General features: G+C 51.5%; 11 protein-coding genes across 20 annotated transcripts in view; 4 read left to right on the forward strand and 7 right to left on the reverse strand.

The window, feature by feature from the left end:
* Window positions 1-2,163: 2,163 nt before the first annotated feature.
* PURG (purine rich element binding protein G) lies at window positions 2,164-24,068 on the reverse strand. Its single transcript, XM_033059488.1, has 2 exons — window positions 24,042-24,068; window positions 2,164-23,106 (listed from the first exon to the last, which is right to left on the reverse strand). Exon 2 carries the CDS (start codon window positions 23,091-23,093, stop codon window positions 22,083-22,085), a length of 1,011 nt encoding a protein of 336 aa, XP_032915379.1. The 5' UTR covers window positions 23,094-23,106; window positions 24,042-24,068; the 3' UTR covers window positions 2,164-22,082.
* Window positions 24,069-24,382: 314 nt separating this feature from the next.
* Window positions 24,383-51,128, forward strand: WRN (WRN RecQ like helicase). Of its 7 annotated transcripts, none has more exons than XM_033060364.1 (37): window positions 24,383-24,452; window positions 24,738-24,874; window positions 25,286-25,395; window positions 25,991-26,106; window positions 27,042-27,187; window positions 29,969-30,117; window positions 31,931-32,080; window positions 33,270-33,342; window positions 34,234-34,342; window positions 34,591-34,996; window positions 35,202-35,282; window positions 35,617-35,761; window positions 36,472-36,547; window positions 36,963-37,030; window positions 37,203-37,311; window positions 38,832-38,900; window positions 39,374-39,456; window positions 39,899-40,005; window positions 40,450-40,637; window positions 40,745-40,922; window positions 41,430-41,611; window positions 41,915-42,016; window positions 42,378-42,470; window positions 43,766-43,907; window positions 44,473-44,646; window positions 44,724-44,818; window positions 45,085-45,160; window positions 45,323-45,396; window positions 45,885-45,963; window positions 46,225-46,337; window positions 46,520-46,634; window positions 47,171-47,296; window positions 47,900-48,062; window positions 48,526-48,740; window positions 49,469-49,531; window positions 49,991-50,134; window positions 50,789-51,128. In XM_033060364.1, exons 3-37 carry the CDS (start codon window positions 25,306-25,308, stop codon window positions 50,909-50,911), a joined length of 4,422 nt encoding a protein of 1,473 aa, XP_032916255.1. In that variant the 5' UTR covers window positions 24,383-24,452; window positions 24,738-24,874; window positions 25,286-25,305; the 3' UTR covers window positions 50,912-51,128. The 7 variants fall into 7 exon arrangements, with proteins under 7 accessions (XP_032916255.1, XP_032916259.1, XP_032916257.1 ...); XM_033060368.1 differs by having other exon boundaries at window positions 45,088-45,160; XM_033060366.1 differs by having other exon boundaries at window positions 43,769-43,907.
* A 94-nt stretch (window positions 51,129-51,222) lies between these two features.
* On the forward strand, window positions 51,223-71,857 carry GTF2E2 (general transcription factor IIE subunit 2). Its single transcript, XM_033059563.1, has 8 exons — window positions 51,223-51,275; window positions 51,869-52,035; window positions 61,356-61,447; window positions 61,843-61,950; window positions 62,501-62,683; window positions 63,130-63,223; window positions 70,238-70,353; window positions 70,993-71,857. The coding sequence occupies exons 2-8, from the start codon at window positions 51,873-51,875 to the stop codon at window positions 71,110-71,112; spliced, it is 876 nt and encodes a 291-aa protein (XP_032915454.1). The 5' UTR covers window positions 51,223-51,275; window positions 51,869-51,872; the 3' UTR covers window positions 71,113-71,857.
* On the reverse strand, window positions 53,650-59,933 carry SMIM18 (small integral membrane protein 18). 2 transcript variants are annotated; one of them, XM_033059568.2, is made up of 2 exons: window positions 59,679-59,933; window positions 53,650-56,263 (listed from the first exon to the last, which is right to left on the reverse strand). In XM_033059568.2, exon 2 carries the CDS (start codon window positions 56,216-56,218, stop codon window positions 55,922-55,924), a length of 297 nt encoding a protein of 98 aa, XP_032915459.1. In that variant the 5' UTR covers window positions 56,219-56,263; window positions 59,679-59,933; the 3' UTR covers window positions 53,650-55,921. The 2 variants fall into 2 exon arrangements, with proteins under 2 accessions (XP_032915459.1, XP_032915458.1); XM_033059567.2 differs by having other exon boundaries at window positions 59,683-59,928.
* A 6,640-nt stretch (window positions 71,858-78,497) lies between the features above and the next one.
* Window positions 78,498-91,683, reverse strand: RBPMS (RNA binding protein, mRNA processing factor). Its single transcript, XM_033059564.1, has 9 exons — window positions 91,578-91,683; window positions 85,736-85,813; window positions 85,519-85,557; window positions 85,348-85,410; window positions 84,468-84,618; window positions 83,789-83,919; window positions 82,099-82,168; window positions 80,736-80,841; window positions 78,498-80,145 (listed from the first exon to the last, which is right to left on the reverse strand). Exons 1-7 carry the CDS (start codon window positions 91,638-91,640, stop codon window positions 82,106-82,108), a joined length of 588 nt encoding a protein of 195 aa, XP_032915455.1. The 5' UTR covers window positions 91,641-91,683; the 3' UTR covers window positions 78,498-80,145; window positions 80,736-80,841; window positions 82,099-82,105.
* A 1,992-nt stretch (window positions 91,684-93,675) lies between these two features.
* On the reverse strand, window positions 93,676-95,661 carry DCTN6 (dynactin subunit 6). Its single transcript, XM_033059566.2, has 7 exons — window positions 95,582-95,661; window positions 95,390-95,454; window positions 95,208-95,313; window positions 94,562-94,650; window positions 94,335-94,382; window positions 94,101-94,243; window positions 93,676-94,014 (listed from the first exon to the last, which is right to left on the reverse strand). The coding sequence occupies exons 1-7, from the start codon at window positions 95,602-95,604 to the stop codon at window positions 93,916-93,918; spliced, it is 573 nt and encodes a 190-aa protein (XP_032915457.1). The 5' UTR covers window positions 95,605-95,661; the 3' UTR covers window positions 93,676-93,915.
* Window positions 95,662-96,701: 1,040 nt separating this feature from the next.
* GC (GC vitamin D binding protein) lies at window positions 96,702-105,251 on the forward strand. Of its 2 annotated transcripts, XM_033060407.1 has the most exons (13): window positions 96,702-96,768; window positions 100,625-100,963; window positions 102,033-102,102; window positions 102,534-102,666; window positions 102,767-102,978; window positions 103,139-103,271; window positions 103,388-103,482; window positions 103,717-103,846; window positions 103,945-104,147; window positions 104,385-104,517; window positions 104,613-104,710; window positions 104,830-104,962; window positions 105,040-105,251. In XM_033060407.1, exons 2-13 carry the CDS (start codon window positions 100,903-100,905, stop codon window positions 105,091-105,093), a joined length of 1,455 nt encoding a protein of 484 aa, XP_032916298.1. In that variant the 5' UTR covers window positions 96,702-96,768; window positions 100,625-100,902; the 3' UTR covers window positions 105,094-105,251. The 2 variants fall into 2 exon arrangements, with proteins under 2 accessions (XP_032916298.1, XP_032916299.1); XM_033060408.1 differs by lacking the exon at window positions 96,702-96,768 and having other exon boundaries at window positions 100,263-100,963.
* A 3,232-nt stretch (window positions 105,252-108,483) lies between these two features.
* On the reverse strand, window positions 108,484-112,503 carry BTC (betacellulin). Of its 2 annotated transcripts, XM_042779286.1 has the most exons (6): window positions 112,431-112,503; window positions 109,742-109,837; window positions 109,356-109,473; window positions 109,095-109,241; window positions 108,692-108,799; window positions 108,485-108,599 (listed from the first exon to the last, which is right to left on the reverse strand). In XM_042779286.1, exons 1-5 carry the CDS (start codon window positions 112,501-112,503, stop codon window positions 108,694-108,696), a joined length of 540 nt encoding a protein of 179 aa, XP_042635220.1. In that variant the 3' UTR covers window positions 108,485-108,599; window positions 108,692-108,693. The 2 variants fall into 2 exon arrangements, with proteins under 2 accessions (XP_032916387.1, XP_042635220.1); XM_033060496.2 differs by having other exon boundaries at window positions 108,484-108,799.
* A 2,907-nt stretch (window positions 112,504-115,410) lies between these two features.
* On the forward strand, window positions 115,411-125,386 carry PARM1 (prostate androgen-regulated mucin-like protein 1). Its single transcript, XM_033060495.1, has 4 exons — window positions 115,411-115,523; window positions 122,616-123,272; window positions 123,954-124,032; window positions 124,583-125,386. Exons 1-4 carry the CDS (start codon window positions 115,472-115,474, stop codon window positions 124,665-124,667), a joined length of 873 nt encoding a protein of 290 aa, XP_032916386.1. The 5' UTR covers window positions 115,411-115,471; the 3' UTR covers window positions 124,668-125,386.
* Window positions 125,387-128,900: 3,514 nt separating this feature from the next.
* RCHY1 (ring finger and CHY zinc finger domain containing 1) lies at window positions 128,901-133,391 on the reverse strand. The gene is made up of 10 exons (XM_033059935.2): window positions 133,338-133,391; window positions 132,492-132,929; window positions 132,284-132,403; window positions 131,466-131,581; window positions 131,324-131,402; window positions 131,024-131,068; window positions 130,863-130,921; window positions 130,518-130,544; window positions 130,144-130,264; window positions 128,901-129,934 (listed from the first exon to the last, which is right to left on the reverse strand). Exons 1-10 carry the CDS (start codon window positions 133,389-133,391, stop codon window positions 129,806-129,808), a joined length of 1,188 nt encoding a protein of 395 aa, XP_032915826.1. The 3' UTR covers window positions 128,901-129,805.
* A 166-nt stretch (window positions 133,392-133,557) lies between these two features.
* The window catches only part of CDKL2 (cyclin dependent kinase like 2), a 7,956-nt gene continuing 6,112 nt past the window's right edge, over window positions 133,558-135,401 (reverse strand). The window contains exons 12-13 of the mRNA XM_033060082.2: window positions 135,057-135,149; window positions 133,558-134,564 (exon numbers count right to left, since the gene is read on the reverse strand). Coding sequence (XP_032915973.1) covers window positions 135,090-135,149 — 60 coding nt within the window. The 3' untranslated portion in view covers window positions 133,558-134,564; window positions 135,057-135,089. The remainder of the gene's footprint in view (window positions 134,565-135,056; window positions 135,150-135,401) is intronic.

Raw genomic sequence — 135,401 nt, forward strand, 5'->3', positions numbered from 1 at the left:
AATCTTCCCACCCAGATCTTCCCAAGGACAGCGTGCACTCTGTGCCTTTAGGAGCATAAGGGAGAGCAGCACTCCCCATAAAAATCATCCCTGGCTTATCCAAAACTAACCAAAAACAGGCATCCTCAGCCTCAGGAGGTCAGCCTTAAATGCTGAGCAGCTTTTATTTCTTCTTGGAATTTTTGAAGGTTTCCTCGTGATTTAATTTGAGGAAACAAAGTACGGACGTATGGACGTGCACGCTTTGGTGACAAGTTTCTATTTACTGATTCCTTGGCAGCATTAAAATGTTTAATGGTCAAAGCTTAAATGGAAGGATCGAGCTGAGATATTTCTCTTGGCTCCTTGTCAGAAATAAAGAGGTTTCTGAGGAACGGATCCGATGGCAGGTCCTCAGCAAAGGGCCGGCAAACCCTCGCACCGACAGCTGTGCGGCCGGAGCCAGGACCATCCTCAGAGCAAGGCAGAGGTTTATTGGAGAGAGGGAGCTCTTGGGATGAGCTGTGGATTTTCCTGCAAAGGAGTGGCAGGGACAGAGCCTGCAGATCTCCCAGCAGCACTGGGGGACATTCATCAGGCTCCCTGGCAGGGAAAACTGACAAGCCTCACTGAGAGGGAATTAATGAAGGCAGGATTTTGCACCACCTTCTCTGAAATCTCATCATTTCTGTGCTGGAACCTTCTAAAGAGGCAATGCTGGTGAAGTGGCATAAAAGGCCACTTTATTAAAAAATACATTAATGTTGGCTGTGTAACATTAACCACCCCATGGGGTACCTTGCTTTTTTATTTTTGTGATTTTTCCACTGAAACTTGTGATACAAAACACAGGAGAAACAGAAGCAGAATAAATTACTGTACTGCCTATGGAAGGTATTGTCTGGGCTTATCCACTGCTTGCTTCCCAAAGAGTGAATAAATCAAATAAATCAGTAAAGTTTTTCCTGCTGCCAGCAGCTGAGGGTGCACAAACCCACTGGGAGCTGCTCCAAGGGCACCTGACCCCGCTGTGAGGGAGCAGGGGAGCACCACACTGCCCAGGGGCACAGGGATAGGGATCCCTAAAACACATTTTGGGGTGCAGATGCAGCATTCTTGCAGTGGATGGGAGGCAGACGTACCTGGCAGCACCCTCAGAGAAACCTGGGATTCTTTCTCTCCATCTCCCTCCTTCCCGTGGTGCCATCTATTGCCATGGGCAGCTCGTACTGTGAGGAGCAGCAGGAAACCTTACAAAACCTTGATAAACTGGGAAAAAAAGCCAGAGATAGGTCAGAGAGGAGCAAAGAGGCAAAGAGAGGGGCAGTGCTGCCAGGAGAAGGAGGGTGAATCTCTGAAAATGGATCCTGTTTCCATAACATATGCACAGGGATGGATGCCAAAAGAAAGGAGAGTGACCAAACCCTCGCAAGGATCCCCTGAAATGTTCCTCTCAGATACATCTTCATCTTTTAGGGAATAAAAAATGCCCTCCTGCAGCATCCTGGGACAATTTTCATCCCCAAATAGCCATTTTGGGGAGGGGGAGGAACCTCAAAACCCGCAAGCCTTGCAACAGGTTTTGTTTGCAGAGGCAGGGCGAATCTGGAATATTTGCTTATTCCTTTTATTGAACCTGCTGGCTGATTTGATTACTTCCCTGGAAACGCATGTGCAAATCGCTTTTCCAGCCTTTTGAGGGCACTGCCTTCCGCCGCGCCGTCTCCAGTGACTGATGCCAACGTCCTGCTAATGCAATGTGCAGGAAGAGCCGGCGTTGGATGCCGACGCCGATGCCCGGAGCTCAGCCGCTCGCAGCCACAAATCCCTCCGTTCCCACATGCAAAACACCGCCGTCGGAAATGCCTCACCCTGAAAAAATGCGTTAGCAACAATTCAATCCCTCGAATTGAGCAGGCTGAGGCACGGCCATTCCTCTGCCACGCACTTACCCGCATGGAAGGAGACGGTGATGGAAGACTAGGGGGGGAAAAGGGCATCAAATTGAAAAGCCCCGGGGAGATGGATGGGAGATAACGGAGAGAAAAAACATTTACAGCCTGAAATGATTCCCCCTCCTGGAAAAATTTCCTTCTTGCCTCCCTGGGAAGCGCTCAAAGGAGAGCTGTGGTGCAGGCACCTCGGAGCGGGGATAAATCTGATGGTAAGAATCTGAGCAGACAGTTAAGACTACACAAGTAAGCAAATTTATTTGAAGACAGAACAAATATCGTGGCAAACAACAATATGCAAATTCAGTTGAGAACAGGGGTAAATATCAGACTTTGTTTTCAAATCGATATAAAATATAGTCAGATTTCATTTTGTCCAAAAAGCAGCTCGCGTGGGGGCGGGGGGTTGGAGGGGATGGCCCTGTTCACGCCATCCTGGAAAACCTCAGGCTTGGGAGGTGGCTCCTCTGCCAGTGGAGGAGGTGGAGGCGCCTTTGGGACTCTAAATTTCTACCTCCATTCTCCTTAAAAGCCAATTTTTGCCACAAAGTGAGGGGTGGGGGTAATACCCTCCAAAGACCCTCAGTGCCCACCCACCTATGTTTGGATGGTGCAGTCATGAGGATCCCAGCTGCTTTTTAGGGTTGGGCATCTCTGAAGGCACCTGCACCTCCTCTTCCTCACTGGCTCCTGATGGATCAAGCCCCAGTGGCTGAGCCTGAAAAGCCAGCGAGGGAGCAGCTCACCTCGACGCCAGAGGCGTGAACAGGACGAAATCCCCTCCCAGGGCGAAGGTGCTGGCGGGCTGCTTTCTAGAAAAACCATCCCAAAACAAAAGCAGACATAGAAAACATTAGATTGTCAATGAGGCTTTGAAACAAATTCAAGTTTATCCTTAATTTTTCTCATATGTATGTGTGTGTGTGAGACTTCATACAAAGAGACAAGAAGGACGTGGTGAACTTGAAGCTGGGGACGGGCGTGTGGTCAGTTAGCGTCCGCAGGAGCACCATCGGATACGGAGGAGTTAGCACCAGAGAGTTTGGGGGACCTAACTGAGCACACGCCTCCTTGGGCAGACATGGAACAGTCCATTAGAAACAATACAAGGCAATTCATGAGTTTTCATACAGTACAATACAGCCACTGATCAATTAACCCTTTCAGTACAGTACATGACAAGTAACACTTTGCACCCTGTTAGCACTAGGAAAGGAGGGTTGGGGCTGGCGGGCTGTCCCTTGTGTGATTTCAGGGATTGTTCCGGCTGCTTTCCCACCCCAGCTCCGACAGCCCGACCCCAGCCTGGCTCCCGGGGGGATGCCCTGGTGGAGCACAATGCCACCAGTCCATCCACCCCCAGCGAGGGCTGCACCCAAATCACAGAATCCTAGAACCCAAAGATCATCTAATTCCACCCTTTCACCAGACCAAGCTGCAAAATCCTCCTGGTTTGGCCACGGGGATGGAAGAGCCACCCTGCTCTGCCCTGTGCCAGCCACTGCACCGATGGGAAAACCTCCAGTTTGAGTTCCACCTGGCCAGCTCTGGTGCCAAAACACGCAGAATAGGGTTCAGCTGGCCTCAAGCCGAACCTGCTTCTTCCCTCAGGCGTAGTGAGAACAGGGTCCATTGGAAAAGTGCTAAATTACAGTACATTGGCATTTCCATATGTCAACTATTGAACAGCAAAACAGATTGTTTGAAAACAGAATCAGTATCGTACAGTAAGTTCACACTTAATTCTTCACCGTTTCTACACTTGTAACACATGCATTTTATTTCCATTAGTTTAATGCCAGTAGGACCAACATCCTCCAGAACAATGATCTAACATTAAACAAAACTTCCTAAGGAAAATATTAAGCATCACAGAAAGTTTCAGGAAGAAAACCTGTTAATTAGCATCACAAGGTACTCAGATTTACATTAGGAGTTTTCATGCCATGACTTTTAAAACACCTTTTGGCTAATATCCTGGGGGTGGGGGAAAACAAACCCAAAAAAACCAAACCAACAAAAAAAAAAGAAAAAGAAAAAGAAAAAAAGGAATGTTTTGGGAAATAATATATTTCTCTATGTATACACACACCCAGGGAGACAAGCACGAACACGCAGGCCGGTGCATGGGTGTGTGCACAATTTTGTTTTGATAAACTTGACTCATTTCAAGTGCATTTTCATGGGTCCAAAAAGACTTTCAAGGAAAGGAACTCTAAGCTACCGAAGCAAATTAAAAAGTCTCTCTTGGAGGAACAGAAAAGGTTGGTAAAACATCACCTGTGTGCTGTTACAATGCGCTTCCCACGAGCTATCTGAAAACCCAAACAACTCAAATTCCCTTTTTTTCCCCCTAAAAGGCCCTTCCAGAGCAAAGGGTGCTGTGCTAGGATTTGCATTCAGGCCTCAAGTGTGACAGGCAGGAGAAAACGCTTAATTCTACCTTCCCAAAGGATGAGATTCCATCTCCAAGGGACAAAAAAACTGCACCTGAGGGGGAAAATAAGACAAAAATACCTGTTCCACATCCCCCTTTCTCCCAAGCTTATTTCCAAGGACTCAGTGAGACTGGGGAGGAATTTTCCAAACGGTTTGCCTTTATCCTGGTGTCAGAGAGCGGGATGTGGGCTCTGAGTCACCAAGGTACTTTCTGAAGAGGCTGTTTCCTCAGCCACTGTAATTTTGGGGGCTCAGATAGAGCAGCAGCATTGCCTGGTGCTATTTCTTTAAAGCTAAATTTGCAGGGATAATTTTGGGGAGGGGAGGAAAAAAACACAAACCAACCCAAAATGTGGATTCTATTTCTTTTTTTTACATCCAGTGATAGAGGATGTAAGAGCATAATACTTGGGGTTGCTCAAGATTTGGGGTTTTTAACCATCTTGGGTTCCCTCTGAATATCCAAGCCCCCAAAGGTCTATTGAAGAAGGAAGCCAAGAAAACCAGCCACTAAAACTGGAGTTGTTTTGGAAAACTCCTCCATCTGCTGCAAGGGGGAAACCCAACACACCCATTTCTTTTTGTTGCTGAAGGTTATTTCCACGATGGCCCCTTGCTAGCAGCAGTGGAGGAGAAGCCCTAATTCCCTTCTCTGCATTCACACTGATCATGCTGTGCTGGCAGGGTTTATCCATCAAGTGCCACTGGGGAGAAACTCCCATCGTGGAGGATTGCCAGAGAAGGATTTGGATTGACTGTGGGCTCGTCAAGGATGATGAGCAGCAGTCCCAAGTGTGGATACCCCGGTGTGAAGGGAACACGAGGCTCTCACACCCACCCTGATTTATTTGCTGCTGTGGAAAACCCACAGGGGCTTTTAAAGAAGCAAAACCCCACCAGTTGGCTGGGAGTGGGTGGCTTGGGACATGAAAACCCAGATTAATCAGCATCCCAGGGATCACCATCCCGTTTCAAATCGCAGAGGTTTCTGACTATGTTTCCTACTAAAACTCTACCCTGCTGCTTTCTTGCTGGCAAGGGAGCTCTGCTCCCTGGCCTTCCATACGGAAATACCACAGAAATTTAACAGGAACAGCACATCTGAACTGCCTGGGAACACGAGAGCTGATCAGCTCCTAACAACACTTTCCAAATTCAACAGCAAACCCCAGGGTTATTATGCTCCATCTTCTAAATCGCCTGTAAATCTTTTTTACTTAAAAACACCTTTTGCGGTTGAAGCCCACGAGCAATCCCAACAGCACTTCCAGTGCAGGCACAGTGATGGCTTTTATTGCAATGGCTTGAGCGCAGCCTTTATTGGAACCAGGATCTCTGGTTGGAACTGGGCTGTCCCCAGACTCAGAGCGTCTGCCCCGCGACTCTCGCTCCGCTCAGTCCCAGCTGTCACGGAGATGATCTTGCACCGTCCCAATCCCTTTTGAGACCTCTCCTGTATCTTTGGTGTTTCTAAAAGCCATGTGCTCGGGTCTCTGGGTGACCTCGAAGTTTACAACAACCACGTCTGCCTGGATGTCACTGATTTAGGTGTTGGTTCTGTCATCTAAAATAAGTTTGGATGGGGAAATTCCCTACTGTCAAGTCGCTAATGGATATGTAATGGAAATCAGGCACCAGACAGTGGTCCAACACACCTCAGAATTTCCTTCTGATGGCCCCTACGTAATTAGCACTGCGCCTAGGAGGGGAAATAGATGGGGAAAAGAAAGAGAGTTCAAAACTCAGTGCTAACAGTACGTACAAAAGTGCAGTGCTCAGTTTAGTCCGAAGCAAAGTGACTACTAGTACTTAAAGTGCTAGTCCCAACGTCGGTTTGGTTCAGTGTCCGAAACACGGGGGAACGCGGGGAGGGTGTCCCGGGGGGAAATTAAAAACAGACAGCACTGCAACTGCACATGCCACACCAAAAGTGCTTCAAATCACACCACTGCGGAGGGACGCGCGACGCCACGGCTCAGCTTGTGAACACACACGAGCAAACGACTGACACCTTTTAGGTTACTATAAAGAACAGCTCCACCAACTCCATCACTACGAACCCGTTCGGGAAGCAAGTGGTCACAGCGCACAGAAAACAAAAGACGACCCCACTCCAAAACCAAGAGCCTTTAGGAACACTGACGAGCCTTTGCAACTAGGATACTCAAAGTCTAGCGAAAGCAGCCTTGCCCAGTGTCTGCAGCAAGCTTGGCCGATGCTTATCATGCACTTTACAGAGGCAGACTGCCTCCTCTTACACGCTATCTTACAGCTTAGCCTATTTACCTATTTATTTGTGGTCTGCTTCGTTAATTGTAGCTTTCTGACCATGCATTAAGCTGGCTTGTTTCTCTTAACCACCCTACCAGTCAAAGGACAATGAATGCAAGGACGAGACGACGAAGGCGGTCTGGTAAACACTGATGATATTAACGGCCCGGCTTCATTTTCATGAAGAAAAAAGCTCCAGAGAAGGACTTTGAGTCAGCATGCTCCTGGAAAGAGGCTGGGAAAGGAGGATTCATCCCAGCAGATGACAGGCAGTCCCCCTAGCTTTACACTCATGCTGGAAAAGCAATGGCTCTGCTTGCTGGAAACAGGGTGCAGGAAATCTCCCTGCTAAGGACTGTGCTGGTCCCAGTCCTCACCCTGGGCTGGAAGTGTCTCCTTGTAAGCACAGATGTGCTCCAGCAGTGCCCTCCTGCCTCCTTACCTCAGGAGCTCAGCACTCACAAAACAGTGCCAAATGAGAAAAGGGGAAAGCAGAACCTTCAGTTCTCACTATGTTTCAGCAGGCACCCCCCAAAAAGTCACAGAACAGCAAAGTGGCTCCCCAGGCCCTGCATGCATTGCCACCAACTCTCCCAACTGTTGTACAAGGTAACATCTGGCTGTGCAACATCTGGAGTGCCCAAGGTGGGTATGGATCTTTTCTTTGTAAGTCAAAAGTATGGACTTGCTGGAGCTGGCAGGATATGCTGGGGATGCTGCAGGTACAGCTGCAGACATGTTTCTCATCAGACCAAGCACTAGGGAGATGGTTTTCCAGCAGCAGGGAACACTTAATATCCCAGGAGTAAAAACAGAGCTACAAACTCAGGTCACTTATTTCCATCACTGCCACAAAGATCTGGATTTAACACGCAAAAAAACAAGGTTGTGCATACAGGGGATATGGATGTAGATCCACCTTTGCAGGCATACAGCTGGAAAGAAAGGAGCCTGGGAAAGATGTGGGAGCTGGAGAAGTGCAGTGTGATACGGGCAGTGCCCCACAGTGAGGAGGGCAGGGAGGTGCAAGGTGGGGGAACGTGACCATCTCAGTCCACCATCCAGATTTCTGAAGAAACTTCTGGAATGCTATATCCAGCCTTGCTGCCAAAGCAGCAGCTTTGGGAATGTACACAAGCACGTGGATGTGGCCATGATGCTGCCACCCAGCAAGGAACAAGTCCATCGTAGGGGAAAAGAATGCCAGCTTGCACACCATGGCTTTCCCTAAACGATTTTGGAGTCTTGTGGGATTGCTTGTTGAGGAATAGACTGGGCAGAGAAGCATCTTCCAGGACTGCATTCAAGCCTGATCCTGCAAGAACAGGCACATCTCACCATGTGCCACATGTAGGCACTGGGATCACTGGATTTGACTGAAGCAGTGTTGACCTCAATGTTGAGACCAAACCCAAACACTGTAGGCACGGACAATTACCAGCCTGAAAACCCCCGTGCCAAAATGACTCCTTTTCCAGGTCTTTTTATAACATGTTCTTTCCTGTCTTCCGATTGAAAGGATTTTTGGCAGATGATTTGGAAGTGGATAATAAATCTAATGCTAGGACACCGCGTCCAATTGCACAGTAATTTCCTGCACGGCTCTCACAAGGAAGTTTACGCCTGGTGCTGCATTTCTGCCGCTTTAGTTTCTCCTACGGATACACTGTCCTCCATGTGTGACACTCCTTATAATTCTGCCTCCACCTGGACTAGCAATGCTGTTAAATTTTTAAAAAGAAAAGCTATTACAGGTTTTTTAGGAGAAAAAGCTGTCTGCTTGCCCGTGACCTCACCTTTAACCCGAGCTCCGGAATTTAAAGGCGTTTATAAAATCCCGCTCCGGCCTCTGCGCTAGATTTCCATCTAAATATCCTCAGCAACTTTTCCAGTCTCCAAAAAACAACTGATTTGAAAGTTTATTAGGAGCAATGGTTTATTTTTGGAGGCAGAGGCTTTTGCTGCATCGAAGCCTGCAGATATCCGTGCACTGGTTTCCAGTGGTGAATCGAGTGATTCCCAGACACAGCCTATTTCCAAGGAAAACACCAACCCAGACTGCTCAGTACCAGAGGCACTACAGTGCAAACTGAAGATGCAGGGCCATTTTTAATTCTATGCTAATTATCGCAATAAAAACCAGATCCTGCAGCGGAAGACCCATTCTGGGAAGAAATAATCATCCATCTTTCGGAGCTGTAGCCGTGCTGCTCGAGAAGAATCTTATTTACAAAATGGCAATCTCCAGAAAAAAGCTGTTATCGTTGCCTGACAAAGCCATATATTCTGATACCTTCTGGGGGGCTCTGTCTGGGAAAGTCCTCTGGAAACCAAAGGCTATAAACCTCAAATATGGCAAAACCCCATCCTGTTCAACAAAAAACAGCTGTAGGGCTAGTGCAACCCACCGTGACACAGAAATGGTGTTTGGAGATCCCTGCTTTGAAATCCCTGCTTTCGGTTTAGAGCAGGAAAACCATGAGACTTCTAAATTATTTATATGTGAAAAGATGCTTTTAATAAAAGCATCAATGGTGTATAAACAAAATTGAAATTCCTCAAGCAGACTTTCCACATTTTGTATGTTTACTTAAACGTGGATGAGAAACATCCTTTCTCCCCTCTGGACAAACGACATCCATCGTGCAGGGTGGCATGAAAATGCCCTTTTTCAGTATGCAGGAAACACAAAAAGCCAAATAAAGCCACGAACCTGCGGAGTGGTTGTGAAAGGGATGAAGAAAACCCAACCAAGCAGCAGGACTGCAATCTGTTCCTGCTCCCCCCACGTAGCGCGGCGGTCCCCGAAGAGGCTCTCACAGCAGATTGCGCTGCCAGACAATCTCACGGAGACGGGAACCTGCACTTGGGCCTCAGCCAAGCAAGACCCCCAGCGCCTCTTCCCTTGGCTGCCCAGACACAACCTTCCTCCAAGAGCACCCAGGGAAAGGGCTCTGCTCCACCTTGTCCATCTCTCCTCGCTGGGTATCCGTGAGGCCCACATCCAGTATTCCCAGGCACGCTCCTGGGGAGCAGCAGAACAGCTCCGATACGTGGCCCCGCCGTAACGATGGAGCCTGAAGACGGGAACATTGGACCACAGGGACAGCATGTTGAAAGCAAAACATTTTATTACCATCGGTTAAGCTTCATAATGCACGCTTATGAGTAAGAGAGAGGTTATATGGAGATCACTTTGCTCCCTACCAACTGCAGCTTCTGGGATTAAATGCAGCAGCTGCTGAGCGGAGCGGAACGGGACCAGTGGAAAGAAAAGGAGAATAAAATACATTTGAAATGGTGGGGGGTAGCTTGGCAGAGAACAGACCCTTGACTTGAAATTCAAAGATAAAGATTTTTTTTTTTTATTACTGCTGTACCAAAAGCCACAGCGTGCTGGACAACAGCTGGTGAGCAAGCAGTGGTCTGGAAATGCACCCCTCTAACTCAATACCCACCTCAGCAACCACCACCAGGGGAACGCTTTTCCTTGGGGCCACGACACCTCCGCAGCCCATGGACCAAGCCCAGGATGCTGCTGACTAATCACACCCCTGGAGGTGTCCTTGGGAAATTTTGGTGGCCATGGACCACCAGAAGGGTGGATGATGATGGGGATCTCCCCTGAATTCCGGATGGTTGGCTAGTTCAGCGATAGAGCCCTGCAAGGCTTGCCTGGGGTTGACTCAGACGTGCGATTTTTCGCTTGTTTTCCGTCCGCTTCCATGAAACGTTTCTGACAGTAAATGCCAGTCTGAGATGGTTTCTAAAGAACACAAGTTTCTTCCAGCAGAAATTGCCCCTTCAATCTAAGATCAAAAATCCAGTTATCTTTCCTAGAGGTCAGAGACCATAAAAAAGCTATTTTGGACCATCTGCTGAAGAGTCACTAACACACTTTACCAGCACCAGCTTTTTTAGTCCAAATCAGTTTACCTTCCAGCCAATCTTCCACAAGCAGCTTCAAATTGCATCAAACCCTATCCAGAGGAACACTCTGTTTTCCCCTCTCCCGATATTACCGCTCTCATTTCACAATAGTTTCTGCATTCAAACAGAATTCAAAGGAGAAAATGCCTGCGCTAGTAAAAGAGGACTCCACTTATTGCTAGCACAAAGCTACCGATTTTTCTTCTAGCAAACAAACCGCTTGGCTAGAAAGGTGGGAAGCTCTTGGAAGACTGAGAGCCTGGAGGAGGCTGGTTTTTAGGCTGAGGCAAGTGAAAAATCCCCATAGTGTGGCCTCTTGCTTGTTTTGTTTTGCACAGCATCTTTGGCCTGGCTGAGAGGAAGAGGCCAGTGTGGGTTTTGAACAAGGAGAGAGAGAGGGTGACCTTCCCCCTGTAAAGAGCCTGAGGAGTGAGGTTTAGGGAGGTTATCCCAGCTCTAGAAGGTACTTCCTAAGAGCAGGGAAGAGGTGTGAAAAGCAACAGGTTAAACTGCAGCTTGAGTTAAGTGGGCACCACCTCTGCCTCGAGCTCTGGATTGGGGGATTTCTTGGGGTTTCACACGTATCAGCACAAAGCACACACTGCCAAACAGACAGTTTTAAACTCTTCTTAAAAGAAAAATCTCTGTAATGTGCCTTCACCAAGGTAACCCACAGTAAAAAGCTGGCAGCATCCATGAAAACGTTCATCAGGCGACTACAGCACCTCCCTCCTCCTTTTTATTTCTTTTTTTAAAAATAAGACAGCTAGAAGGAACTTATCAGTGGTTAGCTCAAAGGGTTACCCCTGGCAGCGCTGAGGGATGACTGTGCTGACATCAGCAATAAATGCTGCTATGGAGAGGGGGCCGGGATGCAGCAGGATTACGTGCACACCGCATGCTGGCACACGCTCACCCCAGGACAGACATGCCTGTAGGCTCTCCAGAGCGGATGCACCAGGCAGGAGGCGAAAATCCCAGAGGCAGAAAAGGAAGGATGAAAGAGCTGGGCTCCTGTGGTATCCAGGATAAAGCTGTTGACACCTTCCCTCTGATTTATCATGGGATACACAATACCTGTGGGTGGTGGTCCCTTGCCTAGCTCAGGTGTCTGCTGCCACTTTGACCCAGGTCCCATGGGCAGGCTCTGGAGCTCCCTGGTCCTGCTGGCTCCCACTGCAGCAACAGAGTCAGCACAGGACTGCAAGAGAGCAGACAGGAGCTTGGCAGAGGCACAGCTCTTATCTCCACATCTCCATGCCCGCTTTGCTGTGGGCACGCTCATCCCACGTGCCTGAATTTACTAACCCACATCAAACCCCTGGGTCGATTCCTAAACTGATTTGGCAGCATCTGCTATTACACATGCAGAGAAAAGCGGCTCTAATTACTCTGCACCCCATTTAAATATCCCGGGGAGAATGAAATCCTGGCACTGCTCAAAGAAACCAAATTGAGGTTACACATAACAAAGGATCCAGGCATGCCATTGAGCTGTGGTGGGAAGGAAGAGCCCGAGCTCAGAGCAGCACTTGCAGCAGATGCAGCAAAGCTCATCCCTGGGGAAGCTGTCAGACGTTGCCTACAAGCGAGATGGTGCGCGCCGGCTGCTCGAGGAAGCAGCGAGTCTGCCACCAGCACAGGATCAAATCTGCCCCAGGTAACGGCTCATGCAGCCCTACTCCACATGGGAGCCATCCCAGAGGGAATGGCTGACTGCATGGCTGAATAACTCCTGCTTTGCTGCAGCTCCACCCCAAGAATCTGCCCCAGCCTAGAGGTAACATCTGCCAGAGCCACACCACCCGTGCCACAGCTGCACAAGCACGTGGGAGCTGCAGAACAGGATCCCTGGAATGGCTAGAGCCAAAACACACCAAAACAGACACGGAGCAGAACGACTGTCTGGGAAAAATATTACCAGCTGCACATCTTTTTGTCCTACATTGGCTGCAGGGATGGAACCAAGGCACATTCGGGCTTTGCACAACATTTCCAGAGGGATTCATAAGGAAAGCTCAAGAAAAAGATGCTGAACTTCTAAGAAAAAAAGAGCCCTCCAGCCAGGTCATGCCCAAGACATGAACTTGATGATCCAATGGGGAAAAGGAACAGCACAAGCAGGATCAGGCCCTGCTGGCAAAGTGAGAGGAGAATGTCCCTATGCACTCAGCCATATAAACACCTACGGGGGTTTCTGCCTGTGCTGCTTTAGTGACCTTGATGTTTTGCAACCAGATGGAGCAAGAAATAAAATGCCAGCTTAAAGGATATGCTCTGAGGTAAGAGGCACAGAAGTTTGGTTCACCTTGTGAAACACAGAGCCTATTCTCAGCTTACAGGTAAACATTTCAGCCAACAAACCCTTTCCCTAATTTTACCAGGATGGGGGAGATTAATAAAAATGCTTCAATTAAGGAACTTCATCACTTACTACAGGGATGTGCACATTAACTGAGTTGTTGAATCTAGGATAAATCCTCCTGCCAAGCACTAGATCAAACCCTTGCCCTCTGTTCTTGGCTGTCAGTAGCCTCTGCTCACCCCTGCTGTGACATCTACCTGGGAAAAACTCTTTTAAAAGTGCCACCAGTAAGATGTTCCACTTTTCAAACACTTTGCTATGTTTATTGGAGTCTCGGGAGAGAGACTGTCCTTGGAGGCAGCTCGGTTCCCTCACAAATTCCTGTTCTAGGCAGCCCTACAGAGATCTCAGGAGTGTTCAAACATCCAGAAGGAAAGAACAAGCAGCTGTCCTGAAGACAACCCAAACAGAAAACACATCTGTTGACTGCACACTGAGCTGCATTTACTCCAGGGCACTGCTCCTTCACCTCTCTCCCAAAGCCTCAAATCTCTGGTCTCAGATTCCCCCTGCCAGCTTCCTGGGGGGGAGAGAGAGACTCTCTTTTTACATCAGGCACTTCCCAACCAGGCAGCAGCACAGCAACCTCCTCCATGCCCAAAGCAAAAATGACAATCTGCAAAACAGCAACAGGTCTGGGGGGAACTTCCAGAGACAAACCAGCTCCTGCTCACCACCAGTTGCCAGGGGAAGCGTTGGGAGCGATGCCAGCGCCGGGCTCGGCTCCCTGTGAGCCCTGGGGTTTGCTCTCGTGCTGCAAAGCCGTCGGGGCCAGCTGCTGCCAGCACGTGATGTGCTCCAGCTCCCCCTTCAACATGCAACAGCAGGGATAATTAATTTATGTTAAAAATACCAGGGCTGCACTGGCACATCCAGCCTTTTTCCTAGGAAGAGAAGGGAAGAAATAGCTGCCTGACACCTGCCTAAATGTCCTTCTGGAAGGTGCTGGGATGGATATACATCATATATTCATGTGGAGTGGTGACACTGTGGGACAGGAGGAGCTTCTCTCTCGTTGGACCTACACAAAACTCTCAGATCTCCTCGCTCTAAAAGTTTATGCCAATATTTCTGTGACTCTTCATATGATGACAACACACAATCCTGGGAGATTTAGGAACATAAGGGAAAACCTGTATTTCCAAACATGCTGGCACAGGGAGCTTAGTGCTTATCACTTAGTGCTTTCCTTACAGACTCATCAGAAAGCAACAAGAACATGACCAGGGATAAAAATTACCCTTGGTGGAAGGTTTTCTATTTCCTTTGGAGAGGATGCAGAAGAGACCTGACAACAGCCTTTAATTACGTGTAAGAGCTGCAGCACGGAAGAAACCAAACTGTTTTTACAACTCCTCTGGAGAGTAAGGTCTGTAAGGCAAAAAGCAATAGAATTAGATGGAAGCAAGGGACACATGGAATGGACAGCAGGAAAGGTATCTGAGAGGAAGTAGGGTGAAATAGCTTAGGGAGGGAAGCTGGGAATATCCAGCATGAGGGATCTGAAAGAGCAGGTTTGTTCCAGGCTGTTCAACTCGAGGAAAATATGGATGCTTTTTGCTCTGTACCCAGCCCTGAAACACACCATTAGAGGCACCCTTGCACTTGCAAATTCAAGATCAGACTCAGGTAGGTCCCAAACCTTCCAAACACTACATACCATCCCAAATTTCTCCCTGTCTCACTTTTGGATATCATCAGTCATCAGATCATGACAAGAACTCTGGCACACCTTTGAGGTAGGGAGGTATCATCCACCCCCTTTTAGTGGTGGAGAACACAGGCACAGGCAGGATAAAGCCAAAGTGATCCCATCTCCATTATCAGGAGGCCCAGCTCCACACGCTGACAGCTTTTCCAGAGTCCAGGCAATTACTCCAGCACTTCACTGGTTCAAAGCACAGCTTTCAACAGCTGTTGACACCGACCCGTGCTGCACCTCAGACCTCTCAGAGTGGCAGGCCCAGGAAAGCAAAGGCGGTACAAGTGGTGATCATCCACAGAGCCTTGTTAGAAAGGACACAAACCTCTTTGCAAAGGCAGGCTTTGCAAAGAGATTGCTTCTTGAAAGCCTCTTTCTTTCCCCTCTGATCCCCTTTCCTTTGCAGTGGAAAAGAGCAGCTGCCCCATGGATACACACAACACTTCATGGCTCATTCCTGGAGCGGGAGGCAGCCAATGCAGTGTGCAGAGCACAGCTCCAGTGAAAAGCACACAGAGGTGTCCCTAAGTTGGGATGGCATCAGCAAACCTTACAGGCCACCAATGCTTGTGTGCTCCCCTAAGCTTCTGCAGGTATTCCTGGGCAAGCCTGCCAGCTCAGCAAGAGCCAAGCCACGGGAGCCTCAAAGGGCGAGCTGTAAAAGCAGTGGCTCCACCGCTTGGCCCCGTGGGTTTGTTGGCAAGATCAGACACTTGCAGAGCGCGTTACTCATCCCAAAGAGAAGGAGAACCAGCCCAATGGAACCACCCTGGTGCCCCAGTAGAGCATTGGGATCCAGGCTCTGTGGCTCCTTCTCCAGCTCTGTGGGACTCCAGTGCTGAAGGGGCCGCCTATTCCTCCTGCTACGGATAAAACCATCATCATGCTCTATGATTCCCTGGAGCACACATCTTGTCCTCACTTCCCTCCGCCCCCTCCTGCCTTCTCGTTCCTCTGCCTCGGTGGGAAGCACTTATCTCTGCTCTTACTCCCCCTCTCCCTCTGCATTGTGCCAACAACATGTGCTCCCAACAAGGACCAGATGGGAATACTTGTAAGAGCCCGGGGTTAACCCGTGTCTTTTATCCCACATACTCTCTGCTGTTTTGAAATGCAGATTCCATTGCACACGCTTTGCAGTGTAAAGATTTAAGGTTAGTAGTAGAGTATGTTGATATTGCTTGTGAAACCCATCCTGCTCCTATTGCATGCTGAACATCTCCGATACGGGAAACAGAACAGACGATGGATGGTGCTTTAATATCTCCAGGGGAAGGACCTATTGCAAACAGGGGGGAAATGAGCATTTGTAATATGTCCGTGCATAAATATCTCTAATATCCCTCTGTCCCTTGCCTCTGCGCTCATTTGTGCCCACACATGAACTCACAGATGTTGTGCCAGCGCGGTGCCGAGCAGGGCTGGGCACGCAGCCCCGGCTTTGTCGGGCTGCCAGCAGCTGCCACCCAGGGCCATCTTTGCCTCCAATCAATCTCCGCATGGCAAATGATCCCGACGAAGAGCAGACGCAAACTCCCGCCCGCAGGATGGATTTCCCCCACTGCGGTCAAGAAATCCATCCCACTGTCTGCATGTCCAAGCAACACCTCCAAGGCAGGAGCTGTTGTCCCTCCCTGTTTAACACTGCTGTGTTGGAGGGGTCTAAAACCCCGAAAAGACGGAATGTGCCTTTTTAAGTTCCGACTCTGTGCAGAGCTAGCAATTTCCATGTGCCACTCCAAGCATTTCTGTGCAGCCTAGCAATTAAGAAGATGAATTAGCAAGCCGTTAATGACGGTTTTATTAAGGGGGAGCCAGGCCCCTCGAGGCTAGGCCAGTAGGAGCACAACCACATCCACCACACATGAGAAGCCAGCAGGCACCTGCACCTTTCTGGAAGGTGGTGCACACGAGAGAGCCCCGGGGCTGCAGGTTCGGGTTCCGCGTGATGCCTCCCTCCGCACGGGGAAGGAGCGATCTAATTACATCCATCACAGAAATGCCAAAACGACATCCGGCTTATAAAACCTCAATTTATGCTTTGACATTTCTGGAAAACCAATTTTTAATCCATGTCATCTATCAGGAGTTCTTGATATTTTACTTCACCTCGATGCTTTAGAATACTGTTGCCTTTATTGAGGTGCAGGTGGGGAGCTGAACGCAGGCTGACAAAATATTAGGAAGAAAAATTGATGTCAGCCCATGAAGGCTTCTGCAGGTTTTGGAGAAACAGAACAGCAAAAGATCTGGCTTTAGCTTTTTCCAAATCCCCCGAGTCCAGAAGCACCCTGTCCCCTAGCCAGGCCTTCTTTCCTATGGTCATGACAGGATTTGGCCATTTTTAGGCAAGACCAGATCACCCCAAACCAATAAATTTTGGCTGTGATGTGACAGCCTCGCTTGGGTATAGCTTATGGAGTAGCCTTTAATTCCACTCCTTCTTGAATAAACTCTTAATTTCAAACACAACCTTTACTTGAAAGGAATGGAGGGGTAGGTGGGGAAAGGTGAATTTTAGACATCACAACACGTTAAGTCATTAAAAATAAAGGGCAACAACTTTGGAGTAAGCAGCATAGAAAATTAAACAGAAGGTCCAATTTTCTTCAGGAATTCTTTCATAAATCACATATCTCTAGTGTATGTACAGCAAAAGTGGGAATGCCATGGAACTGAAAACACTTATTATATAATTTTTGACCTGGTGCAAAATCTGCCCAATAAAAATACACACGAATAAACTCCTTTCTACTATAAAAATTACTAGAATTGGAAAACAGGACTGCAAGTCACACGAGCAGAAGGCTTCCTAACCACCACCAGCTCCCTTCCCTGGGAGTTTAGGTCACTTCAATAGGCCATAGGGGAAAAAAAATGATGCAATTATCAGACTAGGACATCTGTAGCTGGAAAAAAAAAAAAAGTGCTGACATTGATTTTGGTAATTGCTTGGGGGTTCTTTCTTGTATAAAGGATGGGATTTTAATACTTCTGCTTGGGATTTTATGAACATGGCAGCACAGATTTGCAGAGCCAGGGGTTGTAAAATGGCACGGAGACATGACGTGGCCGGCAGCTGCCTCTTTACAGCTCTCACCTCGCCTCAACGACGCCTCCAAGGAAGAGCTTTGCCTTCTTTTAACTGCGCTTCCCCTTGCAGCCTTGCCGAAAAACCATGGAATTCCTACAGGGGCTGCGGCCAAGAGCTGGCACCCAGCTCTGGGTGGAATAACGTGTTTATCCAGACCGGTGGTGGGAGCAGACGTCCCCTCCTCAGACTGCACTTCGGATAAATAAGGTTATTTCTACTACTACAGGCTACGATATACTCACATAAATATATTAATGCCTATACGTGGATATGAACTGGTATATATAGGATACAGATAAGAAACACTTACAACGACGAGTAGATACCAATAACCGCTGCAGCTTCTCGCTGGGTAAAGCCCATCGTCCCTCCGGGCTGCGCGCACGGAGCCCACGAGGGAGGGTTTCTCCATCCCCTCCCCACGGCACCCGGCGGCTCGCCCTCTCCACACCAGTGCAAAACGCTTCCCAACACTTCCATAGCTCTGTACTTCACCAGGAAAGCCACTCCGTGGGCCAGACCCAGCACAACGTCCCCCCAGCTGCACGGCAGGGGAAGCCCCCGCAGCCCCTTCCATCCGGGATAAGCTTTTCAGGGACCAGCAGCGGGAAAAGACAGGTACAAGGCAGCTGCTGGACTCGGCCTTGTCAAGACTACGAGCGCAAAGCGCGGTTTTAAGCCTCGACGGCAGCACGGCGGGGGCCCAGTTTGCAGAAGGGGCGAGGAGCTGAGGACGCTCAGCAGCTCTGCACACTGCAATTTAAAAAACCAAATCATCATCCCACTCTTGGTGGTGGCTTGAGAGGATCCTCAACACAGCGCCTGTCCTCCTCTAGCGTACGAGCGGAGCTGGACCAAGCAGGACCAACAGGTCTCTAACAGACACGTGCATGCAGGAGACGGCTTCTCTCGGCATTAGACTACGTTACCAAAGCATCCCCTTACCGGAGCGGGAGCAGGAGTGTGCTCCGAGCAGTATTTACACAATATAAAGTGCATTAGGATTTAATAATTCAACTGACAGACTTTCTGCCGGGACCATTACTATTTCGAAACAGAGGTGAGGGCTTGAATAGGAAATTCTCTCATGAGAAAAAGAGGTTCAGACCGGTGCTCTTCACCCTGTCCTCCTAAGGATTGTTTTTGGCCGTTCTTTCTAGTGCAAATAAGCTTGTGTTTTCTCAAGTTTAAGGGACATGGCAGTTTGAGGGCGTCAGGAACGAACACTTAAAACACATCAGGGATTCAGTGTTCCCGAGCATCTCGCTGGGCCTTTCTGGGCGCCAGCAGCCCACGTGGTCACTGCTCTGGGAAGCTGAAGACGCGCTGCCAAAAATACAAAGGAACCCGTTTCTGAATCTCACCGTTCAAGTCTTGCATTGCTACACTCCGAGTGCATCCCTACTACCCTCCAACCCAACATCTGCTTCCCATCGCGTGGAAAGCCGTTATTCTCCAACCCAACATCTGCCAACACTGGTGTTTTCCACTGCGACACAAACCCACAGCCGCCGGTCTACCCACGAGCGATCGGCAATGAACGTGAAGATCCCGATCCAGGTTTGGATACTAAGGTGCATCCCGTGCCAGGGGAGTAAATGCATTAGCGGATCCTACGGGATACCTGCGTGCCAGAACCCAGGCTGGCCCGGCGGCCGGCAGTTGGACTCCTGGGTGATATTTACAACAAATTGACGGCATTGGAAAGCCAATTCATTAACAAAAGACAAAGGTTTTTTTTTAAAAATGGGCAGCAATAAGGAAAGCAATTTAGCATCCTTTTTTCCTTTCCAAATGGTGAAGAAAACATCCCTTTCCAATCACGAGTAATTTCCTCACCAACACTACAGGAACACGGGGAAGGCATGAGCACTTACAACACACGTGGCCACTCAGGCTAATTCCCACCGAGGAGCTTTCATGATCCCTTGAGGCAAAGGCGGGCAGGGATGGGAGATGCCGAGCTCGCAGGGGAGGAACGCCACACAGAAACGGGAAGGAGAGCGTAAAAAGTTCGTACATTCATAGCTCCGGTTTGTTGGACTAGAAGTGAATTTTTTACCTCAGGCACTGTGACGAGCAGCAGCAGTCAGCGATACGCTAACATACGCATCAACGACTCATTCACCAAATTCTGGTTTCACACCGTAACACAATGTAGAGTTCTTGTAACATGGGGTTTTATGTTGTTTGTTTTTTTTTTAATTGACCTGTTAAAACCATTGGGACCAGAGCCATAAGAGCGACGATGAACCAGTACCCCGCACAACTCCCGCTGATTCATCGCGGTCCCTGGCTGTTCGAGTGATGGAGCAAAAACGTCTCTTCCAGGTTTGAAAAGGGACCTGGAAGAGCAACCTATGGAGAAAGGGATGGGAGTTTTTGACACTAAGCCAAAGGCTTGGTTGCTGTAACTGCTATATATGGTTTTAAAGGGGGAATCACCTAAAACAGTGAAATTAACTTTCTTATTTCTTGTCACAACTGTAACATTTTCCTAAAGGTTCTTTGGTGACTTTGGTGCAAGCTGTTATTTTTTTTCTTTTTTTTTTTTTAATTTTTTTTAAAACAGATTGACTAGTTTTTATACCCAAACTAAAATCCAGATTATCCTCTTGGTTCCCAACCCTGTCTCCCCAACCTTTCTCATTACGACATTAACAGGCAACAGCATTCGGATCGAGCGTGGCCATGCAGTGTGCAGGTGGCTCCAGACTCAGAGTGGTGAACAGCCTGGTTGGAGATAAAGATGTTTCTGAAAAGGCTAAAAAATTAAACAGGTCATGTTTGCATGGAAAAATAGCCGGTCCACATGCACACTAGGCCACTCTGCAATGAAACAATTTGAGTGATTACAAATATCTGGTCAGACATGGTAATGCCTGCTCAAAACAATCTTAAAGGTGAGCAACACGCTACTAGAAGTACCTGGAGCTCAATCAAACTCCCGCTGTTTCAGGGGGAAGGAGCTGGTTGCCCATAGGCGGGACAAGCCCCTTATGTCATAAATATTCAGGTTTTAAGAAACACAGAATCTTTCATCAACCTCCCAACCAGGTAATTGCACACATTCTCCCTCCAGGCAGAGCGTTAATATCACGAAATTTAAAATTTACATCACAAAGACTCCAGGATGACACCGAAACCTTGGGGCAGGCGAGGGACTGGAGCTGCTCAAGGACAGCTCCAGTGCCTTGAGGAGGGAGCTGGTGGGGAAGGAGGTGATGGCAGGGCATTGATGTTGTCTCCCCAACACCACCCACGATCAACACAACAGAAAACCCAACGGGACGTCCACCACGGCTTCCGAAACGCACCACAGGGGAGCATGAAGGAGATGCCTTTCTACATGAATCCAACCCAACACCCCAAAGGTCTTCCAAAGGCAGGAGGAGGAAAACACCCAAATGTTTTCCTCGCACAGGCAACATCCCGAAGCGCCTTAATCTGGGAGAGAAGGCGGGAGCCTCAGTCGTGGCACTCTTTCCACCTCCCAACACCCGCTCCACAGTCGCCTGCTGGAACGCCTAATACAAAAATACCTTCTGAAATTTTGGACAAAATGCATTAAAAATGAACACAAAAAAAAAAAAAGATCACCAGCCTCTAACAGGCAGAACACGGAGATGAGGAGTGGGTTATTATTCACTGCCATTAATTCAGAAGGCTGAGCACTCCGCTGTCCTGGGATACTCAGGTGAGCACAAAACTACGGAATGAATGAGAGATCTTCCGCCCTCCACCGGCACGTGACCGAGGTCTGGCCGGTTATCGAGGTTTTACCCACAAACAGACTATTGTTTCCAACTCAATAACCGGGAGATGCCAACTTTAAAACCTCTCTCCCTCCTCACACACAGACCAGAGATTCACGTGGAGCTGATTTTTGCCTTAAGTGCTCTATGGCAATGCTGCTCGGCCTTTGGACCAAGCACGGGCAGAAGCCAGTCCTGAAAAACTCGTGATAAGCAGTAACTGATACATTTCATCATAAGGTTCAGGGTGGGGGAACTTTCGTATCGCGTTTAAGTGCAACACAAGCCTTTTCTAGACTATTTAAAGGTCAGGGTGCCGGATTTTGTTTGTGCTGATACTCGTACTTCCACAGTCTCCAACACTCGAAGCAGCTGACTCATACGGACTCGGGAGGTTGGTCCTTTCCTAAGACACACGGAGATGTTTTGGGCATAGTTTAACATGATAACCAGCCTCCTAGAACATTATGTACTGGAGTTAACAGGAACTACCAGAAAAGGGCTTTACAAAAAACTGGGGCAACTTGGAATTACTATAGGTCAGTCCCTCTCACCAATTTCTGCTTGCTTTGTTTGGTTAATTGTCCAATGCACTCTATTCCAGACCCTCTTGCTCTTCACCACTGTCCCCTCTGGCATCCATTCTTTTCTCTTTATGGCTGTTGTAAATTCTCCTCATCTCTTCTTCGTACTTGATAAAATTTTCCCCGAACCGTGTCCACGCTTTGTAGGGAACTGTGATGGTGTTACGGTAGGGCGGCCTCACCTCACTTACCTTCAGGAAGATGCCGTACCTGTTGGATCCCACGTCGAAGTAGAAGCGCTTGTTGTCCACTCGGAAGGAGGTGCCCTCGGGGAGCTCCGGGGGCTCGTCACCTCCCCCCCGGCGATCCTCTATGTCCCCCTCGCCGTACTCTTCGATCAGCTGGACCAAAGCATCCCTGAACTCGATCATCCCTTGCGCCGGCAGGACGATCGTCTGCTCCTGTCCCAAGCTGTGGCCAAAGTAACCCATCATGCCAGGTCCCCTGCTCATGGTCTGCCTAATCCGCAAGAAGCGCCCGCGCTGGTTCTCCTTCAGGTCCAGGTAGTACTTCCTGTTGTCCCTCTCGATGTACTCCGTTTTGAGAACGCTGTGAGGGGGCTCTTCGGAGCCCACGGACGCCGGGGGCGAGGGCGGCGGGTGCTGCGGCCGCCTCCGGGGATGCTGCTCCTTGTCATTGCTGTGCTCGTGCCGGTGGCTGTGGCCGCCCTTCAGGCCCAGGTGGGCGTAGTGCTCGATGAAGTCCCCCAGGCAGTCCTTCAGCTCGGCAGCCACGGACAAGGAGAGGGTCAGCTTGCTCTTCCTGATGTTGTCCTGCCTGCCCCTTCCTATCCAGACCTCGGCAATCTTCAGGAAGCGGCCGCGGGAGCTCTGTTTCACATCCAGATAAAACCGCTTCTTCTGGATGTCCACCCTCTTGGAGGCCAGCTCCTGGATCTCCATGCAGCTCCCCTGGGAGGAGGCCGGGTAGTGGTACTGCTGTTGGGACTGGGAATAAATGTTCCTATGCAAGCCAGAGCCTCCCAGGTTCCTTCCTCCTCCTTCTCCTCTCCCTCTTTCCATCTTTACCAATCAGCTGGAAATAATACACAACAGAGACACAGATGACAACATCAGCACCAGGGGCCTGCTCAGCTCCTCGGCAGCGGCTCCGCTCGGCGCTGCTCTCCCTACAAAGGCTCCTGCATCCCTCTCCGCTGCCACTGGCACGCAGCATCGCAGCCCGAGGATCCCGGGCGCTCTTCCCTCCCGTGCTCCGTCTCCCGGACCAGGGAGCCCCGATTCCAGCGGCACTCCCCGGCAGGACTCCCAGCCCTGCAGCCCCCCTGTCCTGCCCCCGTGGTACTGCAGCCCCACCAGCTGCCCCAGGGGGTGGGTTACGGTGCGCTGTTTCGGGGGCACTCACCCCTCTCCCAGGGCTGCGGCTCCCCTCTGCAGGCTCTGTCCCCGTGCCCGCTGCGTTCCCCCTCCATCACCTCTCTGCTCTTCCTCCCAGGGCCCCGGGGGGGCATTGGGGTTCCCTCCAGCTCTGCCCTCCTGCCCCCCGGTACCCACGGACCCCATCACCTCCCCATCTCCCACCCCAGTGCCCCCAAGGCTTCTGTTCCTTCCCTTCCCAGGACTGCCCCACTGCCCTCACTGCCCCAGCACTGCGCCGGTACTGCCCCCCCGGCCCCCAAGTGCCCCAGTATTGCCCCCCCAGTGCTCCCCATCACTACACCTCCTGCCCCAGTGCTGCCACAACTTCCCCCCTTGCCCCCCAGTGCCCCAGCATTGCCCCCCAGAGCCCCCCGTGCCGCAGCATCCCTCCCCAGAACCCCCCAATGTTCCCAGAACTGTCCCCCGGTGCTCTCAGTACTGCCCCCAATGTCCCGAAAGTGCCCCCCAGTGCCCCAGTGCGGCCCCCCCAGCGCCCCCCAGCACAGAATCTCCCGCCCCATCGCTGCCCCCGCTACCCCCGCGGCCCCTCCGCGCCCCCCAGCGCCGCGCTCCCCTCGCCCGGTCACTCACCCCGCAGCGCCCATCGCCGCTCTTGCCCTTCAGCCGCCGCTGCCGCCGCCGCCACCGCCCGCAGCCGGCGGCCCCGCCGCCCCCCCCCGCCGCGCAGAGCCACGGGCTGGCGCTCCCCCGCCGCCCGCTCCGCCCCGCCCCGGCCCTCCCCGGCCCGCCCCGGCCCCGCCCGGCCGAGATCGGCGGCGGCGGCAGCGCGGGGGGCGCCGGGGGGTTCGCGGCCCTCACGGCCGCAGGACTACAACACCCACAGTGCCCCGCGGTTGCCGCAGCACTGCGCATGCGCGTCACCTCGGGTAACCTGAGCTGGGACGGGGTGGGGCGTCGTCGTTACGTATTAACGGCGCGACGCGGCGTGACGCACAATGTGCTCGCAGCGCGGGTTCCGTGAGGGAGGCCGGACGCTCCCAGGTACCGGGCGCGGAGAGGCCGCGGTGGCGGCGGAACGAGCCCGCTCAGAGTCCCTGGGCAGTGCTCGGGGCTCCGCCGGCACCGCGGCCAAGCGGCCATGCGGGGTGCGGAGGGAGCGCACCGCGGCCTGCTGTGCTGGGGGCAGTGGGGCATAGCGGGTGAAGCGGTGAGGGCACTGTGGGGATACTGGGAGCACTGGGGACAGTCGGTACTGGGAAGTAGCCGCTCCGAGGGTGTCCCGACAGCCTGCCAGTCCTGAGGGTGCTCTTTCCTGTGGCCCACAAGGCGTGTTACCCGTTGTGTGAGGACTCGGCGGCTCCATGTCCCCTGCCGGGTATCCCGAGGGCTCCCGAACTGGATGGCCGCGTACCGTCGGATGCTGAGCGATCCCGAGTTCTGGCTGTTGGCCTAGCTCTGGGCAGGTGGGTGATGCTGTGGTGGGAGGTGGTGCGGAATCGTGTCTGGCTACCAAAGGTGCTCTGGAAATTCCTGCTGGTTTTGGGGGCTGTGGGTGCTGCAGGGTGTCCTTTATTTCCAGCTTCTGCGCTGCTCTCTCTGCTCTTGGCAGCCCCAGTCCAAAGAACTGAGTGGCCGTAGAGGAGAGCTATTGTCATGTCTCTGTTTTAGTGTTAAAATCCTTGCTGGAGCTGAAATGGAGAGGGCAGTTGGTTGTGCTGCTGCACACCAAGGGAAAAGTCTGCTTAGCCTTGGGAATCAATAAAAAAATGAAAAGCTTTCCATGATGTTTTTTCAGGCATGATGGTAGTGAAGCTCATCTCCACATGAGCTGCTGACTGTTCTAATTTCTTGTTCCTCTCTTTATTGATGTGGAGGTAACAGAGATGTGTCTAAAATGGATGTGGTAACTGCTGACCTGCAGGATAAATATCCCCAGTGGATGCTTACAGAGAGCCAGGAGGAAGCTTCTTTGGGGCATAAAAAGGTAGGACATGGCTCGGGGATGCTTTACAGGCTGCATAATAGACCACCTCTGGAGAATGTGCTTTTAGTTAGGCCTGTGCCTCTGAGGGAATTCTGATGTTCCTCACCCAGGAATGTGGGCTCTACATCAGTGAGGATGGGGGATTTCTCATCCATTTAATTTGGGACCAGTTTTTGATGTCCTATAAATGTTACCATGTCCTTGGGTTGGTTTTCTTTTCTGTGTGTATGAACAGTTCAGTATAAAAATGCCCAGGAGAAGGGACCATCCCTAAACATCCCTGTAACACCTAAACCAGCTTTAACAGTTAGAAAATGATAAATGAAGGGGAAAAGCAGAGGATTCAGTTCAGCAGCTTTTATTCCCCTAGGTGGGAGTCAATGATTACTTGATTAGTAAATTATTAGTAGCTTGGATATTAAAGATTATCAGGTGAAGCAACACTAACTTTGACTTTTTGTTCACTGGGTGCTCAGTAGGGAAGTTGGGGCAGGAACCCAGATGTTTTGATGAAGGGGAGCCTGGCTGGGATGGATGTCCGTGGTGAGGACAGGGATGGCAGGTACCCAGATCTCTCCCAAATGTTGTTTGCCAGAAGCCTGGTGCCCAGAAGAGTGTTCTGGAGGATGGGCTGCCATTCCTGGCGTTCTGTGGCTCTGTTGTTTACAGCTACGAAGCCAGTGACTGTTCTCTTCTTGCAGAAGATATCAGGTAACAGCTCCTACTCAGTTTTTTTTCTTCTTTCCTTTGAGTCCTCCTTTCTTTTTGGGAGGGACTTGGCTTTTGGGATTAGTTTCCAATTTGGCCTTGTTGGTGGGAGATGCCATTGCTGAACCTTTCAGTCCCTCAAAGCAGAAGCTCAGAATGCTCCATTGCACATTGATTGCCTTTCACTGTGTGGATAATTCCATGAGCTTTGGTGACTTCATGGAGAAATGTTAATTCCTAACTTTGGACTGTGTGTTTAAAGACAAGACAGTAAATTTGTGCTGCAGGTACCTCATTATTTTTTCCCAGCTCATGTTGCTGGGGTAAAAGTGTTGTGGGATAAATAAAAGCCTATCTTTGAATGGCTCATGGGGTAAATCAAGAAGAAACTTTCAAATAAGTAAAAACTATTTCATTATCTTTTGCCTCTGGCTGTCCTTGAGGCCTGTGTGGCCAAGTTTTAGTAGTGGGGGCTAAAGGCCTTGTCCCTGCCATGCTGCTGAGGGGGAGGAGGTAGGAAATTTGGGAATCCAGTTGAGCCAGGGAAGAAGAGAGTGGTGTGGGAAAGGTGTTTTAAAACTGGATTATTTCTCATTATCCTGCTCTGATTTGATTGGTAGGAAATGAGTTTATTTTGATGTGTTTGCTTTGCTGAGTGTCCTCTCGCTGTCCTTCTCTGCACCCACAGCCTGCAGCTATTTATAAACACTGTGCTGGTATTTGCAAGCAGATCTGCAGGGTTTTGAAGCGTTTCAGGTGGCTCTGTGGGCCAGCACAAAGTGGTCTGTGCTGTGAAATGGATTCTGTGCCTTGCATGTGTGAGATGGAGAGAATCACAGCCAGGGCACCTCTCACATTCGTGTGGGGTGACTTAAGGTTGGTGTTTTAAATGCTGACAGAACAGCAGGTAAATGTGAGGGGGATCTGTTCCTTTCCAGGCAGAGTTTATCAGATGGGGCTGCTGTTGGATTTGACATTGAGTGGCCCCCATCATACACGAAAGGGAAGATGTCCAAAACAGCTGTAATCCAGATGTGTGTCGCTGAGGACAAGTGCTACCTGTTCCACGTCGCCTCCATGGCAGGTACTGTACTTCCTCTCTTATTTAGGGCATGAACTGCTCACTGTTTCTTGTGGTTGAGTTTGAGCTTAAACCTTGAGCAGTGGCTGATACATCCTTCTACATGGGATGGTAAAAATCCATCATTTTCCTCTCCTTTCCCACCTATAGTAAAGGGATTTATTCTTTGGGTGATGCCTGTATGTTAAGACAATCTTAGCTTGCCATGTGTACTTGAAAACAGGATGTGGGGAGAAGAGTGTTACTTGGGGCTTGTTTTTCTGTCTGGGAGAGAATATTTTATTCCAGTTTTGAAAACTTAATTCCCTGCTCCTATAACGAGTTTTCTCTTTAGTGCTAAAATAAACAATGAACCTAAACAGAGCAGGCTGTGGTTTCTTTGTGCTTTGTTTTTTTAATTTGGCTTCAACAAAAAGCCTCAAAAAATGATGGTTCTTGTGCCTTCTATTCCCAGTACCTGCATTGTGTGACATCAGCTTTGGGAAAGAATACTGGGCACCTGGTGTGATGCAGCTGTGGGGAGAGAAGGGGGTGTGCTTAGCAGAGGCTCAATTCATTATGGATGTGAATAAAAGCTTCCAAATAGGGAAAATAGGGATGAGGGAAGGAGATGGCAATTTTATAACCTTTGGTTTAAAATGTTAGATTGAAACTATGCCTGTGAGAGGTTTCTGATTTCCCTGGGGGACTCGTGCTGAGGTATAATAGCGATAATTTTAATGTTGGTGTTCAATCCTTTGTCATTTAGAGCAAATGGGGTGGAAAATTTAATTGCTGGAGGCTATTCCGTCAGGGAGGCGCGAGAGCACAAAGGAAAATGATGTGAGGAGAGGAGGCTGAGGGAAGAGGGGCCATAAAGAGCTGGAGTGCTTTTGATTCTGGCAGGGGAGATGTTTGTGTGCCAGTGCTGAGCGTGGCTGCACGTGGGCTGCTGTGTTACAGCAGAAGGTGGTGTTTGCCTCTGGATGGTTTTCCAAAATGCCTCTTCTTGCCAGTGGAAGATGCACTTTGAGCTGAGTGTCTTGTGCAGGAACCAGAGCCAATTTCTGCTTGTTACAGCAGTAAATATGATCTGCAGAAATGCTGGCCAGATCTCAATAGAAAGCAGCAAGTCCTAGCAGAAAAACTTTGTCCTGCAGGAGGAATTGAGCCTTCTTGGACTGTGTATAAATGACAAAACCACATTTATTTATTTATTTGCTGGGGAGATTGTTCATCATTTTCCATTTATTAGTATTTTTTGGATTTCCTTACAGATTTCTGAAAATGTGACCTGTTCCTCAGATTGTAGCTTTTGCACAGGCTTTGTAGCTTTTTTTTCAACTTGGGCTTTTTGGTTTTTGTTGGTCACTTTTCTAGGAATGAGGTGGTAGAAATGGGGCCTGAGCCCTCCACTGGGGAGTGCCCATCCTTGAAGGTTTTAATGATAATTCCCTTAGTGAAAATCCTGTGTACAGCAAGCCAGCTGAGGGTTGTTGCAGGCTTTTATTTGACTGAATTCTTTCCCCTTTGTGGAGGGTTTTCCATATTTTCCTATGGCTCACATGCTTTGGAAATGCTGTGGTTTGGCTGTAGCCACCAGCACCAGGCTGCTGCTATCTGGGGGGTTTTTACCAGTTATTTTTTAATGCTTTGGGGTGGATCTGCAATTTCCCAGTCCACAACACAGCTGAATGTGGCTGTAGCTGCAAATGTACCTGTAAGTGGCAGCCATCAAAGGGCAGAGACAATTGTGCAAAAATAAAATCAGTGGTGCCAAGTGTTTGTTGAAGTACATAAATACATATTGCAGGGCTGAGAAAAGGTGATGTTTGCCATGAAACCCAAGGCAGATGAGCACTGTGTGCCTGTGCAGTTCTGTGTGTTTGCAGGTGCTAGATTTGCACTTGAGACTAATTCAGGGTATCCAGCTGTGGGGTCCTGAAGGTATGGATTTAAATAAGATGCTCTGAATTTTAAATGGGAGCAAACACACAGGGGAGGAAAAGGCTGTTACTGTTCAAGGATGAAGTGTCTGTGGCTGTTCTTCCTGTAGAAAATGAGATGAGAAAGCTGCCTGCTTTAATTCAGTCCTGTAAGCTTGAAAATACCCTTTGATCCAGGATTGCTGTGCCATCAGTTTGGGAGAAATCAGAATATAATACTCAGTATCTGTGTGCATCTTTAATCATTGTGGGTTTTTGCTCACTGACAGGACTGACATGTTTGGGCTTGGCACAGCATCTGGTTGGTGAATTCTGTTTTCCAAATGCTGTTGTTGGAGCAGCCCAACCTTAACTCTGAGTGTGTCTCCAGAGAATCTGTGCTTCTGATGATTTCCCATGCTTATGGTTTCAACTGTTGCCCAGAAATGTGAAATGGCAAAAACTGTGAAGAAATTATGTGGGAAATGGTAAAATAATATTTGATTTCATGTAATGAACACAGAATTTTCAGAATTCAAGTGCCTGTTCCAGCGAAGGCTTGCTTTTTTGTTTTGTGATTTAACAATGAGAAAGACAAGGTTTTGGGTTTATTTTTTCACTTGGTTAGTTTTCAGGTGCAGGATGACTTGTGTATTTCAGGTATTCCATTCTTGCTTGTCTGCAGGTGATCCATCACAACCAGTTGAGGTTTTCAGTCATTCCAGAGGGAAATCAAATAAACAGAGGAACTTTGGTGGCTTTTCCTTTAAGAGCACAGGGTTTTGCAGATGGCCTTTGTGCTTGGATTTTGTCATTTCCATTAGACTTTCTGGCATCTTCCAGTATTTAGTTTCTCATGTTTGGGCTTAATCTATTTTAGGTTTTCCCAAGGGACTCAAAAGGCTGCTTGAAGATGAAACAATTAAAAAGGTTGGCGTAGGAATTGAGGGAGATCAATGGAAGCTGATGAGTGACTTTGAAATCAAACTGAAGAGCTTTGTGGAGCTGGCTGACGTGGCTAATGAGAAAGTAAAACTTAAAACCTTTTTGTGTGTGGGAGGGAATCTTGTTATGGTGTTGTGAAAAAGGAGGCTTCCTTGTCTTGATTGGAGTTCCATTCCAACAGCAGAAGTGTTATGTAGAATGCTGCAGAGATCTGTTGTAACTTATTTAGAAACTGCTTAAAAACACCTCTCAAAGCCTGCACCACTGAGTGCTGTCTTCTGGTGAGCCAGTTCTTAATCAATGCTTGTCCCTCTCAGGTCTGTTCACTTTTAGTATGAGATGTACCTTTTGAATTCAGCTGCTTTTTCCTTTAATTCTTAGCGATGGAAATGGCCGGATTGTTCTGCTGGCAGTGCTGTCATTGCCCAGCAGTGGCTGGACCTTATACACGGGGTACAAGCCCTGCTGCCATGGCTTGCTGGGTGCTCCAGGGGGGCATCAACGTCTTCCTTGAAGTCCTCCCTGCAGAGGTGTTTGTGCCACACAGCCTGGAGCTGTGGAAGTACCTCCATCCCCATGATTTTCAGGCTGGAGTCACCTCAGCTCTGGCGGGGGTGCTGTTCCCAGCGCCTGGTGAGCCCTTGTTTACAGGCTGTGCTGCATTTGGCACACAGGTTCAGTTCTGTGTCAGAGATTGTTTGATGCAGGGACACCTCTGCTGTCTTTTCAGGGAAGGGAGACAAAGGTTCATTGCTTTCCAAATCCTCCTTATTTCTAGCATGTCCCTTAAAGCTTTTCTTTCTGTGTGCACCAGGGATTTCCTTACCTGTGCTTGGTCTCTCCGTGCTTTTCTCACTCCTTCTGTGATGCAGCACCAACATTTGGAGCAGTGCTTTTCATAGGAGCCACTTTAGAGTTTATCTTCCTAGTGGATTGGAAATTATACAAATTAAGTGTTTTACTCAAACAATAAGAGGAGCTGTTACTTCTCAAACTTGGAGTTTCCTCAGTCACCCCCCTTCCTTTTTTTTATATCCCATCATTTGACTCGGGATAATTTGTTATAAAGATGAGCAATGTGATCTCTCTGATAGCAGCTTAAAAGTCTTCTGCTAGAGAGAAAACAAACCAAAAATAAACTTGAAAGAGAACAGAAGAACAGGGTTATATATAATGGCACAATGGGAGGGGAAGGGCTGGGGGAGCCTGAAAAGAGCAGATTTTTTTTTTTTTATACCAGACCTAAGGCAATGAGCTGCTAATGCTGCATTGCTGCTGTTCAGCTCCATGGCTGGGCACGTTTTCCAAGCTGGAATAGCAGCTGGCCATGTCCATGAGGCTCTGGAGCCAAGTTTCCCAGACTGGCTCTGGGGACAGCAGTGTGCAGCCACTGTGGTTGACAGGGGATTGCCAAGGCAATTGGAGGCAGCAGCGTGGTGGGGTGGCTTTTGGAGGCTTGGGATGAGCTGCTTCCCAGCACTTGGAGCAGTGGTTATTCTGGGCTGGAGCTCTGCTCTTCTGCTTTGTCCAACACTCACAGGCAGGCTTTAATATTCCTGTGTTTGTACCAGATAAATCCCTGGTGTTGATGCTGAGTTTTTTTAATTAGAAAGGCAAATAACAGGAAAATCCTGGAGGAGGGAGGGGATGCTGTTTAAGGCCAGGGCTTTTATTTTATCAACCCAGAGGTTGCTTTGTTCACAAACTTTGTATTTTTGAGTGTGGCAGCGCTGAGAAGAGTTACTGCTTTGAAAAACTAAGTGGGCATTGACTAACCCAGAGCTCCTTGCTGCTAACAAGGGATTGAGCACACTTTGCTCTTTCTGGGGAGGTGCAGGTGCTTTCCTTTTTTAAACAAAACTCTGCTTCTGGTGTTTTGTTTGGATTTTTTCCCCAGCTGAACTGTAAGGAGACCTGGAGTCTGAATGGCTTGGTGAAGCACCTTTTTGGCAGGCAGCTGTTGAAGGATCATTCTGTCCGCTGCAGCAGCTGGGAAAAGTTTCCACTCAACGAGGAGCAGAAGCTCTATGCAGCCACAGATGCCTATGTATGTACCACAGGGGGTCACCTTTCCAACCTCTGGGAGTAAATCCTTGCTCCAGTGTGCTGCTAGCTGCTGGTTATTTCTTTAGTTCCTTGTCTGCAGGTGTTCACTGTAGCTTGTTACCACTTTTGGATGCGTTTCCTTCTGGTTTTGTCATCTTTCTTAGCTGCTAATGAACCAGAATCTTGTTAAATATAGCATAGGAGGTGAAATCCAAAAGCACACTGGAAGAAACACAGCCTTCACTGGTTGCTAATACAGGGGAACCACAATGTGCACTGTGAGGATGAGTTCAGTAGCATAGGAGTCCCTGTTTTTTTTCAGTATTTTGCATGAATTTTGGTTTATCTGCAGTTCTGTGAAGGGTTTTACCAATATGCCACCTGCTTCCTGGGAGAAAATCATTCCTTATGGCAAGAAAACAAAATCTCTTCAGTTTCTTATTTCTAGGCTTAGAGGAAGGGAAGTGGGACAATGGTTTCTTCTCTGACTTCTACTTCAGTTAAAATTTCAGCCATGGAGGGTTTAGCCCCTATGAAGACCCAAAACAGTAAGGAGAACATTTCAATTTTTTTTGTGCCTGGTTCAGCTTTTGTAGGCATTTTTTTTCCAGGCAGTGCATCTTTCCCACAGTGCTCTGTTCACCTGGCCTGCCTTTTGGAGCCTCCCAGGAAAATGAGGGAGTAACTTGTTTCTTTTTCAACACGTGTAGCCTAATTAGCACATTGCTGGCTTTGGGCTGTGTTTTTCTGTTAGAACTCATTATTCATACCAAGGGAAATACTGAACACACCGAATCTATCTTGGTAGGTTTGTAACTCTTGTGGAGCATGGCATGAAATCTGAATGAGGGGAGCAGATGGTGGGACTGGGAGCTGAGTTCTGGGAGCTTTCTGTGTGCAGCTTGCTGAGATGACCCACTCTGGGATCTGTGTGAGAGAATCCATTCCAGAGGGAGTCCCAAGTCAGCATTTGGCCCTTAGTGCAGCATTCTGTAACACTTAACCTGGTCATGATGGACAGTGGGGTCAGGGTAGTGATTCATATGATGTGACCTGTATTCCAGCTTGGAATTCTGCTCCTCACACTGTGTTGGTGCCAGGCTTTGCCTCATTAACTCCTGATTGATTTTTGTTCTTGTTGTTTTTTCTCTGTGGAGTACTGAGTACTAATTATTTCTTTTTTCTCCTAGGCTGGCTACATTGTTTATGAAAAACTGAAAAATATGAGTAAGAGTGACCAGAGATTATTTAGCATGAGGAAAGGTAAGTTGTCTATCCAGGCATGAGGAATTTATTCTATGTACAATTGCAAATTCTGTTTCCCAGCAGGTATTTTAATGGAATCAGGTTTGTTTGGTTTCTTGGTGATTCCAGATCACTTGCAGAGTGAAAAGTCTTGGATGCCCAGGGTAACCTTACTCTGTTTTCCATAGGATGTAGGAAGGTCCTCTCAGGATGTTTGTTTGTGTTTGTCTCTGCTGTACACACGCTGTCATCCCAGTTTGTTTATGGAAACACTTGAGTGAGTTAATTTCAGTGCTGCTGATGCAGGGACAAATACCTAATGTGAAATGAAATGGGGCCACAAAACACACCACTTGAAGTGATGTTTTACTGAGGCATATCAGTAGGACCCAAATGTTTTAGAGCAGCTTAACATTATTTACTTCATCTGAGGAGATTTTAAAATCTTAGTTCTTTTTTGGTTCTGAATTTCATAAAGAAGATGTTAGAGGTAGCTTAAGGCAGAAAAAGAGGAGTGGTGAGAGGTTTGTTTCCTTTTTGTTTTAGCTGAATTTTACTGTTCTGTCAAAGGCAGAAGTGGCAGTGCTGTCCCCTTGATACAAGGTACAGGATTTGGCCTTGGTTTAGTCAGCATGTCCTTGTTAGCAGCTGTGTTCTGGGAGCTGGAGGGAAGCTGGGAGGGAGGGCTTTGTAGTGGTCCCGTTGTGTACCTGCTTTCCCTGAGCTTGTCTAAGGGAAGAGATGCAGTGCTGAAATACTTGGAAGCTTGGCCTGATTCTCTGTGCTCGATTTTTAAGCCCTGGAAAATGCTGTCTTACCAGCTGTAGATCTTGTAGGAATGGGAGTTCTTCACATACAGATGTTAGACTCTAATTATTAAAAAATATCCATTTCTTGCACCTGTTACAGACAGCACCTCTGGGGGTGTGAAGGAGCGCTTGGCTTCACTGGCTGAAGAGATAACAGACCTGGTTTCTCACATCCCTGACAGCTCTGGACAGCTGGAAAACTTCCAGAGGTCAGTTTTCTGCTGACTTGTCTCCACCTCCACAATCAGTGTTTTGCTTTTGACCTCTGAGGTCCCACTCAACAAAGTACTTGTGTTTGAACAGACATCTGTTATCTGTTTTCCAAGAAAATGTGGTTTTTTTACATGTAGGAATATGTGGTTTCCCTGGTCTAATTGCAATGGATTTGACACTGAACTTGGCTGAATTTTGTTCTGAAGTGTAGTAACTGCCTCTGTGATTTTGTTTTACCTCCTAGGGCTGCAGAAATACTAGCTGAGATATCAGAGAATGTCAGTGCCTTAAAATCCACCCTGTTGGGCTCAGGTTCCCCTTCTGGACTGGAGAAGAGCTGTGGTGCAAATACAACACTATTTGAAGCCAAGTCAGCAAGTGTCAAAGCACAAAAAGCAGAACGTGCTGAGCAACCTGAAGGTGACCTCAACATCTGCTCTGATACTACACTGGCTGCCCTCTGGGAGGAGAAAATGGTTGAAGAGGAGGCACAGAGGGGGAACACTGCTCTGGAAAATGGGGCTCCAGCAGCCAGATCTACAGACCAAGAGGACAGAGATGACTTCATGTCCCTGGACATCAGTGAGCAGGAGCTTCAGGTCTTGGAATGTCAGGCTGCAAAGGAATTTGTCAATGAAGTTACACCTGAGGTAATGAGGACTTGTTAAGTTCTAATATTTCTTTCAGATAATTTGTTTTTAATGGACAGGCCTCAGAGCTGAATGTTGATCTTAATTATCTTGGGTAAGAAGTTAAAGCATACAGAGAAGTGGCTTATAGGAGGTACAAATGTTAGAAGATTGTGGGTAAAATAGAACTTACTTTGCTTCTAAGAGATTGGTGTTGATTTTGTAGGAAGCATCTTCCACAGACAATGAACAGAATGTGTCCTGTGTCATTGAGAGTGATGAAGAGCTGGAAATGGAGATGCTGAAAGTGAGTGCCTCAGGGTTTATTTTTCAGTTTTTTTTCTAATGATGCTGCTCTGGGATCACAGTGGAGTGGAGCACAGTTAAGGGGAGGGAATATGAAGCAAAACTATGCTTCTTACAGAAGATGGACAGAATAAATACAGGGATACCTAAGGAATTCCATTTGCTGGTTATCATTTGCCTTGTGTGTCATCTTTACTACACCAGCTTTGATCCACCCACTAGATTTAAGTTGTTACAACTACATTAAAACCTGCTTCTCATATTCCATTACCTTGGATAGGCATTTCATTTACCCTTCCATGCTCCAAACTAATTTTTTCTTCTTGATTTCTCAGTCTCTAAAAGACGTAGATGGTTGTCAAGGAGTTTTACCAGAAGGAGAGTCCAGTAAAGCCTGGAAAGCTTCTGACACAGAAGTGGATGTAGCACCAGATGGTGATGAAGATGAAGGCATTGAGGAAGAGGAGGAGGAATATTTTGGTATGGTTTTTAAAACATCTTAGTGCATGATGAAATACAATTTCCAAGATCACTGTCAGTAGAAGCAGTGTGGAAGCACAGTGACTTTTAGGGGTTGGTTTCTCAAACCAGGAAAATACAGCTCACCTGGGTTTCTAAGGGAACTTGGTATGAAAATACAAAGGTGTGCTGTGAAGAGAGTGAAGTTCTGCAGCTGATGTCTGCTTCATGAGAGTAAAACCCATGTGGAGGACCTACTCACAACACAGCATGGGGGAGGTGACACCTCCTGTCTGCCTCTTGTTCTTTTGCTGTTGCTGCTGAATGGCAGAATTCTGCCTTGGGGTGATTGTGACTTGCTTTGGGGCTGTCCCTTTGGTGAGAAATCAAGTTGGGAAAAGCAACTGAGATGTGAGAAGCACGCCTTGACTTGTTTGCATGGTCCTGTTCCAGATGATACAGTTAGGCATTACAGTCCTATTGCTTTATCTCATTAATCAAGCCATATGTTCTGCTCCTTATGCAGGGTCTCTGAGGAGCCTCTCTGCTTTTTTAGTCCTTCATTCTAGCCTGTAAATACCTGGAGTTTGTCTCTTTTCACTGGAATTGCCCAAATTCTAACCCCTGGGCATCACGAACCATGAGCAGACTGTTGTTTGTGGAGACAGTGCTTTATCTTTTTTAAAATTTAATCCCAAATGAGTATTTTCTTCTCCTCTCTCCCACTGAAGATCCACTGCTGCCAGAACCTGGAGAAAGCCACATCACGTGTCTGAAGACCTATTTTGGGCATTCTTCATTTAAACCGTGAGCAGATTTTCTGGTAAAATGGACACTCTGGGGAATGTGTTCCTGCCCTTTCTTCAACCTGGATGATATTTTTATCACTGCTTACTTGAAAAAATGGCAACAAGCACTTCCAGGTCTTGTTCACACTCTCTTGTGATGGAGATAACTGAACCACAAACACTGAAAACTGCAGGTATTATTTGTGATCTCCTGTGAGTGTCTCCATCAAGTGCTGCTTGCCTGAGTCCTGTTAGAGATCCCCACTCTGGCACTTGTGACCCTGCCTGCAGTGGCTGCAGCGTGCAAAGACAGCACTCTGAGGCAGCCTCAAGGGTCCCTTTAACCCACAATTCAACAGAATATGCAGTTTCATGCAATTTAGTTGTTATCTGCGGTGGCAAAAATCAAGTATTCCCCTTTGTTTAATTTAAAGGGTCCAGTGGAAAGTGATCAATTCTCTTTTGGAAGACAGAAGAGATAATCTTGTTGTCATGGCAACTGGTGAGTTACCATTGCATCCTAAGAAACAATAAAAAGTCATTCCCTTTTGGAGGGGAGAGTTGTAAAACAAACATGGCTTGGTTCCTTGGGCTCACCAGGGTGTTAGAATTGTCTCTTGTAGCTGCACAGAAAGCATGACATCTCACTTGTGCTTTTTTTTTTTCCCTCTCAGGCTATGGGAAAAGCTTGTGCTACCAGTTTCCTCCTGTTTACACTGGGCACACAGGAGTTGTCATCTGCCCTCTTATCTCCCTGATGGAGGACCAGGTGCTGCAGCTGACGTAAGTAACGTGGTGGCAGTGCCAGGCTGCTGCTGGATTCCCCATGGACTCACAGGGATCCTGCCTGTGGCACTGCTGGGTGTTTCCCCTTTGCAGGCTGTTTGTGTGTCAGCTGCAGGGTGTGTGTTTCCCAGGGAACACACACAGCAGTCTCAGATCCCTGGATTTGCCGCGTAGGTGAACCAGAGGCTGAGGTTGCAAAGGATGGATGCTGGTGGAAGGTTTCTGGAGGAACTTATTTCTGGATTCACAGGCCTTTTGTGTCCAGACCAAAGTGGTGGGGGAGCTGTTTGAGGGTGTCAGACTCATGTCAAAGTTTGGTAGGGCTTCTTTTGGGTCTGAGGAGTGGCATCTGAACTGAGTGCAGCTGGAAGCTGTAGGCAATCCAGATGAAAGCTGCAGCACAGGCTTTCAAGAGGGACAGTGTAGTAGGTCTCCTAACACCTGGCCTCTCCCCTTCTTGAGAGATCTGAGGGGAGGACTTGTGGGTGACACCACATCGCTCTGAGATGAGCAGTTTCAGGTGTTGCCAGGATAAATCTTTTATTTTTAATACCTGATAATGCTTTCTCCACATGTATTCACTTCCTATTGTAAGAGCTATTCACTTCTGACTCTTTTTCACTGAGGCTGTGGGACTCATGCTGAGTTGTCTAGTTCATTCCTGCCTTGTCCAACTTGGGAAGAACGAGTCTTTTGTGAAAGAGGGGATATGAAGATGTTTTGAAGTGAAGAACATCAATTATGTGTGGCATTTTCTGCTGCACATTGTGGCTGTGTGCAGATGAATGGTTGGACAGCCTAAGCTCCTTGATTATTACTCAGCAGGGTGTCTGTGTTCAGCTGCTGCTTTGACTTTTCCACTGTTTTCCTCAGTGGAAGGGGTTTATTCACTGCCTTCCCAGTGGGTCATTCATGTTGAGGAGACTGAATTTCTACCAACTGCAGCAGTTTGTCTGTCAGTCTGGCTGCAGGTTGGACTGAGCAGCTGTGGAAATGAAACCAAGGGCTCTGAGACAATGCAGCAAATCACCAAGTTAAGAGGTAAAATATGAATCTGAGCTGGTGATTATTATGTCACTAGAAGCCAGCACCTGATTTGAAATTAGCAGATGCAGCATCACTAGCTCACAGAAGATTCAACAAGGTAAAAAACTGTGAGCTAGCAAGGTTTACATCCAAATGTGAGGAACTGCAGCAGTAAATAAAGAGAACACATTTAGCATATCCTTTTGGATGCTTTATTTGTGAACTTGTGCAAGGAAAATGGTCTTCTTTTCTCTGCTTCTTGCTAATCCAGCATGTCCTGTGGAAACAGGAGGGGAAGGGGAAGAGCATTTGGGTGGCAGGAAGAGTCGTGCACCACTCCTGCTTTTTCAAAAGGCATTTCACACAAAGATCCTGGAAGAAAGTAGTCTCTGACCTCACAGCTTGAACTTCCTTTAGAAATGCTGGCACAGGCTGGAAGCTAAAGCTTGCAGAGTGAGTCTGTTCATGACTGTACTTTTTTATTTCTGCAGAATGACAGGGATTCCAGCTTGTTTCCTTGGTTCAGCTCAGTCAAAACAGGTCAGGGATTCCGTCCTGGGGTGAGTTTCAGCCAAGCTTTTTGTTACTCTGGGCTGTGACACAGGGGTGCTGGAGGGGTGGGTATGCTGTCTCCCTGCTCCATCATCACTGGAACTCCTGGTTCTGGCCCAGCTCTTGGGACCTGGTATTGAGGATATTGTTTGCACTCACCCAGGCTGAGTGTGTGGGAGGCTGTGGAGCTTCTGTATTAATCAGCTGTGTTCTGATTAATACCTGATTTTAGTCGGGTTTTAGACCTGTCTCTGTTATCACAGCAGTCCCTTCTTACTCTAAAGGCTGACAAGTCTGGTTTTCCTTTTCCTGTAATGCCTTGCCTTCCTGTTGTTCTGAAATGTTTTCTGTGGTCTTCACTTAATTCTTCTTGTTTCCCATCAGAAGTCTATTGTTCTCATACTGTTGTTCAGTGTAGTCATGTTTTTATTGAATTTGTCTGGGGTCTTCTGGTTGAGTGTATTTTTCTCTGATCTTTCAGGGGTCAATACAGAGTCATATACATGACTCCAGAGTTTTGTTCAGGAAACTTAAATTTACTTCAGGAGCTTGACCAAACTGTTGGTAAGTTGCAAGGATAATTATGTTCAAACCTTTTTGATTACTGAAGATGTTTCACCCGTTTCTTGGTGAGAGTAGTGACCCCATTCATCACACAAGATCTTGTCATTGATGAAAAAAATCATATGTGAGTGTTTGTCTGGAACAATCAGGCTTTGTATTACACCCCAGAAAGTACAACAAATAGCATCTGTAATTCTTACTTGTGACTGTGATTGGGAAGCAGTGATGGAAAAGGTCTTGTTGGAACTCGCCTGAGATTTTGATCTGTGTGAAGGGATGAGGGATGCAGCTTGGATTGTGGTGGTGGGAGAGTGTAAAAGCTCTTGGGCCTTTTTTATTAAAGAGGCCTTTAAGTTGGTGCAGCAGAAGGCATTGCAGGAACAAAAGCTAAAGCGGTGCTGGTGACTTCTCAGAAAGCTGGAGCTGGTTTTGTGTCCCCCAGGTATCACCCTCATCGCTGTGGATGAAGCTCACTGCATCTCTGAGTGGGGCCATGACTTCAGGAACTCCTTCAGAAATTTAGGCTTGTTAAAGAACGCTCTGCCCTCGGTGAGGTTTGGCTGTATTGGGTTTCTGATACAAGAAAAGGGTTTTGTGGGGTAGTTAGGAAATAGCAGCCTTTTAAAGTTATGATCTGGGTGTGCTGACCAGGCTGGTTTGGAGTTGGAGCATCCCTGACAGTGACTGAGCTGTGTAGCTTTATCCCAATGTTTAAACAAAGGATGCTGTGGACTTGGACTACCAGACACTTAAGAAATTTAAATTGCTTTGGATCCCTGTGTGTACCTTTCAAGGGTTCTGTTCCTATCTGCTCTCTCAAGAGCTTTGGTCTAAAATGTTCAAGAAGCTCAATATTGTTCAAATGAGTGAACTTATCCAATGCTAAACACATTCAAGTGCCTGTTTAGGTTCTGTATCAGTAAACTCTTGAGTTTTTTGGTGTAAAAAACTGTGAATGAGAGGTCATGAATGTTGTTCTCCATCTCTTTGCAGGTCCCCATTATTGCTCTAACTGCAACTGCGAGTCCCTCGATTAGAGAGGACATAGTGAAGTGCCTGAACCTGGAGAATCCCCAGGTCACCTGCACCAGTTTTGACAGACCTAACCTGTACCTGGAAGTTGGACACCAAAGTGGAGACCTCATTAGGGATTTGAAGCAGTTCCTAACTAGGAAAGGAAAGTAAGGATTTAAGCCTGGTTTTGATCCCTCAGATGCATTTTTTTTTTCTTTTTACAGGCAAGTGGCTTTTTTTGTTCTGTACCTTTACATGTTGTTGTTCTTTTCAGCACTTGTGTGTACGAGTTTGAAGGCCCCACTATCATCTACTGCCCTACAAGAAAGACCACTGAGCAGGTGGTGTGTGCACTGAACAGACTCAACGTGGCCTGTGGTACCTACCACGCTGGGATGGGGAACAAGCAGAGGAGAGACACTCACCACCGGTTCATGAGGGATGAAATTCAGGTATGTGGGAAATGAAATTCTCTTGGTCCTATTTAGAATTGCAGAGGTTTTGGTAGAAGAAAATTTTGGGATATCAACATCTCTCCTCTGCCTGCAATTCTGGGTGAAGAAACTGCCAGTCGGTGCTGACAGGAATAAGATTGCTGGCTTATCCTTTGAATTTCTGTAGCAGCTCCCTTAAACATGCCTGGTATCCAAGGAAAATGATGGTAGCTGGAACAAGATCACAGCTGTGAGCTGCTTCTTTCCTGGGCAGCAGAGATATCCTGGGACTGCTTGTCATCCTTTTCATGATACTGTTTGGTGCCTGTTGAGAGCAGCTTCTTGAAAACATTCCTGCATTTGCCACAGCACATCATCCCTCTCCTGGTGATAATCCCATGACTGTGCTCGGGCCAAACTCAGCCCTGGGGGTCTGAAGCTGCTGTAATTTTGAGTTTTGAGTCTGGCAGCAGATTGACCCCAAGTGTTGTGAGTTAACCCAGGCACGTGGCTCCTGTTGTGCAGTGCGTTGTGGCCACGGTGGCGTTTGGGATGGGCATCAACAAGGCGGATATCCGGCTGGTGATCCACTATGGCGCCCCCAAGGAGATGGAATCCTACTACCAGGAAATGGGGAGAGCCGGGCGCGACGGGCTTCCCGCTGCCTGCCACGTCCTCTGGGCTCCAGCAGACCTGGCCTGTAACAGGTACAGAGCTTTTTCTCCCTCCTCAGGCCTTGGGTCTCTATGGGCTTGGAAGAACCTCTGTGTCTCTGTTGTTCCAGCCTCTTTGGGATAACGTTTGGGTGAACGTGAATAAAGGGCTCTCCCGAGTGTACCCCATTCTCTGAGGATCAAGGTGGTGGAGAAGCAGGCAGGCAGCTTGGGTCTGGTTTTAGTAGGATGTTTTTTCTAGATCTTCCTGGTGAATTAGAGAGCATTGTCTGGCAATGTGGGACAGGGGAATAGTGGTCAGCATTTAAGGGTCTGCATTTTTTGCTTCCGTCTCAGACGCCTCCTGAGTGAGATCAGGAACGAGAAGTTCCGGCTGTACAAGCTGAAGATGTTGGCAAAGATGGAGAAGTACCTGGTGTCCAACAGCTGCAGGAGGAAGTGAGTGCTGGAGAGCTTGTTCAGTGCTTTGTCACTGCAGGCAGCTTTGGTGAGAGCTGCTGGGACTGGGGCACAGCTGGGGGTTGTACAGAAGGCATCTCAGACTCTCAATGTGTTCTGCAAGCACAGAACATTCTATTCTGTGTTAATGAGCAGTATTGAAAGCACAACCTTCAGCACATTTATACGTTTCCTTATTTGCTTTTTTTACAAAAAGACTTTTTCTTTAGAGGAATCAAGGCTAAATAATTGGTTCCCCAGTGAATTAATTAATGATGCTGATTTCAACTCCATTTTCTGCAATAAATTTTACGTGTGAATTGGTGGTCTTTCATTGAATTCTCTTTGTTCCCTTGGGTAGAATCATCCTGTCTCATTTTGAAGACAGACAACTGCGAAAGGTTTCCTCTGGCATCATGGGCACAGAAGAATGCTGTGATAATTGCAGGTCCAGGTAAGCTTTCTTCCCTGAAGGCTGATCCTAGAGGTTATGTTCTCTCAGACTGACTTACAAGGCAAATTATCTGAAAGAATTGACTTTCACGCATCTGATCTTGCAGCTGTTCAGCCTGAGGTTTATTTTTGAACATGTCTCTAACCTTTCTCTACTGAGTCAAGCAAACCCTGCTAAGCTCTAAGTCAGCCTGTGGGAAAGCCTGGAAACAGAGCAGGATCACAGTTCCTAACAGAGGTTTAGAGCAGCACTCGGTGAAAAACACCTCTGTTCATGGTTTAAGGCCTGTTAGGTAATTAATCCCAAAAGACAACACTTGCAAATGGTGTGTGGTACCAGGTGTCTAAGGCTAAACTGCCCCAGTGTCCAGGGAGCTGTTCTCCTGTGCTGACATGTGCTCTTTTAACCTTGCTAATAATCTCATGGATGTGCTGAGGGGGGACTCAGGAGGCTGACAGTCACAGAGCTATGAGCAGAAACACCTCTGTTGCTTTCTACTGTGGTTACAGTAAAGCTTTCCCTGAAGTTATAGTAAAGCATTCCTTGCTCTTGCTGGTAGTCTGATGCTTTCTGATACCAGGAAAGATGTTAGGATGTGTTGCTTTCTGGAGAAATGTTACCAGTTTAGCTACTAAATTTCTATATGTCAAGGATTAGGACAGCTTTGTCTGGCCTCTGCTACAATTAAGTAAACTAATTTTAAAGACCAAAGTTTCCCTCTTTGCAGTCACTTTGTTAATGAAGAACCAGGTAGTCACTTGAAATAGATAATTTTCATTTTTCTCCTTAGGAGTGGTTTGTGCCTGTGTTTTATCAGTGGATTCTTTCAGTCAGTAAGAAATGCTTTTACAAACCCTACAAAGTTTTTTATGGGGTTGCTCTTTCCCTCTGGTTTTTGTTTTTCCTTTATGTTCTTAAAGAAAGAGAAAAAACCTTTAAGTGCAGTTAAAGACATGTTGTGCATGCCCAAATCAATGCAAGTATTTAAATACTGAATTCAAAAGATTGCTGAGACAATGTTATTAAGAGCAGGTGTCATGGAGAACTTACTGTTGGGTTGGGCAGTTTTCAGAAGTTATATTGGTGGAAATATAAATATGTCTTGAAGTTACACTGGTATAAATAATTAAATGTGTTTAGATGTCTAGGACTGACAGTAGAGACTAAGCACAGGTCAATCAGCTGTGGTTATTTAATTTAGTTATTTCATTAACCACTGTGTTGACAACACTTGGAACAAGGGGGAAGGGGCTGGATGTGTTTGTGTTAAGCTTGGTTTCCTTTGTGCCTTTCAGCAGCTCCAGCCTCGCAGTCCCCAGTGACTTTGATGGTGGATTGCAGGACTTTGGGAAGCAGGCACACCAGCTGCTGTCTGCAGTCACTGCCCTGGATGAAAAGTTTGGGACCAGAATGCCAATTCTGCTGCTTCGAGGGTCTGTAAGTGATGGTGCAGCTCCTTGTGTGTGTTCTGAGGGTGGGGCTGTGACAGTGCCCCTCTAAATTCACCTGTCAATCAGAATAGGGATATACATTCATGTCTGTGTGTGTCCCATTCTTGGAGAGATGGATGTTTGTGTAAAGAGGTAGTCTTGACTTTGGGAAGCTGCTCAGTTCCACATGCAACAAGCAAGATGATTGTCCTCTACTTTTTTTTTTACACCTTTAATTTTAATTGTTTTGAAATAATAAGCAAGAAACTCACTGGAAATAAATTAGAATAAGAACAAAAATGTTATCTTTACAAATAGAGGGGGAAAAAGAATGACCTGTAGTACTTGATAAAGCTGGGTGAATTATGTTCCTTGTTTAACCTTTTAATCAAGTTAAGCTGCTGATTGTCACACAAGTATATGTAGGGGAAAATTAACTTAATGTGGCAGAAAGTAGATGAGTGGAATAGGTTAGAGGAGGCTCCTTACTGGGTTTTTGGTGTCCTGATTCTACTTGAAGCTTCCCTGTAGAACAAGTGACCAAATCTGACAGGTTCTTTCCCAATTTCCAGTGCTCCCAACGTTTGCCAGAGCGGTTCCGGAGGCACCCTCTCTTTGGCTGTGGAAAAGAGTGGCCAGAGAACTGGTGGAAACTTCTCTGCCAGCAGCTGATACTGGAAGGGTTCCTCAAAGAAGTCACAGGCCAGAATAACAAGTTTGCAACCATTTGTGTGCTCACCCAGAAGGTATTTCTGGTAGTGAAGTGACCCACTGAGAGCTCCTGAGCCATGCACAGCTAAACCATGTGATTTATTTCTTACAGGGTAGAAATTGGCTGTCAAAAGCTGGCTCTGCCTCAAATCCAAGTCTTCTATTGCAGTCCAGTGAAGACCTTAATCTGCAGAGACCTTCTGCCAGGTAATTGTAGCACATGTGTTCTCTTGAAGGCTTCTTTGCTAACATCAGATCTGTCTCAAACCTGCTTTTGGGAAAGGCAGGGCTGAGCAGGAGGAGGGCTGTGAGATCTCAGTGTTCTTGTTTTATGAAGATCCTAATAATTAATAACTTGATTTGCCAAATGCATCCCTGTACCAACTTGAAATTGGTTTATTTAGCAAAATGTTATTTTTTGAAGGGCAGTGTCACTACACAATGGAATTAAGATGTAATTAATTGCATTACAGCAGCAAGCGTTCGCCTGTCTCCTCCAGGCAGTTCTCCCCAGGCACAAAAGGAACAACACAGTCACCAGGCAAGCAGGTCTGTGCTATACAACCCTCCTGCAGTGTGATCCATCCTTGCTCATATTAAAAAAAATAAAACCCAGCTTGTAAACATATCACAAATTAATGTTTTGTCAATTGCAAACTCAGTGAAAAGATTGTCAATCAGCATTTGTCTTGTTCTTCTGGTTTTTTATAGATATCTCTGTATGAGATGTTCTCCTATAAAAGAAAAGATCAAACTCCTCCAAGAAGCACTAACATGCTTAACAGGTACAGTCTTTGAAATTAAAACAGATTTACTTAATTTTGACTGTGTTAATGGGGTTACTGCTTGTCAGGTCATCATTAAAACGAGCGTTTTCCTGAGAAATGGGTGTGGAAATCTTTAACAAAAGACAAGGGCCTAAAACCTGCTGTTTATTGCATTATATTTCAAAGTATCTTGTGTTTACAAGATTTCATGGTTAGCATCAGGGAGCTTGGAGGGCTCTGCCTTTCCAAATAGGTCTGGGTAAGACTGGGACCAACTCGAGGCTCCCTCAGGTCTAAAGAAATCCAATTACTTGGAAATTGTGACATGCAGGATGCTGCTGGTTGTACCCCAACCAGTTTCCAGTCCTTCCTGGGGGCAGAGCTGGTTTGAGGTGTTGTTGGAGCTGGCAAAATAAGTCAGGCTGCTGTTCTCCCACAGCCTTGAACCAAGCCCTGAATAAACTGATCTAAAGCAAGACTTGCTTCACACTTGATGTTTTTGTTAGTGTTTCAGGGCGCTCACCACTGAAATCCCCTTTGAAGCCCCAAGAACCAGATGTTTCATCCAAAGAAAAAGAACTAGAGGTAAGTTTTTCTGGGATAGGGAGGATATCTCTGAATTGCAGTCAGCCTGCAAACCACAGCTGTCCTGTGCTTGGACAGCTCATAAAATTACTGAGTTGTTTTGAATAGAAGTCCTAGAATAGGACTGAAATACTTGAGGAGGGATTGATGGATTGCAGGGGGTTTGTGTACTGCTGGGAAGTTCAGGGAGGTGGTAACAATTATACCTGTGAGTGATGTAGAGCTGCTTCCTGAGAATTTGGCTCCTTCCTTCCTTCCCAGACTGCTCTGTATGGCAAGCTGCTGACTGCTAGACAGAAGATAGCTAATGAGAAGGAAATGCCTCCAGCTGTCCTGGCAACCAATAAGATCCTGGTGGAGATGGCCCGGATAAGGTAAAGCCAGCACGCAGGAATGTTGTACAAACTGGGAACTTTGTAAACCAAGTCACAAATGCCTTTCCTGCTTCTGTTGGGAGAGTGGAGGCATCTGAAGTGCCTCCCCCAGCTACTAACAGGCATTAGGCAGCAATATTTTGGGAGTGTCTTATGTTGTTGCATTCTTCATCCTAAACCAGGCCTACGAGCATTGAGAACCTGAAGAAAATTGATGGTGTGTCTGAAGCCAAGTCCACCATGTTGGTGCCTCTCCTGGCTGAAGTTAAGGACTTCTGCCAAGCAAATGGTCTGCAGGTATGATGAGCTCAAGGGTCTTCTCCTTGGCAGGAGCCTTAAGATGGATTTGTTCTGTAGCTGTTGGACTTAATGGAGTTCTGTTCCACAAATCTAGCAGTGGGAACCAAAAGCATGCCTGGTTTTTCAGTTGTCTTCAGGGAGTCTGTGTTGAGAAAGCTTAGCTCAAATGGAGAAGTTTCCCATGCAGACTAAATGCCACAGTTTGTTCTGATGGAATAGTTTCACATGGAATGAGGGATAACTAAGACAATGTGTTGACCTGGGCACTTAATTCTGGCTGCTTTTCTTTTCCAAGTTCTGGGGATGATGCCATGCTGGTTTTAGTAAGATGGGAACATGTGGGTGTGCATCTGGGTTCCCTCCTTGCTGTAGTTTTCCCTCCTTTCTGTACTTTTTTTGTTAAGAACATAGAATTGTGGTCAGCTGAATGATTCTGTTGGTGTTAGTTTGTCAGATAACTTCAGATAATGGGAGGGTGATCCACTGGTTGTCACTGGGATACAATTCATTTAATTCTGCTTTATCTCACTTAGACTGACACATTCCCCAAATCTGAATCAAAAGTTCAGAAAGAAGCATCTTCCTGGAAGTGTGCTAGAGCCCTTTCTCCCTCAGAGGAGGTCACATATATCCTGTTCCAGAAGAAAAATTACTCTCTGGTAAGCTCTTGACTGTGGAGGCTTTTGCTTTGCTGAAAACTGACAGCAGGGGTGCTTTGTCTAGAGGAGGGAGAGATGTGCAAGTTCTCTTAAATCCTCTGCACAGTGTTGGATAGGTTGCTTTACAACTCTGAGGCAGTACCTATCCTGGGTGGGATACAGTGAGTTTTTAATTCCACAGTAAGCAACTCAAGTTGCTTTGGCTTTACCTCTTCTGAGAGTATGGATCAGGTGATTCCCAAGTTAAAAGTGTACCTGAGGATAAGCTAACAAGAAGTAGTTACACAATTATTACTGGGCAACCTGATGCTCTGTATCCACTAATCCTGATGATATGCACAGGAGTAGAAACTTGAAACATGCTTTTTTTGAAAAGTACGAGACTCCAGTTGGAAATCTGTCCTGGAGAAAAACAAGTTTGTGTCAATCAAATTGTGAAGTTTTTGAGAGAGAAACACACTTGACAAGCTGGAAAAGCAATGGAATAGCTATCAGGAGTGATGCTGTGTTTTGGGAAGCTTTGTTGTAGTGCCATGTGCTTTGGATTGTTTTTTGGGGATGATGCTTCTGCCATGTGAATCCCTTGTGCCTTTGCTTCCCCAGGGGGCCATAAGTGAGTGCAGATCTCTGCCCCTTGCTGTGGTTGGCACTCACCTGTGCCAGGCCCTGAGAGCTGGCTGTGCTGTGAGCCTGGAGCGAGCAGGTTTGACTCCTGCAGTCCAGAGGATCCTTAGGGATGTTATCTGCAATCCTCCCATTAACTCTGGTGAGCATCACTGACCTCACCTCACATTCTTGTGCCTGGCACAGCCCAGCAATCCTGCAAGGCTGGGGCAGTGCCAAGGTCACTGCTTTCCTTTCAAGGTTCAGCTCTAAAATAACTCCATCATGATCCAGAACAATGGGGAACACCTTTATAAATCCTTTTACTCGATTGCATGGAAAGGATTGAGACAGCCCTGTTAAATCTGTATTTACTTAATGTTTTTGGAAAAAAACATCAGCCTGACAAAGTATTTCTGTAATTACTAGCACACTCAGAAAACACACTAGGAATTATCACATGATCTCACAAGTCAAACCCATACATTTTTAACTTCTTACCTTTTCTGTTCCTTAATCCATGCTGTGCTTTAATGAGGTGCAACAAATGTATTTTACAATATAAGAAAACTGAATCAGGGGCAAGAAGCTTAAATAATTAATATTGTATTTCTGTTTTTTCCAAGACACTTCCAAAATTCAAGAAATTAGAAAACTCACTCCTGCAAATATTGAGTTGTATCTGATCAAGATGATGATTGCACTATTGGAGAAAGAGGATAGAAATAAATCTCAGGATGTCTCAGGTATCAAAAGAAGGTTGGTGTGGCCTGAAGGGCAGCAGGGAAAAGCAGGAGCAGATCAAGCAAGCAGGCAAGGTGCCTTGTGGATTAAAACAGAGGTTAGTAAAAGAAGGTTATAAAACTGTTCTTCTGTAAAATCATGTTTTCTCTCTAGGAACAGACCAACAGAATGTTGTTGGTGTTTCCAGCAGTGCTCAGTTTCTCATCTTCCCAATCCACCTCTCCCTCAGTTTTGAGTAGAACTGCCTCCTCCTCAGAGGAGAGCTCAGAGCAGAATCTGAGGATTCTTTTGGGATGAGCATTGACCTAGGAAGAGGTCAGACCTGTGCAGCTTAGCTGTGATTTGTTGGTAAAAAGAAATACCATGCTCCAAATCCTGCTACCTGTGCTGGGATTTCATGTCTGTTCCCTACAGGGCTTTGGGCTGATTTCTTAAACACTGGCTCAAACCATCTTTCAAGCATTGCCATTTTGCCAAATTGATTTTTTTGCTTCCCTGAGTGCTGTTTCATTTCTACAATATCTGTCAGAGCCTTCTTTTTCCTGCATTTGACCTCCTGACAGTGCAATTGCCTGAACTCTGATCACACTTTTCCCTGTATTGTTAGCTCCTGGAGCTAACAGTGGGAATGACATGGTATTAGTAATCAAATTAACATAATCCAAAGGCAGAGACTGCAAATCCAAAAGCTAATCCAAACAGTCTTTATTTACTTCTCCTTTAGAAGATATCCTGATTCTAATAATTCTCTGTAGTGAGCAATTTTAAATCTCTTAGTGGATTTTCTTGGATTTGAATGGCCTGACATTGCTGCTGCTTTTACAGGGTAATGGGATCAATCCAACATCCAAGGAAGGAGCAGAGAAAACACATCTGCCTTTGGCTTTGGTAAACACATGTTCTTACTTGAATAAAGCATGTGGTAAACTTGGCATTAGTGAGGATTTTGGTAACACAGGGATACAAACATGTCAGCATGACTGCTGCAACCTGTGAGCAGCAGCATGATATAAAAAACATGAGTTAATATCTCTGTGCCCACTGTGCTGTTTTCAGCTGGCACTTCAACTGTAAAAACACATTTGAAAATAAAACACCTGTGAGTAAGAAGTAAATATTTGAAGTTGTCAGAGCCATAGGGATGGGGAAAATGTTGTTCTCCAGTTAAACAAGGCCCAAGTACGATTTCTAATTGCTGTTGTTTGAAATGCATGAACTTCACTTGCTCAAACTTTATTGTGGTGAAATGACTAAGAAATAGGCAGTGCCCTCATTAAGCAGAGCTGTTGGAACTTGGTTGATGAGGGACTGTGACCCCAGTAATGTTGTGCTCCCTTTGTGTCCCAGGGGAATGCTGCAGGGAGTGTGGATGCCCAGGAGGCAGGGAGCAGGGGAACAGCAGGCCTCTCAAAACCCATCACCCCAGCCTCTTCCAACCAGCCTGCCCTGGATCCCGAGGAGGAGGAGCTCTTTGGGGACTCTCAGCCCAAGGTGAGACTGCAGCAGCACAGCCCAGACCTGGTGGTTGGGGTGGGAATCTTCCACAGCCAAATTCTCAGCTTCTGTCTGCGTTCCAGACTGTCTAAAACCCAGCCCATTTCTCTCATCGACATCCCTGAGTGATGCCATGTTGCTTTTATTGTCCTGGACAGCAGTAGATTGCCACAGGAAACTTTTCCCCCAGTATATTTTTGTCAGCTGTCTTGTGGCAGATGCTTCTAGTGTTTAAAGAGGACATTTGATTCCTGTTTTTTTTCCTTTTTAAGTACAGGGTTCTGGGAGGCTGTGCCAGTCACTTTAAAGATTTTTGCACTGGTGTCTATAGGAACACAAACTGTATGAGCAGATATTAAGAGTTTTTATTTAAAAGGGAGCTCATGTCTCTGACCAGCACCACTTCTTGAACCCCTTTCCTTCAGTTTGAAGCTGGATATTGCTGTGAGAGCCTTGATTCTCAGAGTTTAATTCTTAATCCTCTAGGTACTTGAATAAGATGTTGGATCTAAGTGAGGTATAAGTCATCCCTGAACAATTTGGACAGTTCATGGCTCCAGCTGAGCATGAATTCGAGAAGTAGAGCTGTGTGAGTTGGCCAGGCTCTCGATGTGTGTTTGTTTCCATGTTTGTGCATTTGTTTCCTTCCAGGACTCGCATCCCCCTGCTAAGAGGAGGGTGCCAGAATGGTTTGGGACCTCAGCAGCAACAGCTGGACCTGTAACCCAGACCAAGAAATGCAAAACAGAAACCAGAAAAGGGATTTTCAGTTGAATGTGGAAAGCAATAGGATTTTTTTATCTTCTTTCTCACTACCATGAGATTATCTGCACAGACTGTTGCTTCACAGGGGCTTTAATTTCCCCTGTATTACTCTGCATTATTGCTGCTGCTGCCTCTTCTCTTCCTCAAGCAGCGCTTTTACGACTTTTTTCACTGTGTGAAATGGGATGTTAATAAAAAGCTTTAAATAAATAACTTCTTTCTATAAGATGTGTGTGTGTGTGTGAGGCGGGGGCCGAGGGCGGGCCGGCCCGGGCCGCGTTGCCATGGCGACGGGCGCGCCGCTTCCGGGGCGGTGCCGGCGCGCGGGGGCTGCCGGGAGCGGCATGGCTCGCTAGGCGGCGGCGGCGCGCGGGTGAGCGGGCGCGCGCGGGGGCCGCCGTGAGGGGACGGGGATCGGGACCGAGACCGGGACCGGGACCGGAGCGCACACGGGGACGGGGGAGCGCCTTCCCCGCCCTCTGCGCGGGTTACAGGGACGCCGAGGCACCGGCATCCTCCGGCCCGGTGGTTTCCGGTCGCTCGCCCGCCGCGTTGCCACTTTGTTCCGTCCTGCCGGTGGCCGTGAGGTCCCTCGTTAACCTGGTAGCCGGGCTTTCCCACCCTGCTGTGGCTCGGCATTCCCATTCACACTCCTGAAGGTTCCGGTAGCGCACTGACACCTTTGCTCTGTTGTTGAAGTCCATATTCGGGAAAAGGAGGAGCGAACAAGAAATAAATTGCTCCCCAGGGCTGTGGTCACAGCGCCAATCCTGACCCAGCTCACGGAGCGCTTGGACAACGCTCCCAGGCCCCGAGTGGGATTCTTGGCGTGTCCTGTGTAGGGCTAAGACTTGGGCTCAGTGGTGGGACCCATCAAACTCCGCATATTCCGTGATAAACAGATATTTCTGCTCCTCAGTCCCTCAGTGACGCACACACCCTTTTCTCGCCTTTCTCCCGTGGCAGAATCATGGATCCCAGCTTGCTGAGGGAGCGGGAGCTGTTCAAAAAGCGAGCCCTCTCCACGCCGGCCGTAGAGAAGCGCCCGGCGCTCTCCTCGGACTCCTCTGCTTCCAAGAAGAAGAAGGCCAAGGTAGAACAAGGGGGCTCCTCCAGCTCTAAACAAAACACAGGTGGGTGGAAGTCTGTCCAGCAGCTACTTGGTGTTTTCCTCTGTTTGCCTTTAAGCTATGGTGTATTGACGTGAATAATGCTCTAAGTTTTGCTGTTCCGTGATTCTGTGATTATTTCTGGCAAGAAAACACCTAAAACATTTAGCTAGCTGTAAGTTGAAAGCTGTTCACACATGAGATGGATTTTGCAAGGTGTATCTTGTCTGGCTTGCATGTAGTAATTAGTAGTTGTTCTTGTTTTACCTGAGAGCTAAGCTTTGCTCGTGAGCACCAGGCATTCCAGAGGTTTCTGCCTGTTTCACTGAGGAGTTGTGGCATTTCCCTGGGATGGTGGCACTGATAATACATCCCTCAGTATCAAATAAGCAGTTAATAAAGCAGCACCAAAAATAGTGGGAGCGTGTGGAAAGTGCAGCACTGGGGAGAGGATTTGCTCTGAAAGCAATGGCAGCTCTCAAGTGCACTTTAAAGGTCAGATCAAATGCCAGGAGTTACTAAACCACAAAATACCCTGTTGTGCAAACTCAGCCCATGCTCGTATTTTGTGTAATACCACATGTAGCTCTCCCCTAAACTCCAAAAGAAACAATAGAGCTAAAAACAACAGAGAAAAACGTCAGGGAGTTTGGGAGGAGGGAAGCTGCTTCTGTCCCAGGGGAACAGATGGAAATTTGGATATGTGTCTGCAGCTTCTCAGGCACCAAGTAAAGCATCAACCAGACTTTCTAAAATAAATCAAGGGAGGCCAGGTTTCCATCCATCCCTTTTTCACACTCCAAACAAAACAAAATTCTATGTGGAATATCCTAGGCTGCGTCACTGGGGTGAGCAGGGTTTGCTGGGAAGATGGGATGGGGAGTCAGGAAGAGGGCAGAGGACACAAATGTGAGTCTGATAAGGAGGATTTGAGCAGATAAGGAAGGTTTTGTTTTGTTTCTGTGGTTTTGGTAGGCTGAGGGTTTCTTTAAGTGCACTTTCACTAACAGCAGTGTGGCTCTGAGGAAATAAACTTGATCTTTTATACTGCTGGCTGCGTGCCAGGCAGTACCAGAGAGGTTCCAGGGTTTCTACAGCGTGTTTATGCTGCAGAGTCAAGATCCGTTGCCTCAAAACCCGCTTTTTATTTCACTTGCCAGATTGGCAGGTTCCTGTCAGGATATGTGGGTGTCACAGACGGGCCTGGGGAGGTAGAGTAAAAACCTCATGTTAAGGAATCCCTGTCCCACCGCCCTAAAGGAGCAAAATCTGCGGTGGTCTGTCCTAGTTCTGTTATACAGAGGTGACAAATGGAGTCACAGTGTTTGTGTGTTGGCACTGACAGTCCCTGGGTGTGTAGAGCCCACAGATCCTCCCTTGCTCTGTGATTCTGTGACTCAGAGAACCTGCCCTTGTCACTTTTTGGGGGAGGAGAGGTGTGGGGACCATGCTAATCTTCAAATGACTGCACAGCTAAATCTGGCTTGTCTGTGGAGTCTGGCTCTAAGCTTCCCACTGCTCCTACAACCACTTCTATGCAGGCTTCACTATCATTATTTCAACAGGATATTTGGGAAAATTCAAAGCTAGTTTACTCAGTTCAGAATAGGAACTGGTGAAGAAACGAAATGGATCAAGTCTGGTTTTGTTTCATTTTATTAATCAATAGTAAATTGTGGCTCTGGTCTTTGTCTCAAGACCTTTGTCTCAGTGGTCTCCACCAACAGTAGCCAAGAGCTGAAATCTTCAGGGGCTGTTTTGTGGGAAAGAATCGTCCTGAGTCTTCTCTGGTACTGTGCAAGGGGACACCTTTGTCTTCTGTTCCTTGTGCTCACACCCACTCCCCTTTGCAACCCTGTGAAATACAAAGCTGGGATGAGTCCCAAGGTTTGTCACTCCGTGTGCTTCTCGGGAAGGCAGTGCCAGAGCAGCAGAGGCTGGCGTGGTGCACACACCGCCCTCTTGTGTGCAGCCATGATGGGCATTTTGTGGGAATGCTGCAAGTAAGTGTCCAGAGCGTTTGCTTTTAGGAAGGAAACATTAATTCAGTGCATCCTGATGGCTACTCTTGAGCAGGACTTTGCAGTCTGATGCTGTCACATACAGCAGAGGGTAAGGTGTCATTGTTGTCACCACTGACATTATCTTCATTACCGTCTAAATTATCTTGTACTCGAGGCATTGGCTTCCATCAGTTGTGCTTTTCGTTTTGAGCTTGAAACATTCTCTGCACAGGGGACAGGTCCTGGCCAAACCTCACTGTGAGAAGTGTGTCTGAGATGAATGGTGGTGAGGATTTGTGGCTGCAGGAGGGAGTTTGCTTCTCCAGGTGAATCACTGGACTAGCTGTGCTAGTTCGTAGTGCCCTGGGTGTCTTGTGACTCCATCTCACCAACCAGGAGCAGCATGTGTCAATTAGCCAGTCTTCCACCGTGTCCAGTTCTTCTGGAGCTTAATCGTGCTCAGCCTGAGAGGGGTTTGATATATATTAAAAAAGAGATCATTATAGGTACTGGCCATAGCACAGAGATTTTTTGGAGATGGATGGACTGCAAGGTCACTTATGTCTGTGGCCATTTAGGTGGGTTTTGTTTCCTTCATGACAGGATAGTTTGTGGGGTTAATACAGTGAAATAACTTGTCCCATGTATAGCTTTGCTCTGGGACATTTCTGTGTGGGTTCAGGGGTGTGAAGGACTTGCCAGGAGCTGCTGATGGCCACGCTGTTGGATACTGTTAGCCTGAATGGTTTTGAAAATCACAGGCACGACACAGCTACAGAGGACTGGTGAGCCAGAGGTGTGAGAGTTGTGTGGTCAGGACATGAGGAAGGGCTGAGTGGGAGCTCTGGGATGTGTCAGCAGGCAGATGGAGTCTTGTGCAAAGTGAAGCTGCCCTGTCTGGCACAGGGCTGATCCTGGCATGGCCTCCTGTGTGTTGGCTCCTGGGCTGGGTGACATCCCCCTCCTCAGTGGGGGAGGTCTGTGGCCCACCTCCCTGCATTCATGGCAAGAGCTCCATCAGTTCCAGTTTGGCTTTGAAAGTTTGGGATAGGGACAATAGATCCAGCATGTCCAACTCCCTGCAGTGTTGTGGTTGCCACAGAAGCATCAACCTTGGGGCAGAGAATTGTCCCTGTTCATTTCCAGCAGGACTTTTGGAAAGGCTCAAGGTATTCTGAAGGTAATGGGTTACACAGGTCTCAACACCCAGAAATTGTTGACCAGACTGCATATGAAGTAAGGGGAGAACAGTTCCCTGGAACTGGAGAAAGTGGGGGAAGAAAAGGTCAAACTACCCTTAGGAGGACTAGAAAAGACCATTTTAGGGGTACATTTCTTGCTGGCTTAGTTTTCCTCCCACCACCCTCTCTTGTAAAAGCGAGAAACCCATCATAAAAAGCTGCCAAGTGCTAGAATTCACCCAATCCTCTCCTCCTTGAAGGGTCTCTTGCCATTCAGCCCTTATCTCCCAACTTTTTTCTTACCCCTTCTCTGTCTGCCCTGTCCCTGTGTGGTTGACTCAGTGGGACAACACTGCTGTCTTTGCACTGAATGTGATCAGACTGTTGAACATTTTATAACTGTTCTCTTCAGTTAAGCAACACAGTTAGGCAACATTTGTTCGGTCAGGTAGACAAAATTCTATGCTAGTCACTCAATATAAACAGCAAAAGTTCATCTAAAAACAAAAATCTTTTTCCCTCCCATGACACTGCAATAGATTGTCTTTCTGCTTAGCACTTGGAAAGCCTGTGCCAACTATTCCAGCTCACATCCAGAGATAAAATTGCAACTGTGGGTATTTAAGTCCAAAAGAAAAAAGCACATGACTTGCTCGCTTGTAAGGTACAAGAGGCTTCATTGGAGGTGTCAAACCCAGTTCTCCAAGCGCAGGTGCTCAGTGCTTCCTACACCACCTCTCTCCCACGCTTCCTGAAGCTGTTCATCATTGCTCTGACGGGATTGGGCTCGTTCTCCAAGTCTTTCACAGTTTTGTTCTTCGCGCAGCAGCCGCAGTCCAGCACTTCGTACAGGAAAGCCAGCACCACCAGGAAAACCACGGTGAAGATGAATATGATCAGGATAACAAAGCAGGCAGTGTTCCAGTTGTCATGGAAAGGGTAAATTTTTTGCACTTGGAAGCCCAGATATTGGGAGATGTATGTAGTAGTCTCGTTCCAGTGAGTGCCGTTGGGGGTTGCCATTCTTGAAGAGCTGTCTGAGTATGCTCACTGGCACAGATTTGGGAGCTGAAACACAAAAACAAAGCTGTTGAGAACTCTGTCAGTCAAGGACATGCTGTGATATTTATCACAAATTGGATCTGCTTAGACTAAGTGCTGTAACTTTCTATGAACACGCATTGTTGCATACTCCTATTTGCTCACCAAAATATCAAACTCCAGATATATAATTTTGTGATAGCACAGTACATTTAATTTGGCAGTGTCTGGTTCATGCAGGCATTGTGTGGTGTGATTCAGGAATGACAGCTTTGCTTCTTTATTTCAGTTATATGCACAAACAAAGGTTACAAACTGGATTTTCAATGTGTGCAGTGGTTTCAAGCACCTGTCCAGTGTCAGTCTTGAGGCTGGCACCTGCATGGTGTGAAAAACCCTATTATTTTGGAATTGCCTGTTAGCACAGTTTTGTTGACCTGCAAAGCCCTCTTGACTTCAGGAGGGCAGATTTTCTGACGTGTTCATTCCCGTGCTCTTCCACTGCTGAGTAGTTTGTGCTGAAGAAACTTGGCTGCCTAGATGGCTCTGGAAATCTTGTTTGTGGTGCTGTAATCGTTGGGGTGGACACCAAGGAAAACCCAACCCTTTCTGAGGAGTCCTTATTTCTTATTTTCAGCTCTGCCTAACCCAGCCCTGTCTCTTGGCACCCAGCAGGGGAAGAGGCTGCTCTGTGCTGTGGGGAGAGATGAAGGAAGGAGTTGGCTTCAGCAAATCTGCCTTTGCTCTGTAGTCTGATGTCATAAAAATTGTCCAAGGAGCTACAGCAACTTCTGGTTATCTGTTGTGTCTCTAGGACATTGTCATAACCTTTGAATCCCTCAGGCAATTTAAAACTGGGTGTGGGAGGAGGAGGTTAAGTCAGGTCTCCATATTTCCCTGAGGAAATAGCAAGGAGTCTTTAGGTGGAGCATGGTGGTGATGGTGTCTGCTGAAGCAGTCTGAGCACCTGTCCTTGTTTCTGTGAAATTATTGTGAAGAAAAGCAGGATCATGCTGCCAAAACAGCTTGTGATCTATGTCTTATTTTTGTTGTTTAAATATTATACCTTTTGTTCTTTATCCTTCTGTCTTTAATGGATTTAAATTGAAAGGGAAGAGCTTTGTTGCTGGGAAGGTCCCTGGCATTAGTGTTCCATACAGACTTTTACTGGAGCAGTTGCAGTAACTTACTGTTTCCTCTGTTAAATCTGTAACTGAGTACACAAATTAGTAATTGAATACACAAAGTATGACTGAGATGGATGGGATTAATTAAATTGTTTGTGGGTTTTTTTTTCCTTAAACAAAAGTTTACAGAGCAAATCCAAAGCTAAAAATACTCCTGGCTTCAGGAGAGTGGCTTGATTTGGTCATGGTCTGGAAAGGAAACTCAGCCAACCTGTTAAGGGGCTGAAAGTCATGAGAGTTTTTGAAGGGGTGGCATGAAGGCTCATTTTAAAATCCATGAGAGAAAGAGAGAATAAAAGGATTTGAAATCCCCTTTGAAGAGTAATTAAAATAAGCAAGATTTTATTGTGTATTTTAAATGGCAAGAGGATACCTTTGGGAAAGAAAAAGAGTTTTGTTTTGAACTTTGTAAACAGATTTCTAAGACTGAGAGTTTTGTTGGAATCTGTTACACCTAAGTTTGCTTGCTCTGTAAACACCAGGCACAAAAGTAGAATGTTTCTGTGATGCAAAATTTAGTAATTTTAGGGTTGGTTTTCATTTATATTGCTCAAAGTGATCAAGATCTTGGGCCACTGTAGGGATTGGTCGTATCTGCACTGTGTAGCCAGGAGCCTTTGGCAGCACAGCTCTGTGCCAAGGCAAGAGAGGAGAGGAGAGAGGAGTTCCCAGGAGGAGAGAAGCGTCCTGGGCAGGGCACGGCGCAGTGCAGCAGCCAGCCCCTTCCCACTCCATCAGGGCAGCCCTTCCCTTCCCCCTGCACAGCCAGCCCCTTCCCACTCCATCAGGGCAGCCCTTCCCTTCCCCCTGCACAGCCAGCCCCTTCCCACTCCATCAGGGCAGCCCTTCCCTTCTCCCTGCACAGCCAGCCCCTTCCCACTCCATCAGGGCATCCGTTCCCTTCCCCTGCACAGCCATCCCCTTCTCCCTGCACAGCCAGCCCCTTCCCACTCCATCAGGGCAGCCCTTCCCTTCCCCCTGCACAGCCAGCCCCTTCCCACTCCATCAGGGCATCCATCCCCTTCCCCCTGCACAGCCAGCCCCTTCCCACTCCATCAGGGCAGCCCTTCCCTTCCCCCTGCACAGCCAGCCCCTTCCCACTCCGTAGCCACCATCAGGGCAGCAGCTTGCACAGCACAGAAATGTTTGTCTGTATGCCAGGAGCTGGAATTTAATGCTCCTCTATGATTCCTCAGATTTGAATGAGGTGAGGCAGATAAAGATCAGCTGCTCTTTGCTGTAATTATTAAAACACAATGCTGAAGGAGCTGTTGCTGACTGTTCAGAATTAAAACAGCACTAATGAGGTTAGTGTCCTTGAAAGCTGTCAAAAATGGGCTGGTTTCCTGCAGTTTTACTTATTTTGTAATGGCACACTTCAGATTCGTGTCATCAGCCAGTCTGATTTGCAATCAAGTCAGCAATTGTATGTATCCAAAATGCAGTGAGCTAAATATTTAATGAAGTGGTTCCTCTAATATCTGCGCTAGGTTTTAATTTAAAAGCATTAGCATCTTTGGGCACTGCAGAGGAGCAGCTTTATTTGAAATCATTTTCATGGAGTAGAAGGAAATGACTGGCAGAAAATCCTTTTAATGCAGCACTGAGGAAGTCCTGTTTAAGGAACCACTGAGCAGACATCTCAGGGTAAAAGCATTTACAAATCTCAGGTGCATTCCAACCTGGCTGTTTGCGTTGTATCTATGGCTGCTCCAGTATTTCCAAAGATAACAGCAGGCAACGGGATTTTCTCCCTACCCAGGGTATCCCACCTTTCTAGAACAGGTTTCTCTTCCACACACACAGATCTCTTTCAGGCAGCCTAATCTATGGAATACCCCCTGGGAGGTAACATTTCTCACGTTTCAGCTGGAGCTGTCTTTGTTTTAAGGAAAACCCTTTCGCTGTCATTTCTGTGAAAACACACAGAATCAATCGCAAGGAGCGTGAGGCTGCAGGAAACCAGCCACCTCCCCTGTAAGGACAAAATCCATTTTGTTTACTGAATCTTGGCTTGTTGTGTTAGCTTTGCTGTAAGATGGAGTGGTCATCAATTTTCCATTAGTGCACAGATGGTGAAAGTGCTTGTCTGATCGTGCAAGACAAGCTCCTCCGCGTTCGGCAGGATAAACCCTGCTCAGCCTAGAGAAAAATCATCCTGATTCCAAGAAGCTTTTACAGGTTCTCAGCTTACAGGCATATTTTCTTTCAGTAATCAAGATAAACCTCAGAGAATGTTATAAAATGATACACACCTACCTCTTGTGTGAAAGGATGCTGAGAGAGCGCCGTTCTGGTCCCTTTTTTTAGTGCAGCCTATGGCACAGCTAAGATGGAGCTTTCCTTCCATTGGCCAGAGCACGATGCTGCTGACAACTTCCTTTGTGCTCATTTGCATCAAGCCCTCAACCCCAGGAGTAAATCATTCATAAATATGACTCTTACTGTCTGGAATAAGGAGCAAACGCCTCCCTGTTGTTGTTTTTTTGGGATGGGATGAGCTCGTTAGCAGGGGAGCGCGCCTTGGCCGCGACCCCGCTCTGCTTTGTGCTGGAATCAGCCATCAGACCATGACGTTTGAAGTGTTAATATCTGCAGATTTCCAGCCTCAGTGTGTGCTTAGATTCTCTTGTCATGAACTGTAGCAGGCTGTAACCAGGCAGATTAAACGAGATAATCTTCCTGATTCAATTGACAGAACAAAAACATGATAAGTCGTCTTAACTGCTTGTTGTGCCTCTGAATTTATTTTGGTCACCTCTCATTGCATCTAAGATTTTTCTATGATTATTGTAAGATGTCCTACATAGACATTAATTTTTAATCTTCAAAGGGAGCCCTTTAGGGAAAAATCTTCAGGGGGAGCTAGCTTTTGATTTTCCTCCTTTTACTATCTTAATTTAGTAATCAGAAAAAAATATTCTTCTGTAGCTGGAGTTACACTGAATCTTCCATAAAATTTTAGAATTGTTGTACTGTGTAAAGCCTCTAAGACAATGTCATGTAACAGCTTCACAATTCTGTTATTTTCTCTCCCTTCACTGATTTTTCCCTGGAAATAATAGGAACTCCTGTCTCTGAGATAGCTGTTGTCCTGTCAGATATGCTTAGAAATCATCAGAGGATTAAACAATCCCCATGGTGACAATGAGATTATGTTCTTTTCCTGGAGTAGCTGAAATTCCAGAAAACTGTTGCCATTAGGTTTGAGCAGTGTTGTGCTGGTAAAGAGCCTGTGGCTTGTGATGGTGGTTTGTGGATATTTGTGTTTAATGTGCTGTGCTGAGAGCTGACGTTAATGAAATGGTCATTAACAACCTTGCAAGAAGTTTTGCAACAAAATGATAGCAAACCTCATGATAAAGACTCCCAGAGTTGACAACAGAGGGGGTTCTGAGTTGTTGCAGTGGTGCAGCACACCAGGATGAATTGGTTTGCATTTGTATGGGTCCATTTAATAAATTCTCCACTAGAGCTACTTTAAACAATAATTTTTTTTTAAATCACAGCCTTCCTTTACCTGCTGTGTAACCACAGTGCCTTTGGGAAGAAGGGGAGCTTTCTGCCCCCATCTCAGCAGCAGGGAAGGTATTGGTGGATTAAATGCAGTGCATTATTTCAGGGTGGATTAATGTAGTGTAAATGATTATGGGATGTTAAGCCACCGAGTTAAACGTGTTCTCTTGTGGCAGTAACTTTTTGTTTGTGGAGTTTTGCTCAGAAATGTTCCAGAGCTGTGTCCTCTGGGTCTCTGTGTCTAGATGAAGATGTGTGCAAGGACTCACCTGAGGGTGGCTGCTTCTGCCCCTCCTGTTTCTGTCCATAGTTTTCGTTTCAGAAGCTGCTGGAAGTAGAGTAAAAACATGATGGACCTCAGAGCCAACAGGGAGGTATCAAAGCATCCTCTAATTGTTTGTTTTCCTTCTTTGTAGATCACAGCAATGGATCATTTAACTTGAAAGCCCTTTCAGGAGGTTCTGGCTACAAGTTTGGAGTCCTTGCTAAAATAGTGAATTACATGAAGGTATGGTGTTTTGGTGTAAAATAATTTTGTTTTAAAATACTTTAATTATTTCTTGTCCTGTGGTAGCTGGAAAATGCTGAATGTTTCAACCTCTGAAATTTTTTTACTGCAAGACTGGGAATTTCAGGAAACTGCTTGTTAAATTCAAAGTGCTGTCAGTAAATGAAATTGTCAGCATATTGTTCCTAACTGAAATCCTAATTATCCTAGATCACTTTACAACCAAGATAATGGGATTTATTTGTAGGAATTTCAAGATACTGTCAGGTTTTGGGATTCATAAACTATTGATCCAAATAAAGTGTAATTTGGTGTCAGTCTTGGTTACTTTTTGGTGATTGAGTTGCTCAATAAAGTGAGCAGAGAACTGTAATAGATCCTGTTTGCTTTTGCAGACCCGGCACCAGCGCGGGGATACACATCCATTAACCCTGGAAGAGATCCTGGATGAAACTCAGCATTTAGATATTGGACTCAAACAGAAACAATGGTTAATGAGCGAGGTAAAGGAAACACATCTTCAGATTTTCATTAAAGAATTCTGATAGACCTGAATTGTGCACACTTATTAAATTACTAAATATGTAATCCTTCCTTCAAGAAGCTGCTAAGTCAGGCTGTAACATTCCTTGCTGCCAGCACTAATATTCCAGGGAACAGAAACCTCTGTTCTGTCAGTGTTGGTTGTGAGGGAAGCTTGACTTTGCTGGAGTCTTTCAAAAGGCAGCTCCAGGTTTCTTCCATAATGAACCAGAGTATCAAAATGGAATGGAAGAACTCCTCCCAAGGAAGCTGAGCTTTTGCCAGATGAGAAAAGGTAAACAGATACCCTGCAGCACCAATTTGGGCCCCTCCTCTGTAAGAGGTGCTCTGTGTCGTGGTGAATTATGCCCAGGTTGAATGATCTAGGATCCAAGGATTTCAAATCCATTTAAACTCAACCCTCCAGCCTGGCAGCTGTAACCTGTGGCTCATGTGCTCAGAAGCATGCCAGAAAAAAAGTCACGAGTGTCTGCACTGTTTCAGGGTTTGAAATTTCTGTTCCTGTTGCAGGCTCTTGTCAACAATCCCAAAATAGAAGTTGTGGATGGGAAGTATGCTTTCAAACCCAAGTACAACTTGAAAGACAAAAAGGCTCTGCTCAGGCTCTTGGACAAGCATGACCAGCGAGGGCTGGGAGGAATCCTTCTGGAGGACATCGAGGAAGGGCTGCCCAACGCACAGAAAGCCATAAAGGTGAGGAGCACCTGTCTGCAGTTCAGCTCATTCCCTTCTCAGAGAGAAGAGAGACACTAAGAGTTTTCTCATGAGTTGTTTCTGTTTTTTGATAACTCAGAAGCTCTTTCAGCAGATTTAATGCTGTGGCCTTTCTGTATTTCATCCTTAACATTCAGATTTGCCCTGATGTCTCAGCACAGCTCTCAGAGCTCTTTCTCACAAAAGTCTCCTGATCTCCCACATTCCAACTGGAGGCATTTAGTTCTGCTTTTACACCTTGACTTCAGTCCTCTGAGTCTCATTTTTTTTTATTGGTGTACTTATGTGTTTCATGGCAAGTTCCTTTGCAGCTTCTCCAGGTTGTTGTTGCTTTTTGTAGCACAAAGTCTGGCTCTGTTGGGGTTGGAGACCTTCAGCTGGGAAACGAAGTGATTTTGAGTTGTTCTTTTGCATTTGTTTTTGAGGCTTTAGGGGACCAGATCATCTTTGTTAATCGCCCTGATAAGAAGAAAATTCTTTTCTACAATGACAAGAGCTGTCACTTTGCTGTGGATGAAGGTAGGTGTTGTTTTACATAGGTTTCCATGACACTTGATCTGAATTCATCTTAAGCACCTCTGTGTATAAGCAGTCTTGAGGTAGAGCAGTCTTTTAAGATGATAATGAAATATCAGGTGTGTCCAGATATGAAGGGAATGTTTATATTAACATGAGACTAACGAGACCAGCAAGTGAGTCCAGTGGTAATATCCTGTGCTTTATGATGGGTCCATTGGAACATGGCACCAGGAGTCCAAGAGTTCTCTTCAAGAGCAGCTCTACAGAAGAGACTAATAACCACCTCACTGTGAATAAAATGGCATTTAACATTTTTCTGCTTAAGAGGAAACCAAAAAAACCCAAAAGAGTGATTTGTGGGTGCAGGATTTCTGTTGGGTTTTTTTCCAGTTTTTTAATCATGTGCCTTTCATTGGTGAATGCAGCAAGAAGCCATGAATGGAACAGAAGGAGGAAGCACAGAGGGATGAGATGTGAGCAAAATTCTTGAGAAGGGGTGGATAAAACTGGGAGGAAAGCACAGATCTGGGCAGTGCTGCAGCCAGGGCTGGAGTGGATTTGGGGCTTCACAAGTTCAGCAGGTTTGCTGTGTCACAAATAGTGGTAAAATCCCCTGTGCCATTTTATGCACAGAAATTAATTACAGAAATCAGGATGTGTTCCAGTAATGGCAATAATGCCAACATCAGGTGTCTGTAAATGCAGAAGGGGAGAGGCAGTCTGTGTCAGAAGATCTTATTTTGAATTGCACAATGGCACTGAACACTTTCTTTTGTTAATGTATTATTCTTGTAACATGACACATAAAGCCATTGCATCACATTATGTATGGTAAAAAAAAAAGAGTTTTGATACAAATTTGTACTGCTCTACTTACAGGACCACAGGAGGATGCATAAACATCTTTCTTTCTTTGCCTACCTCCAAGGGAATCTTTATTTCCAGTAGAATTAGCAACTGAAGAAGTGTATCATTAACTATTTGTTATGTACTGAGAGTACACACTTTGTTTAACAAAGCTGATTAAGTAGAGGTGACATCTACATCATTTAAAAATATCAAAAGGTCAAAGTGAATTTCTTTTCAAACAATGATTTCTGTAATTTCTTGGTAGCAGCAGTGAAACTAGATGCAAAATGCAGAATGGATTCACTGGGGAATTTCTGATTTCCAAATGTTTAGGAGTCTACCATGAACCCTGTCATTCTATTGAAGTAGTGCCTCTTCAGTCCATCAGCCCAGAGTTTGTGGGGGTCTGAACATGGCCAAAACATTTAGAAATCTGTGTTCTTGCAGCAACTTTTGAGACAGAGCTTCTAAGTTTCAACCACTGGTTGTATCACGGTCATGTTGCTAAATCAATGTTTCTTCTTGTGCAATTTTTTCCAGATAGCAGAAACCCAGCCATACTAAAAGAGTTATCAGAGGGAGGTCAGGATTAACTGTGAAAATTCATAACTGAGCCCATTTTGTTAAGATGTAGACAGAAGTATCAGGCAGCCAGGATAAATCCCAGGCTCTTCTTACACAAAACATATTGTAGCACACCCGTGATTGCTTAGGAGCAAAAAAAAGGAGATTTTTACCTCTTCCTCCTCTGATAGCAAACTATATCTGTCAGAGGGAGAAGAGGTTAAAAAACCCCTTTAAAATGCCCGGCCTCCTGCTGAAGGAAGGCATTTAAACCTGCAGTGTGTGTCCTGAAGGGATCCAGCCTGCAGTGTTTGTAGTTCAAGGTGCCTCTGCTTCCTTTTATCCGCAGGTGGCAGCAGCTTCCCATCCGAGCCAGAAGTGGTGTTTTGTTGTTGCTCTGTTCCTGTGGTTTTGGTTTTCCTTCTGATGCTTTGTTCTGAGAGGGGGGCAGGAATATTTTCTCTTTCATGACTGTTGTGATCCACCTGCACATGCCACAGTGCTGGGTACATCCCTGAGCAGGTTCACTCACTGACTGCAGCTGGAGCAGATCCTTTTTCCAACCTTGTTATCCTGTGACGAAGGAAACCCGTCTCTCCCGAGCAGCTTTGCTTTAGGATTCTTTCCAGAGCAGCAGAAGGGTGTCTCTTAGGGAGTCACTGGCAGGATTGTCTGTGCACAGGATGAGTTATGACACGTCTCTGCCTCAGCAATGCTGTTGCAGCTCATTATCTCCGGCAACGTTAAAATGAAGTTTTAAAAGACTGCAAAATAAGCCTTGAAGTGTTGGCAGACTCTTTGATCTAGCAGCCGATGACAGTTCAAAATATGTTTCTAGTTTAATGTTTATCCTCAGAAATAAGGTCTCTGTGCTCCTCAGTGCACGGTGCTGCTGTGTGACATCCCAGCTCAGAGCATGTGTTGGCTGGGGTCGATAGCCTTGAAAAGTCGGGTGTCCTCTCCCACTGCTGCCTGAGCTCCATCAGCAGAGAAAGAGGAGCTGCCAGGGCAATTTGGAGCTCGCTGCCTGGAGTAGTGGGAGGACCTGCTTTCTGGCAGTGCCTGCCTCTGCCCTTGATGGCTGAACAAGCTTTTCTTTTTCTCCCCCCTGAAAATAAATCCCAACGTCTCGCAGCAACGGAGCGGTGCCTATATATCGTGATCTCAAGGGTACTGGAGAAGGTTTTAGCAGTAAGGAACGGCTTTTGTTCTTTCCTTTATGTGATTAGCCGAGGAAGGTTCAGATTGCATGTGTTCCTTCTGGACTTCCTGCCTAATTAATCTACTGTCAGTGGTGGGGAGCTGAAAGTGTTTATAAAAGCAGGGCCAGATTTCAGGTGCTTCAGCCAAGTCAAGCGCTGCCTTTTTGTGCTGGGGCAAAGCACTTTGCATGTGAACAAGGCTTTCACCCCTGTGCTGAATGCTGAAAGGCCAGTTTGATTGCCTGGCTGCTAGAGATGGTATCTTTCCCAGCTGAATGCACTACAGGAAGTATGTTCTTGCTAAAAAATTCGGATACTCAATTATTTTAAAATTCTTCCTAAGCCTTTGAAGGGCTTTAGAGAATGGCCAAAGCTTCTTAAATTTAACATTGTAAAAACTGCTTTGGATCAGTGCTGTGGTGGTCCAGGCACAGCACAGATTTAGCATCAAGCACCTTTTCCTTCTGCTATATATCCAGTGCTGTGATCCCTGGGACTGCTGGGACTGTTGTCTCTTCCCTTCTACACTGTTATTGTCTGGTTTTGTCCTTTGCTCAGCCTTTGGCTTGGCTCACCGAAGGTTTTTAAGCTGTTTTTAATCTCTGGCAGATTTTATTACCTGTGTGATGTATCAGTTTATCCCCACAACCATCTCAACCTTTCTGCAAGAGCAGGTGAGGCAGTGAGAGAAGTGCTGGATAAGGCTCTCCAAAGTCACCAGGCAGTCATTTACCCATGACTTCATTCCCCAAATGTAAGCATTTACAGAAAGGAAGTGTGTTAGAGTATAATCACTCAGGGAATGTCAGTGCAAATTGTTTTCATCCATGAGGCACCTCGTGATGCTGTAAAATCAAGGTAACTGTGCATCCTTACCCCTTGGGTATTTCAGAGAGAGAAGGTGTCTGCAAAAGCTTTGTTACCTTGCCCTCTGCTTATCTCTGTGTTGGTTCCTGCTGGTCAGAGCCCATTGTTGTGAGTCTGTGCATGCAGACTTCATGTTGCTGGAGATGTCAGCAAACATCTAGACTGGCTTTTCAGCCAGCTCCTGGTCTAGCTTCCTCCTCTCAGTACTCAAAAGACCAGAATTTAGCTCTCTGGAGGAGCAAGGAAGCAGCCTGTGAGTAGTGTTGATTCTGTCCAGTTTCTGAGTTGAAATGTTTTCGTGATCAGATTGCAAGATACTGTGTATAAGATTTGTTCGTGACACTTGCCTCAGTACTGGGATCACAGCTTTCTGCCTCCTCTCAGGAAGATCTGCATTGGAATCAGGACTTGAAAGCTCTGTGGAAAATGCAAATCTCTGTGAGGGTTTGAAACACCTGCATAGCTTTGACCAGAAACTCTTGTGAAATTTCTCCCCTGGGGATTTTTTGTGGGCTCTGTCTTGTCAAAGCAGCCTAAGCTGTGCAGAGATTGTCAGCTTGCCTGAGTGCAGCCTGCTGCGGTCAGGTGAAGCCCTGCTGTCTTTTTATCCTCCTGTAGCCCTTTTACTTTTATTCTAGCTGATGTATAAAATAATTTAGTGGCTCTGAGAGAAGAGTTTCTCACCTTTTCTGTGCTGTGACGGTGTCAAGATCACCCAGCAGTGAACAGGACGTGGAGCAGGAAAATGGAATGTGCTCTGTCATCATAATGGCTACAGGCACCGCAGGAATGCATACATCCCAACCTGTTCTCCATGGCTGGCTGGAGCAGGCCAGCATGTGGGGAGCTTCCTGCTCCAGCCATCCATCCCCTTCGACTGCTCACACCTGCCCTGAGCTCCTTGTGCCCTGTCCACAGAGAAAATAAACACCTTGTGAAAAATGGATCCAATATGTTGAAGCCTTCCCTAGGAGCTGCCTTCTGCCACTCTTCAGACACACAGCAAAGGCCAGGGTGGCAGCATTTCTGATTCTTCTCAAGGAAACTGGGAAAAATCTTTCCCTGTGGCAGGTCAGGGGTATATTTTCTGAGGTGCAGAAGTATCACAGCTACAAGTGCAGAGGGTTGTTTCTTGAGAGCTGTAGTTATTGCCAGCTTTTCCCACAGGTTCTCATATTTCAGAGAGGATGTCACAATAATTCAGAGAGTGTATTCCCAAGGTCTAAACTTTCCCTGGCTGATAGGGGCATAGTCCTTGGAGACTTAAAAACCTGTCAGGTAATGTGCAAATGGTTCAGTGCCAGCCATCCAGCTGCTCTCTTTCCTCAGACCTTGAATTTAGCCCAGTGTCTGGTGTTACACCGAGTCAGGTTTGTGATGAGATGATGGATGGATCTCCCTTTCCTTTTAGATGTCACACTAAGTGCAGACAGCTTGTATGAACTGAAGGGTGGCAGCTCCCTGTACTTTTAGTTCCAAACCAGTCCTTCAATATGGAGTGTTCCCATGTTGTTGTGACTCCCTCTTTCCTGGGCAGTGAAGTATTTTAAAGCCCTACACGGAGCTTCAGCTTGGGTAGAAAACTCCTTTGCAATTACTGCAATCAAAGCAGAAGTGCTGAAGGCAGCCTGATTTATGGAGGAGTTTTTAAATGGAGTTGCAGAATATGATACAGTGACTCTGGTGGGGCCAATTAGTGGATTAAATTATCTGTATGTAAAGTCCATTTTAGCTCTGCAGTTTTGGATCTTGATGCCTGTTCCATTTGTATTTCTTGGCCGAGTTTAAAAGGTGGATGTGAAGCTGGAGTGATGTTATAACCGTGGCACTACAAGAAATGCAGAGCCCTGTAGTTAGATATTAACTGTGATCTGCACTTCCGTGCATGCTGATCCCTGAAGAGCTGACCATTTATTTTCTAGTGTTTAATTTTTCACTTCTGTTCCCCAGAAGAATGTAGACCGGTTTAACCTTAAGCACCTGTCCTCAGCATTCCTTTTTTTTGCACCAGGGCATATTTGTCCATATATCCTGAACTCTAATGAGGAGACACATTTGTTTGCAGAGGATGTTATAAATAAGAGGACAAAGCTCCACCTTCTGCAGCAGGATGAGGTGAGGGATGATCTGTGATAGCAGCTATGCTGAAAGCCTGGAATCCCCCTCAAAATGGATGAGCAGATGGAGCATGTCTTGACTAGGGTGTCAGTCCTTGCATTAAGGGATGTGCACACTGATCCCAGGGTGCTGGATAGCCTCTGTGAGAAACAGCCTGTGAGCTGTCTCCCTGTAACCAAAAGTGGTGTTTTGACAGGTTTTGGTTCTCTTCAAAACCATCAAAAACGAACAGTTGTTCTTCACCGGTGAAATTCCTTTCCTTTGTTTCCTGGAAAGCTGGAACAGTCTCTCACTGTTGGCAACAGGAAGCAGAACCGCCTTAGACTCGATGCATGTATTTGCATAGAATAACAAGGTGCCTTAGGTAGGGAATTGTTCCAAGGGCAGGAGAGAGCCTGGGCTGGTTTTGTACACTCCCATTTGGTTGCAGTGTGCCCAGAGCCGGGGTGCCTGTGGCAAACGGGCACTGGAGCATCTCATCCCCTGCTGCACGGGACAGATCCTGGAGCTTGCAGAGGTTGTGGTTGTTTTGACAACTGTATACTAAATTTATCTGGAAATAAAAGGAAAAATTTAGTCTTGCCTTGCGATGTGTGCCTCGTGTTTTATTTATAGTTTGTTAGCCAGACCTGCTGACAGGATGTATCTTAACTCCCTGCCTGGGGAATGAAGGGAGGTAGGATCGTACCAGCCGCTGCCTGGAGAAGGCATTCCAGAGGCTCTGTGAAACTTTACGTGAGGCAGAAAGTGTGCAGGCAGATGGCAGCTGCTCTAATTAAGACTTACTGTCTCTGTCTGTTTTCCTGCTGCTGTGGTTTTTAAGGTGTCTCTCTTCTTCTTAACACCAGAGGAATTTTAGTACTTCATTATCTGTAGAGCACGGTATGGATCATATTGCAATGATAAACGAGCTCAGAGCCACTCAAATAAATGTCTTGAACCTTCAGTAAATTAGACGATGGGATGACAAGTCTCCCAAGTCAGTGGCAGCTGAAGATGTGTAAATGAAGTTGCCATTTGTGGTTAGTGATTGCCCTTCATCAGGATCTGTGAAACTCATTCACAGCCTGCACAGCTTTTAGAGATTCCAGGCAAAAAAGAGACTCGCAGCAAATGAACATGAAAAGCACAGGTTGCCTCCGGGTACTCCTGATGCTGCAGTGCAGTTTAGCTTGAGGGTGTTTAGTTGTTGTTTTGTTGGTGGGGTTTCATCTTTTCAGGTTTTGGGTGGTTTTGGCAGTGCATCAGCGTTTGGAGAGGGTGAAGGCTGTGCTGAGTGAGTGCCTGCTGGCGGTGACAGACTGACGTGCCAGAATGTTTCAGTGTTTGAAATCAAGTCTCTCTCCTTCCCCCTCTCTGGGGTCTTTGCCCAGGGTTTGCTCACTGGGATATAAAACCGGGTTTGTCGTTGCAGAGTTTCAGAAGCTGTGGAGGAGCATTCCTGTGGATTCTATGGATGAGGAGAAGATAGAAGAGTATCTGAAACGACAGGGTATTTCTTCCATGCAAGAAACCGGACCAAAGAAAATAGTAAGAGATACAAATTATAGATCTTCCTGGGAAATCCCCCCACTTCCAGATCCTGCAGTGTTCATTCCAAAACGTGTTGGTGAGCCTGTGCACAGCTTTGTGGAGCTTGGTGAAGTGTGACCGGTGTTAAAAACTGGAAAACCAAGTGCTGCAGCCAGCAGCCAGCGATTTTTATGACTCGTTGGAGCCAGTGAAACTAATCCGGGCAGCATCAAAAGAGGGCAAACGCCAGGAGTCCCCGAGAGCTCCACAGTGGAAGCTTCTGCTTGAAGCTGTGCAATACATCAAGAGTAGTAGTGTTTTGGGAGGAAGGTGGGGGGGTTTAACTTTTCTGCTAACCGGCTTTGGAATCCTGATGGGATTGTGGATAGAGCTGTGGGGCACGTACCTGCTTCTGTAGCTGCAGTTAGGAATGCCAGCTTTACTACTGTGCCTGGGATACCGTGGCTGTGTTCTGTCCCCAGGGTCAACTCCCTGCCTGGACTGGAATTGGACGCTGTTGCTTCTCCAGGAGCCAGCACATCCCTTCCCTGCCCACCCCTGGTTCTGGCAGAGCTCATCTTTGGCAGCAGTGGTGACTAGCGCGGTGTCAGGTCAGATGTCACAGATCTTTTGACTCCTGTTTGTTTCTTCTTGCAGGCTCCCATTCAGAGGAGGAAGAAACCTGCTTCTCAGAAGAAACGCCGGTTTAAGACTCACAATGACCACTTGGTTGGAGTATTAAAAGATTACTCTGATGTGGTTCCTGGCAAGCAGTGAGCGGTTCAGTTCTGGAGCGAGCGCGCGTTTCTAGATGGGCTTTGTGCTGCTGGGGCTCGGTGTCTGCTCACAGAAGGACTGGCTGTATATAATAATGTGATGTGTTTCCCCCACCCCAGCAACTGCCGAGGTGAAACAGGTCAGTTTAAGAGCAAGTATGAGCTACTAAATTTAGAGGTTAATTTAATTAGCTAATGGGAAACGTGTCTTTGAGTAAGAGGTTTTCACTAGTTGCCTGTTGGCATAGGGTGATAAATGGTGCTCAGCATGTAATGCAGGAATTCCTGCTCAGTGCTTAACTCTGCTTTTACATTGCTTAATGGGTATTTACCTGGAATTACTTACAGGGGGCTTTCTAGTGGGATTGAATACAGCATTTGTTTTACCTATTTCAGGGAAACCTTTTCCTAAAATCACTGCAGGCAAAGTTTCTCTCACAGTCAAATACACCCACGGTTTGTATGCTTCCTCTTTGCCATGGGACTGAGCTTTACTGAAAGGGGTGTTATCTGAGACTCGAACTCGGAAAACCCCCTCTCCCAAAATCCCAGCAGGCTGTGGGATGGGATGCAGCCAGAGCTTCCTAATGTTGATTAGGAATTGCCCTTGGTGATGTCTCCTCACTGTTGTGGGTACAAGTGTGTTGCACATTCTGCTCGGTGCACAGGAGGGAAATAAAACGACGGTGTAATATTAAAGTGTTTTTTTTTTCTTTTAAGTAATAAATTTACAATGCAGGTTTCCAGTGTTGCTTCCTTAAAGAATGAGAGAATCGGCAACTTTTGTGCTTGTTGAGTTTTCCTTTTGATGAAGGTAAAGGAATCTTTGCTATATTTTTATCCTCTCAGAGATTTACTGTTCTGGGCTGAAAATGTTGTCTTTTTAATGACAGCCGGGGAGAGGGGAGGAACCACCTTAAATGCAAGCTCCCTGTCGATGCCTGGTGCTCTGTGCAGCTCAGCCTTACATGGAATGTGGCCAAATCATGTCCTCTTGATAACTTATTTTTATGTTCCGGACCAGAGTCGGTCAATGCTGATCCTGTTTTCATGGCGCTGCAGGAGAGGAGCTGTTTCTCCGCTCGTCCAGGGTTAGGATCAAAGATAAAAGAGGTGCCTGCAGCTCCCCACCGGCAGCAGATCGCTGCTGCCTGAGCACAGGCTGTTGTCTTGCTTGATGCAGCCGGGGTCGAGGCAGAGGCCGTTGGATGCAGACACGTGAGCAGATGAAGAATGAGGCTTTGTTGCTGTGGCACTGAACAAGTTCTGTCAGCTTGGGGAAATGTGCTTCTGTAAGTGCAGCGTTTATCCTCCTGGTTTTAAAGGCTGCTCTTCTGAGAAACACACAGTGCTTGCAGCATTGCACATGTCAGCCCTGTTTAAGGAGCTGACAAATGCTGTTAGGTTTCTTCTATTATTTTATATAAATATATATTTCATGCTTTTTAAATATATATATGTATAAAAGCGTGCTGCTCCAGATAGTTTTGAAATTCTTTCTCTTTCCTGTATCTTCCAGGTCAGCATAAACAATTCCTCTTGGCACTTTTTAGTTTTCTGTTACAGCTCTGCATTAAGTACCTACAGCACACTTGCAAAACTGTTCACCTCTCTTCTGTCATCTTCACTCAAGGGAAAAAAGGTTGCCTTCCATCTGCTGCAATTCTGAGCAGTGATTTTTTGGTGGTGGTCCTTGGACAACAGCAGAGCTCTGAGTTGCCTTTCCTGCCTTTGGGGAGTCTCATGGAGTAACCTGTCAGTTATCTTACATAACACTGCCCTTTCTCTGTGAACCAAAGCTGCCTGTAAGGTAGGCTACCTGCTTTGTTTCTCTGCTCAAGTGATTAGGATAATAGATTCTGAGTCTAAAGAAAATGCCTCCAGCCACTTTGAAAGATTAAAAATATGTTAGGTCAAAAAACAGGAGAGCAGGAAAGGGAAAGTGACTGTGAGCTCTGTGTGCTGCATTGGCCTTGTCAGGCTCCAGTGTTCAAAGGAACAAAAGGGTCCAGGTGGTATCCAGTTGGAAAGACTGAATTAGATGCTTTGCCTCACTGTTGGATGGATGTCTTCCCCTCTGCAATAGTAGCAGAAAGGGCATAAATAAGTTTTGCAGCTTCTTAGGGTAAAATCTGAAAAACAGCTGAAGGGGAGCTCACGTTGTCCTGCTGGTGGTGTCATGGGCTACAGACAAGCAGTAGTGAAGAAAACAAGTTCAGACAGTAAGCACAGAGTCGTAGAATCCCAGACTGGTTTGGGTTGGAAGGGACCTTAAAGCCCATCCCATTCCATGGGCAGAGACACCTTCTACTTAATCAGGTTGCTCCAAACCCCCTCCAATCCAGCCTTGGACACCTCCAGGGATGGGGCAACCACAGCTCTGGGTCATCTGTGCCAGGGCCACAGCACTCTCACAGGGAAGACTTTCTTCCATATATCTAAGCTAAATTTCCCCTCTTTCAGTTTGTACTCATTCCCTCTTGTCCTGTCACACAGTCCCTGATGAAAAGTCCTTCTCTGGCTTCCTTGTGGGCCACTCCAGATACTGGAAGGGGCTGTGAGGTCTCCATACAACCTCCTTTTCTCCAGGGTGAACAGACCCAATTTTCTAAGCCTGTCAAAAAAAGCATGAGCTCCTCTCTTTTGTGTAGACTTCAGGAGCTGGGTTTTGTTTCCCAAAGATGTTTCCCAGTGCTCCTTTTTTTCTCAAGACCTCTTAGAAATCAAATGGTGGAACTAGAAAACATCTCAGACTATATGAGCATGAGTCTGTTTGCTGAAATCATTTCAGTACCATTCCAGGCCACTTCAGTCTCTTCACAGCATTTTATCCTGATCAAGCTTTTTGCTGAAGTTCAGCTGTTAAAAGCTTAAACCTCCTTAATATTCCTCCAGGAATGTTGTCTTGTGTTCTGTGTCTGGCAGAATGACTCTCCCGGTGGCCAAAACCACCATGTCCTCAGCTTGCTTACTTTGGCAAAGCCCTTCTTCCCTCAGTCTGGCACTGCAGAGGGCTGCTGAGAGGCATCATTTTCTGTCCTGGCAGCTCTGGGCCATTATCCCATTATTTCTCCTCCTTCCCTGGAAGCATCTGCTGAAAACCAGGAAGATGAGGGTGCTTGGGCTGAGAACATAGAATATTTCAGATGGAAACGGTCTGTGGCATTGGTCTCATGCATTTCAGGAAGGTTATTTGGCAAACCCATCTTTACCTATCCCTGCTTCTTCCACTCTCCTGAGGCTCCTGTTCCCTCACTGTTCCCTCACCTCCAGAATTTGGTGGGTTGATCCTGACAAGGTTTTCCTTTTTTAAGGGACAAGTTGAGTAGCCCAGGTGTGTCACACACCTAAACACGGATCTCTACTAACTAACTTCTCTCCTAAAAGTTGCTCTAACTGAAGAGTTATTCCACCTCCTCCTCCATTATGATGATCACTCTGGAAGGGGATGGAAAACAGCGGGATCGTGTATGGTTGAATGAGAAAACTGACATAAGGCGATGTGTACGAGCGCTGATCTATAATTCATGGTGATCATTCCAGGCTTTTAGGAAGCGGAGGAGAGCGAGGTGAGGGAGCCCAAGAAAGGGTTTGGAGGCCCTGCACGTGGCTGCAGCCAACGAGGGCTGTCACTTCCGATGAGCACGGGCGGGCGGTGCCGGGCCACCAGGGAGGGCCTCGCTCCCACTACCTGCTGAGGAGGAGGGGCTGCCTCTGCAGATGACTAGAAGCAAACCGTGGTGCTGACATCTCATTATTTCCAGCTTTGTTGCTCACTTTCCGGTCGTTGCTAATGTAGCAGGCCCAAATTCCTTTGTGTGTTACAGCCTCGGGGGCCTCTGGAAGATCTAGGGGAAGGATGTCCAGTAGAGTGTTGGCCGGTTTAGACTGGCAAGGCTAACCACTGACAGCCATCAGGGAGAAGAGAGCTTGGATCTCAGCCTGCTGGTGCTGGCTTCCTTCTGCTGGCAAAGTCAGGCATCTGGCAAACGAGGTGCTCTGGGATGTGCTCTCCTCCCGGCTCTGCTCTGGCACTCAGGTCTGTCCTTTGGCTCTGTGGGTCCGTTCTGGCTGTATTGGTGTTGTCAGCTCTGCAAAGCAGATCAGTAAGGTTGGCATCTCCCCAGAAGAGAGGGCTTGCCTGGACACAGCAGGGCTCCCTGGTATTGCATAGCTGTAGCTGTTCTCTTCCCAGATGAGGTGATGGCAGCCTGCACTGCTCCAGCAAGGGCCAGCAGGGCAAGGGAAGCAGTTGTCTCTCTGCTCAGCACCTGGACATTGTGTCCCACTCAACTGAATCGCCCCTCCATCCCCAGGGATACTGTTTGGAGCTCCCAGGGCTGGAGGCAGAGGGCTGGAGGAGTCATGGGGAGCTGGGACTGCTCAGTGTGTTGAGCATGTGGCTGGGGTGTATCTGGTCACAAGGTACTGCAATGTGAAGGGCAGTAAGGAGGATGATGTGGTCAAATGCTTTTGGCAGCTATGGCAGATGACATAATAGGGGAATGTGGGAAGTTTGGCTTGGATATTAGGAAGAAAACAGCTGGTGGGGAGATGTCTCCATCCATGGAGGCTTCAGGCATTGCCCAGACAAGACCAGGCTGCCCAGGTCTCTTGGTGGCAAGTCCTGTTGTGAGAGGAAGGTTGGATCAGACACCTCCTGCAGCCACATCCTTCTACCCATACACACCTGTGGGTCTGAGTCCTGGTTCCTTCCATGCCTCTTGGCATGCTCTAAGAGCAGTTTTTTGTTTCCCCCAGCTTGCTTTCTGCTGCTTTGGCTTGCAGTGGCCTCTGTGTTACTCAACAGCTCAGGAAAAACAGCCATGACTCTGAAAACCCATCAGCACTGCTGTGGCTGGGATTCACGTGGCCTCGTGGGTTGGACATTGAGCAGAGTACAGGCACAGCAGGGGAAAAGGATGGTTAAGGCAGGAGGCTGTCCTGCCATTAAGTTAATTTTTTGACTATATACCTGCACTTCTGGGCTTGCATCCAAGGCCTGAAGTACTTGTGCAGTTTCTTCCTGCCTCCATCAGTTTGGTTGTGTTCTCTATTCCCTCCTGAGCTGGTTATTAATTATGGAGACTGCAGAGATGAAGTCCAGACTCTGCTAATGGTTGACTTCCCCGTGTTTTAGAGGCAGCATTTCAGGGACCTGCTAATGGTGTTTCTCAGCTTTGCTTTTTTAAGCCCCACTGTCGTCTTGGTTTTTACCCTGAGTGAGGCAGGTAGGAGTGTTCAGGTGCTGGCTGGAGCCTGGCTCTCGGAGCAGATCACATCTGCAGCACACAGCTCATCCCCCTGGGTTGGAATGTCCTCCTTTTTTATGCTGGCAGGGAGAGCAGAGCCTTACTTGGCAGCTCTCAGGCAGTGCAATGACCCTTGCAGGGTGACACCTCTATTTCCCCTTTAGGAATCAGGGAAAAATCCATGCTGAGCGCTGTGCCAGGCCCCAACTATCCTCACAAAGGCTGTCTCACAGCCTGTGTCTCAGCCTTTAAAGCTGCCTGGCCAAGCTCTGGTGCTCTCATGTCTCTTCTCTCCCAGCCTTGGTGCTCCTTCTCCCCCTTTCCCAGGAGCAGCGCTGGGCTTGCTCCTCCTCCCTGCCCCATCCGGGCTGCGGGTGCTGCCGGCCTTGGCGCCGGCTCTGTCTGCCCTTTGCTCTGCCTGGCCCGGCTGGTGCATCTCCATTCCTGCAGCAGGATCCCCTGTCCCTTCTGCTGCTGCCTGACCATCTGCTCCAAATCCTCTGAGAGATAGGACTCTCCTTTTCCCGCCTTGTTCCCTTTTTGCTGCCGTTCGCTTGTGTCTGTCTGATACGGGGAATCAGCGCTGTGTTTTTTCTCCTAGACCCTGCCAGGCTGTTCCCTGCCTTTGCAGCTGCTTCTGGCCTGCTGCTGGTCAGCCAGCTCTGTCCAGGGATGCACAGGAAGGAGCTGCCTGCATCCCCCCCCTCCCTGAGCGTAGCCTTGTGCTAGGGGGATGGGAAAAAAAAGGCTTGGGAAAACGGAAACAATGAGAGTGCAAAATCCTGCTTTTGGTTTTTCTAGCTCTGCCTGTTCATATCCCCCTGGACTTATCCCTGGTATCGGATGGCAGCACTGGCCTGGGAGTCCCTGATCCCGTTTTGCAATTCTCCAGTGTCAGCCAGCAGCTTGGGCCTTCCTGTAAGTGCCCCATGGTCACAGGGAAGGAATGTTCCCCCGGCCGCAGGGGAAAGGTCACCGCAGGCAAAGGGGACGTCAGGCGAGCAGCGCTGCTCCCGCCCCTCGCTGATGAGGGCAATGCTCATCAGCACAGAGACACAAACAGGCTGGCTAATGGGGGAAACTGGGAAAAAAAATGGTTCAAGAGGTTAAATATTTTGGGCAAGGCCCCACTTCCTTTCGCAGGGCAGATCTGGGAGCAGATGCAATGCCCAGGCAAAGTCCAGGATGTGTGCACGTTTCACGGCTCTCTCAGCTGGAGGATGTTTGCTGCTGAATCCGCTCCCAAAAACATCTGTGTGTCTCTTAAAGTGGTGCCTGGGACAGAGGTTTTGGCCAGTTGCTGCTGCTCAGAGCAGCTCTTGGGCTGAGCAGCGTGTTGTGGCTCCCTTCCCTTCCTCCCCCTGCCTGCCAACAAACCTCTCCGCTGGATGCAGCTCGGAAGGAAAGCTGTGAAAGCTGTGACTCGCGGTGGCGGTGGCCGCAGCGGGATTAACATCCAACATTAAGGGCTTAACTCATCCCTGCCAGCCAGGGGTTTCAAATAACTGCCGTGCCTCTTCCTTCCACCCTGGAGCTTGTAGCTTTTTTAATCCTGTTCTTTACACCTCGTTTTCCAGGCTGCCTTTGCTAAGCTGGAGCTTGTTTTTTTGAAGCCTGACCTGTTGGTTGAAGCTCCTGGGGGTGCTGCTCACATTTGTCAGGGTGGGAGCAGAGCAGAGAAAGGAGGAGGAATTTCTAGGTTGGGCTTACAAACCCGAGTTTTTCAAAATTCCCAGCGTGTTAAAAAAAATACAGAGCTAATCTGGCCCTTCGTCTCTAGGTTACGTTTGCCTCAGCCGAGGCTGAGCTCATGGAAAATTGCATCCCAGCTCCTGTGCTCCCTGCCAAGATTAGTAGGTTTAAAAACTAACTGATAACATCTTTGTAAACTTGGAGTCATTTCTTTAAAGCCTGCTGATCCTTCCAGCCTGGATTTTGGAGCTTTCCTAGAGATCCAAGACAGCCAAACAGGACGATGGCATCTGCTGTGAAAAATCACCCAGGAGCCTCACAGTGCTTTGAGCTGTTCCCGAGGGAGGAAGGAGGCTGATGTTCTCCAAGGCCCTGAGGGGTGTGTTGGGATCCTTCTCCGTGTTCCTAGCCAGATACACAGCACACAGCGACGCTCTGCGCGTAACTTATAATAATCACCGGTTTTATTTTTAAAAAATTACAATAGAAAAGTACCTTTAAACATATTTCCAAAAGCAGAGTAGACAATGTGGAAGCTTCTCTCCTCTCCACGAGACAAAGTACAGGAAATAGTTTGCTAAAAGAGTTAGTCCGTCACTGGGGAACGCTGGTATCGTTCCTTTTAGAGCCGCTCTGAGGTTTGTCTTGGATTTGATTTCTTCTCACACCACTTCTATCAGGCCCGTTTATTACAGAAGACCCCAATGGGACAGTTTCTGATCATGGAAAACCCTATTTTTTCATCCCCCTGTCCCACCCCAACGGCCAGAATCTCAGCCATCTTATTTTGGCCCACCCACAGGACAAGAGGAAGAAGAAAGGAAAAGGTGATGATGTTTAATGAGGCCACGAACAGCTGGGAAAAACTGGCTATGGTGAGGCCTGGGCAGCAGCTGAGCTCGGTGTTCCCTGCAGCCAGAATGGAGACGGGGGAAAGGCAATGGAAGGAGAAGTTCTGCACCTCCCTTTGCAAGAAATCAAAACCTGATGGACGTTTTGGGTCAGTTTGCTCTCTTCTTTTTCCAAATTCCTCCTGGAGCGAGGAGAAGGAGAACTAGTATGTCAAGCAGTCTCTCTGCTGGTACTCTATCTCTGTAAAGGATGTTGGCAGCTTCCCTTCTCGTCTTTGCACATGGAAACATGGGAATGCCACACAGGGAGCAGCTGGACCAGCATAACATCAGCACTAAAACCACAGGCCAGGCCAGGCCAGCGCTTAAGCATAACGGCAAGCCCCTCAGGACTCATGTCCAGCCTTGAGGAAGCTGGCAAACCAAGGATTTGTTGGTACATTTTTTCATACAGCAGTTTTACGTTGCCCGTAACAGCTTGGAGCAGTCATGGCAGGAGGAGGAGGAGGAGGAGGAGGCAAATTGTCACCTTGCTACATGTGTGGGCTGTCTGCCCATCCCTGATCCGAGCTGTTGTACCCCACGGAAGCTTTGCACAGCAGCTATGAACACAGCCCCAAAGTAAAAAAAAACACGGGAAGAAAGTTCCTGATTGTCCTGCCTGCTTGTCATTTGGTGCAACTGGGAAGAAAACAATAATACTGTAGTGTCTGCAGACAACACGGCCAGAGCACAGTTCCTGTGCCAGAGGGAGCACAATTCCTACAAACCCACATGGTGTGTGTCGACATCCTCGCGTTGTGAACATCATGCCTTCGACATGCAGCTGATGGGGCCAGGGATAATAAGACTCTTCTTTACACACCTTGGAAGTCAAGCACAAAACCTGTGGTCCGACCCAGTGTAAGATTGTCCTCTTGAGGAGCTTTGGTACAAAAATACTTGCTCTTGTTTTGGCTTTTTTTTTCTTTCTCTTCGTTTTTTTTTTTTCCTTTTTTTTTTTTTTTGTAGTCTGCTTTCCTATGGTTCCATTTGAAAAGCCTTTTCAAACACTACAACAATGCCTGTCAAACCATGCTTTCAGGAGTAACACACTCTTCCTTACAAATATACAGTGTAAAAGAGGAAAATATTATTACTAGGTATGTTTTTCTTTTTTCTTCTAGGAGAGCAGATGTGTGATAGAGGCTGTGGGAAAGTCTTGGAGGAATCCAAACTTGTGTGAGGTTTTTTTCAAGCCTGAAACAACAAAGAGAGGTGTTAAAAAAAAAGAGCAGCTGTGATGGAGGAAAACGGGTTGTGGTTAATCTTTCCTCCTTCGTGGAAGGAAGGAAGCAAGGTAGGGGAGAGAGAGGCTTGTTTGAGAAATTTGTGTCAGAACCATGCTTTAAGGACAGTTGTTTAGCAGGGAAAGGGCAAGGTGGCAAATGCCTGCAGGGAGAGACCACAGCATCCCAGGCATCAAAAACCCCACTGATCCCACTGTGCTTCTCCTATTGGCTGCAGTCCCTGGAGTTTGAACTGGGAAGCTGGGAGTTAAGTTTGAGTTGCATTTTGCACTTAAGAGGAATTCAGTCTCTGGATTGTTGATCCAAGGCAGGAAGCAAGGACGGAGATGAGATTAGCGGGGGCAATTCAAAGCTGAGAGGCATTCCTTGGCTGTGGAAACTCTCACCCCAGATAACAGTGATAAAGGTGGGAATGACAGAGCCATGGCTGTGCAGGGCAGTGGCTGGAGCAGCCCCAGGGTCCTGCCAACCTCAGGGCCTGTTCCCTCACTGCTGTGCCCCCTTCCCAAAGCAGCCAAGCCCGCAGGGACGCATCCTTACCAGCACACTGAGGTCCTGAGGAGAGCACATCAACCCAGTAGCCACCTCGGAAGACTCCATTAATACCCACAAGACTGACGGTAGGCCACCATCACACACCTGAGACCTGGGGGAGGACACAGCAGAGAGTGAGGGACGCTGGCACTGGGAACTGAGGTCAGTGTGGGAGGGGTGATTTCAATGACCGGAATCGGCACTTCCTGAGGGCACAGTCGGCAGCTTAGTTCGGCCAAAGATGGGGCTTGGTGATCTCAGAGTCTCTTCCAACCTCATTCTGGGATTAACCCCACCATGATGGGCTCCAGACACATGCAGGCAGGAGAGCCAGGCCCTCAGCCAATCCCTCAGTGGGCTGTGCCCTTCCCAGCTGGAAGAGCTTGGAAGGGAAACAGGAGGTCCCTGACCCTACATCCTTGCCACCCACTGTGGCACTTGGGCTCATGGACCTTTTTCAAGGGATTCGTTCCTCTCCCCTTCCCAAATACATTCCTGCTTACATTTTATCTGGAAAGATTGGCATGTTGCATATTTTGGAAGAACCATTGGTTCCCAAAGCCTCGCTACTCCCTATTTTTATCTGCCGGGCTTAAAATAGCCGGAGAATTCTTCATGGATCCAAGTCTGGGGCCGGCTGCAGCCAGGGCTGGGCCTCCTCCCCTCCCAGCTGAGTGACCTCGTGGCCTCAGCACAGGGCTGCAGATGCCAGGCAGATGGGCAGAGCAGTCACATGTGAGCATGGGCAGCTGATGCCAGAGCTGTGGATCCACTGGCAGCTCTCCACAGGTGGGTGTGGAAGCAGGAGGCTTCCCAACAGGGATAGTTCCCAGCTAGGATGGTCCAGCCAGGCTGAGCTTGCAGGGCAAACAGTGCTCAGTGTCCACCAAGGCTCTTTTCCCTCTTCCATTTGAGTTCCCTTTGTTTGTTTATCCACAAAGGCTGAAGTTATTTGCAGAGCATATCTTGCAAGGATTTTTCCATCCAAAGAGGTCCCAGATGGAATATGAGATCCATCCCTCACTCCTGCCGGGCAGCCCGGTGCTCGGTAAGGCTGTGCTTCTTGTTTTGGCAGCCCCACCACCCCAGGCTGCCTGGATAGTTTTCCTTCCTTAAGGTTTAATGAGGTGATTGTGTCAGGGCTGCTTTTTCCATCACAACACCCCCCTCTGGCATGGTGCCTTTCCATCCTGGGATGAATTGTGGCATGGACATCCCTTTCTGGGGACAAGGAAGGCAACTGGACTTCGGGTGTCTGCTGAAAAGTGGCCACACACCCTGAGCTGCTGGAGACTGGGGGAAGCTCAGGGTAAAGGTGGAGATGGTTCCCAGCCAGACAGAAGGATGGGAGCAGGACAGTGGCACTCACCCGGCATTCAGCAGAACTGACGGGACTTCCAGCCCTGAGAACCAGCCTCGGAGGGAGGGAGCCAGCGCATCTGCCAAGACAAGGGGGACACAAGGTGAGAGGGGGGTGGCTGCTCACCCTGGTAAGGGCAGGCTGCCTCTGGGCTCCCTTTTCCTGGCTTTCCCCAGGCACAGGGTGGAGGGAGATTGGAACACCGGCAGTATAGTCATCCCAGCTCCAATTCCAGCAGTAACACTGAGGCTGAGCACAGCCCCCGGCATCGCTGCTTCCAGCAGGATGGAGCTGGGACAGCAGCACCGTGGTCCCACTGAGCAGGAGTGGGCTCATCCTTCTTAGCTCCTGCAAAGCCCACTTGAAACAGGGTGGAAAATATGAGATGCCAAATAACTCCAAGCCAGCCCCACCATCCATCCTGCAGTTCCTGGTCCCACTGCTGTCTGCAGCTCCAGTTTGGATAGTGGCACCAGTCTCCACACCACCAGCAGCTGCACAGGGGGATGAGAAGGTGGCACCAGCACCCTCCCCACCACACTGGCATTTCACATCAGATAATATTGTTTCTGTCTAACATCAGGTCTCAGCCTGGGTTTTCCCGAGGGACCCTCTGAGCTTCCGTACGCCTGTTTCCTTGGCTGTGTGCTTCCCTGAGCGGGGCAGGTGCTGCCTGTTAGCAGTTATTTGACAAGGCAAGTACATAGCTGCAATAATATTTACCAACGCTCTTCCTATGAACAGCAGGGCCCAAAAAGCTGGAGTTTCATCCAAAGGCTGCACGTGGTTTGCACACTGAGCATTTTTCCTCACCCTCCTGCTCAAACCAGCCCCTGGATGCTCCAGCTCACAGTAGATGGTGGCTTTGGATAACCTGGCTCAATCCTGTGGGGCCAAGGCCAAAAGCCTTTTGGATGCAGTTTATCTGGCAAATTGATTTCCAGATATTTATTTGCTTGTTACCTCCTGTTCATCACTTGAGATGGAGCCAGCTTGCTGCTGGCAAGATGGAGCAAAAGCCAGGATGATGTCCAGCATGGATGCTGAGGAGGTAGCTGTTCTTTCCCCCTTGTGGCAGGGTTCCTTTCCAAGCATCCCCATGATGCTGCAAGGCTGGCACTGCAAAGGAATCCTTTTCCTCCGCCATTTCCACTTCTTCTCCTCTCTCCCCTGCTCCTCTCCCGGGCGGATGGTTAATTTTTAACAGCCACACGCTGCCATCGGGGGCCACCAGCAGAAAGTGCTTGTGATGAGGCAGCACCTCGTCAATAAAAGATGGAGCCTCCATTTGCGCTTCGCTTCCCTCTCCTCCCTGTGAGAGCTGCTTGGCTTCACACCCCATGAACAGCATCCCAGCAATGCTCCAGGGGCAGCCAGCAGTTCTGCAGCCCTCATATCACACTGGGTGGTTCGGTGCCAGGAGCGATGGGAATGGTCCAGACCCTGAGAACATCCCTCCTTCCTCACCACCTGCCCCACCACAGGTACCAGCGAAAGTAGGAAGGCAGAGAGAGGTGTCTGGGGAAAAACAGGACCCCTGCCAGCATTCAGCTCCGTTTGGGAGCCTTCCCTAAATCTCAGGGAGCAGGGAGTGAGTGCCTGTCAGCCGGGCAGAGTTAGTGGTGCGGTGAGCACCGAGGGGAAGGGGGTCTGGGGTGGGCGGGAGGGTGAGCGGTGGAGGCAGATGGGTCGGAATTACCTGGGCGTGCAGCGAAGCGGGATAGGTGAAAGCAGGAGGAGGTAGAGCAGGTGCTAATTCCGCTGGGTACAGAGGGTACGGCCCCCACACTTCAGGGCTACTGGGGTAAAGTGCAGGCACTGTGAGCTCATCTGCAAGAGAAGAAGAGGGAGAGTTAATGGTGACCACAGGGCTGTGACCCTTGCTGCATCCTTCCTTGTCCCCTTGAGGCAGGAGCAGAGCTGGCCCAGAAAAGTGTGAGATGCCACTGCTGAGAGCTGACTCCCAAAGCCAACAGAGCTATGGGGCTGGAGGCATCACTCAGGGAGCCAGGGCTGGGCTTGTCTCCATGTGGTTTAGTAATCCCAGGGATTCAGCAGGGGAGAGTATGCAGCTCATGCCTGTGTGCAACAGCAAGGTGAGGAGCCGGTGTCTGCGCGAAACTCTTCCAGAAGCAGAAAGGGGCACGGAGCACTCACGGCAGGACATCACCAAGGACTCTCCTGTCACCTGTCCCATGCCCTCTCCAGCACCAGCAGCTGCCTTTGCATCTCCCAGCACATGCCACCACGCAGCAAGCAGGTACCAACACTTCCAGCTGGACCTGGTATTCCCCTTATTCCCCTTTTCTACCCCCTCACAGCATCCCTGCTCCTTCCAGCCCCTGTGCCTACACTGCTGGCAGTGCAGGGGTACTCACAGGGCTCCCGGGCGATGAACTGAGGTACGGCGGTGGGGAGAGGGGTGCTGGGATTCGGGGTGCCCACCAGCTTGTTCTTGGCCATCTTGGTGTTGGCCTTGGCAAACTCCAGCCGCAGCGTCTGGGGGATCTCGGGGTCGAAGCGGATGCCCTGCGGGAAGGAAGGAGGGAAGGAGGCGCGGCGGGTGGGCGAGCACCGCCGCGTGCCGGCCCCGCAGCAAAAATAACTCCCCGTTATTTATGGGTTTTTTCAACTTCCAGCCCTGAAATGAGCTAATTTGCCGGGCCCCGAGGCGGCTCACATTCCTCCGGCATCTTTAGCATCGGCACCATATTTGGCAGTCGGCATCCCGCAAGGCCGAGCTCTTATCCAGAGGGATTAGCGGAGCCAAAAAAAAAAAGTTTTACATTGGAAATGAAGACAAGCAAAAAAACAACCCCCGACCAAAATGCAGGGAGAACTGGGGGTGGAATTAGAGAGCAAGCTCTACACAGTTCTGCCTGTGACTATTTTCAGGTAATTTCACAAGTTGTTAAAATAAAGTGAAATTTGCTTTTTTCTTTTGCAGGCTTAGCTGGGATTTTCCCTGCTGAATAACAGGAGAGGCTGGGAATGCTGTTTCTCACTTGTATCTAAAGCTCGAGTCCTGAGGAGTCAAGTCCTGGATGGCCCTGAGAAAGGTGAGAGCGATGCAGCCCCCCAGGAGGGAGGATGCAGCTGAGAAACAGTGACAGGATTTGTCTGGACAGATGGGGATGCCATGGGGCCAGCTGGCATGGGAGGTGCATATCCTTGGGATGGAGGAATTCAGGGAGTATCTGGGGACAGGGAAACAAGGGGAACATGGAGAAATGGAGTGCCTGGGCCAGACACACTCACGTTCAGCGCGTTCTTCGCTGCCTCTGCCTCGGAGCGGCTGTCGAAGCTGACAAAGCCCACGGGCTGTGGAGGAAGGACAGGAGTCATCAGTCAGGTTCTTGGGGAGCTGAGAGGGAAGCCCCTCACCCCAGGGAATGGTGGGATAGTTGCACTGTTTGGAGCAGCTCCTACCTGCTTGGAGGTGAGTTTAATGAGAGACCCTTCGTACCCCTGCAAGGAAAGGATTAAAAAGGGTGGTTGGTGGAGATCCTCACAATTAAATTATAATCACTGAATAAACTGACTGAATTAGACTTCAGTGAGTTCCCAGATCCCAGCAAGTGGTTTGGGAGTGGGGCAGAGGCCAGCCCCATGCTTTCAGCCCCCCTTTCCCTCCCCAGTTTGATACCTTAAAGGGTCTGAAGAGCAGGTAAAGTTCCCGGGGCTTGATGTCCAGAGGCAGCCCACTGACAAAGAGTGTCCTCACCTAGGAAAGAAGAAAGGAGGTTCCTGGGGACCCTCTCTCATTCCTAACTTGGGGATACCCCACGCTTCCCACAGCCAGAGGGACAATGCCAGCCCAAGGGGAACTTCCTGGGCAGACAAAAGCCTTAAGCCATGCTTGAGTGACACTGAATTTTTGGGAGGGGTGTCCCCATCCTTCATGTGGCCATGGAGGAAGCTGCTAAGGCACCATGGAAAGGTAGCAGAGACCTGTCCTCACCCCACCAGTGCTTTCCAGGATAAAAAGCTCACAGAATCCCAGCACCTTCCTACTCCAGTCTGGCAAACAGGATTTCTCCCATCATCCCCAGCACATCCCGGACTCCACAGACAATGGCTATTGTCTCAGTTTAATTGCAGCAGCTCATTAAGGATTGGGAGAAGCAAACACCAACTCTTCCTCCTGGAGGAAGGGCCTTGGTTTAGAGGGGGCTGGATTTAAGCAGTTTGTCCCGGGTTTGTAAAAGTCACCTTTTAAGGGGTTTTAATCCTTTTGGGTGGATCTAATGTTTGTCATGGTGCAGTATCCTCAAAGCTGGGATGTTTGGCTGAAATCCTGCTCCCTCCACCCTAGGGGGGATGTAGGGCTCCTCAGGGATGGGCCAACCCCATGCTGGGATGGTTTTGCTTTACAACCAGCTCATAACTGAGAGAGTGTGGGGAACTAAACCTCATCCTAAACCCCAAAATCTCATCCTAACACTCTGGGCTGGAGAAGGGGAAAACCTCAGTGTATTTTATTTAATTATTTTGGCCAGGCACCCTGCCTGCCCCATTCCCTGGGAAAGAGACATGGGAAACAGCCAGAAACAGCCAGCCCAGGCCTATTCTTTTGCTGACATTTCTTCTTTCTCTTGCAGATAAGCTATCTCTCCCATCTCCCAGCCTGGGAGCAGCAAACATTCCTGCTTTGTGGAACAGAACCTCTGGCTGACCTATATCTATTAAATAACAAAAGGTACTCAGCTGTTTGCACACAGCCCTTGTGTCAACAGCCCTGGTGATACCCATCCTGGGTACCAGCATTATCATCACCATCATCATCCCTGCAGGTACCAGCATCAAGCCTGGATGAGATCAGGGAGATGTGCTCACCCCCTCCTGAGCCAGGGCTGCAGGCAGGCACGGCCTAGAAGCCTGTCCCCTCTACTGGGACCATCCCCCAAAGCACTTTAGGGGTCCCCTGTCAGCTTTCTGCCTCTCTCCTGAGACCAGGGAGCGATGGAGCATCCCACAGTGTTCTATGCTGCCCAGACCCCCAGTGGAAACACTGCCTCAATTTCTCCTGGCAGGGGCTAGAGAGGGATTCACCTGGAGGATCTTCCCTTGTGTCCATGAAGTTCAGCCTAAACAAAGCAAACTTTTCCTTCCCTAGGGTAAAAAATGCTTGCTTTCAGACAGGTCCTCTTGAGCACGGCTGCTGTCCAGGGAATCGGCTCTCCAGACACATCCACCCTCCAGGTGGGTTTATGTCCCAGGCAAGCCAAGCATCTCTGTACGGTGTCCCCTGCCTCCCTCATCCCTGGAGCCATCCCTGGCTTCTGCCTCTCCTTTCCTGTCTTGGGGGAACTTCAGGAAACACTAGGGACATTGGCCACAGCTCAGGTGGGAGGGACTGGGGGAACCCGCTGCCAGTTTGCCACATCCCTGAAATCCAAACGTACATGTCCAAGCCTGCCAGACCATTTATCCCCAAAGCCACAGAGATGAAAGATCCCAAGGAACCCTACGAAATTCAGCCCCACAGAGAAAGGGCTTCTCTTCTCTAATGACTTTATTTTCTTTGCAAGTTCAAACGGGGGTCGGCCAAGTTTAAATCTGTAAAATTATACAGCGGCAAAAGGGAAAAGGGCTCCAAAGGATCCCCCAGCTGGATTCCAGCCCCAAAAGGGTTTTTGGGGCCCAGGGCAGGGGGTAGATACGAGCTCCTGGGTGCTCCCCATTTGCACCCCACAAGTGCACCCAGCCCCAGGGATGTTTCAGTAGGTCCTACATAAACAGTATCCCTTCCCTGGGTAACAGGCAGGTGGGACTGGCAAAGCAAGGGAGCATCCTTGGGCATAATCCCAGCAGACTGGACAGATATCCTTTTGCCAAGGGAAAGATTCTAGACAGAAATATTACTTCTGCCCTTAAATGGAAGGGAAATTTTGACCCACGAGGTGATTTTTTTGTGCTGAGAGATCCCAGGGATTCAGTCCCCATCCTCTACCAGAAACACTCCTAGGGAAAAATCTTTCCCTGAAGCAGGACAAAAAAAAAAAAGCCTTATCAGAGAAATTGCCAGGCAGCAGGCATGTATATGTTCTTCCATAGGAAGAATTACTGCTTCTGGGAGGTGGATCAGGCACGGTGCCTGCTCTCAAGGATGTCATGGGACAGGGCCAGACTGACAGCTCTCGAGCAAGGATTAAAGGGCGCTGGAGCATGGGATTCCCCCAGTCTAAACCCCACGGGTTTTTTGGGCAGCCTGAGCTGTTTAATTTCAGTTCTGTTGTACAAACATCTTTCAGTTTCTGTTTGGTGGAGCATTTCCCCATCTCTCCTTCTTCCTAAAATTTGGGGTGAAACCAAAGATTTTTTTAAAGTCAGAAGTGCGAGTGTTTGCTCCAGGAGGAGCTCAAAGGTGACCACCTTGACTTCCTTCCGTGGAGATGGCAGCTATGGGACCACTCCAAGTCCCTTTCCACAGTCCCCCTCAGCTCCTGCTGCTGTACCCCACAGCTTCCAGATTTGCCAGGGCTGCTGGATCCTACCTGTGTTGTTTCACTCATAGTATGTCCCCTCCTGGTTTTTGTTTTCCCTGCAGGAAGTCTGCTCTTCATCTCTGCTACTCTCTTCCTTGGAAATCATGTCCATCCCACTTCTGGCCTGTCCCTTTCACCTTTCCATCCTGCCATCCCGTTCTGCTGTTCCTGAAATCCTGCATCTCGTCTTGGGCCAGTTAAAAGGATTCTGGAAAAGGTCCATGGAGATTTGCTGGGATGGCCAGGGCTGAGGACATGCAAGGAGAGGCAAAGATCTGGGCCAGGAGGTGACTGGCGTCTCCAGAGCATGGATCAAGGATGACGCCAGCATGGAGAGATCCATGACAGAGCTCCAGCAGCCCTCCTCCTCTTCCTCTTCACATGAAGCCACAACCCAGGTTTGTCTCCTGAAGGTAAGGAGGCACCAGGGAGGAATTTTCTTGGCTTGGACCCCCATCAGATGCCAGGTGCTCCAGCGGCAGTGCCCTGCCAGCATGGTCCTGGTCCCGGTCCCCTGCCCTGCCCTGCCCTGCCCAAACCAGCCCCGGTAAACGTTAACAGGCCGTGGGGAAGCGGGAGGCGTCCGGGTGATTCATCCACGAGGTATTTAATCGCCTCCTTCAGCCCAGCTCCCGTCCCTCGTCTGTCCGTGCGCCCCTTCCAGCGGGGCTCGCTTTAATTCTCCACCAGCCGATTATCCGCTTGGCTGCCCGCCGCCGGGGAGGCACCGGCTCCCGGCGGGAGCGGGAGGGCGATGGCACGGGGCTGCCATCGAGCCGTGCAACAGGGCGAGCAGGGCTTCCCCTCCCATTCCCGGCAAAGCGGGGTGCTGCCTCCCCCGCGGCGGGGTGCATTCCCGCCCCGCCGGGATTAGTCCTGGCATAAATAGTCTCTTGGCTAATGGAGCGTCTTCCTCGGCTGGGTTTAGATTCCCGGGCTGTGTGTACGCATGCCTTCAGCCCGCAAAACTCCCCGACATAAACAAGGCTGAGGCCGAGGGATGCCGGCTCCTCCGCCGGGGGGATGCGGGAGGACCGGGATAAATCCCCGGCCTCGCCACCCGTAGCCGCTTGTCTGGAAAATCACGGTTCTCTCACGTCCGGTGAAGGACAGGAGGAGAGGAGGAGAGGAGCAGCCCTTGGGGAAAAGCGAGTCCAGAGCTGCCGGGGCTGGAACGAGGAAGCGGCAGAGGAAAAGGCAGTGAGCAGCCAAGGGAGCAGATGGGGGATTGCAACAGAGCGGAGGAGCGGCGGGATCAGGCGGGGGTCACACACGTCCCTGTCCCGCCTGGAGCTTGCTCCCAAACCCTCTGGACCCCACGCTTCAAGGAGAAAAGGAAGCAGGAGCACGGGTGGATGCAACACAGGGGTCGCGGGGGCAAGTTTTATCCACTCGCTGGGCACGCTCCCCTTAGAAACCATCCCTGGGGTCCCCTCCCCATGGCACGGTTCCCCCGGGATGAGGGATCTGGCACGGGATGGGGACGAGGGCCACGAGCCGGGCTCTCTGCAGCCACTCCGCTACCAAATAAGGCCTCCGCCGAGCCTTTTACATGCCGTTCTCGCCCGGCCAAAGTGACGTGAACGCCTTCCCAAATTGTTCTGGCTCCTCCGTGGGGAAGCCCCTGGCCCACAGCTCCCCTGCACGGGGGGGTTCTTCCCGAGGGAAGGGACGAGAGGGACGGGGAGGCCACCCGGGGTGCCAGGAGCAGGCAGGAGGAGCGGGGACGAAGTGGGGGCTTTCCCCAGCTGGCAGCACCCCGATTGACCTTCCCGGGATGGGAGCTGCTTCTCCCTCTTTTCTGAGGGAAGGCAAGCCCTGGGATGGGGGAGGTGAGGCACAGTAGCTGGGCAACCCCCTTGCCCGTGCTTGAGCAAATAGACAGCACCGGCTCCTCCAGCCTGGGCTGGAAAAAGTCCTGCAGGGCAAATACCTGCCTGGCACCGAGCGGGCATCGCCCTCCTCGTGTGTCCGCGGCTCTGTGAGCGTCCCTGGCACCTCCCAGCCGTCCCCTCCGGCTGTTCCCCTTGTCCAGCATCACCAGGCATGGGGGTCCCCAAGGAGCAGCAGTGCAACAGCCAGCTCCAGGCCCTCCGGATCCCACCAGGAGCAGAGCGAGGGCTGCCCTTTGGCAGCTTTTATGGTACAGGCCGTGCTTTTGGAAGAGGCAACAGGCCTCCATGGATGTCACCCACTGCCATGCCCAACAGAGCCACGGCCGCAGCATCATCTCCCACACACCCCGCGGAAAAAACTCCCCGCTATTTAGGAAACTTTGGGAAGTTTGAAGCCAGAACCACCTCTGGAATAAGCAATTGAAGGCAGGCGACAGCGGGCGCTGGAGCTGCAGTGATTGATCCCAGCGCTGGCCACCAACCAGGGAGGCAGCCGGGAGGAGGGAGAGGAGGAAGAGATCTCAGATAGCAATCTTCCCGCTCTCACACTCACAAAGTCCAAATTCCCATCTCAAGGTCACGGGCAAAACCAGGAACTTTCTGGCTGGAATGAAGAAAACCAGCTCTCACCGTGGCGGGGTGCGGGGTTGGTCTCCCGTGGGGATGGGAGCGTTTCGGACATTTTTGGGGTAAGACCCATGGGAAAGAGATGCGCGGCCGCTGGATGCACCGGCAGCACCAGGCACCGGCAGCGGGGTCCGGGGGGAGCCCGGTTTATCCCCCACGCCCCCCGGGCAGATCCGTGTCTCCCCACGCCCGCAGGTTCCCTCCGGCGAGGCGGAGGGGCGTTTGCGGGGAGCCCCAGGGGGATGCGGGCGGTGAATGGGAGCGTCCCGGCGAGCGGGAATGCGCTCCCGCCGCTCGTCCCTGTCGCCCCTGCAGCAACCCCGGGTACCGGAGCCGCGGAAGCCGACGGGACCCCCCCGGCACGGACCCCCCATCCCGCGTGGGTGCGCTGGCACCCGCGGAGCGCAGTTCCCGGGGATCGGGGCGGGAGGAACGGGAAAGCCGGATCCCAAATCCCCCGTGTGTGATCCCCCGGTACCTCCTCCTCGGGCAGGCTGGTGTCGGCGGGGCCGCCCTCCCTGTCGGCGGGGACGCTGGTCATGGTGCGACCGGCCAGGCTCCTCGTCCCGCCGGCGGCAGCCGCGTCCGGGCGGGCGGTGCTGGGGGCTGGTCCCGGCGGCGGCGGGGGGGCCGGGGCGGGGCGGCGCGGCCGGGGAGGGACGGGGCGGGGGCGCGGCGGAGCGGCGGAGCGGCGGGGACGGAGCGGGGCGCGGGGGGATGGAGGAGCGCCCGGCCGGGGCTGAGGGAGGTGGGAGACGGGACGCGTGGTGCGGGGTTGGGAACGCGGCACACAGGGACATGGGACACGGTGCCGGGAATATAAGACACAAGGCTGGGGCCGCAGGACAGAAAGCTCGGGGCACAGGACACAGTGTTGGGAATACAGGACAGTACTGGAGACAGAGCACAGTCTAGGACATGGAGTTGGGGATACCGGATACAAGGCTGGAGGCACGGGGCACAAGATCGGGGAGATGGGCACAGTGTCAGAGACGTGGGATACAGGCTGGGGGGTGTAGGACAGGGCTGGGCAGAGGGGACGCAGTTCTGGGGACACGGGACATAGGCTGAGGGCGCAGGACACAAGGTTAAGGATACAGGACTCCAGGCTAGGGACATGGGTTGGGCGTGGGGCATTCAGTCCCAGGAATATGAATACATCAGGGCTGTGGGGCAGAGGAGGGGACAGTGCTGGGGACACCCGACACAGGGCTGGCGGCAGTGGAAGGACCTGGGGGGGGGGGCTCATCAGCCCAACCAGCCCCACCTGGGGGCTCAATCCCTCCCTCCCTGCCCCGGGAACTACATTTAGGCTTCCTGCTTAGGCCAGGCCTTTGCTGAGGCTGTGCTGGGCCTGGCGTCATGCACACTTCATTGCAGAGCTCACTGCTGGGCCGTTCCAGGCTGCACAGCCCCACGGAGGAGGCTGGGGTCCCGCAGGGCTGCATGACAGAGACCCTCGGGGTGGGGACCAGCAGCTGTGTCCAGAGCAGGTGCTGCCTGCGACAATGCTCAGGGCCGGAGGTGACGCCGAGGACATCCTGCCATGGCCCAGGGCTCGTTCCCAACGGGCGTTTAAGGTCACCGCCTGCCTTTGTGCGCCTCACCGGGCAAAACAGACCCGGGGGAGCTGCCCGCCTGTCCTGCCGGCTGCCCAGGGCACACAGCCCGGCCACCCACAGGTTTGCAGCCTCCTCGCAGCAGCGATTCACAGGGCAGAACCTCTCGTGCCAGGAGGGAGGTGGAAATGAGCTGGATTTGGGGGAGCGGGAAGTGTCTGGCTACAAGGGCAGCTGACCCCCCAGAGGGAATCCAGAGCACAGGGACTGCTCTAGTCGCCCAAATCTCCTGGAGCCTCTGGTTTTTGGGGTAGATTTTGAGCAAGGGGAAAATTTAGAGATGTGTTTTATCTCTCTTTGTTTTTTATCTCCATAGGCATCTCCACAAAAAGCTCTGGAGAGACAGCGGGCGGGACAATATTCACAACCCTTATTTGGACTCAGCTCTGGGGAAGAGCTGCAGTTCCCCAGCAGCGCTGGAAGCCAGGTTGGAATCACAAACCGGGAAAAGGGGAGGTTTGGATTTTTTATAGCTGTGAAACTGAACCTGGGGAGAAAATCCAATTTGCTTCCTTGCCTTGAAACCTCCAGTCCCAACCCAAAGCCCCATGTCCCACAAAAATTGGAGTTCCTCTGTGGTAGTTGCTGATTCTCCCCTCAATTTCCCTCTTTCACAGGAATTTCTGCTGCACCGATGTCCATCTGTGTTGGGACACAACGCTGGACAGTGTCACACAGGGATAGCAGGGGATGTTGTGAACATCTGGAGACTCTGGGGGCACAGCTGGCAAGTGTGGTGAGCCCCGAGGCTCCAGCGGAACAAGTGGACCAGGTCCAGCTCCGCTCTGGGTCCTCTGGGAGGGAATCCGAGCAGGAGCAGCTTTCGGGGGAAGGGGCAGAGAGTGGCAGCGGGTGCGCGGAGCCTTTCCCACCCCAATGGATTCGGGATGCGGGGCCGGGACCCCCAGGAGCGGGGTCACACCGCCCTCTGCCGGCGCGACGGCGGAGCTGGCACACTCAAAGGGCAAACAGGGAATGTTTTATTCCCAAAACAAAGCACGGACAACAGAGTTAACGCGTGACAGACAACAGACCCAAAACAGGTCCGAGATTCCCGGTGGAAGATAAATAAATTACACAAGCAAGCAAGGAATCGTTTGATGGAATGAAGGATGTGGAGACTGGATGCTTCCTGGAGTGTGCAGTGCTTCCCAGGACCAAACACCCAGCCAGGCACTGCAAACACGAGGTGCGTGCTCAGCTCTTGACAGGGGTGGACGAGGCCTTCATGGTCTTCTTCAGGTGGTGGTAGTTGGGCAGGATCTTCATCAGGAAATCCAGCTGCAGCGTCTGGGGCTGGAAAGGGAGGCGGGGGAGGTGAGGGAGCAGCCCTCGGGGTGGGGGGCAGGGGGTGCCGGTGTCCCCCGGTGTCACACACGCACCTGAGGGCGCTCGGTCTGCACGCGCCGCAGGCAGTCGGCCCCGTAGATGACGGTGTTCTCCGGGATCACCTCGTACGTGTTCACGTTGCAGCAGGCCCCGATGATGCAGCCGCTCGTCAGGATCACGTTCCTGCCAACAAACGCTGGCAGGGAGAGGGGGAGAGAGGAATCCCTGTGAGCGTGGTGCCCACAGCATTCACAGCAGCAGGGCCAAAGGCGCCGAGCCAGAATTACCTTTGGATTCAATGACGTTGTTGTCTCCCACCTTCATCGCTTGGGAATCTACGGGTCTGTGTTAAGTAAAACTAAAATACTTGGCTTTTTTTCCAGCAGGTGAAAAACCCTGCTGCCAATTTGAAACCACCACCCAGCCCTGGGCTATTTGAACCCACAGATGCTTCCCCCGGAGGGATGCAGCAGCACAGTGTGCCGGATGGTTTGTCACTGCACGGCAAGGATACAGCACCCGACCTCAAAAACATTGTTGGTGCCAATGACCATGGGCTTGGGCTCCACATCCTCACTCTCTGGGGTGATATTTTCTGGGTATCTGCAAGAAGGACGAACAGATTTCCATGCCTGAGATGACAATGGCAGTGTTGTGTGCGGCAGCTCAACTTTGTGACAAACTGAAGCCACAGATACCCCACTCAACTGAGCAGCACTGCCAGAATTTCGAGACTGCTTAGGGATGAGGATTCTTCTGCTATTTAGAAGGGGAACTTAGCAACCATCCAACATCTAAAGGGGGCCTACACAGAAGCTGGAGAGGGACTCTGTCAGGAACTGGAGCGACAGAACAAGGAGTAATGGGCACAGATTTAAAGAGGGGAAATTAGGTAGGATTTATGTAAGAAAATCTTTACTGTGATGGGGGTGAGATCCTGGAATATGCTGCCCAGGGTGCCCCAACCCTGGACATGTTCAAGGCCAGGTTCGACAGGGCTTGGAAGGTGTCCCTTCAAACATTTAACATTTGATGATTCTGTGATTCTGTGGCTGCTCCCCAAGCCATAGTGCCACACGTGTACACAAAAGCACAAACCTAGGTGATTTTTTCTTTAATAAACTCTACCCCCGCAAGGTTTTAAGCCGTGTCCGACAGACCCGTTGATGATGAGTGCCTGCTCCTCGATCAGGTTCCCTTCTCCGATGACGATGGGCCCCGCCTCGGCGATGATGCGGGCCTTGGGATGGATCACGGTCCTGGGCCCTGCGGGGACAGCCCGGCGTCACCCCCGCCCCATCCCGGCGGGGGCACAGCCCCGGGGCGGGGCACGGGGCCTTACCGATGGTCACGTCCCCGCGGATCTCGCTCTCCACGCACACCACGGCTCCCGGCGCGATCTTCACGCTGCGGGGAGCGACGGGGCGGTCACGGGGGGGGTCACGGACACCGGGCGGGGGTGCGGGGAGGGGAGGCCGCGTCCCGGGGTGGCTGTGGGAGGGGTGGGGGAGCGATCGGGGGGATCGGGACTCACCTCTTCTGCGCCTTCTCCGCCATGGCCGCGGCCAGCGGCGCCTGCGCGGGGCGGAGCTCCGGGGGCACCGCCCGGCCCCGAGCGCTCCGCCCGCCGCCCCGGGAGCACCGGGAACACCGGGAACACCGGGAGCAACGGGAACAGCGGGAGCACAGGGAGGGGCGGGGCCGGCCCAGGTGGGGAAAGGGGGTTGGGAAAGCGCTCGGCTGAGCCGCGCACCTGGAAAGGGAGAGGGAGCCCCGTGTTCCGGGCTCAGAGAGGGCGCTGCGTGTTCGTGCTTGAGAAACGGACACCGGCTCCCGTGTCTGCGGGCGCCAGGCTCATTCGGCCCGATTTGGGGTCCTGAAATAAATAGATAATGCGCTTTTTTTGTGTGCATTTTTATTTTTTGGGGGGGAGTGGGGGGGGGGCGCGGATCTCCAAGTTTTGACACGTGGAACCAGCCCCATCCGTGCAGACTTAGGGCTGTGTAAGAGACTCCGGGCCTGTCTGGGGCGTGCCAAAGGAGGCGCGTCCAGGCAGTGTAAGGCTTTGATCAGAGAGCCCAAATCCCGCGTTTTGGGGCTCAGGACAGACCCCAGACTGGGGAGGGTGGGGCTGGCCCTGGGGGGCGGAGCGAGGGTCCCGGGTGATGGCCCCGGGACAGCGGTACCGGGAGCGGTGCCAAGAACGGGCGGGACACGGGGCGAGACCGACACAAGTGTGAGGGGCGGGCACAGAGTGCGGGGCCGAGCGCTGCTGGGATCTGCCGGGGGTCCCGGGCGGTGCCGCCTCTGCCCCGTCGGGAGGATCGGGATCGGGATCGGGATCTGGATCTGGATCGGGACCGGGACCGGGACCACGCAGGGCGCCCTCTGGCGGACGCGGAGCGCAGCACGAGCGCGGCGCCCCCGCGTGGCCCCGGGACGGCGGTGCAGGGGGCGGGGCCAACGAGGGGCGGGGCCGGCACAGGTGTGAGGGGCGAGGCCACGGGGCGCGTGCGCGGAGCGGGACAACAGAGCGCGTGCGCAGCGCGAGGCCGGCACAGGTGTGAGCAGGGCAGGGCCGCAGGTGCGCGGGGCTCCAGCGCGGCTGCGCGGGGCGGGACCGAGGGTATTTAAACCCCGGAAGCGGCCGGGGGCGCCATTTTCTCCCAGCGCTCGGAGGTGGCGGCTGCGGCCGGTCCGGGCTCCCTCGGCGGAGCCCAGGTGAGGTTCTCTCTGTCCCTCTTTTCTCCTCCTCCTACGCCTTACCGCTCTCCCCGCTAGTTCCTTATTTCCTCCTCTCCCTACACCTCTGTGCACCTCGACTCCCCACTCCTTTCTGTCCTTCGTTCTTTCCTTCCCTCCCCCGCTGTTATCCAACCCGAGCCCCCCTCTATTCCACCTCTACCTCTCCTACCTACACCTCTCTACCCCATACCCAGACCCCTCCTGTACCCCTCTCCTCCCCAACAAACCCTGATTCCTGTTTCTACTCTTCCTTCTCATTTTCCCTCCATCCTCCCTGCCCATCCCGACCCTGCCTCCCCTTATTCTCCCCTCCTGCTCCTCTATGTCCCCTCTCATCCTCCCTGTCCCGCTTATCCCCCCTTATTTCCCTTATCCCTCCCTTATACCGCTATCTCTCCCTTATCTTGCCTCTCTCTCCTCTCTACTCCTATCTCTCTCTTTTCCCCCGTATCTGTCCCTTGTCCCTCCTCTCTGTCGCCTGTCCCTTTGTTCCCCCGCAGCCGCGGGGTTCGGGGTGCCGGATAATAAAGGCCAGAGAGCCCCGAGCCGGCGCCCCTCGCGGGATCCCCCCACGGGGCCGGAGCCGCTCTGCGGGTCCCCCCACACACAACACTGCCCCACACTGCCGGGGGTCCGGCTGTCCGCACATCACACTGGGGGGCGGGGGGCGGGCTGGGGGGTTTGGGGTGGGGGGTTTGGGGTGGGCCCCCTCACTAGGAGGGGGTCCCGGGTGGGGGTGGGGGGGTTTAGGAGGGGCCCCCTCACTAGGAGGGGGTCCCGGGGGGGTGGGGGGGGGTTTAGGAGGGGCCCCCTCACTAGGAGGGGGTCCCGGGGGGGTGGGGGGGGGTTTAGGAGGGGCCCCCTCACTAGGAGGGGGTCCCGGGGGGGGGGGTGGGAGGGGCCCCCTCCGGGGGAGGGGCCCCTGGGGAGGGGCGGGGGGCGGGGCCCCCTCCGGGGGGAGGGGGCGGGGTGGGAGGGGTTGGGGGGGTCAATCCCCCCTGGCCCCTCCCACCCCGGCCCCTCCCCCCGGAGGGGATCCGCCCCCTGAGCCCCTCCCCAGGACCCCCTGCCCCGGACGGGGCCCCGGGGGGGAGGGAGGGGGGGGGGGTCAGGAAGGGGGGAACTGCGCTTCTTTGTACAAAAATAAAATTACGGTTCAGAGTGACGTGACCCCCTCTGCTTCCCGCCCCACCCACCCCTCCCTCCCCCCCGGGACCCCGTCCGGGGCAGGGGGTCCTGGGGAGGGGCTCAGGGGGCGGATCCCCTCCGGGGGGAGGGGCCGGGGTGGGAGGGGCCAGGGGGGATTGACCCCCCCAACCCCTCCCACCCCGCCCCCTCCCCCCGGAGGGGGCCCCGCCCCCCGCCCCTCCCCAGGGGCCCCTCCCCCGGAGGGGGCCCCTCCCACCCCCCCCCCCCGGGACCCCCTCCTAGTGAGGGGGCCCCTCCTAAACCCCCCCCCCACCCCCCCGGGACCCCCTCCTAGTGAGGGGGCCCCTCCTAAACCCCCCCACCCCCCCGGGACCCCCTCCTAGTGAGGGGGCCCACCCCAAACCCCCCACCCCAAGCCCCCCGCCCCCCAGTGTGATGTGCGGACAGCCGGACCCCCGGCAGTGTGGGGCAGTGTTGTGTGTGGGGGGACCCGCAGAGCGGTTCCGGCCCCGTGGGGGGATCCCGCGAGGGGCGCCGGCTCGGGGCTCTCTGGCCTTTATTATCCGGCACCCCGAACCCCGCGGCTGCGGGGAACAGGGACAGGGGACAGAGAGGAGGGACAAGGGACAGATACGGGGGATAAGAGGGGCAAGACACGGGAGAGAGAGATAAGGGGATGAGTGAGAGATAAGCGGATGAGTGAGAGATAAGCGGATGAGTGAGAGATAAGCGGATGAAAGAGAGATAACCGAATAAGAGAGAGACAGACAAGATAAGACAGAGAGGCGAGATACGGCAGAGACAGGGGCAATAGGGGGGCACAGGGAGGGCAGAGGGGGCACAGGGCAGATGGACGGGAGGATAACGGGAGGCAGGGTCGGGATCGGCAGGGAGGATGAAAGGACGAGGGGGAGAAAGGGGGAGGCTGGAGGGGCAGAGGGGTAACAGAGCGGGGGTCGGGTAGGGGGAAGAACGGGGCAGGAAGGAGGGGTGGAGGTGGCTGGGGTGCGGAGTGGGGCAGGGAGGGGAGGCGGTTTGGGGAAGGACGGGAGAAAGGGAAGGGAGGAGGGGGAGAAAGGCAGAAGGACAGACAAGCAAAGTGAAGGAGAGGGAAACAGAGAGAAGACAGAGGAAAGAGAAGCAAAGAGAAGGACAGAAAAGGACAGAAGGAGAGAGAGAAGAGCCTCACCTGCCCCCACAGAGGGAGCCCGGACCTGCCGCAGCCGCCACCTCCGAGCGCTGGGAGAAAATGGCACCCCGGCCGCTTCCGGGGTTTAAATGCCCTCGGTCCCGCCCCGCGCAGCCGCGCTGGAGCCCCGCGCACCTGCGGCCCTGCCCTGCTCACACCTGTGCCGGCCTCGCGCCGCGCACGCGCTCTGTTGTCCCGCGCCGCGCACGCGCCCCGTGGCCTCGCCCCGCACTCTGTGGCCCCGCCCCGCACTCTGTGGCCCCGCCCCTCACACCTGTGCCGGCCCCGCCCCCTGCACCGCCGTCCCGTGGCCACGCGGGGGCGCCGCGCTCGCGCCGCGATCCGTGTCCGCCAGAGGGCGCCCTGCGGGGTCCCGGTCCCGGTCCCAATCCCGGTCCAGATCCCGATCCCGACCCCGGTCCCGATCCGATCCTCCCGACGGGGCAGAGGCGGCACCGCCCGGGACCCCCGGCAGATCCCAGCAGCGCTCGTCCCGGCAATCTGTACCGCCCCTCACACTTGTGTCGGTCTCGCCCCGTGTCCCGCCCGTTCTTGGCGCCGCTCCCGGTCCCGCTGTCCCGGGACCCTCGCTCGGGACCCTCGCTCGGCGCTGGGCGAGCCCCGGCCCGGGGGCTGCTCCCGGCGGGGACCGCTCGGAGCGCAGCGCGCTGCCGGTGTCGCGGTGTCCCCGGTACGGACCGGGCCCTGCCGGTGTCGGGGTGTCCCGGGCTGCGGGACAGAGCGCTGCGGGGATCTGCCAGTGGTCCCGGGCGGTTCCACCTCTGCCCCGTCGGGAGGATCGGATCGGGACCGGGATCGGTACCGGGCCCGGGGTCCCCGCGGGCGGGAGGAGCCGCTCCGGGACGGGCGCTGGGACCGAGTCCGGCGCTGCCCCTCCTGAGCCCGGACGGGGGCGATCGCGGGGATTCCCCGGTGCAGACGCGGAACCGCGGCCAGGACCGGGCGCGGCCCGGGGGCTCGGACCGGCACCGGTTTCCCGGGGGGCTGCCCCGGCCTCCCCCAGCCCCGAGAGCCGCTGTGGGCACTGCCCCCCACCCTCGGCCGTGACGTGAATTCATGACAGGAACAGTTCATCCAGGAGAGGAGCCCATTCCATGAGTTCCCAATTATTTATTCGCACCATCAAGAACGGGACATTGTGATCTCCTGCATCGGCAGGATTTGGTCCCACGCGGCAACTCACTCTCAGTGCAGACCACTGGGAGAAAAAGCTGGGTTCTTCCATAAAAACCACATCTGTGCTCATCCTAGGGGATGTGGTCTGAGAGGGAACACCTGGGCTCAGGGGAAGGGCAGAGTGCATGGGGAGGCTGAGCAGATTTGGGGGCCAGCAGTTGGATCTCCACCCCTCCCTACTTGCTTCCCTCCCATCGATTTCCCAGGCAGGACCAGTCAAGATCGCCGAGCTGGATTTTCTCTCCCTAGGCTTATCTTAGGGCCCTAGAAGATTATGGCATGTTTTAATTTTTCTAGGGACAAAGGGAAAGCTGCCCTGGAATGAGACCCTGCATCCTCCCAGCATCCTTCACAGATCCTGAGGTTTCATGGCCACCCATCCCTGTTTTCCCAAGTTAATGATTTAAGCCAGTTGGGTTTCTGAGGGGCTGGCACCCAGGCCCCAGGCAGCAGGCCAAGGATGCGTGCCCTCTGGGATTAATGATTCTCCCAGCTGCAGACACTGCCTCCATAAAAACGCCGGGAAGGGACTCCCGGTGCCGCTTCCCGGCAGGAGGAGAGGAGCCAGCTCCAACATGAGGGCAGCTCTGGCCCTGCTGCTGCTGCTCCTGGCCGCTGCAGACGCGATGCACCGAGGTAAGGCTGTGATCCTGGTGCTCTGCTGGCCCCTGGGATGAGGGGCACGGGGCTGTTCCGGTGGTTTTCAGTGGCCTCCCCCATCCCAGGCGGCAGCCAAGCTGCTGGGCAGGACCAGAGAGGAAAGGGAAGGGGTGGATGATGGTTTGGTGTCCAGGATGCCACTCTGGGACGATGCTGCAAGAGGAGGGAGGGGGAGACACAGCTGCAGGGATCAGCTCCTGCTGTTTCTGAAGGAGAACGGGATTTCCTGACCCCCTGACAAAAAACTATAAACTCCCCCGCGATGTAAAACTCATCCCTCGATGGAAACAATGCTCTGCCACCCTTACTGCCTTCTCAGCTCCACAGGGAATCACCCACCTGCCAAAAAAACACCTACAGCTTACCTCTCCCACGCGGCTTTATAGAAGTGAACAGAAACTCCACAAGTTGGGACCGACAGCCGATGTTCCTGCCAGGAGAGAGACCTCCCTGTTCCATGGCTGCCCCTCTTTTGGCAACCCCCTGCCTTCCCTACCCCTTCCATTCCCACCTCAGGGTCACGGCCCAGGCCCTGGGTTTTGTGGAGGTGACCCTGCCCCACACTGTAATCCCAGGAAGCGCTGGTATCAGTGTTTGCCCTGCTGGTGCCAAAGTCTGACCCCACAGAATCTGTAACAGATCGATCACATTTTTCCAGGGATGACAACACTGCTGGGAATGTTTTCACTGCTGGCTGCTCTGTGGACCTGGCCCCCGAGCTCCCAGCCCTGGCAGAAAAACCAACCCCACATATTCCATACTCAAAAACTGCCATGATTTAGCTGTGGCTCTCCCAGCTCCAGAGAGGGTTTTCTCCCTGCCCCTTTCCCTGGCTGCAGAGCTGGAGCAGCAGCCTGGATACCAGGGATGCTTCTCCAAGAACAGCTGTGCCAACATCTCCCCAGGGACCACCAAACCCTACTTGGAAAAAGAAGCAATGGAGTGAAAAAATTAACAAACCTCAAGTGGATAGAGCAGCATGTTCTGTGGTGGCAGAGCATTCCTTGTCCCCCACTCACAATTCCTCCTTCTCCTGCACTTTCAGGGAAAGCTTATCTCCGGGAGAAAGTCTGCAAGGAGTACAGGATTCTGGGAAAGGAGAACTTCCGAACCCTGTAGGTACCTCCTGCTGCCGGTGCCCTCTCAGGGTGCTTGACACCTGAGCCAAGAACAGAAAACAGTCAATAGAAATCTTGGGAAAGGGAAGATGGATTCAATTCACCAAAAAGGGGAGATGCAAATCAACCCCTGGACTCCGATTGCTTTTAGCAGGAGAAAAGTTTGATTCATTGTTGAATTCCTCAAAACCAATTAAGCACCTAAATAATTAAGAATTCTAGCAGAGCTGACACATAGTCCCCTGTAGTGGCAGCCACCATCCTGGGAGCTGTTCCAGTTCATTCCTGGCTGTTTTCCAGGGAATATGCTGTTATTTCTCACAGTACCACAGCCAGCACTGTAAAACCCACTTAGGCAGAACGGTGCTGAACCATGAGTTCTGATCGGAGATAAAGGCTCACCTGGCTGTCCCTGTCCTTGCTCCCAGGACCATCATTGCCAGCAGCCGGAAATATTCCAATGGCACCTTTGAGGAGATCGGCCACCTCGTCCGGGAACTCGTCTCCCTGGCCGAGAAGTGCTGCGCCGATGGGGCTGAGCCCTCCTGCTACGATGATGGGGTGAGACTGACCAGAAATGGGTGATGGACCCCAAACCGGAGCTGGGATGGGATGGGGTGGGATGGGATGGGGTGGCCATAACCTCCTCTCCCTCCTGCAGTCCACGGCGCTGGCGATCAAGTCGTGCAGAGCAGACTCGCCCTTCCCGGCGCATCCCGGCACGGCCGAGTGCTGCACCCACCAGGGCCTGGAGCGAAAGCTGTGCCTGGCCGCGCTCCGGCACCCGCCCCAGGCGCTGCCCCGCTACCTCCAGCCCTCCGACAAGGAGCTCTGCCAGGCCTTCCGGCAGGACCCCCAGGAATTCGCTGATAGGTGAGCCAGGCTGGGGAGAGCATCCCGCTGAGCCCAGCTGGCAGTGTGAGGTGGGACCTGGAGAGGGCTCCCATCCCTGGATGACCCCAACAGCTCCAAACCCCACTCATGCTCCTGATCCCCTGATCCCAAGGGTCTCCTTACCCCATCTCTGCCGCAGGTTTCTTTATGAGTACTCCAGCAGCTACAGCCAGGCTCCCCTGCCAGTGCTCATGGACTCCACCAGGACCTTCCTCTCCATGGTCTCCACCTGCTGCATCTCCTCTGCACCCTCTCACTGCTTCCTGAGGGAGGTGAGACCCTTTGGAGCCCTGGGCTCGCCCCCATCCTCACTCCCTGGGGAGCCAGGCAAGCCCTGTGCTAATTGCCCTGGGAAGAGGAGGACATTTCCATTCTCTTTTTGTGGTAGAAACTGGAGAGGAAAACCATTTCCCTACTCACCCTGACGTCAAACCGCATTTGCTCCCACTTCTCGGCGTATGGGAAGGACAAAGTCACCTTCAGGTACAGGGGGAGATGGCCTCTCCATCCTGGAACAGGGGCTGGGCTGGGAGAGGGCTCCTCTCTCTTGCTGCAGATCCTGTTGGCAGGCAGCATCCAGAAATACAAGCTGTAATTCCGCTGTAAATCCCTGGAGCAGAGCAAGCCCTGCTCTCCCCATGCCCTCCCTCCCGCAGCCCTGCTTGGAGCTGTTTCCTGGGAAGGGGGATCCAAGCCCACACACCCTGTGCTCCCCAGCTACCTGACCTCGCTGGTGCAGAAGATTCCCAGCGCTTCCTTCGAGGACCTTCTCCCCCTGGCCGAAGACGCTGCCGAGTTGTCTTCCCAGTGCTGCGACTCGATGGCCGAGGACTGCATGCAGAAGAAGGTAGGGGAGGCTGGAGCCCATCCCAGAGCAGCTCCTGAGTCCCAGCAGGAGCTCGGGAAGCTGAGGGGGGCTGCACATCCCCTGCTCCCTCTCTGCAGCTGCTGGAGCACACGACCAAAGTCTGCACGGCGCTGTCGGGCCGGGACCAGCGCTTCGCCGACTGCTGCAAGGGGAAAAACCTGATGGAAAACCACTTCTGCATCCTGGCCATGCTCCCAGCGCCGGCTCCGCAGCTGCCAGAGCCGTATGAGCCGACCAACAAGGAGCTGTGCGGCAAGGAGGGGGCTCGCCACGCCACCAGGTGAGTGGGACCCACGGCAGCCAGGGTGCAGTCCTGGAATAGAACCATTTAAGTTGGAAAAGACACCCAGGATCATCGAGTCCCACCGGTTCCGTGCTTAGGTCATTGTGGGGATAACCAGGGGAGCACCCTCAATTCCCACCAGGCAGCCGCACAAAGATGCCAAAAGCGGCCCCCACCCCGTTCTGAGCAGCACCCACAAGGAAAACTCGTGTGAGCGCTCGTTTCCCGCTCCAGGTTCCTGTTCGAGCTGGCCCGGAGGCGCCCCGGCATCCCCGATGCCGTCCTGGCCAAGCTCTACGACTCCTCCGAGAAACTCCGGGCGGGATGCTGCTCCACCAAGGACCCCTCCGCCTGCTTGGACAGCAAGGTGGGGGCTCTGGGGGCTCATCCTGTTCCCCCTCATGGCACCAAATCCCCGCCGAAGCTTTTCCCAGCCCGGTAACTCCCACCCTCTGCCCCCAGCGCAAGCGGATAGAGGCAGAGCTGTTCCCCTTCCTGGAAAAAGCGCACCAGCTCTGCGGGCAGTACCACCAGCTGCCTTTCCTCGAGTTCAAGAAGCGGTAAGCCTTCTCCTTCCCCCCGCAAAAAAACCCACCTGGAGCCCGGAATGTGGAAGGTGCCGAATGGAGCGGGTCGGGAATGCCGCGGGTCCCGCTGTAACACGCTCCCCATCCCGCAGGCTGCGGGAATCCCTGGCACAGGCGGAGCCCGAGGCCGGCCCGGCGCAGCTGGAGCAGCTCCTGGAGCAGCGAGTGTCCTTCGCCTCCACCTGCTGCCTGCCGGGCGCTTCCCCGCTCCTCTGCGCTGCCAAGGTACCGCCACATCCCTCCCTTCCCCGGGGGCCAGACCCGCTCCGGGGCTGCCCCTCCGCTCATCCCTCCTTTCCCAGGTGAGCTCGGAGCTGGGGGAAGTGTGCAGTAAGGAGTCCTGCCTGCTGGGATAGCCCTGCCCGGATCGCTCCAGGCGTGCTCGGAGGCTGAGCTCCGGGAATGGGAAACAGGAGCATCAGGGAGCTGGGCTGGAGGATGTCCGGCAGACGGAAAGTGTCACCGAGCCCGCAGTTCCCTTCCTCCCTTGTAACCCTGCAGCCAAAATAAAGATGAGAAAAGTCCCCTCCCTGCTTCTGAGAAGTCTTTGTGCACCCTCGGGTGGGTGGGGAGGGTGGGAAAGCTGCGCCTCCACAGGCAGGGAGAGCTCCCAGGGCAAAGCAGCTCCCAGCAAAACCAGGGAAAACACCCATCAAATGCCCCCAAAGACAGCAGTCTGTGGGTATGGGGGTGTTCAGCTACCTGGAAGCAACAGCTCATCACCTGAGAGGGGGACCTGGGCACCCCCTGCACCCCCCCACCTGCCCAGGTGAGCCCTCCCCAGCACGGGTGGGTTTGGGGTGCTGCAGACAAAGAAACCCCGGGTTGGGATACAGGAGGGTGGCAAAGCCAGCCCAGGAAACAACAGGAAATCCCCCGAGGCCAAATGTGGAAGCTCTGTGTACAACAGGTACAGCAGGGGAAGCAGACAAGGACACCTGGGTGCACAGAGATGAACCAGAGCGATAAAACAGAGCCAAAACCAAGAACTCCCTGTCCAGGCTGGCTCATCCCTTCTCTGGGGAACATGGGCAGCCCCTGGATCACTGCTGCCTTTCCTGTGGTGTGAGAAACAAATGGGTTTGGCTGGCACAGTCCCTGTCCTTCTCCTGCCAGAGCCCCTCTTATTCTGAGGTGCAGAACTGGACAGGAAGGACACCTTGGGTTTAGTTTGATTTTTACCCCAAGGATCCCTCTGACCTGGCCTGGATGTGCTGCCCTGGAGCAGCAAAACCACTGATCCAAGGCACTGGATCCACCCACCCCCCTCACCTTACAGCCTGCCTTTGGCATTTATTTTCCAAAACATTAATTTCCATTTTTACCTATCTAATTATTTCCAATTAATAAGTTGGGTTTCAGTTTGTTCTGTAGAGGTGAGTGACCCACATCTCATTCCTGTGCTCAGGTTAACATCCTTCCCATTCCAGATGCTCAGGCTAAGGCCTGACAATTCCAGTGACCTTCTGAGATTCCAAGGAAAACTGGAGAAAACCCCTTAAATCAAGGACATGTCTGCCAGGTGACACCATCACTGCTTATAGGGGGGAAAAGCCACCCAAAAATACTCAACTACTGTTCAAACAGCACAAATCCTAATCCTCTAAAACCAGAATCCTTGGAAAGTCCAGGCTGCTCCAGCCTGATGCCAGCCAGCATCACCTCCCCAGGGATTCCATCCTGTCCTTGCCAGCCTGGCATAAACCAGTTGGCTTTTCCACTCTGTTGCACCAGGGACTTTTATTTTTTTTTTTTAAATAATAATTTCCTTTTTGTGGTCTAATTCCTCCTGCCCTCAGCACCATGACACCCACAAGGTGGATTCACCCCCTGCCTTTCCATCCCACCACCTCTCTAATCCATTCCCAAAAATGTAAAGGAAGCAGTAAAGCTGTGTGGAGTCTTTTAAGTCCCCATTCTTGTTGCTCAGCACAACACAGCCTAGGAACTCAGCAGGTTAAAGCAGGAATTCGGGGCAATGCAGGAATTACAGAGGGACATCCAGGGAAGCATCACTCCCTCACAACCAGGGAATGTAGGGCTGTTACGGGAAAAGCCCAACGAGAATTACAGTGAGAGGCACTGAAAGCCCAACACTGAATAAAACAGCTCCAACCTTTACCTGGCCAGTGCTTCATGAAGCATTGTAAAAAGACAAAATATTTGTTTTATCCACCCCCAAGACCTGCAGGCTGCTGATTTCCAGGTGCCTGCTTTTCCCAGCCCTTTTTGGCCAGCAGCATCCCAGCCATCAAATTCAACCAACCAAAAAACCAGACAGGAAAAAGGTTCGTACCTCATTTTGATTTTATTTGCCTCCCAGACGGTGTACAGCACATTCTCAAAAGGGACAACGAGCATTTTTCTCCTGGCTTCACTCCCTCCAGGCAGGCCCAGCAAAGCCTGGGCCTAAATACTCATTTATATGGGGGGGAATCAGCTCACAGGTGCTGCTGGTGCCACTCAGCTCACACCAGGGCTTCCAGCAGCTGCATGGAATCTAGAACCCATTTCCCCATCCTGGACCCTGGTGAAGGTTTTTGACACTCAAAAAACTGTCCCTAGGACCCTCAGGGCCGTGCTCCTTGCGTGGGCAGTGGGATGAGCCTTCCACAGCCACGTGGCACCGCCTGGGCACCGACACTTCCCGAGGGATTGGCACCACCGGGTCCAGCTGGAGTCACTGTCCCATGGATAGGCTGCAGGAGCTGATGCAGATCCCTGGGGTGGCCCCGGCTGTCACCACGCATGGTCTGAGCTGAAAAAGAAGATTTTCAGTCACAGCAGGGCTTCACATGGCCCCAGAGCCACCCCCTGCAGCAGCACCTGACGATTCCAGCTCCAGCTCCCAGGCATCCACCTGCGAGGATGCCCCCGGGCAGGATCAAAGGGCTGGAACTCGGTGTACACACCAGTGTCCCCAGCAGCTGCTCCCACACTCACCTGTGCCTGGCAAAGCCGCTGCCAGGCTGGAGGGATCTGTCCTGCTCGGCACAGCAACCCGCCGGTGCCCGTGCCGGGACAACGGGGGCAGGACGGGTCCCTCGTTTCCCTGGCAGACTCCAGGCCGCCTGCTCCCAGTCTGCCCGGTACCGGCTGGGAGATGCACCAGCCCAGGGTTCGAGCGGGAGCCGGGCCCGTGCTGGGAACTGGGAATTGGGAACTGGCGGGGACCCGCGGCTCCACCGCGCCCTCATCTCCCGCGGCAGGGGTGGGGGACACCGGGGACCCCCGGGCGCATCCCGGGATGCTGCTGTCCCCGCAGAGGGTCAGCGCCCAACCCCACCGGGACAGCCACGGGAACCCCAGAGGGGCCCGCACCGACGGGAGGGACACAAACCCACCGCAGCGCCTTTCTAACCCGCAGCGCGGGGAGACGGGAGCCAACAGCCCCGGTTCACCCGGTTCTGCCCCGGTTCTCATCTGTTTTCTACCAGTTCTGCCCGCCGGGAACCGGGAGGATGCCCGGGGACGCTGAGCTCGGCTCGGTCCCTGCGGGGACCCGCGGCGGCGGCAGTGGGAGAAGCAGCAGCACAGCCCCCAGCCCGCCCGGAACCCCGAGCCCGGCAGAGCCCCGTGGGGCCGGCACCGGGAGCGGAACCGGGACCGGAGCGGCCCCGGAGCGCCGCGGTTGTGGCGCCCTCGCGTGGCCAGCGCGGGTACGGCAGGCGCTGCCGCGCTGCTCAGTGTCGCCGTCTGGCGGCCGCGGTTCGGCAGCGCAGCCCCCGCGCCCGGAAGGACATCGGCGACACGGGGACACCTTTCCGTCACCCCTTTATTCAAACCGCCGCACGCTTTAGCCCTCGCCCTTGGAGCCAGCCGCTGCTGCCGTCCGGGACCCGCCCGCAGGTACCGGGGGCTCCTGCGGAGAGAGCGGAGCCCGTCGGTCTCGGCATCCACCCGAGTGCGGGGCTCCGGTCACACCGGTTCGGTCTCGCCCCCGCTCCCCTGCACCTTCACGCGATGCCCGTTTCCCGCACATCTTCACTTCTGGAAGGTGAATCCTTGTTTAACGTTTCCATCTCTTCTGCCTTTCTCTTCCTACGCTGCCTCCGACAGTGGCTTGATGGGGGGGGAAAGTCATTAAACAAACAAAAAACAAAACAACAACAAACAAACAAACAAACAAACCCAAAAAGAGGCAGGAGGGGACATGCCAGGGATGCCCCTCCCTCTCCCTCGGCTTTTACCCTGCAGAAGATCCATATGGGATCACACCTGGTTTCCAAAGGAATGTCCCAGGCACCTCACAGCACCTGCAGGACCCCGTCCCACTGCGGCAGCCCCAGCTGAACCAGCCTGGAGCCAGGGGAGCTGGGCAGGATTTGCCCCTTCCCTTCCCCTCCCGCCCACGTACTGGCTGCAGAGGCAGATGCCGACAATGAGGATGATGAGGGTGACGATGGCGACGATCAGGGAGATGATGACGATCTGGCTCTGGTCCCCTCGCAGGTAGAACAGATCCACCCTCTCGCAGCGAGCCCCGGTGTAGCCTTTCTCGCACCTAGCGGCACAGGGGAGGCACAGGGCGGTCCCCAAAGCTGCCACGGTGCCCGTGCCCCCCTCCTGCCGCTCTTCCAGGAGAACGGGCACAGCATCCCCACCGGGGGTGACTTACACACAAGCCGGTGCCTGCTCGGCCACGAGGAAGCGGCACTTCCCTTTGACACAGTAGTGCTGGTACTCCTCCGGGCACCGCGAGAAGTGGCCCTGCCGCTTCAGCTGCGTCCCGTTCCCTGCGGGTGACAAGGACGAAGATCCCCTCAGAGGGGTGACAGTTCTGCCCCCAGAGGCAGCAGCATCCCGCAGCTGGAGCATCCCCGCAGCAGCTCCGAGCCTGGCTGGCTGCCACCAGCTGCCAGCACGGGTGTCCTTGGCTTCCCCGCCCAGGGATGCCACCCGGCTACGCCAGACAAAACACCCGCTCATCCGCCATCCTGCCCTGCTCCCTCGCTCCCTCCCAACGCTGCCGGCCCCCCGAGCACCCCCCCAGCACCCCCTCACCTGTGCATCCCTTGGGTGAGCCGCAGCCGAGCCCCTCCGTGCCGTGCCCGGCCGTGACGTTGGTGTCGGCGCCCACGCAGCTGAAGAATGCCAGGCCTGGAATGTAGCGGGGGTGGCTTAGAGGGGGACCCCCAGCATCCCCCCACGGCGACAGGGAGGGCGCTGGCAGTGGGCTCTGCAGCTGCAGCATCAGCTTTTCCCCAGGGCCGGGAGAAGGGAAAGCCGGACCCCGCCTGCTGCTCCCACCCACGCCCCAGCACGGAGGTCTGGGAGCCAGCGTGGTGGGGCTCGGACCACACAGCCCAGCCAGCTGCTCCTCTGCCCACGGAGGATGCAGGGAGGGATCCCCAGAGAGACCCGGAATCATGGAATCACTGATTGGTTTGGGTTGGAAGGGACTGTAAAATTCGTCTTGTTCCAACCCTGCTGCCATGGGCAGGGACACCTTCCAGGATCCCACGTTGCTCCAAGCCCTGTCCAACTCGGCCTTGGACACTTGGGATGGGGCAGCCACAGCTTCCCTGGGCAGCCTGTGCCAGGGCCTCACCTCCCTCACAGGGAAGAATTCCTTCTCAATATCTAATCTAAACCCGCCCTTTGTCAGTAGGAAGCCGTTCCCCTTTGTCCTGTCACTCCGTGGCCTTGTGACAAGTCCCTCCGCGGTTCCCTTGGAGCCCCTTTAGGCACTGCAAGGTGCTCTGAGGTCTCCCTGGAGCCCTTTCCCGCACACCCTGGGCCGGGAAGGGGCAGCACGCTCCCCGAGGCTCACGGGGCGAACCCGAGAGGCGGCGGAGGCCGGCTGGTCGGAGCGGCGGTAACCGGATCGCTGGCATACCAGCACTGACTCAGCACGGCCCGGCCCCAGGGATTCACCCGCCCTGGTGGCACCCAGGGAGCGGGGACAGGTCCTGCCTGACGGGGCAAGGTGCTGGGTGGCTCCCGCCGAGGCGAGGCTGTTGCCATCCCGAGTGGGCGCGCTTTGAGGCTTCCCAAATCCTGGCAGCTTCGTCTCCTGCTACCTGTTTCCCCATCCGGCCCTTTGGCACCTTGGAAACAGCGGTGGGAGCTGCCCAGCCAAGCTTCGGGAGTGGCCCCCATCCCAGAGCAGGGACATTCCCAGCACACACGTCCCTCCTGGCTATATATAGCCACCAGCGCGCTAATGACGTGCTGCGGGTGACAGCGCTCCGAGAGAGCCCGGCGGGGAGGGAAGGGACCCCCCGCCCCACCCGGGCCAGCCGCAGGGTGGGAGCTGCCTGGCGGGAGCCAGGGATGAGCCATGGGGCGGCTGCACCCCGGGATCCAGCTGTGGGCGGCGTGGGCATGCGGCGGGACAGGGAGGGAGGCTGACTTCACTCCCGGTGACCGAGTTCACAGCTCGGCATGGAAAGATCCCCACCAAGCTGAGCTCCCCGCCCTTATTGCAACCAGATGCGGAGTTCTGGCATCCTCCGGGCTGGCAGCCCGTCGGCAGGACCGCCCTGGTGGCAGTGCCAGCTCCGGAGGGAGGGGGCTGTGCCCACCCACAGCCGGATCGCGGCACCCAGAAGCTGCAGGTGCGAGCATCCTCCTCTCTCTGATGCGCTGGCTCCACTATCTCGGGCTGCGCCCTTCCCTAAGAAGTCAGAGATAACCCCGGAAAGTATCCCAAACACTGGATTATTTTGCTGTTAACACCCCCACGCTCTCCCAGGAAAGCCCAAACTGCAGGAGAGCAACCGCCCAGGACATTGCCGTGGTCTCAGGGGACACACCGGCCCCAAAACAAGTCGGCTACCCTTGGTTTCCTCCTGCCAGCACAGGTTTGGCAGGTTTTGCCAAGCGCTGTCAGCAGCCCTGCCAAAGGGCCAAACCCAAACTGCTCCCGGCACAGAGAAAAGCTCCCCTGAAGTCCCAATTCAGGCACTCTCTGCCAGGCAGGGTGTCAGCTGTTCAGCCTGTGTGATTATTTCCTGGCAGCCATGAGCAGACACCTGTCTGCAGCTTCCCGCTTCCCAAAAACTTAGGAACTAACACGAGAATGCTCACACACTGAATAGCCCCCTTGCCCCCACATTCCCGGCATCCCACATTCCCGGCACTGCCAAGGAGGGCTCAGGCACCCAGGAGCACTGTCCCATCAACAGGTGGTAAAAGCATCCCAGTCCTGCTCCAGGATCCAGCCAGGACATCCTGGCCCCCACGCCTGCCCCGAGCGATTCAGGGATTCAGAGGTGTGGGAAGCACAGGATTGGGATTTCCAGGATGGAAACTGGGAGCCCAGGGACAGGAATGGGTAAACACCAGGCTGGGCATAGAGGAAGGGCTGGGATGGGATTGTCCGGGGGGCACAGGGAGTCACTGAGATGTGACTGGGGAAACACCGGGATGAACACTGGGACAGCATCAGGATGGGGTGTAGGGGCAATACAAGGATTCAGCAGAACGGGAGCAGGGGAGCAGCAGGATGGGATGGGGGAGCACCGGGATGGGACCGGGAGGCAGGTGCAGGATCAACAGTCTGGGACGGGGAAGCAGCGGGACCAGAGAGAGGACGGTGCCGGGACAGGGGGTGACACCGGGCTGGGACAGCGGAGGTGACACCGTGCAGGAGAGGGAAGCTCCGGGCTGGGACAGGGAGGAACACGCTGCCTGCTCCTGGCTATCCCGGGCCCGGGCAGGTGGAGAGGCAGGGGGAACCTGTGCTTACCGGAGGCGAGGGCCAGGCAGAGCAGCAGGGTACCGGGGCCGCCGCCCGGGGCCGGGGCCGCCGCCGCGTCCATGCGCGCCGCCGCCGCCTGCCCGGTGCCCGGTGCCCGGCGCTGCCGAGGGGCGGGACGGGGGCGGCCGCTCTGGCACCACCGCCCTCCTCCTCCTCCTCCTCCTCCTCCTGCACTCCTCCTCCTCCAGCTGCGCGGCTCCCACCCCGCCAGAGCCATCCCCTGGCCGTCCGGCGGTGCCCCCGCGGCGTGTCCCCTCCCGTGTGTCCCACCTCGCACCAGCCACGCCTGGCCTCGTCCTGCCTCACCCCAGATCCCTGGGGATTCGGGCAGCGAGAGGGATCCCCCATCCTGCCGTCACAGGTTCCAAGCAGGGTTCCGGGGATCCCCTCTCCAGAGGCACAGAGGGCGTGAGCCCAAGTCCGGCCACACATTCCCAAAGCGTTTATCCCTGGCCAGCTTGTTATGAAAATGTAGATTTATTCCTAGCGAGAGGCTATAAAACACCCTCCCAAGGGCCTTGGCAGGGAATGACGGCAGCTCCAAATTATTCTGCAAGGGGCTGTGCCTTCTCACAAGCCCTCTGCACGCCAGCCTTGCGGTGTGTGTTTTGCCTCGGGGTGTTTTGGGAGGATCCTGGTCCCCTGAGTGACACCTTGAGGAACAGAAGAGACCCACAGCGGGGAAGAAGTCCCCCAGATGCTGCCATGTCCCCTCCTGCCATATGGAGCTGCCCAGCAGGGATGCTTTGCAGAGGGCTGGCGCTGTCCCGGCTCCGAGCCCTGCACCAGAGGCTCTCCGGGCAGAGAGGGGCCGGGCAGGGAGGGGCGGTGGAGCCGCTCCGGTCCCGATCGTGACAGGCGCTAACTAAGGTGGAAATGAAAGACTGGAAAGAACGGGTGACCTCAAACCGCAAGCTGGCAACTATTAATGCAAGTGCTGGCAGCCACCCAGCCATGCCATTTGGCTGCTGGCCAGGGGGTGAGCAAGCTCCCTGAGCCCTGGCCAGCCAAAAATTCCTCCTGCAGGCTCCAGCTCTCCGGTACCACCGGGCCCTCTGCTCATGGACACCCCTGCACACTGCCAGAGCCCCCCAAAAACAGGCAAAGTGTGATAGACCACAAGGATGGTGCAAAAGCTCTGCTGCAGGCTTGGGCAAGGCCAGCAAAACTGGCAGCTGGCACCTGGATGTGGCACAGGGCCACCCTTGAGGAGCTGGCTTCATCCCGGTGGGGTGGGCAAAGGCAGAGAGCAGGCAAAAACAAATCCTCTTGCCCACCAAAACAGTTTCCCTCCAGCATTCTTCATATCTGGATAAAACCGGTGTGGAAAAGCATTTTAAAGAGATTGTAAAAGAGCCGCAGCCTCGGGGCAGATGCCACCAGCGGCAATGGTTCCCAATCTCCAGCAGCAACGGGAAAGGGCTGCCAGAAGTCATCCCCAAAAAAGGATCTCTCCCCGGCCGTGTCCCCGCTCTGCTGAGGACCAGACAGAGGTGACCGGCAGGTGGCAGCTGGAGCCCAAGGCTGGTGGCCCTCAGGGGTGCTCCGGGCTTCTCCCAGCCCAGCCCTGGCACCCCAACACGCGGCTCGGGCTCGGCGTTTGTGCCCACGGCCGGGAGCAGCGGCTGTGCCCGGCCCCTCCGAAAACTCCTGCCCGTGGGAGCGTGCAGCACCAGCACCACCGAAAAGGATGCGAGAGGAGAAGCAGGGAGATTATCGCGCTGTTCCCACGGCACCAAGCTCCCGCAGCAACAACAGCATCGCTTTGCCTCCTCCCCAGCAGAGGAAAGGCTTCAAGGAGAGCTGGGATGCTGGCACCGCCCGACACCCTTCTGCCTCAGGGATGCCAGCTGACTTGGATTTTGTGTCCTGCTGTTTTAGGCCCAGAGCCAGGATCCATCCTGAGAAAACGCCACACAATACAACAGAGTAGAGGGCTGAGTAACCCCAGTTAAAGATAGCTCAGCTCCAGCTTGGGCTCTGTAAATCCTTTTCCATTAGTGACCATGCAAAAGCCTGGTGAGGATGAGTTCAGCCTGAAAATATTTCACCCAGAGCACAGCTCTTTCCAGAGGGCAAGAGGTAAAGAAATGGTCCTTGTGCCTCCTGCTGTGCTACAGGTGACTCCTGGCTGGGCCTTTGGGCACTGGGAGCTGCATTTTGGGAGCTGTTCGTGCTGTGGAAAGGCCCTGACTGCCCGGCTCTGGCTGGCTCCCCTTAGTTAATGTACCTGGGTTGTCCCTCACCACAGGCACCAGATCCCCTCTACGGAGCAAGCAAAGGGATCCCCAGGAGCTCCAGAACCATGGAATCACAGAACAGACTTTTTTTGGAAGGGACCTTAAAGCTCTTCTTGTTCCAGCCCTGCTGCCATGGGCAGGGATATCTTCCACTAGACCAGGTTGCTCCGAGCCTTCCCCAACCTGTCCTTGAACACTTCCAGGGATGGGGCAGCCACAGCTTCTCTGGGCAGCCTGTGCCAGGACATCACCATTATTTTCAGGCAGGAGCCGGCACGGCCCTGAGGATAAAGAGGGACAAGAGGCAGCGACACAGAGCGCTCCAGATGGATGTCACCGGCTGCTACAAGAGCATCCCATGCCCTCAGTGTGTGATACCCACTCAGCATCCACTCCCAGCGCCTCATCCCAGGACAGGGCGACTGGTCCCACCACCCAGCGCAGTGCTGAGTGCCCAGTGCCTCATGCCAGGCGGGCGGACTGGTCCCAATATCCCGTCCCAGTGCCAGCCCCCGGCACGGTGCGCCTGTTGCCCCGCATCCCGGCGGTGCCGGTGCCCATTCCTGGCGGTGCCGGTGCCCCTTCCCGCGGTGTCCAGTGCCCATCCCCGCGGTGTCCAGGGCCCATCCCCGCGGTGTCCAGGGCCCATCCCCGCGGTGTCCAGGGCCGGCAGGTGCCGCTGTGTGCCGGTCGCGGGCGGGAGGCGGTGGCGGGGGCCGGGCTTTGCCGGGCGGTGGCGGGGCCGGGCGGTGCGTCCCTTCTGCCGCGGCTGCCAGCGCCGCCGGCACCATGGGCTGCTGCTGCCGCCTCCTCTTCCTCGCCCTCCTCCTCCTCCCGGCAGGTAAGCGCCCGCCGCCGCACCGGGACGGGCAGGGGGGACACGCCGGGGACCCGCCGGTGTCGGGCTGGGAGCGATGCGGGGGGCACGGGGCAGGAGGCAGCCCCGGGTTTGGCGGGGACAGCCCGGCTCCTTCCCGGAGAAGGGCTCCGCAGAGCCAGCCCTCACCGCGGGTCGCACTCACACCCCCTCCGTCAGGGGGGTCACCGCCAATGACACCGGTGCGGCCGGGCGAGAGGTGTTTCACCCTTCTTTCCCTCACCCCTCGCCCCTCGGAGGCGTCCCCAGCAGAGTCCCCGAGTGCCTTGAAGGAGGACAACTTGATGGGACCACCGGAGTCTCCTCACGGTCACCCCCTGCCCGGGCTGGACTCACCCCCAGCCCCACATCCCCCTCGCTCCGCGGTCACTGCTTCCAAGGAGCTTTTATGGCTCTGCCTGGCTTTGAGCGGAGCCTCTCACGCCCCCAGCCCCTGGCGCTTTCCCCCCCAGCTTGAGCCATCTCCCCCCGGCGGCACCAGCCTCCCTATCCCGCAGGAACACCCGCTCCGACATCTGCCCCCACCGAGACATCAGCGGAGATTCCGTCCCCGCCTGATGCGACAGCGGCCGCGGGTCACCCTCCTTTTAATAAACACGAGGAGCCGCTCGCTGGGAGCATGGAAAACACACTTGCATAACCGGGGACGCGCGCGAGGAGAGCTCCATGGGCTGGGCTGTCGCTGTCACATTGCTGCCGGCGGGGGGACGCGGCCGGGCCGGGGCTGAGCTCCCTGGCACAGCCCGCAGCCAGCACCGAGCCCCCCGAGCCCCCCGAGCTCGCCAGGTCGCGGCTGCAGGACCCAGAGGGGAATTTGCCAGCGAGCTCCTGATCTGTGCTTTCCGAGCAAATGCATTTGGGAGGGATGGGGATGAGCATTTTGCTCCACAGGGATGCTGGGGATGCTTTTTCTCCTCCTTCACGGGCCCCTGCCTGGCCCAAATTTGCCCCCAAAGCAGCCAGTCTCTGCTGGGAGTCAACCTTTGGGGTTGGGAGGCGGGTTTTTCCCAGCGCCCGGGCCAAACCCAGAGCTGTTCCCACGACCATCCCTCTTTAAAGCACCAACGCCAGCCAGGCTTGGCAGAAAAAACAGAAAAGATTTCCCTGGACTGTGGTCCCATGGCTCTCAGGCTGCTCCCAAATGCCCCTAAAGCATCTTTCAGATGCTTTCTAGAACATTTTTGTCCCCACTGAAAAAATTCTTAAAAAAACCCCAGCAAACCAAAAAACTGTGTATACATACATAAATACATACATACATAAATTTATAAACTGATATATATATATACACATCACTTGGGAGGAAACACAAAGCACGATTTAAATACCCTTCAAGCTCATTCTTCAGGACTAAATGACAGTGAGGACGTCACTGGCCAGGAGTAAAATAAGTCTGGGCTTTGCCTGGCCACGTAATGAAATAACAGCGTCTCACACAAGGAAGTTTTTATCCTGTTATTACTCCTTACTCTGGATGTAAATTGAAACCTGCTTTGCTTTCCTGACGTGGTGCCCAGCCCCGAGCCCACTCTCCCCTTCAGCAATCCCCCTGTGCCCCAGCTGAGCCATTTTTAAGTACCTTTTAGAGGCAGCTCTTGGTTTTTAACGTTTTGAGTGCTTCTTCATGGAGACTCCGGGGTGGAAGAGCTGCTTTTTGGGCTCTCAGAGCCTCATGGGCTGTTTTAAGCTGTCATTGAGGAGGCAAATCCATAAGCACTCTTCTCCCCCATGAGCTGAAGGACAAGGGAGCTGGGTAATTATCCCCTCTCCCAGCCCCAATGAGCAATCAGCCTCTAATAGCAGAGGATGCTCTGAAATTCCTCTGCCAAACCTGGCTGCTTCTCCCCCTGGGAGGGGCTGGAATGGGACTGATGCATGTTGGAAGCTGCACCTAGGAGAGCTAATTAGCAGCCAGCCAGGAAAATTATGGAACTGGGGAGTTTCACCTGAGCAGAGCTGCTTCTTGCAAAACTCCTGTCTGGCTCCAGAGCCAGATATGTGCCTGGGAAAAAGTGCTGTGTGCTGTCCCAAGCAGGCAGGTGCATCTGCCAGGCCCCAGCCCAAGGAGACCACACAGAACATCCCTTCCCATGGGATCCCTCATCCCCTTCCCCAGGGAAATCAGCACAGCATAACACCTGTTTGCATGTTTCCAGAATATAACTTGAAATACTTCATGTATTTTTTGTTTAAACAATCATTTCAGAAAGTGCTATTGCCTTCCACCCCAGGTCCTCACAAGACACCTCTGACCACCAGCCAGAGGGTGTTTTGTCACTCTCAGAAGAAAAAAAAACACCTAAAAATTCCTTTTCACCTCCTTTTCTGCAATAATTCCATAGCAGCATCAGGATCAAGGGCTTCATGATTTGCATAATTAAGCAACACTTAGCTTTGGTGGGGGTAAAACCACACTTCCTTTGCGTGGAGGGGGTTTGTTGTGCCACCAAAATCCTCACCTCTGGGTTTGGATCATGGGCCACCTGGTGCCTGGGAAGAGCCTGGACACCCACCCCAGGCAAGGAAGAGGGACAGTGCAGCATGCAGGGAGCCATGTGGATTTTAAAAGCTATTTTCAGCTGGGAAGAGCAGAGACTGCAGGGTGGTGGAGCTTTCCTCCTGCTTCCTCAAGGGGAGTCTGCCTGCAACAGCATTCCTCAGGGTCTGGAGGGGGTGCAGGAGTGAGCCAGGCCTCCACATCAGCTCCTTGCTCCCACAAAACAGCCTGGAGAAGAGCAGCTGCTGCTCCCCAGCCAGGGAGGACCCCCTTTACTTATCCACATGGATTTTGCTCTTCCCTTTTTCAAGAGGCTGCGCAGCTCCCAGAGGTGCTGGCACATCCAGGGAGGTGGATCCCTGGCTCAGCAGCAGCCCCATCCTCAGGGAGGGACATCCTGGCCAGCTGCAGGGTTGAGACAGAGGACTGGCACAGCGAGGGACACACGGACACAGCGCAGGGATTTCTGTGGTGCAGCTGCTGCTCTTAGCTACAGAAACCTTCAGAGCAATTAGACCTAAACACCTTAACGACCATGCAGCAGAATAAAACTAATCATGCAGGAAGCCAGCTTGGCTTGCCAGTAAATCAGAGCAACTGCAGATTTATTGGATCTGATGGCCTTGGCTTCTTCACACGGACAGGGAATAGCTTTTTCTTTTACCTGTTGGTGCTTCTGGCCTCTGGTTTTCTTCCTTGGTTCCTTCCTCCTCTCAGAACTGGTTTCATACCATGGCCAGCTGGCACTGAAAACAGAGGAGATAGAGCAGGGGATCACCAGCACTCACATGCAGTGCTGGAGCTCTGCTGCACACCTCAAGCTGGAGGTACCCCCAGGAGTCACATTTCCCATCACTAATCCAGCTGGGTGCTGCACAAGAAACTTGGTGAGTGTGAGACACAGCTTAGAGCCTGCAGAGCTGCTCCCAGACCATCATCCCTATTTGTTGGGGATAAGGAGGCAGGAGTCCACAGCAGTGCCCCAGGAAAAGAGCGAGCCAAGCTAAAGGCCCAAACCAACCACCACATCCTCTGTGTTCCTTGCCCCACATCAGAACAGAGCTCAATCACAACCCCAGATGCACCAGCCAGGGAGAATTGAACATCCCCAAATCCCAAACTGCATGGTGACAGGGAAGGTGAGGCAGTGCAAGACTGAACAGCTGGAAAAACTTGTTGAACCCAAAGCAAAAACCAGTTTGGCTTAGTCCTAGCTACTTTAAGGAGCGCTTTTGCCATCCACAGCCAGATGCTGCTGGTTTTACAGCAAAGAAACACAATGAAAATTATACCTGAGCATTAACAAGGGGGAGGGGAGCTACCAAAACCCAGCATAAGTTATGGGAATCCCCAGCCACAGAGAGCAAAGCTGAGCCAACGAGGTCATGAGCAGGAAATCCTTACTTACATTTAAATATAGATTGTTTTATTGCTCTGCATCACTTAACCTGGTTATAAACCAAGGCACACTCAGGGGACTCAGGGCTGCTCTGTCATCAGCATTTGGTGAGGAGCAGGATAATACAGGACCAGCCAAAGGTCTTTTTTTGCTCTCCTTGTGATTAAAGACTGAGCTTTCTACAGAGTTCTGCTTTAAAGAGTAGTGATGCTTAAGCATGGTCTTGGTTACTTGTGGTTTTTGGGTGTTTGTCCCAAAACCAGCTGCTCACCTGGCATAGAAAGAGGCACCCAAGCTGCCTGCACAAGCACAGCCTGCTGTGCATGTCCTGCAGCTCTCCTTGTTTTCCTCCTGCTGTTTTATTCCTTGTTCAGAACAGGTGACGAGACTCCTTGTGCAGTACAGCCAGGATCTGCTGCTGGCAGGCAGAGCAAATAATACCCGTGTTATGGAAACTTTCATTATCCCTTTGGCCTTGGCTGCTGGAGGAGCATCCCTGGCTGCAGCTGGGGCTTGGGTGCTTTAGTTAATTTGGGCTGGGAGCAGGCGTGTGGGTGAGGTCATGTGGATCTCCTGTGGCTGTGTCAGAGGCGATGGGTTCTGAAGTGAAGCTTGTTAAAAGCTCTATCTCTGCCTTATCAGTGGATGTTTGTTTGCTGCAGCGTGCCTGCTCGGGTCTGATGTCATTCACTCGGGCTGGAGGAGTTCTCTGGTGGCTTTTATGTTGCGTTTCAGCTGGCAGAGCAATTTAGGATTTGCTGCAATGGCTTTTGGAGTGCCTGGGAAATGCATTCTGAAGAGGCTGCCAGCCCAGGTCAGGCAGCTCTTTCCCAAGAGGAGCATGAGCATGGCCCAGCTCCTGCAAGGGCAAGACCTGCCCCTCTGTGTGGCTTGCAGGAGCAGGAGAGCAGCGTGGCAGTAGGAGAGAGCTAAATCAGGCTCATTCCTCAGGCTGGCACATGATTAGGGTTAATATTCCCCAAGAGCAGGGTATTTGAATGACACAGCTTTGGGTTCTTCTTCCCTTGGCTGTTTTCTGTGCTCCTGGTGACAAAAATCTAGGAAAAGGACTTTCCAAAGCTCCTGTGGGGCTCTGGAGGGTGACACTACTGCTTTCCTAGGTGATCTCCTCATCCTGGCAGTGCCCTGCCTCGCTCCGTGCTGGATTCCAGCAGGGTGGTCAACTGCCTTAAGTGAATTAGATGAGCAAATTCCCCAGGGCTGAGCTATGCTCGGCATCCTCTGGGAGCACACATCCCTCAGTCCCTCTGACAGCCCGGGCTCGAGGTGCTTTAAGCCTTTCAAGTCGTGTGGTCCTGAGTGAAGAGCTGTAGCTGTCTGTTTTGTCCCTTGTTCCAGGGCACTGCTCTGCTTCCTGCTCCCAGCAGCAGCTCCTGCGGACCTGCTGTTGGGGAAACAAGGAAAAACTCTCCTTGGTTTTTGTTTTGGTTTTGGTTTTCCCTCTCAGATGCTCTGGTAAGAGGACAGGGCTTGCAGACACCCTTTTGGTCCCTTGGTCCCAACTCCATTCAGGATCAGCCTGCACTCCCTCCAGGATCATGGCTGGGATTTCCTGGGGTTATCCCCTCTGGGTGAGACCCCAAGGGCAGTGGCTGGGCCCAGACCTCGTGTGGAGCTGATGGCCTGGAGGAGGAGGGGGATAGCACAGGCACAGGCAGGGATTGCTCACAGGGAGAGGCAGGGAAGACCTGGGCTGAGCTGAGCTCGCTCTCCTGGGAAGAGTCCCCGTGACTTGTGACCTCCTTGGCCGGGAGCGCTCAGCCAGCAGCCAAAGATTGTTCCTGCCTCCAGTTCTGGCTCAGCCTCCGAATTTATACCCCTCAGATATTATCAGAAAGTTCCTGACTCATCCAGGCTAGCAGCACTGCCAGCTTCCCCAGCTCCTCACTGGTTTGCCTCCAGAGTTCAGGCAGATCATGGGAGCTCTGCTGACCCCAAGCACTTTGGGACATCAGGAGAGAGGCTGGGAGCATCTGCACTGACAGAGGTGACAAACTTGTGAGGGGCTCCCAGCCCTGGGAGGATCCTGCTGTGCTTGATGAGCTGGTTGGGCTGCAGGGGCTGTCTGGTACCTGCTGGAGAAATCTGAAAGGTCCAGGGGTGTTGGGGCAAGGATTATTGAAGTACAGACGGATTCTGAACCTTGGTGTGAAGGATCCTTGGTCCAGGCCTTCCTGCTGCTGTGGTGGCCTCATGGATTATTCAGATTCCAGCTTGTCATTCCTCTCCTCCCCCCTGCCCTACGGTTTGTGTCCTCAGCCTGAGGAGGGTGAGAGCTTAGAGGCATCTCCAAGTGCTTGTCCTCAGGACAGAAGAGCAGCCACGGCCTCAGCCCTCCCTCCAAGACCCCTTTGCTTGGAAAATGAGGTCCTTCACGTGGTACCCACAGAAACAACAAAAAAAAGAAATTTTGGCTGGATTAATGAGTCCCTGCTCACCCGTGCCAGATCCCATTGTTTCCAGACACAGGCACTGAATGTTTCTGTCCTCCCCACTCATGATTAGTTCATTGCAGCTGGAGTGAGTTCCTGCTCTCCCCAGTGCTGGGCTTGGGATGCTCTGGGGGTGTAAATAAATGAACACATGGCATAAAAATGCCTCCCGATGTCATGCAGTGCTGGCACACCCCTCCCTCATCCCACTGAGGGGCCAGTGCTGGACCAGGGCTGAGTTCAGCCCTGGAAAGGGGGGAAAAGCCCCAGCAGTCAGCTGGTGGGGACAGAGGCAGAAATGACTCATCTTCATGCTAAGAAATGGAGACGAAGGAATGAATGCACAAGGAAATGGGGGGAGAGGAGAAAGAGACGTCTTGTGTTATCATTCCCAGCTGCACAGTGGCTGCTGTGAGGAGGAGCTTCCCCTGCTGCTGGGAGGAGAGGCTGTGAGGATGGAGAGGGTGATCTGGGATGGGGGCATTCCAAACTGGGGGGGAAATGGGGCTGATTTATGCCAGGACAACTGGTCTGGTTTAAACCTCACCTCTAGGTATTTCCCCTCTCTTCATTTCAGAAGGCTGCCACCATTTTAAACCCGAAACTTATTTCCAGCTTTATTCCCCATCCCTTTAGTGCTCTCCCAAACACACCAGCTTGCCCCCAAGGATTGCCCTGTCACTAACATTTCTTTGTCTCACTCCTAGGGCTGGGTGATGGCTCCCCAGAATCAGCCCTCATCCCCATCCGGCCCCCCTTCCTCTGGGGGGGTGTCCCAGTGAAACCAGACTCCAGGGATGTCCCCACACCAGCTCCAGGCCAGCCCTCCCCACCCTTGTCCACGGGACCTTCTGCAGATGGGACGTCCTCCAGGCCCCTGGAGGGAGATGGCCACAATGCCAGCACCCCTGTGGCAGCTCTGTCCCCTGCTCCTGTGTCTGTCACCGTGGCCACCACAGACGATCCCTCCGTGCCCTCCAGCCCCACCTTGGAATCAGCCCCGGCTCTCCGGACAGCCAACACTGCCAGCCTGGCGAGAAGCACCATGGATTTGGGGGCAGCTTCCAGCCCCACAGGCACAGCTGCACTGTCACCTCCCTCTTCCCTTCCCACCAGCGACCCCCACTCACCCCCTGGCACGGGCTTGTCCCCAACACCCGTCCTCATGAGCCCTGGCGCTACCCAGCCACCGCTGCTGACCAAGGATGTCCCCTCCCTGGGGACACTGGCCATGGCATCGAGCCTGGCCATGGAGCCAACACCCCCCCCAGTGACTGTGATGAGCCCCACGGAAGCTGAGGCCACAGCCTCGGAAAAAACCACTGGAGTCACCATGGAGGAGGTGCCGCGTGCCCTGAGCGCAGGTGAGCACCACCCATGTGCATAGAGACAGAATTCCAGCCTCAGGCTGCTCAGATAGGAAAGGCAGACCCCCAGGTTGGAAGGGAAGAGGTGGTCTGCTTCCTGAGAGCATCATTCTGCACAATTCCTGGAGGAGCCTGTGTCATCTGATCCTCCGGCAGAGCCCGGGAGTGGTAGATAACAAATCTCGGTTGCTTGGAGATGTGAATAAAATCCTCAGTTCTAAATTTGACTTGAAACACTTAAGGATGAGAGGAAACAAACGGCTGGATGGTGGGTGCAGCCTGAATTAGGATGATGTAGGTTTTAATTGTCCCTCCTGGAGACCTCAGGAAGCTGACTGAGCTTCTCCCCGTCCCCTTGTGCAAACACAGGTAGCTTAAAAGTGCTGGAAAAGGGGAGATCTGGAGCATTTTCTAGCCTTGGCTCAGCACTAAATGCTGCCTAGTGCTGGGAGGAGAATCAAAAGTGCCCAAGCCAAGTCCAGCTGTGTTTCATCTGACATACACCTGCTCTGCATTTGTGGGAAGGGGATCATTGCAAAAATAGAGGGGAAGCAGTGAGGGAGCGTTCCCCCTGTCAGAGATGGCTGGTGTGGGTGAAGCAGCTGGGACGTGGGATGTGTGCCGTGGAGCTGGGATTGTGGGGACTGAACTCTGCCCTCTGTGGTGTTTCATCCACAGGGAGCATCGTGGCCATAACCGTGACGGTCATCGTGGTGGTGGTGCTGGTGTTCGGGGCAGCCGCCTACCTCAAGATCAGGTAAGGCTGCTTTTGGGGTGGCCCCCCCTCCCTGAGGCTCCCTGCAGCCCCTCTCACCCTCCCATGGGTGATGCAAAGTCCCAGGAAGCGTGGCAGGGCGATGTGCAACCTCTGGTGCCAGCAGGGCTGCGTTTCTCACCACTCCTGTACTGGAAAGCAGAGTTCCAATCCCTCATTTTACAATAGCTTCGCTCAAATGCCAGAGATGCTGCTCAGCCTAGTCATAACCAGTAATTATCCCTTGGGAAAGCTGCTGCCGTGGGTCTCGCTGTCACTGGGACAATAAACAGCGGCAGAGCCCAGTGCTGAGCATCCCTAATGAGGCTTTGCTGACAGCTGAGATGAGCAAAGGTCTTGTTTTAATTCCCTGCCCTGTCCAGGCTCATTCAACAGGGGCAAAATTCAACCTGGGCTTCTCTCCACTTCTCCTGGTCCTTCCTCTTAAAATATCCCAAAGCTTGACCTAGGGAGCCCTTGCAGTAATATTTCTTCATCCCATGGCAAAATAACAAATAAATCCTCCAAGTAACCGGTTTGCTTTCCCTGGCAGGCACTCCTCCTATGGAAGGCTTTTGGATGACCACGACTACGGCTCCTGGGGCAACTACAACAACCCTCTCTATGATGATTCCTAGCAGGGATGAAGAAAAAACCCCATAAACCCTTAATTTATAAGCGCTTCTGCAGCAGAGCATCCGCTGTCGAGGAGATGCCGGGCACGGAGCCCCTGCCTCAGGCAGGATTACCACGGGTCTGGTGGATGACAGGAACTGGAGGGCGGGTGTGCAGTGCTGACAATAAACCTGAATTTTGGCCTTTGAGCAGGAAACCAGGTCCTGGGGCAGGTCAGCCACTTGTTGTAGACAAGGGAACCCAAATTCCCCAGGGGGAAGGGCTGGGGAGGTCAAGGGAGAGGATGGAGGCTCAGCCAGTGCTGTGGCATCCTTTGAAATGCTGCTGCTCTGTGATTTGGGGGGAGTGGGGGGCTGCTGAGCCAGAGCCAGCAGTGTGCCAGGGTCTCCTGTGCTTTCACGTGTCCCTTTCCCCAAAATCACTTCCCTGTGTTGCTCTGCTATGAAATCCTTCGCCTTGTCTCACCAGGAACCACGAGCAGCTATGGGGCTGCTCAGCCACTGCTCCCTTTCTTTTCCTGCAGGTGTTTCCATGCAGAAGTTCCTAATTTAATTTTTTCCCATTTAATCGTGGGGGTTTTGGTCCCAAAAGCAGCCCAGGAGGCCACGGGAAGATGCACTGACCATCCATTTCACACGTGGCTGCTTGCTCCACAGCTTTGTTTCCATTCCTTAAAAAACTTGGCTGCTAAAATACAGCAGAGTGTTCTTTTAATCCCCAATTTGTGTTCAGCTTTTAGTGTGGGAAGGCTGGGGGTGGCTGATGGCAGAGCTGGTTTGGGAAGGGGATGCTCAGCCACTTCTCCCTCTGGCTAAATTCCCTGGAAGTGGAAAGCAAAGCCCTCAGTCCATGTGACCTTAATAAATACAGCAGCGCTAAATGGCACTGCAAACTTTTGGGGTGCCCCAGTACAGGTGCTGCAGGCTTGGGAACAGGCTCTGCTGTTCACCCTGACTCCTAAATGGAGCATCCCTGGAAACATCAAAGCTTGGGGCGTTCCCATGATTGCTTCCTGCCAGAGATGCATCATCTCCGGATTTCCATTAAGTGAGCGCAATAAACCACAACAGGCACCTGGAGAGGTCGGGAGAAATGAGGGCAGCTCTGCTCCCCAAAAGGAAGTGCAATCATTGGGCATTTTCCTTTTCCAGCCTGTTCAGGGCTCCATCCTTTCAACTGTGCTGCGTGTCCCTCAACTTCTTTTTAGTTCAAACTTGGTGAAAACAGGAAAATAAACCTGGGAATGGTTGTTGCCCCTCCCAACCAGAGCCAGCCTGGAAAACTGTTGGGGCTGGGAGCACACACAGGGAAGCACAGGCTCTGAAGATGCTTAGGATGAGCAAAATTCCTTTTCACCTTTTTGGCACCTAAGAAGCAGCAAATTAGGTTGCCTTGGCTAAGAAAAATCATGAATGGAGTTAAAACACCACCCTTCTTCTCTGGAAACAAATTGGGTGTTATGCTGCTGCTGCTAAGCTGAGGGAATAAAGGCAGAGGAAAAGCCATCACCTTCACTCAGAAGTATATAACCCCAAGGGAATAAACTCCTTTTTCGTGAAGGAGGACAGAAATGGGGTGTCAGTTTTGCTGCTCCCGGAATCCTCAAAATGACTACCATGCAAGGAAGAAACTGCACATATTTTTTGGGATATCCCGGGGTGAAAACAGGTTCCTCACTTCCCTGGGATCAGACACCACCCCAGTACCTTTATTCCCAGTGCAGCTGCCCAGAGACATGGATGATACGGACATGGATGATGTGCTTCCATCTGCAGGACTGTTTGCCAGCACAAGCCAAGGCACAGGGCAACCTAGGGAATAACAGATGGGTTTGCCAAATGGAAAAGCACTTGATTTTGGGGGGTCATGCCCTCAGAGGGAGGATGCCTGTGTTCCAGACAATGGTTTCAAACACCCCTCTCCCATTCCCAACTCAGACCCTCTGGATTCTGTCCCACATGAGTATAGCAGGGCAAAAGAGGAAAAAGCAACCAGGCCATGCCATAAAAAAGGCCTTTCTTCCTTCTCTTTTAAAAAACAATGGGCTTAGCCCAGCTACCAGCTTGTTTTATTTGCAAAACCAGCAAATTCCCATTTCTCCCAACGGCTCCCACAACTCTGGCTCAATTCCACCTCCCTTTCCTCCCCCCCTCCACCCCCCCTTTGGCTCCGTTTCATCTCAGAGATATTTTATTTATACAGAAATAAAATAGCTCGCATAGCTCCGTGCGGAACATCCCATTCCCCAACCCCGCGGGCACCGGGAATGACGCGATCCCGCTCCAGGTCTCCCGCCTTGTCCTCGCTGCAGAGCTGCAGAGCTGCTTTATCACCGCTTCCAGACTCCCTCTGGCCTCCCTAATTATGCTCTTGTTTGGCTCATTTGTGACTATTCCCATAGATCATCCATGTTTCCAAGCGTCATCTCCTCGGGCTCCTGGTGGAGTTACCGGAGTGAGCAGCAATGAGCAGCTCCTGGTTGCAGCCTCCTGGCTGCTTCTTGGGCACAGGAATCGGTTCAGGTGTCAGAACCCAGCCCCAGCTGGGACCACGAAGGAGGAAATCCAAGGAAACCGGTCCTGGCACACCCCTGGGCTGAGCTGGGATCTGCAGAAGCTCGGCTGCCCCTCTGGGGTATAAATAGCACGACACGAGGAGCCTCTCCCTCACTGCGTTCCTTCCAGCTGGAAATTTAAAACCAGATGGTTCCTCTGTAAACATCAGCACCGGGAAAGCCACAGGGTGGCCGAACCTGAGGTTTAACACACAACACTCCCACTTCCATCCCAAATGAGCCACAACAGAGGCATCAAACCAGCCCCAGATTGGGGATCCCCATTCCCCACAGCCCAGCCCAGCATTGTTCCATGTGCTGCCCTCCCTGAGCCCCTCTCCTGAGTCCTGGTACCTTGGCAGGCCCTGGCTTCATTAATAGCTCCGTGACCTTGTGTGCAGCTGCAGTCCCTGCGCCTGCTGGAGCTCCACATTTTCCCCACAAAGCAGCAACAATCCTATCTGCTCCTGATTCTGGCCTGGACAGGTGAGCAAGGCAGGATTCCGGGTGCCACGGAGTGTGGGCAAGCTCTGGCCAAGGCAGCTGCTGCTTCCACGCCAGGATCATCTCAGCATCCTGATCCGAGCATCCTTCCTGCTCCCATCAGCTGCATCTCCATGGACAGGGCAGCAAAGCTCCCTTCAGCACCTCCCATCCCATAAAAGCAGCTCCTTGCCTGTCTTTATCTCCTCCATTGTCCCTTATCCCCTGAAAATGCCATTCCTGTTCCTGCTGTGGGATTTATTCCCTGGCAAAGGGAGTTCAGGGCTCAGTGCCAAGATAAACACACCAAACAGTGGTTCAGCATTCCCTCAGCATTCCTATTCCCTCGTGCAAAACTTTCCAGAGGCAAACACCAAAAACAGGAAAGCTAAAAGGTCAAAATTACCTGGATCCCACACCATGAATTACTCTCCTTCCCAATACCAAAGTTCAGCAGGAGCTGCTCTCCCAAAGCTCAGCTCAACTAAGGGTTTTCTTTCAGCCTCCTCTTGTGGTTGGAAGCCAAACAGGAATATTTCCAATTAATAATTAGAATAAAATTAGTTTCCCATTTAACAGCAAACCTGCTTGGTTGTGGACTTGACCAGCATGGTTTTACCATTAGCAACACACTCCAAGGCTATTTGGCCAGAATTTTCTGGGATGACAGCTCCTGCAGGCTGATGGGAGCCCCAGTGGCACTTCCAGGCTTACCTGGGAGCAGGTCTCCATCCAGGAAAGGAGCTGCAGTCACCAGGAGCCAACCAAAGCAGCAGGGAGGCTTGCTTGTACCAGAAAACAAAAATATCAAAACACAGGAGCTTGTAAAAATAAAGCACTTATTTTCCTAGCAGTGTTTCAGGCCTCACACCTCTCCACATCCAACTATTTTCCAGCACTGAATCATGGTTTAAACTCAGCTGGGAATTTCCAGGAGTACGTGTGTGAAAGAAGAGCACATCACGCACACTGTCATTTGTTTATTTTAATAGAGACCTTATTTTACATTTATTTATAGCAGTGAGAAAAGAGCTCCAGAAAAAGATACCCCAGTCAAGCCAAGCTACAATAGCTATCATCCAAATCCTAAATATTCCATACAGAAGGGAGCACTGTTGGATTAAGAAAAGCTCATTTTACAACAGAACAAGTTAAAAAATGAGTAGGTACAACCTGAAGAGTAACTGATCCTTTTTTGTATCTTATTACTGTAAAGTATCTGTATGTGAAATTCACAGAAATCATCAACTTTCTGCAATATTTAAGACTGCAAAACACCTCAGGCAGAAGGGTGGGGTTGGGGTTTTTATTTATTTTAAAAGGCAGTCGTTTGCCCCCCATTCTCTCCCCCCAGTGAAGCTCTACCATTAACAAATGCCAAAACCACAGAAAATTGGTCTCTGCACCTCTGGAATGCTGTTATTCCAGTGAGCATCTCAGGCCCAGCCTGATGGGAAGGATGTGCTTCACTTTAGGTACTTTAACCAGCAAAACCGAGCTGTGTATGTGTCTAAAACCCAGGGCAACATGAGGAAGAAATGGGGAAAAAGCGACTGCGGATGGAAAAGGAATCTGAGTGAAGGGACGGCAGCAAGTCAGGATGGGGGTCCAGAGGAAAGAGGACCTGGATCTTTGCACCTGGATCTTCCAGCTGTTCATCCCAGCAGTCAGGGCAATTCACTCCCTTGTTTCAAGGGAATTCTGTACACACAGGTGACAATGAAGGGAGCCAAGGATGCCACTCCTGCCCGCTGCCCCTGTGCAGGTGTGTCTGGGGTCCTGGCACACACAGTTCCCAGGGAACACCACGTCCTCACACAACCCTGTGGATGGCAGTGCCTCTCAAAGTGACCCATTTTCCCTGGGAGCTGCACCTCCACCTCCCTTCCCCTTCAGCTGCCCCCAAAACTCCTCCTGCTGCTGCATCAGCTGCTGGTCACATTTCCTCCTGCTGCTCTTCTCATCTGCCTCCTCCCTGACGCAGTAAAGGACTCCTTGAGCTCGGAATACTGGAATTCTTACTGCCAAGAGTTGCTTTGTTGGCAAAACAGTCTCTCCCAGGGCACGGCGTTGCCGTCCGGCCGAACGCCGCGCGTATCCCGGTCACTGCTCCTCCAAGGACAGCCGGCACCGCCCGTCCTGGGCGGTGTTGTACGACTCACAGCTCTGGCACTTCATGCCCAGGAGGTGGAACTGCACCGTGGAGCGGGCATTGCAGTCGTTGCAAAGGATCTGCACAGGGAAGGGAGGGAGACGCTGCAGCACCAGCGGTGTGCGCACAGAAACAGGAATGATGAACACCCTGAGCCTACACGTGACTTGTCCTCATCATTCCCCACCCCTTGGCCCGACTTCTGATCCAGCACACGTCCCTAGTGCCCTCTGCTGCCGGTAACTCCGAGGCACAGCGCCGTGAACGCCAAGCAAGGCTGACCTCTTACCTCCACCATCATGTTCTGGTACTCGGTGGGCATGGGAGTCTGCGCCACCTCGTTGTCCAGCTGGCGCCAGTACCTGGTCATGTCCAACGCTGAGTGCATGCACAAAGGACACCTGTAGCCTCTGGCAGAGAGGGGGAAATGTTTAAATCAGAAGATGAAGCGAGGCCATTCGTAGAGACAAGTTTCAGATTGTACAGGCAAACAAACACCACGAAACAGCAAGTTCTTGCAAACAGAATTGGAAATTAAATGCCCCTTATTCCTTTAGAAGTTGTCTTTGAATTAGTTGGTACAGAATTGGCATCATAATTTTTACCACTTGAAGCAGTATGTTTAGGATAATATTGAGAAGAAAGGTGTGTGGAAATACTTACTCCTTCAGCATTTCATCATAACATGTTCTGAAAAAGAAACACAGGCCAGTAAGAAGAATGGAATTACTGACAGGCAACACACCTGGACTGCACAAAGGGAATAAGCCACTCAGGTATGCCCCAGGCAGAAATTAAATACATCCCTAGGCCAAGTGACAGGAGAGCTTCAAAACTGACTGAGAAGGAAGACATCCCCCCTTAAGAAAATATTTGCTGGTGAAACAGGCTGTCCCCACAGTGCAGGTCCCTCAGAAACCAGCTGCAAGCAGCTATGCACACAATGCTGTTGAACAAACACCCAACACAATGCAGCAGGTATTTTCCTTTCTCAGGTGTCTGCTTTACCTGTGAAGAAGGTGACCACATGGCAGAACATGGGCTCCAACACGAGATGTGTGAATATCCTGTTTGGAGGCAAACATCAAACAAGAGAGAAGAAAATTAGTTCAGACACAACTCAAAATAGGGTCACAGAGTTATGCAGGAGATGAAAAGAAGCTGCTCACCTCCAAACATATTGGACAGTCCTGCCTGGAGACATTTTCAATACACTTTGCAAATGGAAAAAGAAAAGAAAACGTTATCCTGCTGTACAGCTTTCTGTGTTTTTCTATGTTGTAAAGTTCCAATATACAAAATTTTTTATGTCTTCAATTAGTGGCATCTGTACTGCTGTCAGGTGAATTTAGAGAAGGAGAACCCACTGCTCTCCCTGTTCCTGTGGCCTCAGATGGAGCTGAGGCACAACCAGCTTCATGCTCAAGCTGTTGCTTTTTAGGATATGGAGATAAGCAGTGCATCCTCACCTTGTGCTTTCCTTGGAGGCTCAGGCTCAGGCACAAATTACACTTGGAGCAGTGGAAGAAATCCTCCTTGGGGCCAATCCTGTGGAGAGAGGTGTCAGGGCAGGGCTGGTCCCCGCGGAGCCGAGCCCCCGCCCGCACTCACCTGCAGATGCCGCACTCCTCGCAGTGGTACTGCTTCTTGTCACGGTCAAACAGGTGGCAGATGTCACAGTAGTACTCCCCAAAGAGGTTGTCACAGCCCTCACAGCGCTGCTGGGCCTGAGGGGACAGGAACATCCTGGGTGCTGAGGCTCCCAGAGGGGCATGGAGCTCCTGGAGCAGGGAAGCTCCTGACAGACTGGAGCATCTCTTATGAGGACAGGCTGAGGGAGCTGGGCCTGTTCAGCCTTGATAAGGGGATCTAATCCATGTCTGCAGGCGTGCTGAAGGTGCCAAGAGGAAGGAATCAGCCTCTGCTCCGTGGTGCCCAGAAATAGGCCAAGAGGCAAAGGGCAGGATCTGGTACACAGGCAGTTCCACCCGAACAGGAGGAAAAGCTTCCTTCCTGTGCTCTGGAACAGGCTGACCACAGAGGCTGTGGAGTCTCCCTCACTGGAGATATTCCAAAACCACCTGGGACACAACCCTGTGCCATATGCTCTGTGATCCCAGCATATCCTGAGCTGGAAAGGGACCACAAGGTTCCGTATGTCCAACGCTGAGCCCTGCACAGGACAGCTCCAAGCATCCCACCAGGTACTGAGAGCCCTGTCCAAACACCTCTCACCCTCTGCCAGGATTGGGGCAGAGGGAAGCGTGCTCCAGTGCCTCACCACCCTCCGGCTGAACAACCTTCTCCTCCCATCCACCCTAAACCTGCCCTGAGCCCCCCCCAGCCCAGTCCGGAGGTGGATGCGGATGGCCCAGCATCCCGGGAGCGCTCCCTGAACCGAGCCCCGCAGTGACCCGAGCCCGCCCCACCTTCTGCAGCAGGCGGCAGCGGCTGCACTGCACCTCGGACACCCGGAACCGGTCCAGCTGGTGCTGCTCGGCGCCGTCGTGGCACAGCCGGCACGGGTACAGCTTCCCGCAGCACGGTGCCTGGGAAAGGAAAGGAAGGGCAGGAGCTGGAGTGGGGCACGGAGCGGCCGCGGCACCGCAGCCCGGCACGGCCGCCCCGCTCACCCACCCGCAGCCGGCAGCCCCGCCGGTAGTGCTCGCATCCCTGCTCGGATCCCGGCTCGGATCCCGGCTCGCATCCCGGCTCGCCTCCCTCCGACCCCTCCGCCATGGCCACGGCCGCCGCCTGGCCCCGCTCCTCCCTTTCCGCTTCCTCACAGCCGGTTCCGGAGGATTGGGAGTTTCCTGAACAGCTTCCGTCCCGCTGTGATCCTTCGTGTTCCCCGCTGGCTGAAGCCTGGGTCGGGCTGGGGTGAGCGCTGGAGATCACCCGGGCCAAGCTCCCTGGCACGGCAGGGTCACCCAGGGCAGGTGACACGGCATCGTGTCCAGGTGGGCTGTCAGGGTCTGCAGAGAGGAAACTCCACGAGCAATCACGGAATATACCGAGTGGGAAGGCAGGGACCCGTGAAGGATCATCGAGTCCAGCTCCTGCCCTGCACCAAACCTGGCAGAGCTCAAGGGGCGTTTGGACAAGGCACCTGGTGGGATTATTGGGGTGATCCCCGTGGGTCCCTTACAACTGAGCAGATTCTGTGATTCTTCTTCATGTTGAGGTGGAACTCTTTGTATTTCAGTTTCTGGCCATTGCTCCTTGTCCTGTTGCTGGGCACACCAAAAATCTGGCACCATCCTCTTGACCCCCCCCACCTTGGAGACACTTGTGTAGATTGATGAGATTCCTGCTGTCCTCTTCTCTAGATTGAACAGGTCCAGCTCCCAGTCTCCCCTCCTGAGGGAGATGATCCAGACCCCTCATCATCTTTGGCCTCTGCTGGACCCTCTCCAGTAGCTCCTTGTCTTTCTTGACCTGAGGAGCCCAGACCTGAACACAGCACTCCAGATGTGTCCTCACTAGGGCCAAGTGGAGGATCACCTCCCTGGACCTGCTGGCCACACTCTTCCCCATGCAAAACCTTCTCCTTAAACCTGTCTTTCTCACCCTCACACATCCAACCTTCCCCCAAAAACCTCCACTCTTCCCTCCCCAAACCTTCTTTTCCCCCCTGCATTTGCCCATGGCTGCCTGACTGCTGTGGCCAAGTGGAGCCATCCACTATGGGGACAGTCAAGCCTGGAACTGGAAGATCTTTTTATTTACAAATGCAATGTACATGTCAAGAGACAGCATGGAGACAAATCCCTAAATACAATGAGTTCAGACCATAAATCTGTCATGATCCATCGATGGGAAAGGCTGTATTTTGTGGAAAAATAAGTTCCAAAGTTAATGACACCATAGGAGTTGTGACAGGTGATGAAAAACAGTTGTGAGCAACACAGGGGACAGCCCAAAACTGACCACAGACAAACTGAGGGAAAATAAGCAAAAATTGTTTCCAAACAGTCAAGTTTTACTGTCCCATTCTCCTAGGGGATCTAAAGGAATGACAATTTGAGTTACTGGGACATTCCATGTGTCACCTGCATCACAGCTCAGTATTCCACAGGGATATTCCTTCCTTCACCATCATCAGCAGCCAGACAACACACCCAGGTAAACACCCCAAAGACAACTGCCCAAACACGGGGTCAAAAATTTGAAGGGAAAAGAAACCTAAAACAAAGTGACAAGTGCATTAGCAAAGGTTTGAAAGGAACAGCTGCAGATTTGCACATTTAAATATTGCATTCCTTGCACAAATGTTTTCTTCACTGTCAAGGCAAAGGTGCTTTTCAATCCAGATCAAGCAGCCCACCAAAATATGAGAATTTTGGCATCTGCTTTCGTCACTATCCATTGAAAAAGAAACCCCTCACGCGGGCAGCAGCTGGACAATAGAAAGCCCAGTTTCCTTCAGAGTCGTCCAAACCAACTCCTGCCCTTGTCACACACCAGTGACCACTGCTATTCTCAGACAAGACCTGGCCCTAAGCCAGAAAGTCAACATTCCAGGGGCTTTTTGCATGCAAGAAATCCAGCAGCAATGGCAGCGCAAGCTCCGTCCTCGGCCCGGACTGAGGCGCTTCCGTGGCGGTCTGCTGCACCAACAGGAGTAAGGGATCCTCCTCTCCCCTGCAGACAGACCTGGCAGCTTTAGCCCCTGCAAACTCAGATGGATTGTTCCCACTGCTCAGTCACCTGTGTCAAGAGGAGAAAAGGAGAATGACTCTGGACAGACTAACAAAACACAGAGGTGCTCCCTGGTGAAAGGCTTCCTTGATTTTGCTTTGTTACTCATCCTTACCTTGCTGAAGCTGTGCACTTACACCTCTGTGTTTCAGACCAGAAAACTTGAGTTGTTTTTCCCCTCCTCACATACAGGCAGCCAGCTTCCCCTCTTTTTGTTGTTCTACCAGCTTGCTCAACCCCCCAAGTTTGTGAGCTGCTTAGTTTCCAACCCCAATGCCCAGAACCTCAGGTCAGGAAAATGTTTTATCAGGAACAGCATGCTGTGTACTGCCCTCAGTAAGAAATCTGTCATAGCTGTGTGTCCTGACCAAAAATGTGAAGTATAAAACAATTCTGCTACTGCACTACCCATCCCTAAGTAAATGTTCATTAAACACTTCATTTCACTTCATGCTCATTTAGAAGCCCCCAGCAGGCTACAGAGCAGAAAAGAAAGCCCACCTTTTACAGGCAGGTGTGACCCTCTCCCCAGGGCTAGTGCTCGACCCTGGGGAAGTTGGCTTCTGATGCATCCGGCATCAAGGTGCCTGACAGCTGTAAATTGGGAAAGAATGAGACAGGATCAATTTCCAACTGTTGTATAAACGATCAGAAGACAATCAGAAACAGCCTTCTAAAGACATGCAGTGCCAACAGCTAACTTAAAACAAATCTGTTCTTTGGTCAAATCAGGCTTCAGAAATGCTCCCCCAGTGCAAGACTTACGATCCCAAGGCAAATTCTGCTCCTCTACGAGTCAAACTGGAACTCTGTGGGCCATGCTGTTGAGAAAGTCACAAACCAAAC

The sequence above is a fragment of the Catharus ustulatus genome, chromosome 5 (genome assembly GCF_009819885.2).
Source record: "Catharus ustulatus isolate bCatUst1 chromosome 5, bCatUst1.pri.v2, whole genome shotgun sequence".
In the NCBI taxonomy this organism is placed as follows: Eukaryota; Metazoa; Chordata; class Aves; order Passeriformes; family Turdidae; genus Catharus; species Catharus ustulatus.

Excerpts from the sequence above, each read along its gene's own strand:
- WRN (XM_033060364.1), top strand. The coding sequence starts at position 25,306 with ATGGATGTGGTAACTGCTGACCTGCAGGATAAATATCCCCAGTGGATG. Across the intron at positions 26,107-27,041 it reads CTTCTTGCAGAAGATATCAG|GCAGAGTTTATCAGATGGGG; the intron begins GTAACAGCTCCT and ends GTTCCTTTCCAG. Across the intron at positions 30,118-31,930 it reads CTGACGTGGCTAATGAGAAA|CTGAACTGTAAGGAGACCTG; the intron begins GTAAAACTTAAA and ends TTTTTTCCCCAG.
- SMIM18 (XM_033059568.2), bottom strand. The coding sequence starts at position 56,218 with ATGGCAACCCCCAACGGCACTCACTGGAACGAGACTACTACATACATC.
- RBPMS (XM_033059564.1), bottom strand. The coding sequence starts at position 91,640 with ATGACCAGCGTCCCCGCCGACAGGGAGGGCGGCCCCGCCGACACCAGC. Across the intron at positions 85,411-85,518 it reads TTAAACTCACCTCCAAGCAG|CCCGTGGGCTTTGTCAGCTT; the intron begins GTAGGAGCTGCT and ends CTTCCTCCACAG. Across the intron at positions 82,169-83,788 it reads CCGCTTCGCTGCACGCCCAG|ATGCGCTGGCTCCCTCCCTC; the intron begins GTAATTCCGACC and ends TTGTCTTGGCAG.
- RCHY1 (XM_033059935.2), bottom strand. The coding sequence starts at position 133,391 with ATGGGGAAGAGTGTGGCCAGCAGGTCCAGGGAGGTGATCCTCCACTTG. Across the intron at positions 132,404-132,491 it reads GGCGGGGCTGCCGGCTGCGG|GCACCGTGCTGCGGGAAGCT; the intron begins GTGGGTGAGCGG and ends TTCCTTTCCCAG. Across the intron at positions 130,922-131,023 it reads ACTGTCCAATATGTTTGGAG|GATATTCACACATCTCGTGT; the intron begins GTGAGCAGCTTC and ends GCCTCCAAACAG.
- GC (XM_033060407.1), top strand. The coding sequence starts at position 100,903 with ATGAGGGCAGCTCTGGCCCTGCTGCTGCTGCTCCTGGCCGCTGCAGAC. Across the intron at positions 102,667-102,766 it reads CCTCCTGCTACGATGATGGG|TCCACGGCGCTGGCGATCAA; the intron begins GTGAGACTGACC and ends TCCCTCCTGCAG. Across the intron at positions 103,847-103,944 it reads AGGACTGCATGCAGAAGAAG|CTGCTGGAGCACACGACCAA; the intron begins GTAGGGGAGGCT and ends CCCTCTCTGCAG.
- GTF2E2 (XM_033059563.1), top strand. The coding sequence starts at position 51,873 with ATGGATCCCAGCTTGCTGAGGGAGCGGGAGCTGTTCAAAAAGCGAGCC. Across the intron at positions 52,036-61,355 it reads CAGCTCTAAACAAAACACAG|ATCACAGCAATGGATCATTT; the intron begins GTGGGTGGAAGT and ends CCTTCTTTGTAG. Across the intron at positions 63,224-70,237 it reads TCACTTTGCTGTGGATGAAG|AGTTTCAGAAGCTGTGGAGG; the intron begins GTAGGTGTTGTT and ends TTGTCGTTGCAG.
- BTC (XM_033060496.2), bottom strand. The coding sequence starts at position 112,503 with ATGGACGCGGCGGCGGCCCCGGCCCCGGGCGGCGGCCCCGGTACCCTG. Across the intron at positions 109,838-112,430 it reads CTGCCTGGCCCTCGCCTCCG|GCCTGGCATTCTTCAGCTGC; the intron begins GTAAGCACAGGT and ends GCTACATTCCAG. Across the intron at positions 109,474-109,741 it reads CTCACCCAAGGGATGCACAG|GGAACGGGACGCAGCTGAAG; the intron begins GTGAGGGGGTGC and ends TGTCACCCGCAG.
- PARM1 (XM_033060495.1), top strand. The coding sequence starts at position 115,472 with ATGGGCTGCTGCTGCCGCCTCCTCTTCCTCGCCCTCCTCCTCCTCCCG. Across the intron at positions 115,524-122,615 it reads CCTCCTCCTCCTCCCGGCAG|GGCTGGGTGATGGCTCCCCA; the intron begins GTAAGCGCCCGC and ends TCTCACTCCTAG. Across the intron at positions 123,273-123,953 it reads GCCGCGTGCCCTGAGCGCAG|GGAGCATCGTGGCCATAACC; the intron begins GTGAGCACCACC and ends TTTCATCCACAG.
- DCTN6 (XM_033059566.2), bottom strand. The coding sequence starts at position 95,604 with ATGGCGGAGAAGGCGCAGAAGAG. Across the intron at positions 95,314-95,389 it reads CCGCGGGGACGTGACCATCG|GGCCCAGGACCGTGATCCAT; the intron begins GTAAGGCCCCGT and ends CTGTCCCCGCAG. Across the intron at positions 94,015-94,100 it reads TGCAGACCGAGCGCCCTCAG|CCCCAGACGCTGCAGCTGGA; the intron begins GTGCGTGTGTGA and ends CTCCCTTTCCAG.
- PURG (XM_033059488.1), bottom strand. The coding sequence starts at position 23,093 with ATGGAAAGAGGGAGAGGAGAAGGAGGAGGAAGGAACCTGGGAGGCTCT.